This window comes from Hyperolius riggenbachi, chromosome 2 (assembly GCF_040937935.1).
Source record: "Hyperolius riggenbachi isolate aHypRig1 chromosome 2, aHypRig1.pri, whole genome shotgun sequence".
Classification (NCBI taxonomy): Eukaryota; Metazoa; Chordata; class Amphibia; order Anura; family Hyperoliidae; genus Hyperolius; species Hyperolius riggenbachi.
The window spans coordinates 359,419,690-359,563,868 of record NC_090647.1 but is presented as its reverse complement, the minus strand read 5'-3'; the positions used below and the strand labels follow the sequence as shown (position 1 = coordinate 359,563,868).

Below are 144,179 nucleotides of genomic sequence, written 5' to 3'. Positions count from 1 at the left end.
CACCTGGTTCAAACACACTGTTGGATCTGACTAAGGTCTGAGTGCTTCCACGTAGTGTTCGCAACGGCAGACAATTTGCAACTGGCCAGCAGTAACTATATATGGACTAGTGCTCTCCAGCACCACCCCTAATTGATCAACCAATAGTATCCTGCTCTGGAGTCCGCTGATCGGCGTGATCAGCTGACTCTCTCTGCCCAGTATAATAATTCTGCCTCTCAGCGCGCGCGCGCGTATTCCTAAGCCTGTGTGCACTAACAGACTCAGCCACACCAGACACACGCTGCCGCGTGCAAACCGCCGCGCTGGACGCGGAACCAGCCACCTTACTGTTGTTGCATGCGGCGGCTTTTCCGCGTTCTGCCCTGCTACCAGACACACGCTTCCACGTGCAAACCACCGCATTGGACGCGGAATCAGCCGCCTCCTCAGTAGCACTCGCGGCGGCTTTTCCGCGTTTTCTCACAGTATGACTTCAGGCACACTTTAACTGAATCAAAAACAACTGTGCAGGAATCTTAAAACTGGATGAGGAACAGCCAAATTCTGCTCTCCACACAAATTGGCCAATAGAAAATCCCAGCTGAAACTTAAAAAGAGACACTGAAAGGGCAACATTGATCATTAGACCATTATTGCAGCAAACACAGTAATGGCCCATACTCACGGGCAACTTCTAGGGCCTGTCGCCAGCACACTTGAGCGTGTGGGCGACAGGCCGACGACAGCTCCTCGCCAGGTCCCTCCGCGTACACACGCGGAAGAGGGACCAGCGGCACGTCGGAAGCTGTCGCCGATGTTCCTCCTCCCCCCGCCGGAACCTCAAATATATTTCAGTATACTTCAATGGAGGTTGCTGTCGCTAGTCCGCGTACTCACGCGGACGAGCGACAGTGGCGGCGGAGTTGCGGCAGCGACTGTCGCCAGGCGATTGAGCAGTTCAATCGCCTGGCGACATCAGCGACGGGCGACGATTCGGGGTGCGTACCCGTGCAACGGCGCATACTCACGGGCGACCTGTCGCCGCAACACGCGCGCGCCGCGTGTAGCGGCGACAATTGTAGCCCGTGAGTATGGGCCATTAGAATGCATGGCATACAGTGGAGGTGTAGATGGGGCTTCACCCTAGAAACCTCCTCTCTCTTCACACAGGACCCTTGTAAAGTGTTAAATCAAAGAAGCATGTGAAAAAAACGGCACTACGAGAGTTACAGTCCTCCAATTACAAAGGGGGGAGTGTAAGTTGTTTGCAGAGAGGTGTATCAAGTCACAAACTGCTACCTCAGAAGTAGATACTGAGTGCTCATGATAAGAAGTAGATGCAAATATGGTGTCAATGAAGTAGAGATAGTAGGCAATCAGGCACTGCAGTAATGTCAAATTTATTCCGTGTTCAGATGTTCAGCAGTATACTGTATTCCAACCAAGTTGCTGTATACAGTGGTAGGTGAGTCACAAACATACAGTTGTTGCACACAGTGACAAAAATCAACAATGATTTTGTCCTTCCACCACTGAGGCAGATGGCGGTGGGTGGACCAGTGTCGGAAGAAGCACTGCCCTGCAAAATGGCCGTTAGGCTGCCGTTTTCTGCCCTACACCCAATTTGACATTACTGTAGTGCCTAATTGCCTGCTATATCTACTTCATTGATACCTTGTAATGTTAGGAGGAGCACCTTATCCCCACTGGAGATGAGTCCCTTGTCAACTTTGGACAAGCATGCTGATGTGCCCATTGGGATATTTTAAATACTTACCTTTTATTAATGTTCCATGCCAGTATCTTCTGAGTAATCTTAATTGATCTACACTAGATGTACTTCTGCAGCTGCCACATTTATCAAGAAGTTTATTGGCAATAGCAAGCCATTGTTCGGGCATCTACTGTAAATCATCCGTATGACTAGCCTGCTTGTAAGGAGGACTCATTCATGTTCAAAATCCCTGCTCTCACTAACCCTTGTCCTAAGTAGTAGGAGACACTGCTTGTACTAGTTGCCAGCTTCTTATCAACTGCATTTTTTTCATCCGTTATCTGTCACTGCTTTTCACCTACTACTTGCAATTTACAGTCTACTTCTAGAATCAATCCACTTCTAGAATCTATCAAACCTACCTATATCTAGTTAACCTATTACGTCATGTCATATTCCGATCATTATCTGCATGCTAGTAGAATCTACTAATCACAAACTACCTGCCACTAGAAGCTGCCTAGTATCACTACTTACCTTCCAGTGGATTCTTCCTGTCACTACTTGCCTCCCACTAGATTCTGTTTATCACTACTTAGAAATTACTAGAAAATACCAATCACCACTGGGCTGACACTAAAATCTAACATTTACAACATGCTTGCTACAACCTACCTTCCACAAGAATCTTCCTATCACTGCTAGAATGTACCTGTTACTTGGCCTGTCACTGGTATTTCTTGCCTGCAATGAATATTATTTGCTTGTTATTGATACCTGCTTATCACTGGTATCATTTGCTTATCTTTTTTTTTTCATATCATTTGTCATATCTATATGTCACAGATTTCTGTCCATCATTAGTAATATCTTCATGTCAATGGTATATTTTCTTTACTTTATTTTATATTTTTGAACTTGATGGATGTATGTCTTTTTTCAACCCAAATAACTATGTAACTATGTATCTGCCTATTGTTGGTAATACCGTACCTGTATGTCGTTCATATCTGCTTGTTACTGGTAATAGTTGCACATCAGTGGAATTTGTGTGCTTGGCTTTCTTAGTAATATGGGTTTTTTTGCAACATAAACTTTTACAAATCTATGTCTTGATGTGTGACTTAAAGCCCCATCTACACGATACGATTCTTTGTACGATTTGATTACTATTCTATTTACGATCCAATTAAATCCGACATGTCCGATCAGGATTCGATTAGATTCAATTCGATTTTTCATTGTTTTGCAATGGCAAATCGAATTGAATAGAATCGAATCAGGATCGAACATGTTGGATTTAATCGAATCGTAAATAGAATCGTAATCGAATCGTACAAAGAATCGTATCGTGTAGATGGGGCTTTAGGCTCATACACACATCAGACCATAGTCTTTGGAAAATGAAATATCACAGACCAATTTTACCCCCTTCTATGTAGTATGAGAGCCATACCTACACAGTCTATTCTATGGAGCTGAACTCCCCATCAGACAGAAATCTTTGCAAGATGCTGCACACAAAGATGCTGTAGACATTCAAAAGATCAGTATCTGCAAAAGATCTGTTCCTGCAAAAGATCCGTTCCTGCAAAATGCATTCATAGTCTAGGATATCTGCAGATCCTCATACACACCTTGTTTAACAGACATTCATCTGCAGATCAGATCCACCAGGATGGATTTTCAGATCTGCAGATGATTGTCTGATCTGCAGATGAATGTCAGTTAAACAAGGTGTATATGATGATCTGCAGATCTCATAGACTATGAATGCAATTTGCAGGAACGGATCTTTGGCAGAAACAGATCTTTTGCAGATACTGATCTTTTGTGTCTCTACAGCATCTTTGTGTACAGCATCTTGCAAAGATTTTTTCAGATGGGGAGTTCAGCTCCATAGAATAGACTGTGTAGGTATGGCTCTCATATTACATGAAGGGTGTTAAGATTGGTCTGTGATCTTTCATTTTCAAAAGACTATAGTCTGATGTGTGTATGTGGCCTTAGTGGCTTGACGATCAGTGATGCTTGCTTGTGGCCTAGCTTTGTGTTTATAAAGGGAGTGTGGCTTATTCATACAAAGCCTACAATGTGTAATCTAGATTCACATAGGTTTATGTTATGTCCAATATTTGGCCCATAATCATAGTATTCCACATTCCATATGCAGCCTTACAAGAGCTAAACAGGGGCAGTATTATGTTAGCATCCTGAGTTTTTGTTTCTCTTTTAATGCATCCCAAAATGTTATTTGCTTTGGCTTTGAATATAATTATTTAACTTGTTGTCAAACGGTACTCCTAAGTCTCTCTTCAAGTTTGAAGCCCCTATCTGTGTCTGTTTATTTTGTATGGTGCTAGAACGTTGGTATGACTAAGATGCATGCCTTTTGTAACAACTGCTGACATGGCGGCTGCGGACACGCAGGGTATATTAGCAGCCGCCTTCCGCCCCTGTACTCAGGCTTCTTCCGTTCTGTCGGCGTCTAGCACGCCGGGAACGGTATTGTCTCCTGCTCATAGGGTTTCTGTCTCGCGCGGGCGCGCGCGGAGACAGAACCTTTATGCGGGTAGAAGGCGCGTCAGCTGACTTGCCGGTCGGCTGACGTCAGAGGTGACTCTTGCCGCGCGGATTGGCTGATTGCCTGGTGGGCGCGACTGGGAGCTCTCCTCGGCTTCTTAAGCCTTCGTTCTTCATTCGTATGTTGTCTGCTGTCGTGAATACTTTGTGTTAGCGCTCAGACCTTAGACTAGTATCTGGTGTGTTTTGATCTGGGAGGAAACCAGGGATTTCACACAAGACTAGGACTATTGTTATATTGTTATTGATTACCTGTGTATGATTCTGGCTAACCTCTGACCTTGCTACTTGCTTATCGTTTCTGTACCTCTGCCTATCTGACTAAAGCTGCTGAACCTCTGCCTGATTATTCACTACTCTTCTGCCATACGATTCTGTACTGTATTACCGCTCTGTTGCCGAACCTTGCCTGTCTGACCACTCTACTCACCAGTGGGCCCTAGCCACTGGTGAGGTGCTTACCTTAGTGATTGATAGTACCTTACCAGCTCCTCTGGAAAGGTCTGGTTAAACTATACAGTCACTTGCTCTGACAAGCCTTGCCAGCTCCTCTGGTAAGGTTTGCTTTATAGACATTTATTGTATTGTTAGTACCTTGCCAGCTCCTCTGGTAAGGTTTTGCTTAATGTTTCCTGTATCTGTACTGATAGTGCCTTACCAGCTCCTCTGGTATGGTCCAGTTAAACTATTCAGTTACAGTTCCTGATAGGCCTTCCAGCTCCTCTGGTGAGGTCTATCCCACCATGCCTACTGTTGCACCAAGCACCATTTAGACTACATTGTAGCTAGCTATACTTGTATTATTGGTGATTCTGTAGATCACCATATAATCAGATATAGCGTCTGTATTATTGGGGATACTGCAGATCACCTAATAATCAAACGACTGAGTTGCAACACCCAATCGTTACAGAACAGCAGACTAGAAAAAATATGGAAACACTGTGCAACCAGGTTGATTTGTTGGCCACAACTCTTAACGAGCTCATCAAGACGGTTAACGCACAACAGACCCAGATTGATCAACTGGTTGATACAGTTAACCGTCTAAGAGACCCTAATGCACCAGTGTCACCCCCTCGTGCGATTGAACCAAGGATGCCTCCTCCTGAAAAGTTCTCGGGGCATCAGTCTGATTTTCGAAATTTTAAAAACCGTTGTTTATCATATTTTGAGTTACGGCCAGTATCGTCAGGTACCAAGGGTCAGAGAGTGACATTAATTAAGACATTATTATCTGGTGATTCGCAGTCCTGGGCCTATAGTCTGCCTCAGGGGCATGACGCCTTGGCCTCAGTTGAAGATTTTTTTAAGGCAATGGCAGTTATATACGATGATCCCGATTTAGCAATGACGTCAGAGAGGAAATTGAAGACCCTCAGGGAAGGGCATAATCCTGTCGAAACTTACGCAGCGGAGTTTAGGAGATGGGCAGTGTCAGCCAGGTGGGGGCAGTACGCACTCTTAGATTGCTTTTTGTCGGGATTATCTGATGCAGTTGCCAATTTAATGTTAGGATATCCTGAACCTAAGACATTGGATGAGGCCATTTCACTGGCTATTAAAATTGATCGGCGAGTTCGTTATCAGAAGCAAGCTCGGGGTAAAATACCAAGTAGATTTGCTTCCGGTACTTTCTCGGCTCCTGTGCCTTCCTCTCCACCTCCGGATGAGCCAATGCAGATTGGGCAAGCCAAGCTCGCAGAGGTTGAGAAAAGCAGGAAACGCAACGAGAAATTATGCCATTATTGTGCTGAGAAAGGGCATATGGTATCTAGTTGTCCCAAGAAGGCGGAAAACTCTATCGCCTAGGAGTAGCTGGAGGTACTACCCTAGGCGATCCAGTCTTACCTCTAAATAATAAACGTTTATTACTCCCGTGTTCTATCACCTGGGAGGGGCAGGTTCACTCCACTCAGGCCTTTATAGACTCGGGTTCGGCTGTCAATGTTATGGCTTATAATTTCGCCATCAAGTTTGGTTTTCCTTTAACTTCTGTGGGACGACAGGTGCAGATTATGGCAGTGGATGATTCTCCATTGCCGATTAAACAAACCATTACTCAGACTCCTGTATTGCTATGCCAACTAGGGGTCTTGCATGAAGAACAAATACAGTTTCTGGTGCTCGAGATGTCCACCTCCACTGTCATTCTGGGTATGCCGTGGCTTAAAAAACATTCTCCTCAGATCGACTGGAGTTCCAGACAGTTGTTGAGTTGGTCTCCGTATTGTCATCATCATTGTTTGGAGAAGGTTACCATAGCCGCTACCGAAATTCAAGTGGAGGGGACTTCTGAGCTTTCCTCTGAACCCCTTGGGGTAGATACCTGGGTGGATTGGGTACCCATGTTGAAGCCATTTTAACAAGAGGTCCCCGAAGGGAAGCCAGAAGGGGTTCTCTTTGTACCGTTACAGTTCAGATATAAGATTCTTCATGTATTTCATACTCATAAGAATGCTGGTTACCCAGGGGTGGCTCGCACACAGGAATTGCTGGACCGTTGTGTCTGGTGGCCCTCGATAGTGTCAGATTGCAAAGAGTATGTTGGGAATTGCTCCGTATGTGCTAGGAGTAAGGTCTCTAGGCGGGCTTCTGTAGGTACCTTACAGTCACTTCCGTTGCCGGAGCAGCCATGGACCCATGTGTCCATGGATTTTGTAGGGGAATTGCCTAGATTGGATGGTAAAACAGTCATATGGGTGGTAGTCGACAGATTCAGTAAGATGGCCCACTTTATTCCCTTGGACGGACTCCCCACTGCGCAGGAACTGGCAGAGCTCTTCATCCACCACATCTTCAAACTGCATGGGATCCCCAGAAAGTGTGGTGTCAGATAGGGGAGTCCAGTTCGTCTCCAGGTTTTGGAGGGCCTTCTGTCATCATTTGGGAATGAAGTTGTCATTTTCCTCCGGCTACCACCCACAGACAAACGGCCAAACCGAAAGGGTCAACCAGTCTTTGGAGCAATTCCTTAGATGTTACATGGCTGATGCCCAGATGAATTGGGTCAGGTTTCTGCCCTATGCAGAATTTGCTCATAATAATTTGAGGTGTGCCTCTTCGGGATTCTCCCCTTTTCAGATTGTTACGGGGAGATCGCCGAAATTCTCTCCTCTGCCGGTGGTATCATCATCTTTACCGGCTTTGGAGGAGTGGCAGGGAACCTTGAGGGAGATCTGGGGAATGGTCAAAGGGAATTTAAAAAGAGCCTTTGCTACCCAGAAAAGACAGGCTGACAAGAAACTTTCGGTGGAATGGGAATTCACGCCAGGCGATTTGGTGTGCGTTTCTACTCGACATTTTGCTTTAAAACAGCCTTCTGCCAAATTGGGTCCTAAATTTATAGGGCCATATCCTGTTTCCAAGAAAGTCAACAATGTCACTTATGTAGTGTCGCTCCCACCCAGCTTCAGGGGTGGTAGAACGTTTCATGTGTCCCTCTTGAAGCCTGCTGTGTGTGTGGATTCCTCTCCCCCCCCCTCCATGTGGTGATTGATGGAGAGCCTGAATACGAGATAGAGCAGATCTTGGATTCTCGGGTGGTACGTAATTCTGTACAGTACTTAGTCCACTGGAGAGGGTATGGGGCAGAGGAGAGATCTTGGGTGCCAGCTTCCCGCATGCATGCAGAAGAACTCAGGGAAGAGTTTAATAGATTGCACCCTGACAGGCCAGGGGGATCGTGTCCGGAGTCCACGCCTAAAGGGGGGGTACTGTAACAACTGCTGACATGGCGGCTGCGGACACGCAGGGTATATCCGCAGCCGCCTTCCGCCCCTGTACTCAGGCTTCTTCCGTTCCGTCGGCGTCTAGCACGCCGGGAACGGTATTGTCTCCTGCTCATAGGGTTTCTGTCTCGCGCGGGCGCGCGTGGAGACAGGACCTTTATGCGGGTAAAAGGCGCGTCAGCTGACTTGCCGGTCGGCTGACGTCAGAGGTGACTCTTGCCGTGCGGATTGGCTGATTGCCTGGTGGGCGCGACTGGGAGCTCTCCTCGGCTTCTTAAGCCTTCGTTCTTCATTCGTATGTTGTCTGCTGTCATGAATACTTTGTGTTAGCGCTCAGACCTTAGACTAGTATCCGGTGTGCTTTGATCTGGGAGGAAACCAGGGATTTCATACAAGACTAGGACTATTGTTATATTGTTATTGGTTACCTGTGTATGATTCTGGCTAACCTCTGACCTTGCTTCTTGCTTATAGTTTCTGTACCTCTGCCTATCTGACTAAAGCTGCTGAACCTCTGCCTGATTATTCACTACTCTTCTGCCATACGATTCTGTACTGTATTTCCTCTCTGTTGCTGAACCTTGCCTGTCTGACCACTCTACTCACCAGTGGGCCCTAGCCACTGGCGAGGTGCTTACCTTAGTGACTGATAGTACCTTACCAGCTCCTCTGGAAAGGTCTGGTCAAACTATACAGTCACTTGCTCTGACAAGCCTTGCCAGCTCCTCTGGTAAGGTTTGCTCTATAGACATTTATTGTATTGTTAGTACCTTGCCCGCTCCTCTGGTAAGGTTTTGCTTAACGTTTCCTGTACCTGTACTGATAGTGCCTTACCAGCTCCTCTGGTAAGGTCCAGTTAAATTATTCAGTTACAGTTCCTGATAGGCCTTCCAGCTCCTCTGGTGAGGTCTATCCCACCATACCTACTGTTGCACCAAGCACCATTTATACTACATTGTAGCTAGCTATACTTGTATTATTGGTGATTCTGTAGATCACCATATAATCAGGTATAGCGTCTGTATTATTGGTGATACTGCAGATCACCTAATAATCAGACGACTGAGTTGCAACACCCAATCGTTACACCTTTACATTTTTTAACATTGAATTTCATCTGCCAATTACGTGCCAATATAGCCATCCTATTCAGAGCCTTCTGAATTATGCATTTTTGTACTATCTTCCTGAGAGTTGATAATTCTTCACAACTTTGTATCATCTGCAAAAATAGCAACAATACTTTCCACTTCTTCTACTAGGTCATTAAGAAATAAATATAAGTGTACTGGACCTGGTATCAACCCATCTGGGACCCCACTGCTACAGTCACCCTTCTGAATATGATCCATTGACTATAACTCTTTGCTTTCTGTCCATTCACCAGTTCCTTATCCATGCACACAGATAGTTCCTCAGTCCTTGCATCCTCAACTTCTGCACTAGACTGTTGTAGGGAACAGTGCTGAAAGCCTTTGCAAATTCCAAGTATATAACATCTACAGTATTCCCAATATCCACATTTTTATTCTCCACCTCATAAAATACCTATTTATGTTCTATTGCTGTATTATTAGTTAACCCTGTAGTAATTAAGTTTCTATGTAACGGTTGTGTGTTTGTGTGTTTAATGAAGTACGTGTGTAATATATTAAAAATTATACGTAAACAATCAATGAAAGCGAACCTAAAGTGAAAAATAAAAGTTCTTTTAGGTCTTTGGCACTGCTTTGCAGCATTCATAATAACTCACATCTCTGACTACTTCAAGAGATGAGCGCATCCATTTTTGGAAGCATTTGGGGGTGTGAGTACTTCCCAAGGCTGCACAAGCTGTGTCAAAGAGCTTTTCGACCTAGCAGGTGGAATACCTTATACCAGGGACAGCACAGAAAGAAGCCTTCTTAATTATTCAGGAAGTATGCAGGCATTATATTATCGCCATTAGAGTAGCATGCAGACATTATATTATCGCCATTAGAGTAGCATGCAGGCATTATATTATTGCCATGAGAGTATCATACAGGCATTATATTATTACCGTGAGAGTATCATACAGGCATTATATTATTGCCGTGAGAGTAGCATGCAGGTATTATATTATTTCCATGAGAGTATCATACAGGCATTATATTGTTGCCGTGAGAGTAGCATGCAGGCATTATATTATTGCCATGAGAGTAGCATGCATGCATTATATTATTGCCATGAGAGTATCATACAGGCATTATATTATTGCCGTGAGAGTAGCATGCAGGCATTATATTATTGCCATGAGAGTATCATACAGGTATTATATTATTGCCATGAGAGTATCATACAGGCATTATGTTTTTTTGTATTAAAGGCTTTATTGAACAGATTATCAAATTTAACAACATTCGACGCCAGTCAAATAGCACATCAATTATACAAGTGATTTGTAAAGAGAGTCTGATTAACATAACCTAAAAATAAAAGCAAAAAAACAAACACAAAACGAAAAAATAAGGATGCGGCCGGGGAGCTTGGCCCATAAAATCGGACCATTCAACCTGGGAAATGGGGCACCGGGTACCTCCAGCAGAGATCCCAGGGATCGGTCCTTCTCAATTGTCTCTAAACATAGTTAAGTTGCTCTCCAGCACCGCACATAAAAAAGAAACAGAACAAAAACCTCAATTTATACATCTATTAGAAACAGGAGTCCTGAAGTATAAGTTACCTGTATGACTAGTTAAATGCAGTATACGCACATGTCTAGGGTTGACTAAAGATGTCTATGAGCCCTCCAAAGTTCCCAAATAAGATCAAATCTGGTCATGTTCTCAGTACTATGATAGTACACTCGATCCATCAACATCATAAGGTCTAGACGTTGGGTAACCAATGCTAAATCAAGGTCAGTGGATTTCCATTTATAAGCAATGGACCATTGAGCAGCCAATAACATGTATCTGTATAATGGCCTAAATTTACCTGGGACATCATCATTCTGTGTATACAATAGGGCCTGGGGAGCGGTTAAGGACATCGGAAAGCCAAACACCTCTTTAGCCATAGATTTCCATGTGTTCCAGAACTGCTGTGCAATGGGGCAATCCCAAAAAACATGTAACAATGTGCCTTCCATACCACAGGCCCGAAAACAGGCTGATGGGACCGAAGGATAGATTTTATGTAATTTAGACGGTGTATAATACCACCGAAACAAAATCTTGTAAGCCGTGTCTTTTACCATGTTTGATTTGATCACCCCAGAGACAGCAGTCCAGACAGAAGACCAATCAGTGCGATCATATTGGAAACCTAAATCTCGCTCCCAAGCTCTCATATATGACATTTTATCATCATGATCACGCCCTAGCAGTAGAGCATAAAGTATTGAGATTAACCCTTTTCTACGAGAAAAACCAAAAAATAATGATTCAAACATAGTAGGGTCATATACTGGAGATGAGGAAAAGATTGAAGAGAAATAGTGTTTAATTTGGCAAAATCGATATGCTTCTTCCATAGGGGCGTCTCTACTAAATCTGAGCATGTTAAAGGTAATCGGAACCTCACTTATCCAAAACCTATTTGCTGTGTGGAGATCTTTATCCCTCCACCAGGAGAAAACCTGCGGGTTCCTAAAAGCAGGAACAAACCGAGGATTACCGAAGATAGAAATCCTGGAGGAGGGAAAAGTCATAAGTTTATATGTAGAAGCTATAGAAATCCAAAGTTTGGCGAATGACGATACAATCCTATTCCTGCCCGCAAGGACTGTCAAATCCTTCTTGGAAACTATCGTGGCTAGTGAGTTGAGGCGGAAAGGAAAAACTGAGGTAGATTTCAGCTGATACCATGCCGGAGGCTTTGAATCTATGTTCCAATCCAACAATTGACTAAGTTTGGAGGCTAGGTAATAATGCCATAGGCTCGGCAAGCCAATTCCTCCTTGCAAGGGGGGTCTATAAATAATCTGTGCCCGGACTCTAGCTGGTTTACCGTCCCAAATAAATTTATTGATTTGTGATTGGATAATAGATATGGATTTTTTGGTTATAGTTATAGGAAGCATACAAAACAGATATAATAATTTGGGAAGGATAATCATCTTACAAGCAACATTTCTGCCCAGCCATGACAACTTATATGTAGACCAAATCTTCAAGAGTTGTGTAATTTGAGTAGTTGTATGTGAAAAATTGGCTCCATATAGGTCTCCAAAGCAAGGTGTAAGAAAGATTCCCAGATATTTAAATTTAGTATGACTCCATTTAAAACTGTAAGTAGAATCTAACCATCTAATCGTATGTGGATATAGATTGATCGGGAGGGCTGTAGATTTGGACGAATTAACTTTAAGCCCCGAAAAGTTTGCAAAAGTCTCTAATAATTGGAAAAGATTAGGTAAAGAGGTTAATTGTCTAGTCAGGAATAGGAGAGCATCGTCAGCATACAAAGAAAGCTTAATATTATCAATACCATATCCATGGATATTGGGATGTTGTCTAATCGCCACCGCCAAAGGCTCTAACGCAAGGGCGAACAGCAATGGGGAGAGAGGACACCCCTGACGGGTGCCTCGTTTAAGATGAATGGGAGTGGAAGTTGCCCCAGGGATGCGAATCACGGTAGATGGGGAATCATACAAAGCTAGAACTGCTGTAATGATGGAACCGGTTAGGCCGAAGCTCTCCAGGGCAGTGATCAAGTATTGCCAACCCACAGAATCAAATGCTTTACTGATATCAAGACCCAACATCAGAAACTTTGATTTCTTAATCTCTGCATCTTGTAGAATGTTAATTGCCAATCTTACATTATCAGAGCCTTGTCTACCAGGGATGAAACCAGTCTGGGAAGGAGCAACCAAATCACCCACCATGGTACCTAATCGTGACGCCAAAATTTTAGCAAAGAGTTTGATATCATTATTCAGGATTGAAATTGGTCTAAAACCCGCAGGGGAAGAGTGGTCGGCATCTGGTTTAGGAAGTAGGGTCATGTTTGCCAGGAGCATTTCTGAAGGAAGTTTCTCACCCTGTAGAATAGCGTTAAACATAGAGGTCAAGGGGAATGACAATGTGTCAGCAAATTTTTTATAGTATAGCGGAGAAAACCCATCTGGGCCAGGGGCAGTGGAAGATTTAAGAGATTTTATCGTTGCTATTACTTCTGTAGAGGAAATTGGAGCATTGAGGGATTGTAGTTGTTCCGAGGTCAATGTGGGCAACTGAAGGGAATCTAACCAAGATTTAAGCTCAGTAGTATTAGATGTTATCTCTGACCCTAAAAGATTTTGATAGTATTCCTCAAAGATTTTTAAAACTTTGGGAGGTAACACTTCTTCTATGCCTCTAGTGTTTTTCAATTTATAAACATGTGGGGGTTTATAATATTGATTAAGCTTGCGAGCAAACTGGGTAGAAGGATTACTTCCACGCAATAAAAATCTAGCTTTAGAAAATTTCAATGCTCTAGCATGCGAATTATCAAGAATAGAATTCAGTTCAGTTCGTTTCAAATTAATCTCATGTAAAATCTCTCTAGAGGTAGTCCCGAAGTGGCGCTTATATAATAGATCCAGTTCTGTCGATAGTGTAAGATTTTTTTGCGATCTCAGTTTTTTAGCCTTAGCAGCCTTTGCAATAAAAATGCCTCTCATGACTGGCTTATGAGCCGCCCATCTTAGAATGGGAGAAGTATTATCTTCACTGTTAAAAAAAAAGTATTCCTCCATCTCACCCCTTACTAAAATTCTATCTGATTCCTCCGCTAGGAGAGAGTCATTAAGCCTCCAATTACCAGGATTAAAGGGCAAGCCAAAGCCTACCAAGGATGATAAAACCATGTGATGGTCTGACCAACTACAGGTGACAATGTCTGAAGTGGAGGAGTTGGATGCGATTATGGGAGATAAATAAATATAATCTAAGCGGACATAAGATTGACGGGGATGAGAAAAGAAGGTGTACTGTCTGCAACCAATATTATATGATCTCCATATATCGATAACCTTAAGTCTTGATAGAAGGCTAGTGAGTCTTCTCGGGAAAGTCTGAGCAAAGGGGGACTGAACTGATCTATCCAAGCTGGGGTTGGCTACAGCATTGAAGTCACCTGCTATAATCAAATGCGTAGAAGATAGTCTTTCTAATTGAGGGGCCAGCAATTGCAAAAAAGCTGTCTTAGAAGCATTGGGTGCGTAACAATTAACCAACGTAACAGATTTACCCTCCAAGATACCCTTAAGGATCAGAATTCTACCATCGGGGTCTGCGTAAGAATCTATAAGTGAGAACGAAATAGAGTTATGAAACACTATGGCCACTCCCCTGGATTTTTTAGTGAATGAGGCATAATAGGACCTGCTATACGATCTATGTAGAAAGGTGGGTGATTTGGACTGTATAAAGTGAGTCTCTTGTAGAAACAAAACTGATGCTTTTAAGCTCTGATAATGTTGGAAGACTTTTCTACGTTTGACTGGTTCATTCAACCCCTGGACATTGTGCGTAATCAAATTAAACTGTCTAGGCATGATAAGAATATGGACTTAATCAGCAAAACTTCGAGATATATCAGTGAATCACGATTTTGACCATTCAGGACTCTTGAGAAAAACAAAAAAGCAAACAACACAAACAAACAAAATTGTGCATAGTACCCAAAAGAATAGGAGAAAAAAACATCAATGTCAATGTTAACATTTTGTCTGGGCAACAAACCTCCTCACTGTCCCACAACAAAAAGGCCCAGATACTCTCAGTGGCTTAATTAGGACCACACTGAGAGGGGGGGGGGAGTAATACCCGTAAAGTTAAATTCACTACGGGAAAGAACAAAAAGAAAACACCTAGGCAGGGAGCTATATCCCAGCCTCTTCAGGAATTAGTGCGCCAGGTGCGAGGGAGCCTATTCAAAGGTTGTTTGCGGTGTGCTTCCAGCTGATCGAGAGTCACCGGCAGGCCCATGCTGTTAAGAAGAGAGATTCCTTGCTCCAATGTGGTAATAGTGTGGAATTTACCATCTCGAGAGAGAAGAAGCTTTGTAGGAAAACCCCATTTATATTGGATCTGCTGCTCCCTGAGGTACGCTGTCAGTGGGGCCAAGGATCTACGCTTTTGTAAGGTAAATTGCGAAAGATCGGTAAAAACTTTGATGCTGCTGTAGGGTTCCGGCAGTTTTCCATGTTGTCTCATGAAAAAAGAAAAAGCATCTTTAACGTGATAAAACTGAAAACAAGCTATAGCATCTCTAGGAACTCTTTCTGGCAGATGAGCAGGCTTAGGCAGCCTGTGGGCTCGTTCTATGGTGTATTCAATGTTGGAAAATTGGGGCACCGCTGATTTCACCATATCAATCAAAAATTCCTTAAGCTGTGCATTATTTACTGTCTCTTCAATACCACGGAATTTAAGGTTGCAACGACGGTTACGATCTTCTAGGTCTGCAATTTTCAATTGCATTGCTTCTTCGTTCGCTTCACGGCGATCCAGCTCAGAAACTGTTTTATTATGCTCGTCTATCAATTTAGCAACACAGTCCTCATTACAAGATACCCGAACTCCGAGGTCATCCACCGATCGCTGCAAGGAGTTAGCTATCGCCACCATTTTGTTAGTCATGGAACGTTCCAGGGCCATGATCATGTCACGTAGGAAGGCTCGGTCTATAGGCAAATTATCATCCTGTGAAGATGGTTGCATGCTGCCAAGCTCTGAGGCTGCAGCCAGCTGTGAAGAGAATCCTGCCTGTGAGTCTGTAGGGCCCGAAAGCCTGGGCCTGGATTTAACAGGGCTTAGGAAGGTGGGAGAGGGGGTGCCTGAGTCTGTGTCTTCCAAGGCAGATGGGCTGTGAGTTAGGGCTGTGTCAGAGGCCTGTGAGGCAGAAGTGTGGGAGACATCTGTGTCGCTGGATGCGGAATTCTGTACGCATGATGCCTGTTTAAGTGTATGGGATGCGTTCTGCATGCGTACTGGTATTGCGGACTTACGCGTCCCGGCGGTGCCGGCGCCATCTTGCTCACCACGCGGCCCAGGCCTCCGTCTTTTAAAGATGTCAGGGATCCTCTGCGGGCGTTGGGTGTCGGCTTGCTGGGTCCCCGATGTCTCCATATCCTCCCCCATGGCTGTTGGGACGGTCTCCTCCGGTCCTGGCATGCTTAAAGTCGCTGTATGTGAAGGCTGGGATCAGGAGCTCTCCTCTATGCAGCCATCCACTCTGCCGGCCAGCCACGCCCCCCATACAGGCATTATGTTATCGCCATTAGAGTAGCATGCAGGCATTATATTATTGCCGTGAGAGTATCATACAGGCATTATATTGTTGCCATGTGAGTAGCATGCAGGCATTATATTATTGCCATGAGAGTAGCATGCATGCATTATATTATTGCCATGAGAGTATCATACAGGCATTATATTTTTGCCGTGAGAGTAGCATGCAGGCATTATATTATTGCCGTGAGAGTATCATACAGGCATTATATTATTGCCGTGAGAGTAGCATGCAGGCATTATATTATTGCCATGAGAGTAGCATGCAGGCATTATATTATCGCCATTAGAGTAGCATGCAGGTATTATATTATTGCCATGAGAGTATCATACAGGCATTATATTGTCGCCATTAGAGTAGCATGCAGGCATTATATTATTGCCATGAGAGTATCATACAGGCATTATATTATCGCCGTAAGAGTAGCATGCAGGCATTATATTATTGCCATGAGAGTATCATACAGGCATTATATTATTGCCATGAGAGTAGCATGCAGGCATTATATTATCGCCATTAGAGTAGCATGCAGGTATTATATTATTGCCATGAGAGTATCATACAGGCATTATATTATCGCCGTGAGAGTAGCATGCAGGCATTATATTATTGCCATGAGAGTATCATACAGGCATTATATTATTGCCATGAGAGTAGCATGCAGGCATTATATTATCGCCATTAGAGTAGCATGCAGGTATTATATTATTGCCATGAGAGTATCATACAGGCATTATATTATCGCCATTAGAGTAGCATGCAGGCATTATATTATTGCCATGAGAGTATCATACAGGCATTATATTATCGCCGTGAGAGTAGCATGCAGGCATTATATTATTGCCATGAGAGTATCATACAGGCATTATATTATTGCCATGAGAGTAGCATGCAGGCATTATATTATTGCCATGAGAGTAGCATGCAGGCATTATATTATCGCCATTAGAGTAGCATACAGGCATTATATTATTGCCATGAGAGTATCATACAGGCATTATATTATTGCCATGAGAGTAGCATGCAGGCATTATATTATTGCCATGAGAGTATCATACAGGCATTATATTATCGCCATTAGAGTAGCATGCAAGCATTATATTATCGCCATGAGAGTATCATACAGGCATTATATTATTGCTATGAGAGTAGCATGCATGCATTATATTATTGCCATGAGAGTAGCATGCAGGCATTATATTATTGCCATGAGGGCAGAAAAAGATTAAGATGGAATGGGGCTCTAGCCAAGAAGGCAACTGGCTTTTTTTTAGTAAGCTTTGGTGGGGGCTAGCATCAGCCTGGCCCCTAGACTCTCTCCAGGCCCTAGGCAACTGCCTAGATTTGCCTTGTGGATGATCCTGCTCTGTATGAGGGCACTGCATTCACCCTTTCCAGCAGCATGAGTCCAGCTTTAGTAAACCAAGCCCTGTCCTAGGCAGTATGATGTATATATAAATTAAAAATGAATTCTATTTGAAAGGACTTTTGAATCTTTTGACAGTAGATTCTTGTGGAGAATACCAGGGTGTGCATGTGAAAAGTTTAATCACGACCAACATGTCTCAACAGAGCTTTACAATCCTGAGTTAAATATAATCAGCTGTGACCTCAGAGAGCAAAGGGAAATGAGATCTATGGATAATAAATGGGGTGTGGCCATGAGAAAAGATGCACACACCTTACTTAAAATCTTATGACAAATCCTCCAATTACACTCATGATTTATGTACAAGAAACAACTTGCAGTTCCTATAATAAGAGAGAGAAAACAGTTCAGCTTTAGCATAATAGAACTGAAACAGCTGTTGTAATAACAAGAGTCAGATGTATAATGAGATTGTGCCCAGACAATGAAAACATATTTCAAAGCTACAGATCACTCTTGGAGTTTTCATCTTGAACCCAAAACTAGTTTCTCTTAAAGCAGAAATGTGTGGAAGTAAGTGGTGACTTTTATTTGCCAAATCAGTAGAGGATGGTATAGGAACAGGGGTCAGAGCAGTCACAGCTAACACTGGGGCTTCGTTTCCCTTTTTTTACACCAATTATCTGAGGCCAAGCAATGGCATATCGTGTGTCCATGTATGCAGAAGCCTTCTCAGTCACCTATAACGCTATATCTTTTTCTTCAGAAGTGACACCAGTATACAGGGGGATAGGAGAAATAACATTATTTAAATGTAAGTGTGCTGTAAAGCCATACACATATTTGCCTATATGAAGACAGAATCCACAGGATCGCTTTTAGTTGGGACTGAAAGACCTGAGGTATTTTATCCACAGAAATTCTTAGCAAGATTCCAATTTAGTCACAAATCATAAGCTCACATAATCAGGAGTACATTATCCATAACTGTAAGTGAGTCCGACCTATGCATTTCTGAGTTCCAGGATTCCATCATCCAACTTTGAGTGAATGTCTACAGTGACAGTGGGGAGGAGTGTATAAAGCTGAACAATCCCAGAGCTCCAGTCATTTCACAACTGCCCTAAGGATTGGAATTGGGACAATAATGTATATTTCATAAAATCAAGGCGTGAAAAAATAAGGCAAAACTGGTGCAAGACAAGTGGAAACATTGAGCAATTACTCAGAGCGACCTGTCAGAATACTTCCTCCTTTGCTCCGGTTTTGCTTTAATTTTCCTTGCACTGGTTTTTATAAATCTGCTCCACTGCACAAGAAGCATAACTTTTAACATGACCTACTCCATAAAGCACAAAATGCACTGTTCCTTAATTTACAGTGGTCTTGTTAGCTAGAATCACCTGATCTTTTATCTAACTCTGAACATAATTTTGATTGGGCCTGGCATGAAGGACCAAAGTATATTTTAACCTCTGGATTGGGTCATGTTGGAGGGTCTGAGGAAATCCCATGTGTAGATTGGATGGTGCAGCACCAGGACAAACAGCAGAGTAGTGCCCTACCTAATGCAAAGTATATCCAGTACATTAACTGTCTACAAATCATAAAGTATACTGTGCACAGGGATTGTCCAGAGTTCCAGCTTGGTAAGCTCAGAAGATTATGATAAAATGTGTACAGCAAGCAGCATAATGGTGAGTCAGCTTCCAGGGGCTGGAACCAGCAGCACTTTCAGGTGACAACTGAAACCCCAGAACAGGCCTGACTGATGTTATGTAAAGGCCATAACTTGAAGTTACTGGGCCCGCAGAATTTTTTTTGGATCACATATACACACACTACCAATATTATGTAGTCCTCTGACCCCCTAGATACCAGTATAAGATAAGGTTTCCAGTTCCTCTTCATATCCACTCTGGTAGCCAGGCATTTCGGGGGTGGAAGGGTGGGGGAATGGGGAGAGGGGAGATTTGTGGCCTTGACCGTATCCATAGGAACATTAGAGGAGGCAATTCAGATTGCCTGCTCTTACAAAAAGAATCCAAATGGATCATTGAATTATATGTGACTGAGCATCCTGACCAACAGCTATGCATTCTCGCTTCTGATTTGAGCCCAGTTCCACTGACCTGGCTTATTGATGTTGACATTCTCTGCATTTGATCCATTACTTTTATACTCACTGGTCTTGGAGTTGGTTGGCGTCCACTTTAAAGTCAACCGAGCATCATTTTTAACACCCAGGGCAGCTCTATAGCAAATTAAAAATGCATTCTAAAAATGTGGTTTATTATAAAAAAAAACTTTCATTTTACCTCATCTTTTTACATTTAAGGGTTAAAATAGGCACTTCTTCCGTCCGTGAAAGGACCTGTGGACGCAGAAGCAACATATGATGGAAGGCAGATAAGAAATCACCTCATTAGACTTACTTGACAACAAACAAACCCTGAGTCTTCCTTTCTGTACTTCAAACAGAAAACTTTAGTCACACTTGAAGAATTTCACACCTAGCCTGGATAATGGCAGTGGAAAAGTAGCAGGGAGTTAAACTTCTCAAACATGGCAGCCCTTTCAGCTATTTGAAGACAGGATCTGCTTAGATCCCTTTAAAACTGTTGAACTTTTGTGCTGTCACTTTCACCTACCCCTTCCACTCCTACCTCAACCCCCCCTTTTCTTGCCCTACTTTTCCTGCCTTCCTCCTTTCTTTCCCCCGAGTGAGAACTCCTCTTCCTCGCATGATTTAGGAGTGGGACATTTAAAGCACTCACATATTAACTCTCTTTAACATATTTGTCATTTTTTATTTCTAATAAAGTTTTACATTAAATCCTTTGTTATATATAGATGGTGGTGGAGGGAGGGAGGGATAGAGGCAAAACAATACCTCCTTTACTTATTTTTATAGGCGATAGTGGACATTTGGGGATCCCCTTATTATTGAAAGGGACTCCTAGATTCCACAATAACAAGTTCCCTTAGGTCCTACCTCCTCATGAATGGGGTAGCCCCACCTTCTTGAACATGTACAAGGTGGGAATGAGCCCTTCGTCCTTGTTATGGACCAAGAAGAGGAAAATATTTTCCCCTCCCCCCTTGCTGAGCCTCCCTTCTTTGATGCCCAGGGCCATGCATCATGCTGGCATTCTTTAAATGGCCAGGCCTACGCTGGCTGTCTGACAATATTAGCCTGCACAGGGATGAGGGTTTACTTGGGATTAATTACATCTCACATCTGAAGTCCCACCGTTCAGGGTTTCGGATCCTATTAAATGTTTAGCAGGACAGGGAAGCTCTTCCTATTGGCTGTCTGCTGCTGTCTGTCATACAGCACACTCATAGGAGTCCTGGGTTTTACTGTGAGCTTGGGAATCCGCTCCACTGCATGTGTCAAATAAGTTACCCGCAGCTCAAAGCTGGTCTCAAAAATGCTGTTTTATTATTGGAGTGTCAGCGGAATCAGGTGTGTTACAAACAGTAAAATTTTTGTCAGTAAATGTCATTCTTCGGGAAAAAAAAAACATCAGAAAAATATTTAATTTTTTCTTTCACTTTTTTTTTTTTTACATCTTTCACTCAAAAATTGTGTTATATCTCCAGAAAAAGTACAACATTTTGTTTCAGTGTTCAAGCCCGATTCAGAAACAAAATATATAATATGTCCTATTTCAAGTACCGTAGATTTTCTTGTCAAAAACCGAATGAGTGCAAAATGTCTAAAAACTGCTTGGCAGTAGATGTTCGCGTTTAGGACAAATCGGCTGGCAGGGGAGGGGTTAATTTAACATACCAAGCAAATTAGAATTTGCACAAGTACTAGGAGCTTTAACATTGTGATTGAATATTGAACCAGTAGGTGCACACATGTCCGCCACGGATGCGCACACATGCCCACCACCTGCCACGCGCAGACGCCTGCCCCTCCTGGCCCCGTGCTCCCCTGCAAGCCGCACGCCATTCCCCCTCAGTGTCTCTGCCTCCCTGCACATGTGCACTACAATAAAACACACACACACAGGGACATGGGATGCAGAGACATGGGATTTATTAGGCGGGATAACGTGTCACATCAGACCCCAGAAGAACAGGACCTTCTTGATGCCCCTTATAGCGACAAAGTGACTACCGATGACATCGTAAAATCTATTATACCATAAATAACCTCTGAACAGGAAATAGAGCTATAAAAGCCAGCTAGGTAATTTTAATATAACATTGCAAAATGACAAACCATTGTGCATTTCTGCTTAATGCAAAATTGTATTAAAAATGGGAGCTTGAATTGGGGCTTCAACCTTTTCCAAAAATTGTAGATATACCCCTTTGACTGACAATCCATTATTTTAGACATAAGTCACTGTGAAAAACCTAAATAAGGAACAACATCTGCATGGTTAGGAAGGTGACTTACCTCTGACACACCTGAAAGGAGAATTATTTCTGAAATATAGTATGCACACATACACTATATGGGAACCCGATATAAGGACACACATTCTGAGAATGGCCCAAGGTCTACAAGCTCTGGGCGAAAGAGTTATCGTTATTTTAAGTAATCTATTGGTATAGTCCATGATATATATGTGTGTGTGTGTGTGTGTGTGTGTGTGTGTGTGTGTGTGTGTGTGTGTGTGTGTGTGTGTGTGTGTGTGCGCGCACGCGCGCTTTGTTTACTCCTCACTCTCTGCTCTCAGTTTCAGCTTGTCTGTGATGCAGTTTATGAGGCTGAGGGGGGAGGGAGCTGCCTGTCACATGCTGAGAAACTGTGAGAATCCCAGACTGGAGTGCAGATAATTCACTATGTAATAAAACTTGTAGCATACTGTAACATGATATATATATACACATATTAGTGTGTGTGTGTGTATATATACATATTAGTGTGTGTGTGTATATATACTCTCTCTCTCTCTCTCTCTCTCTCTCTCTCTCTCTCTCTCTCTCTCTCTCTCTCTCTATATATATATATATATATATATATATACATCACTTCCTGGTTAGCGGCCTTGTTTTTTTTTTGTAAACACTGCCTAAAACTTGCAATTAAAAGCCAGGATCGCAGCAGGGAGTGGTGGAAATGGCAAAGAGGGATCCAGGAGATCACAGTGACTCGATTGGTATGTTTTTTATTGTACCAATTGGACAGTACAGATTCTCTTTTTAGGGGGGGATCCAGAATCGGTGTTAGAGACACTCATGGCACCTTGCTGATAATGAAAGCATTTGAGCGGTATACAATTAAAACGCTCAAAACTTTCAAGGCATTCTAGAGCAAAATATAGTCCCCCGTGTCAGAAGGTTGTTTCTCAGTCTCAGTTCATGGATCCTGCAACAGGAAAAAAAGCCAAAACATACAGCTAAAAGCACTCCCTGAAAACATCTAAGAACAAAATATTGAACTATTTTAACCACTTCCCGACCGCCTAACGCACAGGGGCGGCCGGGAAGTGGAGCCCTGAAGGACCGGCTCACCCACAGAGGCGGCGGTCCTTTTAGGGGCATGGGCGGAGCGTACGTGACGCGATCCTCCGCCGGCGCTTGTCTCCGCTCACCCACCGCAACATCCCGCCGGCCATACGGAAGCGCCGGCGGGATGATAACCCCGCGATCGCCGCATACAAAGTGTATAATACACTTTGTAATGTTTACAAAGTGTATTATACAGGCTGCCTCCTGCCCTGGTGGTCCCAATGTCCTAGGGACCACCAGGGCAGGCTTCAGCCACCCTATGTCGCACCCAAGCACACTGATTTCTCCCCCCCCCCCCCGCCCCAGATCACCCACAGCACCCATCAGACCCCCCCTGCCCACCCCCCAGACCCCTGTTTGCACCCAATCACCCCCCTAATCACCCATCAATCACTCCCTGTCACTATCTGTAAACGCTATTTTTTTTTATCCCCCCCCCTGCCCCCTGCCCCCTCCTGATCACCCCCCCCACCCCTCAGATTCTCCCCAGACCCCCCCCCCTGTGTACTGTATGCATCTATCCCCCTGATCACCTGTCAATCACCTGTCAATCACCCGTCAATCACCCATCAATCACCCATCAATCACCCCCTGTCACTGCCACCTTCAATCAGCCCCTAACCTGCCCCTTGCGGGCAATCTGATCACCCACCCACACCAAAAGATCGCCCGCAGATCCGACGTCAGATCACCTCCCAAGTGCAGTGTTTACATCTGTTATCTACCCTAAACACCCACTAATTACCCATCAATCACCCATCAATCACACCCTATCACCACCTGTCACTGTTACCCATCAGATCAGACCCTAATCTCCCCCTTGCGGGCACCCAATCACCTGCCTACACGCTCAGATTGCCCTCAGACCCCCCTTATCAATTCGCCAGTGCAATATTTACATCTGTGCTTCCCTGTAATAACCCACTGATCACCTGTCAATCACCTGTCAATCACCCATCAATCACCCCCTGTCACTGCCACCCATCAATCAGCCCCTAACCTGCCCCTTGCGGGCAATCTGATCACCCACCCACATCAATAGATCGCCCGCAGATCCGACGTCAGATCACCTCCCAAGTGCAGTGTTTACATCTGTTATCTATCCTAAACACCCACTAATTACCCATCAATCACCCCCTATCACCACCTGTCACTGTTACCCATCAGATCAGATCCTAATCTGCCCCTTGCGGGCACCCAATCACCCGCCTACACGCTCAGATTGCCCTCAGACCCCCCTTATCAATTCGCCAGTGCAATATTTACATTTGTGCTTCCCTGTAATAACCCACTGATCACCTGTCAATCACCCATCAATCACCCCCTGTCACTGCCACCCATCAATCACCCCCTGGCACTGCCACCCATCAATCAGCCCCTAACCTGCCCCTTGCTGGCAATCTGATCACCCACCCACACCAATAGATCGCCCGCAGATCCGACATCAGATCACCTCCCAAGTGCAGTGTTTACATCTGTTATCTACCCTAAACACCCACTAATTACCCATCAATCACCCATCAATCACCCCCTATCACCACCTGTCACTGTTACCCATCAGATCAGACCCTAATCTGCCCCTTGCGGGCACCCAATCACCCGCCTACACGCTCAGATTGCCCTCAGACCCCCCTTATCAATTCGCCAGTGCAATATTTACATCTGTGCTTCCCTGTAATAACCCACTGATCACCTGTCAATCACCCATCAATCACCCCCTGTCACTGCCACCCATCAATCACCCCCTGGCACTGCCACCCATCAATCACCCCCTGTCACTGCCACTCATCAATCAGCCCCTAACCTGCCCCTTGCGGGCAATCTGATCACCCACCCACACCAATAGTTCGCCCGCAGATCCGACGTCAGATCACCTCCAAAGTGCAGTGTTTATATCTGTTCTCTACCCTAAACACTCACTAATTACCCATCAATTACCATCTGATTACCTGTCACTGCTACCTATCAGATTAGACCCCTATCTGCCCCTAGGGCACTCAATCACCCGCCCACACCCTCAGAATGCCCTCAGGCCCCAGCCCTGATCACCTCGCCAGTGCATTGCTTGCATCTATTCCCCCCTCTAATCACACCTTGAGACACCCATCAATCACCTCCTGTCACCCCCTAGCACACCTCTCCATCAGATCAGGCCCTAATTTGCCCCGTGTGGGCTCCTGATCACTCGGCCAAACCCTCAGATCCCCCTCAGACCCCCTTCCGATCACCTCCCCAGTGCATTGATTGCATCTATTTTCCCCTCTAACCACCCCCTGAGACACCCATCAATCACCTCCTGTCACCCCCCTAGCACTCCTATCCATCAGATCAGGCCCAATACAACCTGTCATCTAAAAGGCCACCCTGCATATGACCGGTTCCACAAAATTCGCCCCCTCATAGACCACCTGTCATCAAAATTTGCAGATGCTTATACCCCTGAACAGTCATTTTGAGACATTTGGTTTCCAGACTACTCACGGTTTTGGGCCCGTAAAATGCCAGGGCGGTATAGGAACCCCACAAACTGACCCCATTTTAGAAAAAAAGACACCCCAATGTATTCTGTTAGGTGTATGACGAGTTCATAGAAGATTTTATTTTTTGTCAAAAATTAGCGGAAATTGATTTTAGTTTTTTTTTCACAAAGTGTCATTTTTCACTAACTTGTGACAAAAAATAAAATCTTCTATGAACTCGCCATACACCTAACGGAATACCTTGGGGTGTCTTCTTTCTAAAATGGGGTCACTTGTGGGGTTCCTATACTGCCCTGGCATTTTAGGGGCCCTAAACCGTGAGGAGTGGTCTAGAAAACAAATGCCTCAAAATGACCTGTGACTAGGACGTTGGGCCCCTTAGCGCACCTAGGCTGCAAAAAAGTGTCACACATGTGGTATCGCCGTACTCAGGAGAAGTAGTATAATGTGTTTTGGGGTGTATTTTTACACATACCCATGCTGGGTGGGAGAAATCTCTCTGTAAATGGACAATTGTGTGTAAAAAAAATCAAACAATTGTCATTTACAGAGATATTTCTCCCACCCAGCATGGGTATGTGTAAAAATACACCCCAAAACACATTATACTACTTCTCCTGAGTACGGCGGTACCACATATGTGGCACTTTTTTACACCCTAAGTACGCTAAGGGGCCCAAAGTCCAATGAGTACCTTTAGGATTTCACAGGTCATTTTGCGACATTTGGTTTCAAGACTACTCCTCACGGTTTAGGGCCCCTAAAATGCCAGGGCAGTATAGGAACCCCACAAATGACCCCATTCTAGAAAGAAGACACCCAAACGTATTCCGTTAGGAGTATGGTGAGTTCATAGAAGATTTTATTTTTTGTCACAAGTTAGCGGAAAATGACACTTTGTGAAAAAAAACAATTAAAATCAATTTCCGCTAACTTGTGACCAAAAAATGGCATGGTGAGTCCGTGGCAGATTTCATTTTTTTTTGTCGCAAGTTAGAAGAAATGGAAACTTTTTTTTTTTTTGTCACAAAGTGTCATTTTCCGCTTACTTGTGACAAAAATTAATATCTTCTATGAACTCACTATGCCTCTCAGTGAATACTTTGGGATGTCTTCTTTCCAAAATGGGGTCATTTGGGGGGTATTTATACTATCCTGGAATTCTAACCCCTCATGAAACATGACAGGTGGTCAGAAAAGTCATAGATGCTTGAAAATGGGAAAATTCACTTTTTGCACCATAGTTTGTAAACGCTATAACTTTTACCCAAACCAATAAATATACACTGAATGGGGTTTTTTTTATCAAAAACATGTTTGTCCACATTTTTCGCGCTGCATGTATACAGAAATTTTACTTTATTTGAAAAATGTCAGCACAGAAAGTTAAAAAAAAATAATTTTTTTGCCAAAATTCATGTCTTTTTTGATGAATATAATAAAAAGTAAAAATTGCAGGAGCAATCAAATAGCACCAAAAGAAAGCTTTATTAGTGACAAGAAAAGGAGCCAAAATTCATTTAGGTGGTAGGTTGTATGAGCGAGCAATAAACCGTGAAAGCTGCAGTGGTCTGAATGGAAAAAAAGTGGCCGGTCCTTAAGGGGGGTAAAGCCCACGGTCCTCAAGTGGTTAAAGCGCTCTGATTTGAATCCTATCAAACATCTATGGAAAGTACTGAAACAAGAAGAAAATGCACCCCTCAAACTTAATATGTCTAGAGCAGTTTTCTTAGGCAGAATTAGCGAAACTGCATGGGTTACGTGAGGAAACACAGCTACATGGGGAGTAATGAAGATGCTGAGCCTGAGACGCTAGAGGAGAAACTAGAATTGCGCTGCTGGACAGTTGAGTTACTTCTCCCCTCCAGCACACTCCTCTCGCCACTCTGCCCCATGGGTCCAAAAGGCCTGAAGTAATTGCCTCAGGTGCCTTGTGGGTGATCCAGCCCTGTTGAATGCTGTATCTAAAGTGAGGAGGGGAAAAAAAATTATAAATAATTGAAGCACTTCACACCAGAAAGATATATTTTAAAGTATTTCTGTCTAATAATTCCAAGAATTAATTAATAAAAGAAAATGTCCAGGCTGCAATCGGCATAAAGAGACGGTTGATTGATTACCAGGAGAAGAGGAGATTACAATCAACAAGAAATCCTCCGTGCTGCAGTAAAGACTGCTAATGAAGACATGGGATGTGGAGAAGATCCCTGAATACCTCTAGAAAGTTATAGTTAAGAATATAATAGCACAACCACTGTCTTTATTATCCTGTTACTGGGTACTGTTCTATTACTGGGTACTTAATTGGGCCAGGCGATTTGCGTGAAAAGCTACCAAGCTTTCCAGCCGTGGGGGTGGTACTCTGGTAGGAAGCAGGAGGCTATGTTGCCATTGAACACACTGCAGCATGCTGTGAGGGATAGCGGACCCGCTGCCAGCATGCATATGGCAGCGGGCTCCGCTTCTCAGACTCTTACCGCCGGCGTGCCGCCGAGCGGGGCTGTGCGGTCGGCGGAGTCCGTATGCTCGGTGGACTCCGCCGCGCAGTTGCCTTCTGTGGGGTCCCTTTCGCCGGCACTTACCCGCCGCACAACGCGCGCGCGCGCGAGGAGGCAGGATCTTTATGCCTCGAGACGGGGAGTCAGCTGACCAGGCCAGTCAGCTGACTCCATCTCCGCTGGTGATTGGCTGGGGCTCTGGGGCAGCGCAGGGCAGCTCACTTGCTACAAATAGGACTTGCTAGTCAGTAGCAAGTTGTCTGCTGTCGTGAATACACTTCTGTGTAAGCGCTAAGACCTTAGTTCAGTGCCCTGGTGTTGATGCTAAGGATTTCACACCTTAGTTAGGATTGTATTTGATATTATCTGTGTTTGACTCCGGCTATCCTTGACTACTCTCTCGCTCTACGCTATTGTACCTCTGCCTATCTGATTCTTGTTGCCAACCTCTGCCTGATTACTGATTATTCTTCTGCCTTCTGCTCCTGTACCGCTGCCGCCATCTCTGTTGCTGAACCTTTGCCTGCCTGACCTTTCTCCCTTCAGTGGAACGTCTCCCACTGGAGGGTTATCTCTGAGGCTTGCCTCTCCGAGACGCTTGCCCCAAGCAGACGATTACTGCTAGGGGTCGAGATTCCTCATTTTGCCTGGTTAGAGGATCTCACTCACGGGATTCCCATTCAGAGGTAACCACACCTCTATAGAATTACCGTGTGGTGGATATTTCCACACTTCTGTGATATATATTACTGTCTTTATTGTGTTTCTTTTGCTGAGGTGTCCAGAGGTTAGCTAATTACCTGTATTATCGGTGATTCTGCAGATCATCAATAATCAGGTATTTATCTGCTTTCTTGGTGATACTGCAGATCACCAATAATCAGATTCTCTCTGTGCGCTGACACCAATCGTTACACATGCATTTTTGTCTGATATGGAGAACTGCAATGCAGGTGACTGTGCATTTTGCTATAAAGCATATAATGTTTGGATGACTTGATAGTTTTATTTCTTCTTCAGCTTCTTTTACTTACTTGGAATTATTTTAAAAAAGTAGCTTTTGTAGCTTGTGAGTTGTGATGCAATTGTACAGATGTACCTGGATGTGACATAACTGTCTGCAGTGATCCACTCTGTGTCATAGTACAGAGCAGTGAAGATAAGTGCTCAAGGCTGGTGACAAATCATGACTTCAATAAGATAAAACAATGAAACAATGTATCTAATATAGGGCTGGGTGTGTTTAGTAAGTCATTAAAATGTGAATTTGGCAACATAAATATTTGTGTAGAGAAAGGTTATTGCATGTCGCCAAGTCAAAATATTTGCAATAAATATTAAATTAAACACAAGATCTGTCTTTATTTACTTCATTTAATTACAGTCTTCATGTATTGTATGTCATGTGGTAACCTTTTCCACTTTAAAAGTGAAAGCCAGGTAGAGAATTCTCTATGTAGTAACACACTTCCATGATTACACTGTTCAGCCTGCACTAGGAACCAATTCAGGGGATCTATGACCCGGTTCAGCTGGGCGTCCCGTGGTGTCTTGTCCAAATATTTTTCTGCAAGCATGGCAGTTTTAGTCCGTTTCTGGCGTTGCTTCCCAGCATGCATCATTTTTAACTCATGCAGGGGGACACGGAGGTGCGGTGCTTAGTGATCCTGGAAAGCTGCATGTAGCTTCCATGATCGTCTGAAATGACAGGAGAAATTGGGATTGGAATGTGGCATTTGCGCAAATGATGGTAAACGGAATGGACAGCAATTAAATGAGGAGCCCATCATTTAGCACCATGGGACGCCCGTCTGAACCAGCTCTTTGGGACCAGGATTTAAAAGGGAAAAGCATAAGTACTCACCTCACGATGCAGGGAGATGGATCCAGCGACGTCTCCCTGATGATGAGCTCTACACCAATCCATCTTCCTTCATCATCCGGCCGGCGGGTATGCTCGATGTTACATGACGGGCAATGGACTTAGCATGGGAGTCATCCAGAATATTAAAGATCCGATCCACCGTGACAGTCGTTATTGCAGCACGACACTAAGTGACGGTCGTGTGATCGTGAGCCTGTACTTACAGCGCGAGATTGTGTAAATGACCGCTCGTTGCTCAAAAAAATGCTAGTCATCGGGAAAATCATCAGAAGAATCACAAGGTGGGACCAGTCCCTTTAGGGACCAGGATTTTAAAGGGAAAATCATATGCTGAGGGGAGTGATCAATTTACATACAATCATTAGTCCTCTTTACTCAAGACACATACTGCAAGCTGGAACACTAGTCTAGCAGCAATAAAAACAGCTAGGTTGTAAATTGTATTTATTCAATTGCTAGCAGCCATTGTGATCTAGCTGAAAGCTGTAGCTGAAGCTCTTCTTCCCTATGCCAGCACAGCTCATGTATAGGTGTAAGTACTGTTTTTATCGCTGTTAGTGTTTCAGCTTGCTGTGAGTGTGCTGAGAGTTAATGATTGTTAGCACTAGGAACCAGTCTGCACCTCATACATACTATACATCAGTATAGCATCTAAAGCATTAAAATCCAAGCCGCATACTTAGTAGAGTGTATGGACAGACCCCACATGTTGGTATATGCTGTTTATGAGGGCCCGTTACCATTAGCGTGGAAAATGGTCCAAATCCGCAGAGTTTCCCCGCAGGCAAATTGCACGGGGAAACTCTGCCATAGGGAATAACGGTGCTGCCAGCCAAATCGCTTGCCATAGCGATTCGGCCGACATTGCTGTCAGTTTTTGTGCGAGTGGCACAGCATGGCATAGCACAGCTTCCCGGAATTGGCTGTGCACTCACAGAAGAGGAAGTGCCGCCGCCCATCTTGTAGGACATGCGGTGGCTAGTGGAAACCCTGCCTTAGTCTTTTTTTTCTTTACATATGCGCGAGCAGCCTAGTGAGAAAGGACATCTCCATTCTCATAGGCTAGCTTCAATTTAATCAGCCTCCACCCACTCTGTCCACATAAAAATTGAGTACTGCACAGGATCCGTTTGCATCCTTTGGGTTCCGTTCTATTCAATTCCGATAAATGGAACATTTGTACTTGCAGTGTGAACTGAGTAACTGTTCTGTGAACCGCGCAATGTTCAATGGTATATCATAATAGTACAAAATATCAAGTCCTCTTGATATCCAGTATATTATCCATTTTGGCCTAATGCATGGTCTTTACAACAAAATGTATATGTGTAGCCTGCATTCTCCTTTCTCAGGACTCTTGCACACTACATGCGATTCAGATTTTTTTATCTGATCCATTTTTGATTCCGATTAAAAAACATACTGCATGCTGCTATGTTTTTTCAAAAAAATCGGACGTATAAAAAAATAAATCGGAATCGCATGTAGTATGCAAGAGGCCTCACACTGATTTGTGTCAACAGGATGACAATGAAGTAAACACACATTTCTGAGTGCTTTACAAAACACTCCTCACCTGCTGTAGTTGCAACACCAACTTAGTCTAGAGGCCTGATTCACAAAGCGGTGCAAACTTTTTCGCTGACTTTTTCGCGCGCAATTTGCCGCGATTCACGCGAATCACGGCAAATTGCGCGCGCAAAAGTCCGCGATCGCGCGAATCGCGGCACTTTGCGTGCGCAAAAGTCCGCGAAAAAGTTTGCACCGCTTTGTGAATCAGGTCCTAGATATTCAGTCACACTACTGGTATTAAATACCAACAATAAAACATCACTTTTCGTTCAGATATTCAAACTGTGACCATTAAATGATTAAATCATTCAGGGCCTTCTTTGGCTGTGCGCTCCCTGACCCCATATCCTATTCTGCTGTGTCAGTTTCCATGTGTAGAGACAGGGTGCAGTCGCTGGAAGGAAATGTGAGGATACAGAAAAAGGAAGAACAGTGTTTGTTTATTGCAGAGAATGTCAACTACAAGTTTATTTATTGTTAAGCAAAATATGAAACCGAACACTGAAAAAATACAAATAAACAAAAAAAGCAAAACAGTAATGATTTATGGAAAGCTGAAGTCTTTGAGCAAATAATGGGATTCGCCTTAAAATGGATTTACATCCAAAGTTACACTTAGAGGAAATCTGACCTGAAAATAAACTTATGAGATGATTTATTGCTTGGTTAGTAGTATGGATAGATAGAACATCCCTGCTGTCTCTCATTTTTATATTTAGTTTAAGACCTGCAATTGAAATGTGAAGTGTAAACATCAGCCATGACTGTGCGAGGTAGAATATGGTTTGTTTAGCTTCAAGGGAAGAGAATTAGTAACATCTGAAATTTTCAGTTCTATTTATGTGTTTATCACAAGTTTGTGTGCAGACAGATATAAGTGTTTTGCTTCCTATTTATTTCTCAGGAGAGTCCACCTCATTTGCATAGATAAAATAGTTTGTTTTTATAACGTTTGTAATGTAATGCAATGAATAATAATAAAAAAAACTAGAAAGTGAACACAGGTAAGCTGTATGTACCCATGTGTATCTCATGTCACAGTTCAGGTATGCTTTAAAGAACAAGCGACACCCATGCTAACCTAGAAATAAAAAACACATATATAAGTAGATAAATACTACTTCTACTTACATAACAGATGTATTGTGCTATCCACGTAATGATTCCTGTGAATTTTATAAAGGAAAAGCAGAAAATCCTATTCTAGGCAGTGGCCATCTTGCCAAGCTAATGCTGACATCATATCCTCCCTGACTCTTGTTTCCCCCCCTCCCTTCTCTTGCTCATTGTGTATTCATTAGCTGCCCTGCTCCTCCCAGAGTCTTCAGACACTCCCACTGAAGTGTATACTAACAACTGCACTATCTTTTTTTTTATTTACACATCCAATCACTGAGTCACCTCAGCCTTGCTTGTAAACACAAGTAATCAGAGGGTGTTTCTGATAAGCAGCTAGGCAGGGAAATAAATGGAAGAGGAGGAATATATTATAGATAAAAAGAACTCCCAGCATTCAACTCTTTGGCACTGTTTGGCACTAGGGCCAGTGCTCCTAAAGTATGTAATAACTACAATCCATAACAGCAGAAAAAGTGTTGTAAGTTTTGAATGCAGGATTAGCATCTTTGGGCCATATGCAATTAACTTTTTCACCTGAGTTATATCCCAAGTGATAATTTTCATCTTCTCTTTAAACTAATTTTTCAGCATTTTACAATTGAATAAGTACACAAAAGTTGGTGAAAAAGTACTATCAAATTTATTCTGAGTATTTTCTTGCATGCTGGTTGTTTGAAAGGGATTTTATGACAAGTAGGTAAAATATCACTTAGGAGAAAACTCAGGTGAAAAAGTGAATTGCATATGGGCCATTATCACTTAATACACTCAGACCAGTTGCTGTTGAAATTTGATTTTTATGGTGACAATACCACTTTAACACATATCAATAGAGCACATGTCAATATTACCAAATCACATGATTATGTTGAGCAAAAACATCCCTGCCTCTTGGCACTAATTTCTGCTTCCTGCAACTTCTTATCATTGTGGTGGAATAGGAAATAGAAGCTGAGGTGAAGGAGAAGACCATCACAGGTCATTATGGAAACACAGAGACTGTGTGCCCAATTTACTAAGGTATCTCCAGTTATCGTCAGTGGGGATATTATATCCAGCAAACCTGCATTTTCTTTTCTTTGAATTTCTGCTATTAAGTTATTAGAAACCTGGGCCTTTATTCAATTCACTTTTTCTCCTAAGTTTTCTTCAAGTAGATATTTTTTCCTCTTTAATTTGAAATTAATTTTCAACAATCTGAAATTGAAAAAGTGCCAAAAAAAAGGATACAAAGTACTTTCAAAGTTGTTCTGAGTATTTTCTTGCTTGCTGGTGGCCTAAAAGGCATGCTATTAATAAAGTGTGAAAATAACTCCTAGGAGAAAAACAATTCACCTTTTCCTTGGAGTTTTCTCCTAGGAGATAATTTTTCAACTTCTGTTTAAAATAACTTTTTAGCACTCTGCAATTGAAATAAAGTACTAAAAAGTAGGTGAAAATATTCTGTCAAAATTATTCTGAGTATTTTCTTGCTTGTTGGTGCCTTGAAGGGACACTTGAGCCAGAAAAAAAATGAGTTTTACTCACCTGGGGCTTCTACCAGCCCCCTGCAGCAGTCCTGTGCCCTTGCAGCCACTCACTAATCCTCTGGTCCCCCGCTGCCAGCTAGTTTCGTTTTTACCGACAGGCCCGACAGGACTGGCCACGTGTAGCTTCCTCCGCATTCCCGACTGCAATTAGCACTATTGCGGGCCGCAACGCGTACAAAAATACGTGTTGCCACATATCTATGCGTTGGTAACGCGGCAACGCGTATTTTTGTACGCATTGCAGCCCGCAATAGCGCTAATTGCAGTCGGGAATGCGGAGAAAGCTACTCGTCCTGTCGAGCCTGTCGGCAAAAACCAAACTAGCTGGCAGTGGGGGACCAGAGGATTAGGGCCTGTTTCCACTGCACGCAGATTGGATGCAGAATGGATGCAGAAAAACTGACTCCAATGAAAGCCTATGGACTTGTTTCCACTAAATGTGATTTTTCTGATGCAGATTTTCCCATAGGCATTCATTGGAGTCAGTTTTTCTGCATCCATTCTGCATCTAATCTGCGTGTAGTGGAAACAGGCCCTTAGTGAGTGGCTGCGAGAGCACAGGACTGCTGCAGGGGGCTGGTAAAAGCCTCAGGTAAGTAAAACGCTTTTTTTTTCTGGCTTAAGTGTCCCTTTAAAAGGCATGTTATTGATAAGATGTGAAAATATCACCTAGGAGAAAAAGTGAATTGGATCGGGCCCTTGGATTCATATCAGATCATAATTGTAGTTCTATGCAGTATTCGCAGTAACAATTTTTTTTTCTTTTTAATAAATCCAAAGTTTCACTTTAAGTTTCTTCATTAACTGCAATTACACAACTAATGCTTAACCCTCCTGGCGGTGTATTATAAACCGCCAGGGGACAGCGCAGCCGTTTTTTTTATTTTTATTTTTTTTTAAATCATGTAGCGAGCCTAGGGCTCGCTACATGATAGCCGCTGTGCAGCGGCATCCCCCTACCCTCTTCGATCGCCTCCGGCGATCGGCGATCAGGAAATCCCGTTCAAAGAACGGGATTTCCTGGAGGGCTTCCCCCGTCGCCATGGCGATGGGGCGGGATGACGTCACCGACGTCATGGACGTCGTGACGTCTAAGGGAGTCCTGATCCACCCCGCAGTGTGCCTGGTGCTGATAGGCCAGGCAGCGCAGGGGTCTGGGGGGGGGCTCTGCGGCGACGCGGATAGCGGCGAATCAGCGCGGGGCGGCGGCGATCGGTGTTCTCACGCAGCAAGAAAAGTGCTAGCTGCGTGCAGCAAAACAAAATTGCGCAAATCGGCCCAGCAGGGCCTGAGAAAACCTCCTGCGTGGCTTACCCGCCAGGAAGGTTAAATAACTTTTCAGTATGACCCAGGTGATGGCTGTGATTATTAACCACATAAGAAAAAGTCAGCCCAGGGTAGCTTCATCATTTATGGTGTTCCAACTGGAGATCCAGATCTCTGGAAACTCCTTATTAAAACCAAACCTCCTAATTATAACCAATTATTATTATTGTTTTGATTTACATAAACTGCCTGAGTAAAGGAAAGGGATAATTCGTTTAGAGAAGGTAAGCACAAAATGATGATGCAGAACATTAACACTCCGACTTTGGGTGAAGGTTTGCTTTAAGCTGGACATGGCTATTGAGTTAAAGGGGGATTCTGAGCACGGGCTGAATACAGTACAGAATAGTTATTAGATACCACTTTAGGACGAGTAAGAGCTCAGTAATACAAGGCAGGTTCAGGGAGCAACTATCTTCATTAGTGTTACTATGAAGTATTACCTTTACAAATTGAACATTTTACATTGAACCATCAATCAGTTAGCTGTGCTTCCTGCAGCTGTGCTTTGGGCCATACAGATTTCATGCCTGGAACACACAATCAATCGATTATTTCCAACATGTCCGATCTACTTCTACTTCGGATCGATAAAGGGATCAATTTTGTGCAGTTCTGATATCAAAATCAATCCCTTTATCAATCAAAAGCAGCTCAGACATGTTGAAAACTTTTGATCAATGGGAAATTTTCCATTGTATGATTTATTTTGCACAGTGTGTATTATATTTTTTCAAGCACAATTTTGTAGCCACTTTTTGAGAATACATGCTATCATTTTTATGTGAATTTTACCTTTCATGTGCGGTGCTTGTGTGTATATTTTGTAGTGCAGTTTCATCACAGTAGCTATAACATTAAAGGTGGCCATACATATAGCGATATTGTGGCCAATTGACTATACGATTTGATAATTATTATTGAATCCGATGAAAATTGCAACAAGCATGCCCGATTGATGATTCAACCAATTTTGGGCCAAAATTGGGCAAATGTATCGATCAAGCAAGCTGAAAATTCTTGGGCCATCGTGGTAGATTCGGTGCATGGCAATAACAGTGTGTGATATAGTGACGAGCAAAGAACCCTGCCCTCCCAAATGTTAATGTGCCCCCCCGCCCCCGCCCCAGTGCCCATGCATTAAAATCTCTCACCTGTTTGGCCGCTATGAGTCCAGCGGCTCCTTCTTCTGCATATTAGGGTCCCATGTGGCTGCCGGATACAGCGCTTGCGCATGTGTGACATCACACACACACACACACGCACACACACCAATAGCTATAGGCGGCAGTCATGTAGGACATGAATGCGGAAGGAGAGCAGCTGGACTAGCGGCAGTTGGAGAGGTGAGAGATTCTTATGCATGGGCACCGGGGGACACAATATTTGGGGTACAGCAATGGATGCGGCAGATGCAGCATCACAAGGCCAATTCCCAAGAGATTTCATGCTGAAATTGATCAGGAATTGGCCTGCGGTGTATGGGCAGCCAACAAATCTCTCTCAGATCAGATTCCATCAGAGAGAAATCTGTCTCTTGGCCAATCCACCCACCCATCACTAGATGTATGGGCACCTTAAGAATCTGGGAGGGACTGGTGGTGTGCAGCCCTTCTATGAAAAAGCTGGCTAATTCTTGTAGAGATCACTTGACATAGGGGTGGAAATCCTGAAATGTGTAGTGTTGTCATTCACATCCTCATCATGCCATTAATGTAACTGGAGCACAACCAGGGTAAGTTTCCACCTATGGCACCATTATAAACAGTGCATGCATCTCTGAGACAATGGCCTCAATTCACTAAGCTTATCTCCTGTCTTTAATAACTCTTCTAGAGTTGTTACCATGGTGATAAGGCATGTAGTATTCAGGAAACATTTTACCTCAGTTAACCTAAAGTTAACTCTTCTGTCTTTAACTTAACTCTTTAATCCTTAAAATAACTCCAGAGTTAAAGAGAGGCTGTTCATTAACTGTGTGTGAAAATAACTACAGAGGAGGTAACTTAACTACAGAGGAGGTAAATTAACTACAGAGGAGGTAAATTAACTACAGAGGAGGTAACGTAAGGAATGAAGAGATAAGATAACTCTTACTGTGTGGAGGTAAGTTTTCTCTTGCCTTATTATCTCCAGCATGATCTTAGTGAATTGAGGCCAATGTCAGCTGGAGGCTGTTTCATGCATGTTTTTTTTCTGCAATATTGAAGTGCAATGTCACTATCCCTACTTCATATAGTAGTAGCGGTAGTGTTGTAACATATCTGTCATCATTTGGGGTATTAAGGATTCTGCACCATGTTGGATTGGAGTTTCTTTTCTAAGTTTTCACCCTGGCCAGTTTTCATTTCTGTTTATTTTGTTATTATTTCTCTGAATCTGATTTGCTACTTGAGATGAAACCAAGCAAAATTGAACACATCAGTGTTTAGTGAATTTGCTTGTATGGGCTTCATACATAATGGCTTCATTCCAAACTCTTATTACCAACATTTTAGTAAACAGTCAGTGGTGTGGGTCAGGCTCTGGCAGCAGAATTGTCTAGGGTTATGCCATCCCTGACAATATATTCCTTTAAAGGCACTTCACAGAGATAGTTTAGGATTATAAGTAGTGGGTACTCTTTAGCCTGGTTGACGTGTCCTCAGCAGTGAAACATTCTCTTGGCACAAGTCTCTCAACTGAAGGACTTATTCTGACACTTTTAATGCTTGGAGGATCAGAGTAAGCTCATAGCACCAGGTCTCATATCTGTAGGCCATCCGTATCTGGGCTACATTGGTTTTGCGGATGTCATTGCCTTGAGGTCCTTCTTTGTGATAGTCATCACCCAGGAAATGTAATTTTTCCTAAGGTAATAAAAAAAAACATAATCAATATAACGCAAGTAACATAATTCACTTAAGTATACATTTTGTCATAGTTCTGTCGTGAACATTCCGTTTCATAATTAGTCATTTTGCTTGAAGCAGTGGTTTACAACTCCTAATTTGTGTAGGTAACAGCGCATATATTCGAGTATTCAGTGTAAACATGTACAACCATCATCAACATTAAAGTCAAGAAGACGGCAGCACTGACAAGTAAACTAAATGATGCCATGAGCGACCAGAGTGTGGACTCTGGGGCCTTTATGAAAACATGAGGAACAATCATAAGGCATCTATAAATCAATAAAGCAGATAAACAGCTAGTGCTAGCAAGGATTAATTTTTTTTTTTAAAAAGGCCTGGAGGGCATGAAGATCCAGCGGAATTTGCAGAAGAGGAAACAGTCTGGAGGACCAAGAAGTGACCAAAGAGTAAGCTGCAGAAAAGCAGCAAAGGGACTCACAAAGGAGTTATGCATAGAAGAGTCCCAACGTGCTGCCAAACTCAAACTGTAGCCCACTTGGCTGCCCATTTTTTCAGAAAAGACTACCGAAGTAAAGGTTGTCTGCAGGTAAGCCTATGACAATAGCTCAAAGGACCATCAAATACTACTGTGTTTCATACTTAGTGTGGCTCATCTGTGCTTCTTACATTTAAATAAGACTCATAATGTTAAAAAAAAAAAAAGATGTAGTCAGACAAAAAAAAATATATAAAACAAATGCTTGCCTCATGGGACATCCCACACTGCAGAACACTGTTCTTGGCAATCTCACACATGTCACACGTGCTGAGTTTGAAGACTTGAGCAGCAATAGCATATTCTTCCATAAGGGGCTCCTGTACGGTAAAAATGTTCAATTTATCGCAAGGGCTGTTTTTCATTATTATTATTATTATTTTAAGTTATACTGTATGCAGGCAGACCTGCTCATTGTTATTACTGTAGACTAGAAATATAAAATTGCAACAATTTTGTAAATGTATTCCATGTGTTTGCTAGATTGCTCTGTAAAAGTTAATACAGTATAATACAGAAAATCAATATTGAAAACATTGCTTTTACCTTGGTGTAATGGAACTGCATAGGGTCATCTGTAGACAGTGAGACCACCAGGCCTTTTTCATGGAAATCCAGCAAGGGGTTTTTGGCATACTCCAGGAAGAGGCTGTTGTTACTCAATGGTGACATAGCAATTGGGAGCTTTGTCAGGAAATACAGGTATTGCAGGACAGGGCTCTAAAAAAAAAAATAAAAGTTATATGTTATTAGCACAACTGCATCAAAATTTGAGGGTCCCAGCTTCAAGTTCAATCAGTCACACTTAAAGCATATGGTCTATATTTATTCACACGGTTTTAATAGGTTTCTTCTGGAGTCCTTCCAGGGCCGGTGTAGACATTTTGCTGCCCGAGGCAAAGAGGCAAACTTGTGAGGAAGCCCCCCCCCCCCCCATCCTTTTTGGATTTGAAAAGATTGCCCAGCACCTAACAATTTGCACCGCACATTATAGCTGCAGTGCAACCAAGAAAAAAACCCACCCTCAGTATAGGTAGGTAGCCCGGTATAGGTGCTCCCTTTATAGGATTGTAAGCTGATTTATCTGTTAGCACTGGGCTCCGGCTGAGAGGAATCCACCAGACCCTGACTCAGATGAAATTATCAAAGATTTATTTGTGACCTAATGGTGGTCACTGGTAGCTGCAATCAACCCGTAACACTTCAATAACACAATACACCTCCCTTGCACATCACATGTCAAAATACACAATCCTCTAGTCTTCACAGCCTGTGTACCGGTAAAAGCTGCAGAATAAAAAGGTTAAGTTACATACAAATTATATATGAAAGTTGAGCTACAAAGGTGTTCTTGTACAATAATCAACCGCATTACAGCATGTTTACATCACAGTACCATAGGTGGGGCATGGGCTGGGGAAGGGAATGGTCTACTGAGCAATTCAGTTCCTAAACAGTTCTCAGTCCCTTGCAGCCAAGTCCAAGCTATATTGCTCAGTAAAACCTGAGGGAACTCGTGACAGTTTTCAAGATGGTACTGTACAGTTTCACAGTTCGTTGGGTGATCCCAAAAAGGATGTTCACTTTGCTCAGAAGATCTCTTAAACTCTTTACGCTTGATAGTATCCCATCAAACCCACTTCACACTTAGCAACACCTGCCTGGATAGGGCCTCCTCCCCAAAACAACAAACGAAACAAAATATAAATCAAATAATTAAAAATAAAAGTAAACAAAATAAAATATAAAAGTGACCAATGCACCCAGCTATACCACCATGATCACTCTCCCACAATATAACTCTCTTTCTGTGCACTTTGACTTTTAGGCTGAATAAACTCTAATTTAGAGTTGTTGCAAAACTTGTACTCCAAGCAAGTTGACTCTGTAGCTTGGTCAGATGTCAGTTCACTCCTCACTGTAGCACACTTTTAGTATCACAAGACACAACACAACTCCTCCTCTTTCACTTATCTTCTTTTAATACTGACAGGTTCTCTTTACTCTCACGGCCTTAGTTATCTCCTCTTTCTTTAGGACTGTGTACTCAGGTAATATGCATAAATCATAATTTGGTTCACTTCTTGTATCAAACTCTTAGTAACACTTCAGAACATAGCACAGAAGAGCACATGAACTTTAACTCTTGACTTGAAACAGACTTGACAGGAACAATGTCTCTACACCAGGACTTAATGCAAGTGGGGGGCTGTGTCGGCTCTGCGGTGTACTTATGGAGGCTGTTAATGTCTCTTAGTGACAGCAAGGCCTTCTCACTCAATGCACTTTATGTAATCAGCAGAAGATTTCTTCACCTTAGCTGGGCAGCTGTATCTTGCATCATCATCAACACAAGATCTCTGCATCGTTAAAGCTTTTGCACAAAAACAGTCTCTAGTAACAGCACTTTGAACAGAATTGGCCTCTTCAGGTTCTGGGTTGCTATATTTCTATCTCAGCAAGCCTCCACTAAACACTGGCTACTAACTGAACACACACTGTAACTTGTAGTTGGCTCTCAGGCCCATACTCATCTGGCTGCCGGTGTTTCTTTCTGTCTGGGCTAGCTCGGATGTACTCTGTGCAGGCTGCCTCTGGCCTCCGGTCACTGTCTGGCCGGGTTGCCGCTGCCTTACTTGCTCCCCTGTAGTCTCTGGGTCCCCTCTTAGCCTCCGGGGTGACTGCTGCGGCCTTCCTCTCCCATGGCCTCCTTTCCCGCTCCCTACCGCCCCCTCCTTACATCTCCTAAGTTCCGCTCTCCTCCCTCTCTTGTGCGCTCTTGCTGGTTCTAGCCAGTTCCCTCTGGCTACACCTCTCCCGCCCTGTCCCTCCGCACCTGCGCTGTAGTATCTGACAGGTCGCACGGGGCTTCTAGAAAGTTCCACAGCTCTTTGTGCCTTGGTCGCCTGGCAACAGTCTATACGACCATTACAGCGCCTCCACTCCTCTCCCATGCACCGTTTTGGTTCCACTAGGCTAACATCTCAGGTGAAATTTAGCCTTAGAAGCTAAAGTTACCTCACACATAGAAATACATTGGCAAAATCTTGGGACCCTCTTTTAGAGGGTTACAGAAGCCAGGTATAGATGCCCCCAGTATAGGTTAGCCAGGTAAGTGCTCCTATATAGGTTAGCCATGTAGGTGCCCCCCAGTATAGGTTAGCGAGGTAGGTTACCCCAGCATAGGTTAGCCAGGTAGGTTCCCCCAGTATAAGGTAGCCAGGTAGGTTCCCCCATTATAGGTTAGCCAGGTAGGTTCCCCAGTATAGGTTAGCCAGGTAGGTTACCCCAGTATAGGTTAGCAAGATAGGTTCCCCCAGTATAAGGTAGCCTGGTAGGTTCCTCCAGTATAGGTTAGCCAGGTAGGTTTCCCAATATAGCCAGGTTGCATCCCCCCCCCCTGTCTGCCACTGGTTCCTTCTTGAAACAAGCGGCGGCCACCTCCTGCAGCAGGGCAGTCTCACCAGGTCCCCCTCGCCTGCATTTAGACCTCTCAGATGATCAGCGGTGACCGGCATGCATGGCAGTGAAGAGGAGAGCCATGTAAGTACCCCCCAGTATAGGTTAGCGAGGTAGGTTACCCCTGTATAGGTTAGCCAGGTAAGTTCCCCCAGTATAAGGTAGCCAGGTAGGTTCCCCCAGTATAGGTTAGCCAGGTATAGATGCCCCAGTACAGGTTAGCCAGGTAGGTGCCCCCAGTATAGGTTAGCTAGATAGGTTCCCCCAGTATAAAGTAGCCAGGTAGGTTCCTCCAGTATAGGTTAGCCTGGTAGGTTCCCCCAATATAGCCAGGTTGCACCCCCCCCCCCCCCGGCCACTGCTGGTTCCTTCTTGAAACACGCCTCCTGCAGCAGGACAGTCTCACCAGGTTCCCCTCGCCTGCTTCTAGACCTCTCAGATGATCAGCGGTGACCTGCATGTATGCATGTATGGCAGTGTAGAGGAGAGCGGTTGCCATAGCAGTGCGTATACCGGAAGCAGCCGGGGGGGGGGTGCAAGCTGGCTAAATTGGGGGAACCTACCTGGCTAAACTACCTTATACTGGGGGAACCTACCTAGCTGCTTGTTTCAAGAAGGTAAACCAGCGGTGGCCAGGAGGGGGTGAGGGGGATGGTGCCTGACGCATGACGCTGCCTGAGGAAGTAGCGTCACCTGGCTTCATTGGCGGCCCGAGCCTGAGTTATCCAGTTTCCTTGCACATATCAAACACTAAGTGGCAAGTTAACTGGTTTCCCTCCAACCAGGGCCGGCCCTAGGTTTCACAGCACCCTGAGCAAAATCTAATTTTGGTGCCCCCCTTCATCTTCTTCCCACGTACACACGTACAGACACAGGCCCATATGCAATTGACCTTTTCTCCTGAGTTACCTCCTATGACACTGGGTCCCAACCTCTTCGAAGTCATGACACATCACACCAAATGCTCAAACCCCCCCCCCCATATTCCACTAGCGATCTCTCTTTTGTGTAACAGTATATACAGTATATACAGTATATCTGCACATCTGAAGAAATACAAAAAAAGCCTCTTTGGAAGTCTTCTCCTCCAACTCGTGTTTTTTTTTTTCTTTCTGAGACTTGTTCGAAACCTGAGACTCACATCTGTGCACAAATAGAGGTAGGAAAATAAGATGTGGGTCTCAGGTCCAATTGGCGTAAGTGAAGTATGATCACTGTTACTGGCTGTTACAGTGATCATTCAAACAAAAAAGGCACAGATTGGCTCAGGAAAATATGTGTCCTTGCACCAATCACCGTTGCTTTGAGAGTCATCTGGGGTGTCCATGTAGGCAGTGATGAGCTTCGAATTGATTTCGAGCAGCTACCTACTTGAAATCACTCGGATTCAAAGTGTTAATTAGTGCACCTGAAGGGGCGGTTGAGGGAGGGTTAACTTACCCATGCTGCCTTTTGCTTTAATGCACTTCAGCGTCCCACGTTGTGTTCCAAGAAGCGTTTGCGTCACTACCACGCTTCCTCCTTCCGGGATGAAGGCGAAAGCATGGTATTAACGTGACGCGACTTGGAATGCGACGTGAGACATGATATGGGATGCAATTGAAGTGCATTTACCACTTGCCGACCGCACACTCATACCGTGCGGCGGCAAAGTGGTAGCTGGAGGATCAGCGATGCACATCTGCGTCGCCAGGTGCCTCCCTAATTAATCAGGAAAGGCCGCTTGCACGAGCGGCCGTTTCCTGTTAGATCACGGAACGGGTCTCCGTGAATAGCCTGCGATAGCGGCTCGCAGACTAAATGTACACGCAGGAGATGTTTGTCTCCTTTGTTTACATTGAACGGCGCTGCTGCGCAGCAGCGCCGTAAGGCAGATCGGCTATCCCCGGCCAATCAGCGTCCGGGGATCACCGCCATGTGACAGAGGACATCCTGTCACAGGCTGCACAGGACGGATAGCGTCCTGTGCAGCCCCGATCACCAGGGGGAGAGGTAGGAGAGGGAGGGGGGGAATTTCGCCGCGGAGGGGGGCTTTGAGGTGCCCCCCCCCGCAACATCAGACCCCCCCCTGCACATCATCCCCATAGGGGGGAAAAAAGGGGGGCGATCTGATCGCTCTGCATGCAATCTGATCTGTGCTGGGGGCTGCAGAGCCCACCCAGCACAGATCATAAAAAACAGCGCTGGTCCTTAAGGGGGGGTAAAGGCTGGGTCCTCAAGTGGTTAAAGCAGGAGGCAGCATGGGTAAGTTAACCCTCCCTCACCTGCCCCCTCAGGTGCACTAATTAATGCATCAAATCTGAATTATTTCAAATAAGTAGCTACTCGAAATCAATTTGAAGCTGTACACATGCACAATCGTGTGTTTGCAGCCGCAATCGTGCATTCACAAGAGCAACTGGCACAGTGGTGGTGAGAAATGAGACTCACGTCCATGCTCAGGAAGAGGTAAAAAAAGTGTACTTGAATCTCCCGTCCAATTGGTGTAAGTGGAGAATGATCACTGTTACTCTAAAAGTGATCATCCAAAAAAAAACAAAAAAACAAAAACAGGTTTAGATTGTCTCAGGGAACACCTGTTCTCTTTCAGAAATCACTGCTGCCTTTGGAGCCGTGGATGTGCACGAAGGTGCATGACCATGTGCACCGAAGTGATTGTGTGTGGCACTAGGACACACTGCTAATGCATTTATACATCCTATTTGCAGCTATGAGGCTCAAAAAGGACGTTTTATTGCATCAGGTTTGCAGTAAGTGGTTAATATGGTAGCATGGAAAAGTGTTTTCTGGTCCAGCCAGGTGCATTGCACCATATAAATGAGACGCCATACTTCTAGGGACATCAGACTTGGAGAAAGACTTGGAAGTGGCAGTTGATAAAAAGTTTAGTAGCTATATTCAATAGCAGCAACAGCAAAAAAAAAAATCATAATTTTGAGATGCGGAAATAAAATCACAAGATGCTAGTATACTAGCCCCTTTGAATAAACCCCTTGTAAGTCCGCATCTAGAGGACAGGATACAGTTTTAGGAACCACACTTAATGGTGGCCATACATGGTACAATAAAAACGTTTGATTATCCCGTTTATTCGATCTAAATGATCGAATCGAATGAAAGTTGAAAATATTTTTTTTTTCGATCAAGAAATTCGAACGATTATCTATTTTTTTCGAGAAAAATCAGATTGGACATGCTCGAAAAATCTTTACATTCGATCTAACGGAATAATCAAAATAAATGATCTAATCGAAAAAAAAATTGTACCATGTATGGGCACCTTTAGAAAGACTTTAAAGTTTTAGAACAGATACAAACATGGGCAACTAAATGAATCAAGTGGATAGAAGGTCTCTCTTTTAGAAAGATTAGACAAACAGGAAATCCTTAGCCTTAGCTTAACACAGAGTCAAATAAAGGCAGTGGCGTAACAAAAGGGAATGCACAGGTTGTAAGCGTACTGGGGCCCCAAGAACAAAGTGGCCCAAAAAAACTGTTCCCCCCTTACCTATCTGATTAAATCTCTGATTCTGCAGAGGTTTTGGTGCCCACATATCAGTTTTTATGTATAATATGCTATAGGGGGCCAATGTAAAACTGTAACTGGTGCGCATAGCTCCTGAACTACACTACTGAATTCAAGCTACTATGCTACTATCTTTGCAGCAATTGACACACTTACATTTCCTACCACACACAACAAAACACTTTCCTCCTTTTTTTCTTTGCCTACTTTAACTGGAGAAAAGAACAATTGTGCGTTGCATCCACTGCACCACAATATAGCCAGGATTAGGAAGGAAACATGGGCAATGAGTGCATATGAAAATACTGGGGGTAGGGGTAGTGGAGAAATAAAGGGTAAAAGGAGCAAGGTTCTGAAATGTCAGCACATACAAAAATAACCTGAATACACAATGGAATTTTAAAGTTAGTAAATTGGGCCTTACCAAATACTGGCAAGACAATAAAATTAATTCTTCTAACTTGCATCTTCATTGGTAAGTAACATATTAGTAATACATAACTTTACCTTCTTTAAGTTTAAGCCATGAGAGATGTTGTCTGCTGTCATGAATGCTGCCAATAAGTGAGTGATTGCGCCAGCCTCTCCGCAGTGGGGACGGAACAAGAAAGTGTTCAGCCCCCTTTCCCTGTGGGTAGAACAGATATTTCCAGTAGTATATGTTTTCACAAAGCATAAAACCCATACCATGCACTAAAAGGCAGCTAATATTAAAGAAAAAAGTGAGGTGATTTGAATTTTGACAAAATGGGCTCTGTTCACAAAACTTCTCATAAATGACTTATTTATCACCTATTTGATAAAAATAACCTTTCAGTACATTTACAAACAATCACTCAAAGTAAGTTGTTCCTGATTAACTTAATTTCAATATTACTTTTCTTATCTCAATTATATATTTTTGCTCTTTGGGAGCTTAAAAAAGTAACATAGATAAGGTGGAAACGGGTGAAAAAGCTTTGTAAATCATGCCCTTTAAAGTGACTTAGCATCAAATTTTTGTACTATATTTTTATTTGAACTCTACAAGTCATATCTCTAGCAGGAAAATTAGACCAAAATGTATAGAAGCCGGTGGGAGATTTTTTTTTATTTTATTTTTCATGGGGGGGTTTAACTACTCTAAGACTGCTCAATGGTCGTGGCCGCGGCGGCAGCCCCAGGACCGCCTAATGCTTAGGGTCGGCCTTAGGTTTCACAGCACCCTGAGCATAAACAGATTTTGGCAGCCCCCCCCCCCCAATTTATCCTCTTTGCGTGTGAGCGCACCACACACATACACTAATGGGGGGGGGGATCTGCTGCCTAAATACACTAAAAGGGAATCTGCGACTGCAAGACCAGTAGCCTATATACACTAAAGGGGGACCTATATACACTAAAGGGGGAATCTGCCTACATCTACAAGACTAGTGGCCTATATACACTAAGGGGGGGGGGGGATCTGTGCCCCAGTATAGGTTAGATAGGTAGCTGCCCCCAGTATAGGTTTGATAGGTAGCTGCCCCCAGTATAGGTTAGATAGGTAGCTGCCCTCAGTATAGATTAGATAGGTAGGTGCCCCCAGTACAGATTAGATAGGTTGCTGCCCCCAGTATAGATTAGATAGGTAGCTGCCCCCAGTATAGGTTAGATAGGTAGCTGCCCCCAGTATAGGTTAGATAGGTAGCTGCCCCCAGTATAGATTAGATAGGTTGCTGCCCCCAGTACAGATTAGATAGGTTGCTGCCCCCAGTATAGATTAGATAGGTAGCTTCCCCCAGTATAGATTAGATAGGTAGCTGCCCCCCCCCCCAGTATAGGTTAGATAGGTAGGTGCCCCCAGTATAAATTAGATAGGTAGCTGTCCCCTACCCAGTATAGGTTAGATAGGTAGCTGCCCCCAGTATAGGTTAGATAGGTTACTGCCCCAGTAGAGATTAGATAGGTTGCTGCCCCCAGTATAGATTAGATAGGTAGCTGCCCCCAGTATAGATTAGATAGGTAGCTGCCCTCCAGTATAGGTTAGATAGGTAACTGCCCCCCCCCAGTATAGGTTAAATAGGTAGGTGCCCCCAGTATTGGCTAGATAGGTAGCTCCCCCCAGTATAGATTAGATAGGTAGCTGCCCCCAGTATAGATTAGATAGGTAGCTGCCCCCCCCCCAGTATTGGTTAGATAGGTAGGTGCCCCCAGTATAGAATAGATAGGTAGCTGCCCCCCAGTATAGGTTAGATAGGTAGGTGCCCCCAGTATTGGCTAGATAGGTAGCTCCCCCCAGTATAGATTAGATAGGTAGCTGCCCCCAGTATAGATTAGATAGGTAGGTGCCCCCAGTATTGGCTAGATAGGTAGCTGCCCCCAGTATAGATTAGATAGGTAGGTGCCCCCCAGTATAGGTTAGATAGGTAGGTGCCCCCAGTATAGGTTAGATAGGTTACTGCCCCCAGTAGAGATTAGATAGGTTGCTGCCCCCAGTATAGATTAGATAGGTAGGTGCCCCTCCCCCTCATAGTGGAGGGGGAGCCGCGGGGAGGGCAGCCCGACCTCTCCCTCCCTTTCTCTCCGGGCTGCCCTCCGTGCTCCCCCCTCCAATGCAGACTGCAGAGAGAACAACTCACCTCCCCCCCTGGTTCCGATCGCCGGCGCCTCTCACTTGCCGCTGGTCTCCTCTTCTACATTGTCACTGATGCACACTAAACTTCCTGTTAAGCAGGAAGTTTAGTGTGCATCAGTGACAATGTAGAAGAGGAGACCAGCGGCAAGTGAGAGGCGCCGGCGATCGGAACCAGGGAGGTGAGTTGTTCTCTTTGCAGTCTGCATTGGAGGGTGGAGCACGGAGGGCGGCCCGGAGAGGAAGGGAGGGAGAGGTCGGGCTGCCCTCTCCGCGGCTCTCCCTCTATCACGGGCATGTTTGCCAACTTTGCCCCCCAGCGGCGGCACCAGGGGGCGGAGCGAGACGGACCCAGCCGGGGCCGCAGCTTCGCATTAAAACACAGGCGGCAGGAGCGCCCCCTGGAAGCCAGCGCCCTGAGCGATAACACCGGTCGCTCAGGTCAAAGGCCGGCCCTGCTAACGCTAATTGGCGTCAGGTCCTGGAGCCGGCTACTGAAGGAGATCGCGCACAGGGTGTGTGCGCAGCTCCTTATCGGGGGGCAGAGCTCCGCCCCCTCTTCAGTCTCCGAGCGGCTATTGCCGCTCGGGAGACTGTTAGATGGCATGATCGCCGTCTATTTACACAGTATAGCGATGCGATCAACAGCAGCGCTGTACTGGGGACAGCCGTGTGACACAGCTGTCCCCCTGGGGGACAAGAGAGCGATTGGCTCTCATAGACAGAAGTCTATGACAGCCGATCGCCGTGATTGGCGGGATAGTGGGAAAAAAGAACAAAAAATAGATTTATTTCTTAAAAATAATTACAATAAATATTTACAACCCCCCCCCCCAACAACTGGGGGGCAATTAGACCCCAGCAACGGAGAGGTCTGTTGGTGGGGAGAAAAGGTGGGGGGAATCACTCCTGTGCTGTGTTGTGCGGCCTGCAGCTTGGCCTTAAATTATGAAAAAAAACAGCCTGGTCTTTAGGGGGGTGGTCCTCAAGTGGTTTATTCTCCATAAACCAACCTAATTGTGACTTATTCTTGAATAAGAATTTCTACTAGGACATCTGCTTGATGTCATATTTTTCTCTTTATTGTTATTACTTAATTCTCACCATAGTCATGTGTTTCCACCATACCTTAACACCATTTTTGTGTGAACCAATTAACTTATCAGTATGTTTCTTTGAGGGAGATGTGGGAGGAAATTCATGTAAATTCATGTAAACTCTATGCAAATAGAAAGCTGGCCAAGATCTGGATCTAGGACTCTAGTTCTGCAAGGAAAGAGAAATGTGTACTATGCCATTCTGCCAGTGAAACAACATAGATTTTTTTACAAGTTAGTTAGGAGATAGGGCTAGCCTTATTCAAGAGAGAAGTCAACTTCTCCTTGGGATAGAGCTAAGCCTATCCTTAACCGTAATATTTAAAAAAAAAATCTATTTTGCTTCACCGTAACCTACCCTAAATTTGACCTCTGCCTTGGAGAAGTGTCCTCACACACCTCAAAAGCATACCAATAAGTGAATTGCTTCCCTCCAAAACTGGCCTTATACTATGGTAGGGACATTAGACCATGACTATGGTAAAGGTAGAGTGTGTGTTTCTTTGAAGAAGAGTAAGAGACATGGCTATGCACCAGTACTCATGGAAAAGCATGTGACTGGTTTGGTGAGGTAATACATTTGTAACTGCTGCAATAACTTCCAACTTAACCAGATGCTTATGACCAACAAATCAGAGCCTTACAAATGTATTTTCTGTTAAAACTGTTCACGTTTCCCCATCGGGTGAAAGGGGGAAGGCCGGTGGGAAGTAGAGCTTAGGAGGTTGGCTCAAGCAGCGAGCGAGACCCCTGCAATTCAGAACTCAGAAGGGGCTAGGGGTAGAAGTAAAGCTATAGAGAAGAAAGAGAAAGAAGGAAAGAGAAGAAAGAAAAGAGAAAGAAAAAGAAAAAGAGGGGCCCATCTCACAGCCTAGAGATTAGAGTGTCCTCCATGCTCGGGTGCTCAAGCTGGATCCAGGGTTCCCATATTTTCTCGAAGGACTTATGGGTATCCCGAAGTATGCTTGTGAGTTTTTCATTGACCATAAAAGAGTTAATTCTGGCCTTAACTTCCTCAAAGTTAACTGACGGCTTCTTCCAATTATTTGCTATAGTCATGGTGGCCGCTGAAAATACTAGAGAGGCTAGTTTGTTTTGTTTAGCTGTTAGTGAGTCGATTTTTGCATGCAATAGAGCTTGCCACGGGTTTCTAGGAATTGTTTTATGAAATAGGGCGGACAACAGTTTGAAGACCCGACTCCAAAATCTAATGAGGCGAGGGTAGGACCGCTGTAACGCTGACCCAGCAGCGCAAAACACGTGCCATGACTGGGATTCAAACCAAGGACCCAGCGGTGCAAGTTGGTAGTTCAATCTACTACACCACCGTGCTGCCCAAGATAGTGATGAAGTAATTTTATGCAAGGGGCAGAGCAACGCACTGAAAAATGGAAGGTACGGGGCTCTGGAAGGGATTTGAAAAAAAGACCTGGCAGAATGTTACAATTTTATATACGAAAGATTATCGATTAACTGTAGAATGGTTTGTGTGCAATGCACCAAACTTTGTGCATTGAAAATTATGGTATTTTCCACACAACATGCATATAGCATATAAAAAACACCAGCTTTGACTAGGATTCTAAACACATAATTTAGCTGATTTTTACTTTAATCCCTAAATTTACAAGCCATTGTAGTGGGAACAATGTCTTTATAACTAAACATATTCTGTTTTTCATACTCAGGGTAATTATTAGTTTACAGGATACTGAATTTGCTTAAGTACCTGATTTACAGGTATATTGTAAGCAATTACCAAGATTAGTGCTATTGACAGCTAGTCACAATATATGTCACTAACTAGTGTGACATTAACCAGTCATTATTGCAGAATAACCATTTTCCCACAGGGTGGATGTGGAATGTGTAGCAGTAGTTGGCAAGCTGATGCTCACGTTCTTGCATGAAAGTATTTTTAGGTTGCTGTCAAGTTGGGAAGGACAAAATTATAATGGTAACTAATATGGGTCAGATGCTAGGAGGGATTGTTCTGCATTATCTGAGAACTAAAAACAACAAACCTAGGCTGGCTTGCAGACACATTTGTAGCAAATTAAGAAAAAGGCTCAGCTAATATGCAAAGAAAAAATGCACTAGTGATAGTGATTAAAAACCCATCACTGCTGAGTCTGCATTTGTATAGAGAATTTGAAGTACAAGCACTAACACGGGGAGCAGAAAAAAGGGAGTCCGATAATTATTGTTTACAACATTAGATCATTACAGTTTTTGAAGTATGTTATTGGTTTAAAAGCTTGCAACATTATAGTTTTTGTCATATTATTTTGTTTGTATGTACAGAGATTTTATGTTATCAAAGACATTATTGTTTCTATGTGTAAAAGCTTGTTTCTGCAGAGGGAGTGGTTAGGGTGAAGAACCATCAGGGGGAGTGGTTAGGGTTAGGCAGCACCCGTGCGGCGGTTAGTGTAGGCAACACCAGGGCGGGTGGTTAGGGTTAGACACCACCAGTGGGAGTGGTTAGGGTTAGGCACCACCAGGGGGGTGGCTAGGGTTAGGCACCACCGGGGAGGTTAGGGTTAGACATCACCGGGAGGGGGGGTGGTTAGGGTTAGGCACCACCGGGAGGGGGGGGGGTGGTTAGGGTTAGGCGCCTCTGCGTGAGAGTAGGGTTGGGTTAAGTTGTATTTTTTAATTACATAACAATTTTTAACGTTTACATATTTTCCTCATTATCTCCCTTCTGTTTTTAAAACTGTATTTATCGTTAACCAAGTATGACAACTATATTTATCGTTATTAAGATTTTATTCTCCAGCGCCATTTCGTTATCCAGTTGGGCCCTTTTTCCCTTGCACTCTTTTTTCATACATGCCTAACATGTATGGCTTTAGCATTTTGCTACCGATCATGTTGTTAATGCGCCTAAAGCAAGTCTATTTAAAAAAAAATATATATGTATAGGAAGTCCCAATTCCAGTTTCATTAAATTTGTATGCAAGCCAGAATTATTAGCATCCCATTGGGAGTGCTGTAAAAACAGCACACGAGACTTGGGCACAGCCAGCGCTACTCTAGGCTGTAATAGGAATTATATACTGTAGCTATATTACTATAGCATTGCGCAGTGAGTAATTTGGGCACCGTCAGAAGACGGAGCACAAATTACTATAAAAACACTGTAATTCGGCTGCCAGCAATAGCTGGAAGTCAAATTACATTTTTCTTCTCTATTCACAGCGGGGGAATGGTAATTAACGCTGCTGAGATTTGTGCAGGAGCAGGTTGAGATGTTTTTCAGCTTTACCCTGCGTCCAAAAGTCCTGGTGGCTTAATTATATGTATGCACCCATTGACCATCTCTACTTACTAGTCATCAGAGGACTTTGCCTAGGCAAAAATGTCAAGGTCTGACTCAAAGGACCATTATGGGAGAGTAATGTAATTTATAACATGTAAAGTATGCATACAGGGTCAGGGAGCAAAAGTGCACGCGTGGCAGATATCGCCAGTCTGAGCCCATTGTGGTCACCAAATGACCACCAGTGGCCTCATCTCTGGTGGCCTTCATCATGGAGGAATTCTTATCTTCAATTTGGTGTTTGCAGGTTTCTTCCATGGTTATTTCATGGACTGCCAGATTTCCTTTGGACTCTAGGTACTTTTTACAAAATTATTTTTTTTAATTTGCAGGTTACCGAATATGCTGTTTAGTGAAGCAGATGCAACACGTGAATGTGAGCGCATAAGGGCAACACTAGCTGAGAGAGCAATAGGTCAATGTCTGCCAGCACTTTTTTGTTTTGCTTTTTGAAGCTGGTCAATTTAAACCCAGAAGTGCCACAAGCATGAATAAATGTGTTATTTTGATGGGAGAGGGGACTTCTGGTTGCAGGGCAATGAGCTCCATGTACCAGTAATTCCTGCAGTTGTCATCCTAGCCTTGTTTTGTATGGACCCTAAATAAGCATTCAGCAATTGAAGCTTAGGATACTTGCATATCAAAAGCTTGTTCTATGCTGATGATGATATAGTGAATTGTAGTTTTTCTTTCTTAGTGGGCTCATTTTACAGATCTAAATTACTTCCTTTGAATGCAGGCATATCACTTACTAAATCCCAGTAAACACAGAGTCATTATAATTCTAATAGTTGACATTACTCATATGTGGTAACAACCCTATCTGAGAGGTAACACAAAGTGCCCATTAACATTGTGAGTCTTAGTAAAGGATCATATTTTGATAAGATCATTCAGATTGAAAGAAAAAAAAACGTAATTGATTGAAAGCATTAAGGGACCAAAACTGTTTTTGATATCGAAATGAGTTGAGATCGTATCAATGAAAAAAATCCACCACACAGGATATGATCGATAATACAATCATTCAAGATCGATTGGGGCCAACAGCTTCTCTGTTTTCATACAATATGATCCAAATAAGCTGATTAAAAATACAAATGTTCGCTAAAAATTGTCCTGTTAATGGCACCTTAAGATCTATAAAACTGATCAATCCCTTTTCTCAGCTGTATATAAGTTCTGCATGTACATGAGTAAATATATATACCAGTACTGTAAGTTTATAAGTGAAGCCTCATAGATAATTTCACTCTTTCAGTGTAGTCATGAAATGATTGTAACTTTAACTAGTATGAAACCTAAACCATATGTTATTGAAAAGTGACACCCTCTGGTAGGTAAGTGGAATTGCATCTCTAAAAACAAAAGAAATGCAGGTCAAAAATCAAGGAAGTATTATGTTAACTGAAAGATGCCACAATAGGCCCTAATTATGCTGACACTGTAATATATTTAACCACTTGACGACCAGTGGATTTCTGTCTGATCTGTGCTGCGTGGCCTCTCCAGCCCGCAGCACAGATCAGGATTATGCCAGGGCGATCAGACTTACCCCCTTTTTTCCCCACTAGGGGGTTGTCCTGCTGGGGGGGGTCTGATCGCCGCCGGCTTGCTGCGCTTTGCGGGGGGGCTCTTCAAAGCCCCCCTCCGCAGCGTTCTCTGCGCTCCGTCCCTCTCCCTCCCCCTGTGAGCTGCGCAGGACGGATATCCGTCCTGCGCATTGAAGGATAGGCTTGAGCCTATCATATGCCGGCGATCCCCGGCCAATCAGAGGCCGGGGATCGCCGATCTGCCTTACGGGGCACTGCTGCGCAGCAGCGCCGTATGATGTAAACAGCGGGGATTTCTTCCCTGCGTGTTTACATTTTGCCGGCGAGCCGCGATCGGCGGCTCTCCAGCTGTTCACGGAGACACCCTCCGTGAACGGACAAGGAAATGGAAACCCGCAGACGACCAGTTTACGCCAATCGGCGTTAGCTGGTCGTCAAGAGGTTAATGGACTGAAAACATAGAAACTAATGCTGCCTTTTTTTTCAATCCACACAGGTCTCACTGTTAAATGAAAATCACTTATAATTGTATATGGATAAGTAGATGATAGATAACATACTTCCTGAGGTTGTTCAGTACTCGGATGTTGGCATACATGTAGTAGATATAATATGTGTATGATGGGTTCTTATCGATGGTCCACTCCTGGGGCGCTGGGCTCTTTGATGAAAACATGTGACCACTGTGTTTAGACTCATCATCCACACTGTCAAAGCCAGTTATCTGCCAGAGGAGAGCAGAAGAACATAGAAATGAGCATGTGTTCTAGAGTTTAAAGCCAGAGGAATTGTGATATGCTTACTTCATAAAAACATCTCCAGGCACAAATGTTCCTTGTCCTGCATATAAGTTTCAGGCATTAATCCTACAAAAATATTAGTAACTCCACCAAACACATCTCAGAAAGATTCTGACTTCAGACAAGTGAGGTTTGGTTCCCATGGTGACCGTCTCACTACTGTTTATGGCCATGCTTTATTGATTAAAGGGAACCTAAACTGAGAAGGGATATTAAACCATTTGCTTGACAGTCCTGCTGATCTCTTTAGCTGCAGCAGTAGCTGAATCACACACCTGAAACAAGCATGCAGCTAATCCAGTCTGACTTCAGTCAGAGCACCTAATCTGCATGCTTGTTGAGGGGCTGTGGCTAAAAGTATTAGAGACTCAGGATCAGCAGGAGAGTCAGGCAACCGGTATTATTTTAAAAGGAAAAATCCATATCCTTCTCAGTTTAGGTTCCCTTTAAGCTTATGAATAAAATAATATGGATCAGGGCCCTAGGCAAGACAGCAGTTTTTGCCCACCACTGATGGTCACCTGGCTCTTAATAGTGAGCTTTGGTGGGGGCTAGCATCCACCGGGCCCCTAGACTCTTTCCAGGCCCTAGGCAAGTGCTTAGGTTTGCCTTGTGGATGATCCGGCTCTGCTAAAACTATCTTCATAAGAGTATGCTGAGAAAAAGTGTAGCATATTTGCAAGTAAGATGTAGGTAGGTCATTATCTAGGCTATACATCACAGGAAACCTTACATACAGAGAAATTGTGAAATCATAGACCATTTACTGGAATAATAGAGGCACTTACATGCTTGAGGAACACGCTCAGTTCTTTGTTTGCATTTGGGTTGACAGTAGCTTCAAATACCGGCAAGAAGATATTTTCCAGCATTTTTCCAAAATGAGGCACAAAATTCTGAGCTCTAAAAATATCGCTACAATGCAAAGTTATATGTAGACAGTTAGAATTCTTATGATTTACATTTTTACTTTGTACAGTTACATCAAGAAAGTGATAACGGGTCATTCCATCATTACAGATTTCATTATGGTGCATTATACATAGGAAATATAAATGTCATATACAAGGAAATATAAATGTATGTTCACAGATTTTAAAGCCTGCTACACGTACAAGTCATGTTGCCCAGCGGGGATCAAAACCCAATCCCTCTGGCGACATTGCAGGGCTGAGGTTGTACGCATTGCAAGCCTGCAGACTACCAATGTGTTGACGTGTTGTGTTGCTATATGGGGGGGGGGGGTGACGGGAGAAACGTCGGAGCCATGCGGGTGTGACACCACAAGCTGGACGGGGTAGGTTGGGAGAACAATGCCGTCGCTGAGGCAATCTGCCAGGTTGATCTCTGGCTGACGGGAGTCGGGGAGTGCTGTACAAACACTGATTTTTTTCCACAGAGGCAGTCACTAGCGTGTGTGCACAGCTAGAAAAATGTTATAAGTTGTAGCTAAATTCAGTCTTTTTCTCACCCCAAAATTCTACACTGAAGTACTGATAGCACCATCATAGACTGAATTCTGCCAGGGTGGTCGTCTCAGGCCATCTAGGCAATAAACTAGCTTGTGTACAAGTGTCCCCCAGGGGTACTTCAATGTCTGGCAACAGCTGAGTACATTGCTTCCATCCTTTACCCAGCTGCAGGAAGCCACCACTGTTGTATGCCACATTATCGTTCCTTCTGCCTCCCCATGGCAACTAAACGTGTTGTCCAGTTCAAGCAGAAGGATGGCTCTGAATGCGCTCATGCATAGAAGTGTTGTCCTAGTGATTGGTTCCTGATCCCTACAGATGACAGTTATTATTGCCCTCTGTACATATCTTTACATGGGTAGTAATAAGTGGGCCTTACTATAGCTGGTCCTCATCAGTCTTCTATTTAGTGGTTACACAACTTGACTTGTCCTGCCCCCCAGTGGCATAGCAATAGGTGATGCTGAGGTTGTGACCGCACTGGGGCCCTTGGACCTGAGGCGTACACTAGGGGCCCTACCTCAACCACAGTAGTTAGCTCTTCGATGGTGCTTCTATACATGCTTCCAATAATGGCAATCATTAACAAACTTGTTCCCCTCCTCTATGTACACCTCTCATACTGTGGATGTCCTTGGCAAGTTATGTTATGCCATATAAAGAATGCTTGGGTCGGCCAATGTAAGACTTACAATAGGGCCCAAAGCTCCTCAGCTATGCCACTGCTGCCCCCTACTCAAAGCCCATATCTTAAGAAGTCCTTAAATCCCTAAAATTCCCCTCTTACTCACAGAATTCCCCAATGCTTCAGTGATGATGTCATGCAACAGCTTTGGCTAATGTTCTTATGTCACTGCATCATAGCAGCAGCTTCCCAAGGTCTCTGATTAGAAGGTGTGGTGCATGTGCCACTCACTTCCTGCCTTAAACAATATTGATGATCATTGTCACATTAACTTACCACCCAACGTCTGATGAATACTGGGAAGGAGGGAGGGGATATAATGCAAGGCAATGTAGTGAGAAATGCTGAGTTATGGCATAGCTCCCAACTGTCCCTCTTTCGGAGGGACAGTCCCTTTTTGGGAGCCCTGTCTTTCTGTCCCTCTTTCCCCCTCATGTGTCCCTCTTTCAGGAGTTTGTCCCTCTTTCTATGTAAATATATATATTTCTATACTAAAAAAATGTGTTTGATTGACTCTAAACTTTATTCCCAACCTTTAAATTGATATAATACTAATTTTAAAATGTTAATATGAAGGAAAATTACTGACACTGAGTCCAGAATGGACAAACCCTTTGGGTACAAAGACAGAGTATGGTCACTCATACATAAATACTAAATAGTTAAAAAAGAGTCCGAATACAGTCCTCTTAACAATGGAGGCGGTATATTGAGTCATAAGTGGAGGTCTTCGCTTATCCCCCACAATGGCATTTGTGCCAGGGTGGTGTAGCTATTCCACATATGTATTGTACATATATATACGCCGCTCCCACAGATACAGGGAAGGTTGCAGTGGTCATGCAAGGTCAATGTATTGTGGTAACTGTGACCCGCATGAGACCAAGTTGAACCGCAACTAACACTGTAAACGCTGGGGTGGTATAGAAATGTGCTCAGGTGCTATTTACAAAGTGATTGTATATTGTTGATCTGACATGTTTCACCCCATCGGCTTTCTCAAAGATTGCTATACATATATACAATGAAATCAGTGCACCCTCCACCCAACAAAATTCCCCCCAGCAGCAATAGCCCCAGTCAGAGCTGAAGCACCAGTTCTGGTGCGTGTTTAAATACTACTGAGGATGTGCGGAACACCCCTGTGGGGTGTGTCCGTTATGTATTGCTCATACCTGTTACATGGTGGCACAGCAGAGAACGGTGCGCTTTCATACGCGCTGGGGGGAGTAGCTGTGTGCCCCCGAACAAGCGCCGTCTATTCAGAGCGGCATCCTTAGTGACGCCGCCGCACTTCCGGTTGGCGGCGACGTCACTTCCGGTAATCATGTTACCTTGGTTACTAGGGACGCCCGTAATAGTCAACAGAACGTCCTATTCACAGGCAGCGGCGGCGGAACCGATTAGTGATCGGCTGATGGAATTTGTAAACAAACCCACATGCGCACGTATATCAGCAAATAAATTTGATGCAGACACATGGCGGGGGAATTCTTATGCACAGTAGCCGCAGATGGTATTAACCACCTCCCCACAGGCATCCAAATGATGCGGTCTATAGGGGCAATCTCTAGGTCACCTGTGTGACTAGTGTTCTAGAGCAACCTACCCCCATGCATAAGCTTAAGTATATATAGGACACCTGGCTCAATAGCCATCTAAATGTCGCATGCAATCATGCGTCCGGCGGTGCCCCTCCATCGGGACAGTTATGCAGATGCATTGGAGACCGCATCAGAAAAAAATTACAGTGCGTGGTTTACGCATTCTAACCAAACTCCATTCACACAATCAAGATCCCGATTTCATGCAAGGGTGGGATGAACTAAAAACGAAACAGACGTTAGAACAAATGAAATACTTACATGACTACGAATTAAAATATTCTGAAAAATTACGTAACAAATTGCAAAGTGAACAAAAAATACTACTTGAATTGTCTGGACACCCAGAATTTGAAAAATTTGAGGATAAACTGCAAAGGAAGGTTAATCTATACACTGAGGAAATTAAAAATAGAAAACAAAGGAAGTTTCTACGTGATAGCCTTGATTTTAAAAATAATAAGGTTTACACCTGGTCTGAGAAACCAAGGGGTGAGGGTGAACAGGGGAGCCCACGAGTCAGCGCTTCTGATACAGAAACACAATCAGAAAGCGAAGCGGGATCTGGAACACAAGGACCCCAACCACATAAATATAAGAATAAAAATAGAAATAAAAAGAAACCTTATATCCCGAGGCGACAACAACCCCCCAATCGTCATCCTAACCCAGCAAACCCACAAGGGAGTGGTTTTTTAGACAAGCCACCCAGTATACCCAACCCACAATGTGTAAACACGCCAAATATCGCACCGACCCCTCAACAATTGGGATTACGAGACAGAAAGAAATGGGGGTATACAGGCCAAAAGAGAGGCAGGCTGAATCACCAGTGGTAAATGACACACCGTCTGTGGAGAATATAAACAGCTCCATGAGGGTTGTAAATCTCTCCACTTATCCGTTATCTATCACACAAACAACACTACTTACCAAAGGCCTTTCATATGTACCGACAGCACGTTACAATGCCTTTGAGTGGGTAAAAGATATAAACATGTTTGCACGCAAACTTGCCCTTATTAAAGTTTTTGAATCAAAGGAGGCAAAAGATAGAAAGAGTAAAAAGTCTGAAAGGGAAGCCCTAGAGGCCTTAGAGCAGTTACTCCAGGAGAATAATGAAGGGACAGTGGAACTTATACCACCAAGTGGTGACAAGAAAAAGAGTACATTCTGCCCGTCCTTATCACAATATCCTCAAATTAGCACCTTTGTTGAGATGGTTACGCGAGCACTCAGACAGTTGGAAGTTGACACCTACCGCTTCCCTATATGAGACAATTTGGACAAAAAGGAAAGACAGGCCTTAGATGATCTCAGAAGAAACGATCATATAGTGATCAAACCCGCTGATAAGGGGGGCAATATTGTGGTGATGGATGTAGCATCTTATGAAAATATGTGTATGGAGTTGCTCGGTGACCAATCACAATATGAAAAATTACCTAAAAACCCACTGTCTGATCATCAGAAAGAACTACAGGAGCTACTAAAGGATAGATATGACAATGGAGGGTTAGACATTGATGATTATGAACGTCTCAAAAAATCTACAGAACACCCGGTAATGGCTGTTTTTTATGCCCTCCCCAAGATACATAAAAAGAGATCCCCACCACCAGGGAGACCTATTGTATCAGGACGTGAGAGTCTGACTGATACAACTAGCCAGTATGTTGATAAATTCCTCCGTCCTTTTGTAGAAACTTTACCTTCCTATCTCAAAGACACGAAGGACGTACTGACCAATCTACAAGATCTTGTAGTGGCCCCACACACTTTACTGGCTAGTATCGATGTTGAGGCCCTCTATAGTAACATTCAGCATGATCTGGGTCTTAGAGCAGTACAGCACTTCCTGTCGACCAGGGGTACGCACCTACAACAGCACAATGTTACCATTATAAGTCTATTGTCATTCATACTTACTCACAATATATTCTGGTTTGGAGGAAAGACCTACCATCAGCTCAGGGGCAGTGCTATGGGGACGGCGTGTGCCCCCTCATTTGCAAATCTGTTCCTGGGCTGGTGGGAGGACACCATTGTCTTTGTTAAAGATCTCGAGTTTTATACAGCACACATCACCTACTGGGGGCGTTTTATTGATGACATCTTGATCCTCTGGGAGGGCCCTCGTGATCTGTTCATCGACTTTGTGACTATACTCAACACAAATGAAATTGGGATGAGATTCACTTATGAAGTGAGCGATACGCAAATCAATTTTTTAGATTTAAACATTAGGAAAGATGCACAGGGTCAGATAGAGACATGCATTTTCCGAAAACCCACCGCAACAAACTCTTTACTCAAATGGGACAGTTTACATCCTAGGTCCCTGAGAAAAAGCATCCCAATTGGACAGTTCCTGCGAGCCCGCAGGAATTGTTCCCATGAACAAGCATTTGAGGAGGAAAGTAAGCTATTGACTGACAGATTTTTACAAAGAGGTTTCCCAGAATCAGTGATCAGAAATGCATATGATCGGGCTAAACGTACCCCCAGACAAGAGACTCTAACTAATACCCCATCCAGAAACCGTTCGGATCTATTAAGTAGGATGCCACAACGTTCACCACCAAGGCTTGTGGGTACCTACACTGAACACTCACATACGGTGTTCGAAATAGTAAAACACTATTGGCCAATCCTCACAAAAGATAAAGATCTGTCCAGATTTCTGACCCCCTACCCGTCCATCACGTATAGAAGGGCGTTGAACCTTAAGGATATATTAGTTCACAGCACATTCTCTAAAACCCCTACACCAGTGCAAACATGGCTACCTACCAAACCTAATGGGTCCTTTCACTGTGGCAGGTGTAAAGCGTGTAAGTACATGCCCACGGTGAAAAGTTTTGTAGCCCCAAGAATTGGTAGATCATTTGAAATCAGGTCATTCATCACCTGTAACACTAAGGCGGTAGTCTATGCAGCAAGATGTAGTTGCGACCTCCTGTATGTAGGCAAGACTACTCGTGCATTAAAGGAGAGGGTCCTTGAACATATAGGTGACATTAATCACAAAAATGATACAGCGGTGGCTAGACACATGAATCTAGTTCACCCTCAATCGCGTTTTGATATTTCATTTTGGGGGATCCAACATTGGCAGAGAAGTATTAGGGGAGGAAATCTGGACAAGAGATTGACTCAAATCGAATCCCAGTGGATATACCGCCTGGACACGATTGCTCCAGGCGGTCTGAATGAGGATTTTAATTTGGCGTGTTTTCTGTAATCATCATGTCCCTGCACCAATGGTGAAATTTACCAACGTTTATTATTAGGCGCAGCATGTACTTACCTATGAGCGGCGGGTCAACAAGATGACCTAATGTAGGGCTGACAACTTACAATACAGGACGTCAATTAATGTGTCTATACGAATGCGGCACTGCAGCAGTTGGCAGGCGTTTGTGCGCAGTCTCTGATGCGGTCTCCAATGCATCTGCATAACTGTCCCGATGGAGGGGCACCGCCGGACGCATGATTGCATGCGACATTTAGATGGCTATTGAGCCAGGTGTCCTATATATACTTAAGCTTATGCATGGGGGTAGGTTGCTCTAGAACACTAGTCACACAGGTGACCTAGAGATTGCCCCTATAGACTGCATCATTTGGATGCCTGTGGGGAGGTGGTTAATACCATCTGCGGCTACTGTGCATAAGAATTCCCCCGCCATGTGTCTGCATCAAATTTATTTGCTGATATACGTGCGCATGTGGGTTTGTTTACAAATTCCATCAGCCGATCACTAATCGGTTCCGCCGCCGCTGCCTGTGAATAGGACGTTCTGTTGACTATTACGGGCGTCCCTAGTAACCAAGGTAACATGATTACCGGAAGTGACGTCGCCGCCAACCGGAAGTGCGGCGGCGTCACTAAGGATGCCGCTCTGAATAGACGGCGCTTGTTCGGGGGCACACAGCTACTCCCCCCAGCGCGTATGAAAGCGCACCGTTCTCTGCTGTGCCACCATGTAACAGGTATGAGCAATACATAATGGACACACCCCACAGGGGTGTTCCGCACATCCTCAGTAGTATTTAAACACGCACCAGAACTGGTGCTTCAGCTCTGACTGGGGCTATTGCTGCTGGGGGGAATTTTGTTGGGTGGAGGGTGCACTGATTTCATTGTATATATGTATAGCAATCTTTGAGAAAGCCGATGGGGTGAAACATGTCAGATCAACAATATACAATCACTTTGTAAATAGCACCTGAGCACATTTCTATACCACCCCAGCGTTTACAGTGTTAGTTGCGGTTCAACTTGGTCTCATGCGGGTCACAGTTACCACAATACATTGACCTTGCATGACCACTGCAACCTTCCCTGTATCTGTGGGAGCGGCGTATATATATGTACAATACATATGTGGAATAGCTACACCACCCTGGCACAAATGCCATTGTGGGGGATAAGCGAAGACCTCCACTTATGACTCAATATACCGCCTCCATTGTTAAGAGGACTGTATTCGGACTCTCTTTTAACTATTTAGTATTTATGTATGAGTGACCATACTCTGTCTTTGTACCCAAAGGGTTTGTCCATTCTGGACTCAGCGTCAGTGATTCATTTCCCTGGTACACATTTCTCGGCAAGTGTTTGGCATTTTTGTATGTTAGGTGTTACCGAGCACCTCCTAACTGGGTATGGCCTATCTATCTGAGGGTCTCCCAACCATTGAATCCCTGACTAGTGCAGCGAGGGATGCCTTCATAACCAATCCTACTGATGATGATGATGACAGCACTTATAGTGCAGACACGGACGTAGAACCTGTTTTTAGGGACATATTCAAAACGTACAAAGAGTTCACACGATCCACATGGGAAGTGGCTAGTTATAGTGTTTACCTCAAGGAACAAATTACAGTGCGTGGTTTACGCATTCTAACCAAACTCCATTCACACAATCAAGATCCCGATTTCATGCAAGGGTGGGATGAACTAAAAACGAAACAGACGTTAGAACAAATGAAATACTTACATGACTACGAATTAAAATATTCTGAAAAATTACGTAACAAATTGCAAAGTGAACAAAAAATACTACTTGAATTGTCTGGACACCCAGAATTTGAAAAATTTGAGGATAAACTGCAAAGGAAGGTTAATCTATACACTGAGGAAATTAAAAATAGAAAACAAAGGAAGTTTCTACGTGATAGCCTTGATTTTAAAAATAATAAGGTTTACACCTGGTCTGAGAAACCAAGGGGTGAGGGTGAACAGGGGAGCCCACGAGTCAGCGCTTCTGATACAGAAACACAATCAGAAAGCGAAGCGGGATCTGGAACACAAGGACCCCAACCACATAAATATAAGAATAAAAATAGAAATAAAAAGAAACCTTATATCCCGAGGCGACAACAACCCCCCAATCGTCATCCTAACCCAGCAAACCCACAAGGGAGTGGTTTTTTAGACAAGCCACCCAGTATACCCAACCCACAATGTGTAAACACGCCAAATATCGCACCGACCCCTCAACAATTGGGATTACGAGACAGAAAGAAATGGGGGTATACAGGCCAAAAGAGAGGCAGGCTGAATCACCAGTGGTAAATGACACACCGTCTGTGGAGAATATAAACAGCTCCATGAGGGTTGTAAATCTCTCCACTTATCCGTTATCTATCACACAAACAACACTACTTACCAAAGGCCTTTCATATGTACCGACAGCACGTTACAATGCCTTTGAGTGGGTAAAAGATATAAACATGTTTGCACGCAAACTTGCCCTTATTAAAGTTTTTGAATCAAAGGAGGCAAAAGATAGAAAGAGTAAAAAGTCTGAAAGGGAAGCCCTAGAGGCCTTAGAGCAGTTACTCCAGGAGAATAATGAAGGGACAGTGGAACTTATACCACCAAGTGGTGACAAGAAAAAGAGTACATTCTGCCCGTCCTTATCACAATATCCTCAAATTAGCACCTTTGTTGAGATGGTTACGCGAGCACTCAGACAGTTGGAAGTTGACACCTACCGCTTCCCTATACGAGACAATTTGGACAAAAAGGAAAGACAGGCCTTAGATGATCTCAGAAGAAACGATCATATAGTGATCAAACCCGCTGATAAGGGGGGCAATATTGTGGTGATGGATGTAGCATCTTATGAAAATATGTGTATGGAGTTGCTCGGTGACCAATCACAATATGAAAAATTACCTAAAAACCCACTGTCTGATCATCAGAAAGAACTACAGGAGCTACTAAAGGATAGATATGACAATGGAGGGTTAGACATTGATGATTATGAACGTCTCAAAAAATCTACAGAACACCCGGTAATGGCTGTTTTTTATGCCCTCCCCAAGATACATAAAAAGAGATCCCCACCACCAGGGAGACCTATTGTATCAGGACGTGAGAGTCTGACTGATACAACTAGCCAGTATGTTGATAAATTCCTCCGTCCTTTTGTAGAAACTTTACCTTCCTATCTCAAAGACACGAAGGACGTACTGACCAATCTACAAGATCTTGTAGTGGCCCCACACACTTTACTGGCTAGTATCGATGTTGAGGCCCTCTATAGTAACATTCAGCATGATCTGGGTCTTAGAGCAGTACAGCACTTCCTGTCGACCAGGGGTACGCACCTACAACAGCACAATGTTACCATTATAAGTCTATTGTCATTCATACTTACTCACAATATATTCTGGTTTGGAGGAAAGACCTACCATCAGCTCAGGGGCAGTGCTATGGGGACGGCGTGTGCCCCCTCATTTGCAAATCTGTTCCTGGGCTGGTGGGAGGACACCATTGTCTTTGTTGAAGATCTCGAGTTTTATACAGCACACATCACCTACTGGGGGCGTTTTATCGATGACATCTTGATCCTCTGGGAGGGCTCGTGATCTGTTCATCGACTTTGTGACTATACTCAACACAAATGAAATTGGGATGAGATTCACTTATGAAGTGAGCGATACGCAAATCAATTTTTTAGATTTAAACATTAGGAAAGATGCACAGGGTCAGATAGAGACATGCATTTTCCGAAAACCCACCGCAACAAACTCTTTACTCAAATGGGACAGTTCACATCCTAGGTCCCTGAGAAAAAGCATCCCAATTGGACAGTTCCTGCGAGCCCGCAGGAATTGTTCCCATGAACAAGCATTTGAGGAGGAAAGTAAGCTATTGACTGACAGATTTTTACAAAGAGGTTTCCCAGAATCAGTGATCAGAAATGCATATGATCGGGCTAAACGTACCCCCAGACAAGAGACTCTAACTAATACCCCAGCCAGAAACCGTTCGGATCTATTAAGTAGGATGCCACAACGTTCACCACCAAGGCTTGTGGGTACCTACACTGAACACTCACATACGGTGTTCAAAATAGTAAAACACTATTGGCCAATCCTCACAAAAGATAAAGATCTGTCCAGATTTCTGACCCCCTACCCGTCCATCACGTATAGAAGGGCGTTGAACCTTAAGGATATATTAGTTCACAGCACATTCTCTAAAACCCCTACACCAGTGCAAACATGGCTACCTACCAAACCTAATGGGTCCTTTCACTGTGGCAGGTGTAAAGCGTGTAAGTACATGCCCACGGTGAAAAGTTTTGTAGCCCCAAGAATTGGTAGATCATTTGAAATCAGGTCATTCATCACCTGTAACACTAAGGCGGTAGTCTATGCAGCAAGATGTAGTTGCGACCTCCTGTATGTAGGCAAGACTACTCGTGCATTAAAGGAGAGGGTCCTTGAACATATAGGTGACATTAAGCACAAAAATGATACAGCGGTGGCTAGACACATGAATCTAGTTCACCCTCAATCGCGTTTTGATATTTCATTTTGGGGGATCCAACATTGGCAGAGAAGTATTAGGGGAGGAAATCTGGACAAGAGATTGACTCAAATCGAATCCCAGTGGATATACCGCCTGGACACGATTGCTCCAGGCGGTCTGAATGAGGATTTTAATTTGGCGTGTTTTCTGTAATCATCATGTCCCTGCACCAATGGTGAAATTTACCAACGTTTATTATTAGGCGCAGCATGTACTTACCTATGAGCGGCGGGTCAACAAGATGACCTAATGTAGGGCTGACAACTTACAATACAGGACGTCAATTAATGTGTCTATACGAATGCGGCACTGCAGCAGTTGGCAGGCGTTTGTGCGCAGTCTCTGATGCGGTCTCCAATGCATCTGCATAACTGTCCCGATGGAGGGGCACCGCCGGACGCATGATTGCATGCGACATTTAGATGGCTATTGAGCCAGGTGTCCTATATATACTTAAGCTTATGCATGGGGGTAGGTTGCTCTAGAACACTAGTCACACAGGTGACCTAGAGATTGCCCCTATAGACCGCATCATTTGGATGCCTGTGGGGAGGTGGTTAATACCATCTGCGGCTACTGTGCATAATAATTCCCCTGCCATGTGTCTGCATCAAATTTATTTGCTGATATACGTGCGCATGTGGGTTTGTTTACAAATTCCATCAGCCGATCACTAATCGGTTCCGCCGCCGCTGCCTGTGAATAGGACGTTCTGTTGACTATTACGGGCGTCCCTAGTAACCAAGGTAACATGATTACCGGAAGTGACGTCGCCGCCAACCGGAAGTACGGCGGCGTCACTAAGGATGCCGCTCTGAATAGACGGCGCTTGTTCGGGGGCACACAGCTACTCCCCCCAGCGCGTATGAAAGCGCACCGTTCTCTGCTGTGCCACCATGTAACAGGTATGAGCAATACATAACGGACACACCCCACAGGGGTGTTCCGCACATCCTCAGTAGTATTTAAACACGCACCAGAACTGGTGCTTCAGCTCTGACTGGGGCTATTGCTGCTGGGGGGAATTTTATTGGGTGGAGGGTGCACTGATTTCATTGTATATATGTATAGCAATCTTTGAGAAAGCCGATGGGGTGAAACATGTCAGATCAACAATATACAATCACTTTGTAAATAGCACCTGAGCACATTTCTATACCACCCCAGCGTTTACAGTGTTAGTTGCGGTTCAACTTGGTCTCATGCGGGTCACAGTTACCACAATACATTGACCTTGCATGACCACTGCAACCTTCCCTGTATCTGTGGGAGCGGCGTATATATATGTACAATACATATGTGGAATAGCTACACCACCCTGGCACAAATGCCATTGTGGGGGATAAGCGAAGACCTCCACTTATGACTCAATATACCGCCTCCATTGTTAAGAGGACTGTATTCGGACTCTTTTTTAACTATTTAGTATTTATGTATGAGTGACCATACTCTGTCTTTGTACCCAAAGGGTTTGTCCATTCTGGACTCAGTGTCAGTGATTCATTTCCCTGGTACACATTTCTCGGCAAGTGTTTGGCATGAAGGAAAATTAACCAGGATAGAGGACCAGTGTGGTTTGAATTATAAAACAACATATTTTTGTTATGAAATCTTTATGGTATGCGTGACTAGGGGTGTGATGGGACGTGGCCAGGGGTGTGGCAAGGGCATGGCTTAAATGTCCCTTATTCTAATCTCAAAAAGTTGGGAGGTATGGTTATGGGTTACTGGCTTTCTAGCTACATACATGTGGCATGGGAGGTAGTACAAAAGAGTGGAGTTGGACTGCCATTCATCCTCTTACCCATTCATCCCTATGGAGAGAGATGTGTCTAGATTCAGACAGCTGAAAGCCTGTACTAGTGTGAGAATGAGCAGCATGGTACACTTGCAGGTGGGAAAATCAAGTGAGTTAATGACTGAGCATGTGTGGGGTTTTTACAGGCCCTTCTTAGGGGGTTTGAAGGAGGGAGGGCAAATGAATTATGAAGGGGTGGTGAACAGTGCTTGCCTTGCAGTGCTAGACTACCAGGTTCAAGTCTGGGCCAGGACACTATTTGCGTGTTTGCATGTTCTCCCTGTGTTATCCTGAGTTTACTCCTGGGACTCATGTTTCCTTCTACATTACATGACTATGGACTACAATATGCCAAGTAATATTATATTTCCTAACATGGGCTGAATTTGCTAGCGGCCTAATTACCACTTTTTTTCTAATTTAAGCTCCAGCAACCGCCGGCGCCCAAATCAGTCACTGAGCGCCACTATAGCCATCATTTTCATTACGTCCTATGGCGGCACCCAATTTATCAGCGCAGCTCTGCGCCAAAATCTTCCAATATATCTAACCATCCAATACATGATGCAAAAAAATAATTAAAAAATGACGCATCTTTACTTACCCGGGGCTTCTTCCAACCCCTAGAATTCTCTGTGTCTCCCGCCACAGTTCCACTCTCACCTGGTTTTCTGCTGTCCCCTCCGTAGCGGCCGGAGGGGCATGCGACTTCTGCACATGCGCCGCTCGCAGTCACACTCTGGTGGCCGTTCAGCGCAGGCGCAGTAGTGCAAAAGTACATATGGTAACGAAGAGTTAATTTTATTATTATATGTGAACATTATTTGTCATCTTTACCCCCTAAAAAAATCCTCCAATCTGGGTCTTCTTCTTATACCTTATATACCTAGCACATTTATGGCTGTATATGGCTGTATGGGGTTTTATAACATTCAATTGACAGAAATGGTCTATTTACACACCTATCTCAAGTATTCCACAGTATTCAGCGTATGCTGTACTTAAATAGAGTAACCAAGCAGCTCAGGGTGACCCAAACTACTAGGAATGTATAGGGGATAAAAGGAACCAAAAAGCCCTCCTACTAAAAAAGCAATGCTTGGTGTGATTTGCCTTCTTAAAACAAAAGGAAATTTGCAATAATTCAGTTATAAGTAAACATTTGTGGGTACCCACAATGCGCTACTACTAAATATGCAAATTATCCCTGAATTATTGCAAATTTCCTTCTGTTTTAAGAAGGCAATTACACCAAGCTTTGCTTTTTTAGTAGGAGGGCTTTTTGGTTCCTTTTATCCCCCTATACATTCCTAGTAGTTTGGGTCACCCTGAGCTGCTTGGTTACTCTGTTGTACTCGTCCAAGCCCTATTTCATACAGCCTTATCAATCCCTGCCATGTACTGATGAGGACCAAAAGTCCGAAACAGGCTGTCTACATGTGGGTTTGATATGGCTGTGTAAAACTTAAAGCTATAGGCTTGCTTTACACCAGCGGTTCTGGATGCTTGCTTGGCTTAACAAGGGCGAAAAGGGATAATTTGCATATTTAGTAGTAGTGCATTGTGGGTACCCACAAATGTTCACTTATAACCATACTTAAATAGTAATAACTATTGTCTGTCCCAGCCCTGAGCCCTCTGTTCCCATGGCAGGGAGCCAGATGTCCTAATTATGAATTAAAGAAGCTAGTTAATCACTTGACTGTTTACCAACAACTGCGTGATTTGACAATTAATACATTTAAAACAAAACAAATTCCAAATAATTATTGTACTTGAAAATAATTACTGACTGTATGGTCTCTCAAGAAGTCAGTTAAGCATTTACATTTATCAGACTTTTTTTCTGTGTTTCTGGCCATTGAACTGTCTATTATTTTCAAAGGTCATTTCAGTAAACATTTACGGGTTCCTCCTTATTACTGAGTTTGCAAAGCATGCTGGGTTTTCTAATAAAGAAAAAAAACAGGCAAACACTGCAGCAAATACGCACCTGTGAGGACTGTCCACTTCCAGAGACTCTCCGCCCACATCCAGGATTTTACCTCCACAGATGAAGAGAGAAAACTCTACACCCTACTGGGGGGGGAGGAAACAACCGTGCAAATAGCTGCCCGATATGTCACTGCCTGCCACCAACTGAGAGGAACATGATACCACATGGACTGTATACCCCCAATACCCCACTATGGACTGTATATCCCAGTCCCCCATGCTGTCCCTTACATCCTCCACACACCTATGGACTATATACCCCAACCCCTTATATCCTTCCCTTATTCCCACAATCCTCCCTCCCCATGTTAATGTTTAGTTTTGCTTTGGCAATGCTAAATGTATTTGGTCCTGCCAATAAAGCTTTTTTGGATTGGATTGGGCAAAGGTCAGAGCAGTCCTCTTATCTTCAGTATTTAGGTGTCATTGAACACCACTAAATGTATTACTATTTATTTAATATACTGTTTATACCTCCAGGATATGGCAAAGTAATTTTGTTGTGTTATACAATGACAATAAAGTGCTTGAATCTTGAATCAGTGCTTTATGAGTTCTATAGAACCATTCCTGTCTCTATCCCTAAAGGAGGCTTAAAATGTAGTCTACTGAAATCTGAACTGCAGCTATGGCCTCGATTCATAAAGCATTCCCGCATTCGGAAATGCTGAAAACTGCTCACTTTACCGACCACACAGCAAAATCTGTATTCATAAAGGCTTTTTCCGCATGAAAAGCCGACATTCGCGAGCAGAGTGATCAATCACCGCCTTGCGTGGTGATTATCATAGCAAAAGTAACAAGTAGTCAATTCATAAAGATTAGAGGTAGCGGTATGCGGACGGGTATTACCGCTACCTCTGATGTGGCGAGAAGCGTGCGGAATACATTGCAGTGAATGGGACAGACCTCCCAAGCAGCTGCAGAGAGAACACCGCATGGAGGGATTCCGCCTGCTTCTCCCGACAGCCTAACGCCTGCCTACAGCGGAATATCTCCGCACGCCTGTCACAACTAGCAAAATTTTTATGAATTACCACCCTGAAGGCGGAAATACCGACAGCGGTGTTTCCCCGCTCGACGTTACCTTCCCGACAGTACTTTTATGAATCGAGGCCTATATTAAGGAAACCCTTAGGGCCCTTTCACGCTGGTGCAGCGTAGTAAGGCATTTTACCGCAGCCTACCGCTAGGGCAATGAAAGTCTATGGGGCATTTCATACCCACGTGGTGCGGCGCGTTGCAAAAGAGGTGACGTTTTCGCTGCGGCCCCAATGCGATGGCAAACCTACGTTACCATGCGGCTCCTGCGGCAACGTGTGGTGCACCCAGAAGTCATGTAAGTCTACACCAATGCATATTTTTTAAAATGCCTGCCGCAAGTTTTACGTGTCGCGCATGCGCATAAGCGTATTTTAGCAATACACTTCTGTGCACGTGATCACTTCAGCCACAGGAAGTAATCGTCACTTCCAGGTTGGCCAGCTGCCAGATGAGGATTACCGTGTACTTACACGTTAATCCCCGAATGCTGTTTTGGCGGTTCGGTGCTGACGCCAATCCGCAGTGTGAAACCGGACTGAAGGTGGCCACACATGTTACAGTTATTTTATTTGGATTAAATTCAAAATATCTGATCCAATTTTTTGCTTGATTGAAAGTTTTGGAAGAAAATGTTACATTTAACACATGTGTTTAAGATTTTGGGAAAAAAGATTGTAAATATCGGAAAAGTTGGTTGGAAAAAACCCTTCCTGCATGGCAAGCTTTCACTCAATAATCAACTTTTGATCATTTTGCATTTTCATAGAACTACATTTTACACTGTGACATTTATCACCATATTTCATCTCTGTACATCTATGTCTTGTGATCATCATTTGCTGTTTAGCATTACAATTGAACACCACATTGCTACTTACAACTGCATTTACCACACTTTATTTTGCAACAAACACACAATAATTTTTGTTTTATTAATTACATAAATAAACCAAGTACAATACAGTTACATAATATAACACCCATATATCCTCGAATATAAGTCGTCCTTGTGTGTAGGCTAAACCCCAAAATTAATGGGAATGTCACTTACTTACAGTACACACATTACTCAGTGTGCTCAGTGTTGCAGCCATTGTTTGGTAATGGATGCCTCTAAAACCTTATCATATAAAAAGTAAGCTATACAAAGTATATCAGACAGTGGGAAGGGCTATAAACCATGCTGACTGCTGTGGCTCATTCTGCAAAGGTTGAGAGGGGCTACCCAGTCCCCTCAGCTATGATTCGAAATGTAAGTCAGACTCGTGTAAGTAGACCCCTATACTTTTATTTGGCGAGTCACACCTAAATTTCTAGACTTATAGTCGAGTATATACAGTATATTATTTTTAGACTACATACCATAAAATAGTTTTTCCATCTGTTAATTATACAGTAGATACATATCCACACACCCTCTTTCATAATTCAATCCTTTTTTTTTTGTAGTTATATACAAGTTATTCTGGTTGAATACAATTTGGCAATCCATCACACACCATTCTTGGTAAAGTTCACCACACCAAGATTCTTGGTAAAGTTGGTCTGATTTTTGTAACATGTCCAATCACAAAAAAATCGAGAAAAATAGAAAACGTTACATTTTTCAGTATAACTGATCATTTTAATCAAATTGGAGTAAAATCTAACAGAAAAATTGTAACGTGTGGCCACCTTTAGAGCTACAGAGGTTGCCATCTTTTCTCCACCTTACATATTACACTTTCTTGACTGTTGCTCAGATTCTGTGCCTCTAGCACTTTCTGATGCATAATAATGATCAAATGCAGGGCTCTATTTCTGCGAAGGCCACAGACCTATAGACCTAGACCTAGACTATGGCCTGGAGATGATGAGGCAAGGGGTAAGGCTGGGCATGGAAAAGCAGGCCTGAAAATGGAATAGGAAGGATGCAGTTGGAAAGCTGCACATGAAAAAGAGGAGCTGCTGCTTCTGGTGGATATGTATCCAGAGGCATACATTTGAAAAAGCCACGTGCTAATTTAGATGCAATAATAACAATAATGGTAAATAACAAGAGCCACAGCTGATGCAAGGATGAGAGCGGTACGGTGGAGAGTGGACCAAAATGACTACCGGATCTCGAAGAAGTCCTGAGTAAGTTAAACTGAGGGAAAATGTTCACTTAACATCTCCTAGTCCCCCCATCACACACAAACACACACACACACACACACGCACACACACGCACACACACACACACACACACACACACACACACACACACACACACACACACACACACACACACACACACACACACACACACACCAGGACACTCAATAAGTCCCTCTCTCTTATACCATTTACCTCCAGCACTTACAGTAACCCTCACTCTTTTCCACAAGACCCTCGGTTAGCCTAGTTGTGTGTGGGGGATGGGAGGGGGGGAGTGCTGTGCTATGTCGCGTATGATGTGGAGCAGAATTGGGGAGAGCCTAGTTACAATTTCCACATCGGGCCTTGAGGTCTGTAGTTATGCCACTGCAAGCTAGGTTATAGCATCTTGTACGCCTAATGTGCTCTTGTACTCATACTGTGCTGCGTGATCTGGTTTTTCTTGTTTTCCTATATGGTCGTATTGATGTATGACACCCTAAATATTGTCTGTAACCTAAACTAATGTCCAGCGCTGCGTAATATGTTGGCACTTTATAAATACAATAAATAAATAAATAAATAAATAAATAAAACACTTACTAGATTCTAGGTACTTGAATCATCCACTTCATATTCGGACTGTAAACTTTGTGCTTGTTGAACCAACTTGATAGCTTTGTCCATTCCTCAGTGGATCGACCATAGATGGAGAGACGGGGCTCTGCATATTGGTATTTTGCATCTTCTAGATCTGACCCCACTTCCTAGAACAGAACATACATATATATATACATATATATATACATATACATAAAAAGGCCAATTATATCAGTAGCAGATTGTTCCGCCTGAAAGTGGGTTCACATTAGATTGAGTTGATTCACAGAAGGACATTGTTTCCTTTGGATTCTAGTCTGTCATCAAGACTAATGTCCTCTTAGAGCAGGGGTATCAAACTCAAAAACAAAGTGGGCCGAAATTGAACAATGGGACCTAGTTGTGGGCCACCTTATAAAGTTCCCTGGTGTCTATTGGCCACCCTACAACTCCTATACAGTTCTCTGGTGTCTAGTGGTCCTACTCCCTCCCCTATACAGTTCCCTAGTATTTAGTGCTTTCCCCTGCCTCCCTCACATGGCTTCCCTGGTGATCTAGGGCTTCACCTCTAATATAGCTTCCCTGGTCGTCTTGAGTGAGCCAAACACAATGCAAGGTGGGGAACTAACTTGAGGGCCAAATTTAATGGCTCCAAGGGCCAGATTTGGCCCACAGGCCAGAGTTTGACATCTATATCTTAGTGGTATAGTGCATTTTAGATCCCTTAATAGTTCACTTAACTGCTTGCCAACCGCGTCACGCCAATGGGCGTGGCCGCGGCAGCAGCCCCAGGACCACCTAACGCCGCTCAGGGTAAGGTCCTTGGGGCATGGTTTGCAGGAGATCATCCTCTGATGACAGAGCTCCACTCCGCCTTCAGTCTCCCAGTAGTGATCGCCGCTGGGAGACTGTTAGACGGCGAAACTGATGTCTTTTATTGCTGTACAGCGATGCGATCTACTGCAGTGCTGTACTGGGGACAGCCGTGTCAGGGAGGCACCACAGCAATCTGCTGTCATAGGCTGAAACCTATGACAGCCAATCACAATGATTGGCTGGCAAGGGGAGGGGGGGAGGGAGGGGGGAATACAAAATAAATAAATAAATACACAATTTTATTTTAAAAAAAATAACATAAATATTTATTAAAAAAAAATAAACACTGGGGGAGCGATCAGACCCCACCAACAGAAAGCTCTGTTGGTGGGGAGAAAATGGGGGATCACTTGTGTGCTGAGTTGTGCGGCCCTGCAGCAAGGCCTTAAAGCTGCAGTGGCCCATTTACAGAAAAATGGCCTGGTCTTTAGAGGGGTTTAACACTGCGGTCCTCAAGTGGTTAATGTTCTTTCTCTTGTCACAAAGTGCAAGAACACGCTCCTTTCTTTAGATAAAAATAGTTGTTTTAGTTTTTAATTTTCTTTCAATGTGAAATGTTAAAGGGTGTCTTTGACCCCTCACCTTTTCATAAAAGCTGTGGTCACTGTGGACAAAGGAAGAAGTGTACATTTCATCTCTTTCCTATGGAGAGGAAGGTGCTGGGAGGGACCTCAAGTAAGCTCTCCCTTTATAAACATCATAAGCAAGAACTATACTGAACTTTATTACCATCAAAATATTCTGTCATTAAAGGGAACCTTAACTGGGGGTTGAAAAAAATAGTTTTACTTGCCTGGGGCTTCCACCGGCCCCCTGCAGACGACCTGTGCCCGCACCATCACTCACCGATCCGTGCACGTTGCCGTCCTGCGCAGTATGAGAAGTGTTGTACTGCCCATGCACAGGATGGTGACGGGAGCTTGAGCGAGGACACGCACAGCCAGTGCCACACAGGCGCAGTGGCCAGGCGAAAACGAAAGTCAGCCGCAGAGGGGGACCGGAGGATCGGTGAGTTACAGTGTGGGCACAGGACGTCTGCAGGAGGCCGGTGGAAGCCCCAGGTGAGTGAAACTTTTTTTAACCCCCAGTTAAGGTTCCCTTTAATGAACTGTTCTTACCTTATGGAGACCAGAATAGAGACAATACAGAGGCTGTTGCACACCTGTAACATGCATGCAGCCGTTTGCACACTTGATCAGAATAACTTTTCTGGGTCAATGAGTAAAAGGCAGACAATCATCATGGTCACCAATTTTTAAAATAATTCTTTCTATATTCCTCCCAGTTCAAGTTTCTTTTTTTTAACCATGCTATTTAATTTTTTGTCCGCTATAGCCAAATACATACATATACAGATGGATGCGTGCACTAAAGATTACTAACAGGGGACAAGAAATATGAAAAATGTTTAAGGGATCATCAGAACAGAATATATTTAAACTAAAAATTCATACCGTTAATCACTCTAAGTCTGCAATTTCAATTAACATTTCATTAAAGAGAAACCGTGACCAAGGATTGAACTTCATCCCAATCAGTAGCTGATACCCCTTTTCCCATGAGAAATCTTTGCCTTTTCTCAAACGGATCATCAGGGGACTCTGTCTGGCTGATATTGTGTTGAAACCCCTCCCACAGTGTGATGTCAGGACCATGGTTCTGACATCACACTATGGGAGCCTTGTTGCATTGTGGAAAATAATAGCTGTTTCCAACTGCCAAAAAAGCAAGCCGCATCTCTTTCCACTGACATCACCTGCCAGCAATACAAATGTCACCACATGATAAATGTTAGAATGTAAAAGAGGGAGATGAAAGATTTTACAATTGACACTGACTAAATCATTTATAAATAATTATTGTAAAAAATAAGCACATTTGTTCATTACGTCATTTTCACTGGAGTTCCTCTTTAACTACCGTAACTACTTCATTTGGTGTAGTACACAGCAGAACAGATTGTTCCGTTTATGACCACTACTGATAATGGACCATTATTATAACATAACCATTTTCAAATGTATTACAGACAGAAAATCAAGGGCCTGTTTCCATTTTCTGCACACGATTTCAGATGCAGAAATGCAGCCTATTGAAATCAATAGGGTGCATCTGAAACATGCGAGAAGAAAAATTATACACGCTGCAGATTTCCGCAGCATGTATCATAACCATGAATGGCATGCAACTTGTCAGGGTGTAATGTAAAAAGATTAGGGCCCATATGCAATTCACTTTTTCTCTTGAGTTTTTTCCTAGGTGATATTTTCACAACTTGTCTTAAAATGCATTTTAAGCTACCAGCAAGCAAGAAAAAACTCAAAATAATCTGATAGCACTTTTTCACCAACTTTTAGTTACTTTTTCAATTGTAAAATGCTGAGAAATTAGTTTAAAGAGAAGATGAACGTTATCTCCTAGGAGATAACTCAGGTGAAAGGTTAATTGCATATGGGCCTGTCTCTCTGTTTCAGTCTTTCTGCAAGTGTAAGGAGAAAACAAGGCGGAGGAGCCCCTGGCTTCTTTGTACATTTTTTTTTTTTACTTATGCTCACTATGATTAGAGGTCATAATTTTAACATGACCAATCACTACACTTGTTACTAGCAGGGCAGTCACAATCCTGAACCTTGAATTATCCCCAATGACTGGATGAGTATTTTGTGTGAGATCCATCAGAGGAGAAACTCTGTACAAATATTATCAATACCTTAGTAGCATACTGTGCATATGTACTGGATCGGTAACAGGAAGGACCTGTTACAGTTGCACCTGATACCGGTCTTTACTCTCTCCACAGATGCCTTGCTTGCCTTTTGATCCTGCTGGTTGCTGGTAAATTTGCTGCAGGGACTTCTATTCCCTGCAATTGTTAAAGGACTCCTTTACTTAGTAATGCAAGCACCACCTTTTTGACCTCTCCTGGAACTGCAGTCCTTGCCCCTCCCAGACATCTAATAAATACAGACCATGTAAGAAAGCTGAGATAACCATGCTAATGCCTGGGCAACACGTGTTTTTTCTGGTTCTCTTTTTCTGAGATGTTATCCTTGGTAGATGTATCCTGATGCATTGTAGATTACCTTGATCTGTAGCTATTCCTGACTTGACTGGTCTCAACCTTTGACCTGCTGTCTGACTACTTCTAAGCCTCAAATTTGGTATTTTACATTTGTTTTAACTGCTACCAGATGTCACCAGCCCCATACAAATCATGCTGTTGGCCCAGAGGGTCCAGTTTCTGTACATGGACCATCCATGTAAGCTGTACAGTATGAGATCAAGAGAATATACTATTACACTTTAAGTGTTTAATGTTTTTACAGGAATAGTGATCACTGATACTACTACTACTACTACTAATAATAATAATAATATATACTTTACCTTAATAATAGTAGCAAAATATTCTCCATCAATTACATTTTCACTTTTAAGGTAAAGGTCCCGTAATTCACTGGCACCAACAGGGTTGTATTTGGCATTAAACTTGTCAAAGCGCTGGAAAGTTTGCCTTCCCTGGAGAAAAAAAGACATAATTTCTTATATGATAGTGAATTAAAATACTTTAAGAAGAGCTACAGTGGTCAGTGTTTTTCCTTTGCGGTAGCTTTATTTAAATTAGTTTACATTGATACACTGGACTGTACCAAAAACCAAACCCCAGAGAAAATAAATACAACCTTATTTCCATATTTTTAAATTAGATGTTTCAGATATCTAGAAGAGGAAACTATGTACGTACGATCTATCTGAGTATGTTCATTAAAATTATCGAAGCCTTCTGGGCATAGTCTTAAAACTTTAAACAGTCATGTGAAACTGACCATCAAGGTTAGGTTTTAAATACTTACAGCATGAACATCCAGAGAATCTACAGTCAGGTCATAGGGGTGAAGCTTCAACTTTTCAAACACTTGTTTTAAAGTCATCTTATTGCCCTTTGCATTGTAGACTATGCGGTCAGCATCCACCCTGTAGGACCTCTTGATGAAACGTAAAAGATGCTTTTGATTCATGCAAGCAGCAGCATGGATATGAGTGTCCACCTGAGGAGAGGAGCATGACAAAGAGCAGACAGTCCATACTGTGGTTCCATGCACTGCAACAGTATTGTTAGAATTTGAATATTATATGAATTCGTAGGCCTCAGTTACTTTAACTGAGTTTAGTTAAAAGACTTGATTTGCAGAGTATACCTTTAAGGAGCATTTCTAGAAGCACTGAAGAACAGTGTGATTCGGACTGTACAAGGCCACGATGTACAGACAAAGAGGCAGTCTTGTTCTGTAAGCATCGAGTGTTTTCCTGTTTCCTAAAGGTAAACAAAGGTCCTTCTCAGATTAAGGGACATGTCACTGGAACATGGAATTTTCCAGGGCTTGCGCAGTAAAGACTGTGATTGTCATGATATCACAGGTTCTTATCAGCCAATAGCAGGCGATAAGTTAGTGATCCGTCCCTGCTCAGATGATGTCACATTTAACTCTTTCGAGTTTAGAATAAGAAGAGCTAATAAGCTCGGGCGGGGGGGGGGGGGGGGGGGGGGCTACTGCTGCTACTGACTTCTGACTTCTGGCTGATGACTTCCACTTCCTACTCTTTTTGTAATGTCTTGTCATCTTATCTAACTGTATGCTGTATATAGGCCTAAGTGCAACGCAGTATAGATGTAACATAAGAGAAAGCCTGGTTGCCATTCAAAAGGAATGGACCAAGAACCTGTAACGCAAAGAGGACTTACTACAGATCAATTGCTTTGCTGAGGTGTAACGAACATGTAGAGATAAGCATCTGTATATCTGTTTACTGAATAAACTCCTGAAACTTTGACAACGTCTAAGTAGTTCTATCTCCAATGCTGCTGCTGTGATGAGAGTCGGGTTATCACACTTCCTGTGATATGGTGCTGAACGAAGGTGTATTGTTGTTGCCCACAGCAACCAACGTATAAGTTCCTCCAAGTATAGAAAAAATATTCCCTACCCTTTTCACAAGCCTTGCTATAGTGCAATGGGGTATATGCACAATAATTTTACTGGTACTTACACCACTTACTTGGCATGTGTTGTGCAAGTAGTGCAAGTTACGTTATCTAGGTCCTAGGTTCTCAACGTGTGATACGCGTACCCAAGGGGTACTTGATGGTTCCAGGGCGTACTCAGGCTTAATATACTTAAACAAGAATAACAAATTTAGAGTTTTAGAAAATTATTATACTTATTTAAAAAAACACCAAAGTAGTATTTTAGCTAATGAAAAGCAATAGTAAATGCTTGGAAATAGTTTTGAACCAATTATCATGTATCATGTATCATGTACTATCATTAAATATATATTTGTCAAGGGGTTCTTGTGATAATGTTTACTATGCTATGGGGTACTTGGTGAGTACAGGGTTTCAAAAGGGGTACATGCCAATAAAATGTTAAGAAACACTGATCTTGGTAACCCACGGGCAGCACGGTGGCATAGTGGTTAGCTCTCTCGCCTTGCAGCGCTGGGTCCCTGGTTCGAATCCCAGCCAGGGCACTATCTGCAAAGAGTTTGTATGTTCTCTCCGTGTCTGCGTAGGTTTCCTCCGGGCACTCCGGTTTCCTCCCACATTCCAAAAACATACGGATAAGTTGATTGGCTCCCCCTAAAATTGGCCCTAGACTACAGTATGTACACTACATAATATAGACATATGGCAATGGTAGGGATTAGATTGTGAGCTCCTTTGAGGGACAGTTAGTGACAAGATATATATATATACACTGTACAGCACTGCGTAATATGTCAGCGCTATATAATTACTAAATAATAATAATAATAATAACCCACGTGTTGCTAGTGTTGCTCCCTTATCGCAGTTTGCAGAATATACCCCAATGTAACCTAAGCAGGTATTGAAAACATTTCACACCTAACAGTAAGGCCAGGTGTGTAGAATCACTTCTGCACAGGAAACAGTGCTGATAGTCCTACCTTTCTGCAATTGTAGAAATCTCGATGTGGGTTATTTTTCAGCTCTTTCATTTCCTCCATTTCATTCAGCATTTCATGGACTTTGTACTTAGATGACAAAAACTTCAGACGTCGATGGCTGTAGGTCTTACTGTAATCCAAGAGATGTTTATTTTCATTTTACAATTAGGTTATAGTGAGGCCAATACAGCATATTTTAATCAACAGTGATCAGTTCAGTTACATGCAAATATGTCTGTTAATGATTTTGAATATTACAGTAGTTAAAATTTAGGAGCTTTTTTTTATATACAGGGAATTATAAGAGATGCTTTCATTTGCAATGTATATTTTGGGGGATTAATAGAAGCCTGACAAACGTAGAGGAAAGCTAATATAAGCCATTATGTAATGTTTTTACATTTTCCTTTACACTTGAGGCTGGTTTCAGACTGTAAATTGGCATTAGTGATGCGTTGTGTCGCACCCGTCGCACCGCATCACACTGCCACAAACAGGCCTTTAACCACTTCAGCCTACAGGGTTCATTTTTTGCATCCGAGCAACTTTCACCTCCCATTCATTTGCCAATAACTTTATCACTACTCAATAAATTTGGTAAGAATTATTTTATTCTAAATCTATTTTAACAGGAATATTAAGAAAGAAATGGAAAAAAATCATTATTTCTCAGTTTGTGGCCATTATAGTTTGAAATTAATACATGCTACCGTAATTAAAACCCATTTATTTTATTTGCCCATTTGTCCCGCTTATTACCACATTTAAATTATGTCCCTATCACAATGAATAAGACCAATATTTTATTTGGAAATAAAGGTGCATTTTTTCAATTTGCATCCATCACTATTTACAAGCCCATAATTTAAAAAATGATATTAATATACTCCTTTGACATGCATATTTTAAAAGTTCAGACCCTTAGGTAACTATTTATTTTTTTTTGTTTTTTTTTTGTATTGTAATTTTTTTTTTTTTGAAAATTTTAATTTGGGTAATTTTTGGTGTGTGAGGTAAACAGCTAATTTTAAATGTAAAATAATGTATTTATTTAATAAAAAATGGATGTGAGTGTAGTTTTACTATTTGGCCACAAGATGTCCACAGTCAAAAAGTCCTGGAAGTGTACGATCACGCTTCCAGGAACGTGAATGTGGACGGGAAACTTTTTTTAACTCAGGAAAACCGCAGCCTCTTATAAGAGGCTGTTGTTTTTTCTGCGGAGGACTACGATCAATGAATGGGAGCTATAATCCCATTTATTGATCGCTGAGCTAACGGCCAGCGACGGGAGCGAGCTTAGCCTATCTGGACGAGAATGTTCGTCCAGATAGGCTTAAGTGGTTAGGGAATACCGCGTTAGTACACGGTGTTCCCTGTCTGGCAATCGGGCAAGCAGGAAGTGACGCTTCCACGCATGCGTGCCATGACATCGCATTGCCAACTTTTTAAAGAACTATGTGTTGCTATAGACTAACATGACTTCCGGGCCTACGCAGATTGCTGCAGGTTGCTGCAGAAGCCACACAGTATCGTAGTTTTGCACTAGCGATAAATTGGGCACTTGGAGCGCAGCATAACGCAATATGGGAAGTATGAACTTCCCCATAGGGTTTCATTAGGCTGCGGTAGCAGTGCGGCAATTTGCTGCCCCGCGCCAGTGTGAAAGGGCCCTTAGGCTGCAGCCAGCTATTATTTTTCAGACGTATCCAACTTGTCTTTGCGTACACTTCGAGTAGTTCATTCGGAGACATGCAGTTACTGTTGCCTGTTCAGGTGTTCAGTCACCTTAACTACATCAGAAGGGATTTTTACACACATACAGAAATACACATTAGCAACATTAACATTATTATCCTCAGTCTGAATCATAGAACATCTGTTAAATTGCTACGAAAGCAAATGCTTTGCAAATTGTAGAATATACAGGCGAGTATAAAATCATGGCTTTTCACATCAGTATACTTTTGAACTGACTGACACAATTCAGACAGTGAGGCTAGGTTTACAGTGGGAGCTGTGTTACATTCTCTGTAAAAATGCAATGCAATGGGGGTGCAACATTTTGCAAGAGTTGTGTTGCATACAGTGAAACATACAGTCAATGAAAATTATGCTTCACTGCCACTGTTAACATGAGCGTTATGCAGTAACGTATTGCATTGTATGGCCATTCTCGTACACGTAGGTGAGGGTGGCTGTGAGCAATCTTTCACTTTAATCCAAGCGCAGTAAAGGCAAGTACTTGCCTTCTGAGGCAAGTATCTAACTTTTACAGGTTTGCGGGTATGCTTTAAACTTTATCTTTATCATATCATTGTACAGTAGTAACACCTGGGACAATTTTAAGTATTGACCACCCTGCTGAAAAGCACAGAGTGCAATATGTAAACTGTAATGCTATGACAATAAAGCAAGTACTTACACAGGTCCTTGAGCAATGAGAGTAATTAAGAAATTCATGTCATCTACAAACTCATGAATATCTGGGTAGTTCAGCACTCTGGGTTTGCCTTTAGCCAGAGCATCTTTGTCTGAGTACACATACACCACTCCATCTTTCATTGCCAGCTGGTATCCAAGGTCAGCAGGCAAATTATCTTTTCTGAAAGGATCCTCCTCCTTTTGGGGTGGTGGGCTGAAGTCTGCAAAGAAGACATTACACCAAAATTCCTTTGTTAGCATGTGCATTCCATTTACAGGTTTAGTGACAACAATTGGCTGGCTGCATGATTTGTGTGAACCGTAGTTTGCCAATACTTTGAGTCAGGCCTGGATTTAACTCTTAGGAGCCTATAGGCACAGTTGTCCTGGCTCCTTAGATTTCACCCTCCATGAACCTACAAACCCCCACCAAACTGCACTGCAAGTGTGCTGGCTGTCCCAGCTGTCACTTCTACCTTACTTGTCATAGGTAGCTACAGGTGCCCCTTAGTATTAGGTAGCCAGAATTACCCTGAATATTAAGTAGCTAGAGGTGCCCCCAAGTATTAGGTATGCCAAGAGCCAGGTGAGTAACCTCTCATTCACACTGTACTCAGGATTCCGCATAGGTAAGGCGGGAGGGAGGCACTTAGGGAGGGGAGTGAGCCGCCTTTTCATCATCAGGCACCTGTAGGCACGTGCCTACAGTGTCTTATGATAAATCCAGCCCTGCTTTGAGTGAAAGTGCTAGGGTCATTAACAACAAAATATCACAGCCTTTTCCGCTACTACGGGGAACTAGACAGGGGTGTCCCCTCTCGCCGAGTCTGTTCGCCATAGCTATTGAACCACTGGCTATAATGCTTCGAAGCTCTGACGGGTTTGAGGGGTTAAAATTGGGGAAACTAGAGGAAAAAATCTCACTCTATGCAGACGACATACTACTATATCTTGCAGACTCAGGGCCTTCCCTCTCTACAGCTTTCCATATAATAGACCACTTTAGTAGATGGTCAGGATTAAAAATCAATAAAAGTCCATTCTCTTTCCTTTGGATAATAATACCCCGGGGGGAACTCTGGTGGATCGGGCCTACAATGGGTAACCAAATTTAAGTACTTGGGAATTGTGATACAGAAAGATACTAAGCTATTTCTGGCAAATAACTTTTTCCCTATTATACAACAGGTTAAAGATAAATGCAACACCTGGCAGGATCTATCTTTAACGTTAATAGGTAGAGTTAACACGGTTAAGATGATGCTATTACCTAAATTCACGTATATCTTTCGCAATTCCCCAGTATGGATCCCCAAAAAATACTTTACCGAAATAAATAAAATCTTAATCCCCTTCATATGGTCCAGTAAACTCCCTAGAATGTCTCTAAAAACACTGATGCTTCCGACCCTTGAAGGTGGGCTATCCATGCCTAATTTCCTTTATTACTTCCTGGCAGCACAGCTAGTCACAGCGCGGTGGTGGTTCTCCAAAAATGAACTTAATCCTGCAATAGTAGTGGAAGCGGCAATTATGGGATCTTATGAGGCCCTCCTGAATCTCCCCTTTAGAGGTCCAAACTCATCCCCACACATCACTATAGTCATGAAAACCACGATCCGTGCGTGGCAATACCTCCAAAAGAAATTAGCTTCACCATTAAGGCAATCCCCATATACCCCTCTTTGGGGCAACCCCAATGTCCCTCACTTTTCTTCTATACCAGATCCGGCTCTATGGGCACAACACGGGGTCAAAATATTAAAGGATATATTACCAAGACAGGAACCTTACTTCCCTTCATAGAACTCAGGCAACTCTACAATATCCCTCGACAAATGTATTTTAGGTATCTGCAACTCTCCCATGCATTTACTGCCCAATTTGGTAGAGAGAGTATACAGCTAGAATCCGACCCATTGGAGTCTCTGCTTATACAGGAAAACCTTGAAAAGCACCTATCAGCTATCTATACAGACCTGCTAGTCCAAATGGGCCACAACACTGATAAACTACACACACAATGGGCAGGCGACATTGGAGAGATAGAGGACGAGGAGTGGGAAGAAGTGGTGGGTAGGGGTGCTGGGGTCTTGGTCTCATCCAGGGATAGGTTAATCCACTTAAAGTATCTTCATAGAGTATACTTTACTCCGAATAGGCTGCATAGAATCAATCATACCCATTCTGATACCTGCACTAGGTGTGGCACACAAGTAGGAACTTATTTACATATGTTCTGGGCATGTTCAAAACTCAAAAGGTTCTGGGAACAGGTTGAAAAAACTATTGGGAAAGTATTAGATCTACCGTTCAAACTTGATATAAAAAATGGCAATGTTGGGAATATTTGCTAAAAATAGCTACAATAAATATAAACAAGCCATGATATTCACACTCTGCCATGTTGCTAGAAAAATAATTCTAACTCACTGGAACCAACCAGTAGTGCCCTCTAAGACTGAATGGATCTCTACCGTCAATCATATGCTCCCCCTGTGCAAAATGACATACAAAAGTAGAAACTGCCCTAACAAGTTTGAGAATATATGGTCTAGGTGGTGTTATAAGCATTGTAGGAGTCTTCAAATAGATATCTGAACATTTAATTTATTGATTATTATATGCAAGATACACTATGTATATTCTCCTACAGTAGTGAGTCAAGCATCTCTATAGGTAATCGAATAACAGGATATACCCCATCACTTTGGTCATAATACATTCAAAGATACCCTCTGTGAGCAATATGATGTACTGTCACGTGTGACATATTGTTAATTGGATTTTGTTAATATGTTTCTCTTCTGATGAATAATATACCAGAAGCAACAACAATTAAGATTCCTTCATATCTTCTCTTTCTCTCTGATCTCTTTTACTCTTCTCTTCCTTTCTTCCTCACATCCCCCCCCCCCCCCCCCTGTCTTTCAGAGACCTTGACTTACCACAACTTATTGTTCTGGGTAATATGTTCAATGGTTGTAATAAAAGTCTATGTTGTACTGTTGTACTGAAAAGAAAATCAATAAAAATGTACCTGTTAAAAAAAAAAGAAAGTGCTAGGGTCACATTCTCACCATATTCCCCTGCCTTCCTATCAGTGGCCTAGCTAGAGACTATTAGGCCCCATAGCAAAATTTCTCTGGGGCTATCAGATCTAGGCACTCTTGAGCAATGCCACCTGCCCCTACCCGATGAATATGAGTTGACTGGGCAATTTACCTTGTCTATAGTCCATGGGCACTGAGACAAAGTCAGAGGGTGAAAAACAAAGTGAACTCATCAAGTACCAGCTGGGCCCCCTCCCCTCCAGGGCCCCATAGCCGTTGCTATGGCTGCTATGGCTATTGCTACGCCCCTGCTTCCTATTTCCCAAGGTATGCGAGTTGTTATGAACTGAATGACTCAGCATCCATAAACACCATTAAAGGTGGCAGTAGTTAACAGCAGCTGCACCTTGAATCCAGCAAAGGATCACTTTACTTCCCAAGCAGAAATGGATTTGGAATTTGCAATTTCTCAACTTTTAGATCAGATGTCAGCAGAAAACGGATGGAGAATTGATGGAATGGCCACTGATTCACTCATTTAGATCAGATGTCAGCAGAAAACAGATGTAGAATTGATGGTATGGCCATTGGCCACTGATCCAATCAGCAACTCCACCTGCCTGCTTAAAGTGGACCGGAACTCTTTCACTGGACAGAAGGAAAACAGTTGTTTGTATTTGGAGAGTTTAGCCTGCCTGATTCCCACTCATCTGTGACTAATCACAAGTTGTAATTTTATCACTCAGCTGTGTCAGCTGACTGCTACGGCAAAGAGGTAATTGGCAAACACAGGATGTAAACAAAACGTCTGCTTCCATGAAAGCAGGAAATAGAAACACTGCAGATTTATTGCAGGATTTGTATCAGCTGTAACAAAGAAATAATACTTGGGATAATTTACTCCACAGTTGTACAAAGGAAGTAAAGAAGCAATTTTTTCAGATTTTTACAGTATGTCCTTTCAGTCTCATACCTGGATATATCTCATCTTCTTCATGCCAAGTTTTATTTTCCATGTCTCGTAGATATTGGGCTACCGTCCTTGGGAATCGCTGGACTGAGGCACGCATGTATTTTTCCCTTATGGCCAATGCCCGATACAGACCCTTTCCAGCCAACTCAAAATCATCTACTGACACCTGTGATAAAAGGAGATGAAATATCATTAAGGAAATTTGTACTTAACGTGTACTTTGTATTAAGCACAACTTGAGACATTTGTGAACCTAGATCCAATTCTTCAGGTTACAGTGCTTGTCTGCATCCTATATAATAAAACTCCTGTGTCTGTGTCCTCCTGTGTCCCTGCTTCCAGACCTGATAGTTTGCTGTCTGAGAACCTTATTGCATTGTGGGAAATAACAGCTTTTTCCAGCTGCCAAGCAAGCAACATCTTCATATGTGCATAAACTTCGGACAGCAGTGGGGGACGAGCGAGTGGGATGCATCTGTGCGCGCATTGCGGGGAAGGGAGTGGGGTAGTGGCCATGGCCTAGCGCCCGTTTTTTAATGGATAGGCCTTTTTACTAGTGTTCTAATAAGATACAAGTGCTTCTCCCATAATAACCTGTTAGTTTATTTCAAAATAGATCTATTATACTCACACGGTAACATGGACAAAGAGAATATTGTAACTACTTTTCATAGTATGCCCTACATCTGTTCACGAGTAACTCAACAAGGAAACAGACATGTTTCAAAACACTTAATATGAGCATGTTGGAACTTGTGAACGTTCCATTATCTTTTTCCGCTCCCATGTGGGCACTAAGCTCTAACTTAAAGCTCATGGGTCTGATGCACGGAAGGACAGAAAATATGCCATGCGCTGCAATTTTAACGGTACTAATGACAGGGGGCAGCATCCATTACATGATTAACACCACTGTACGTTGCTGTGATGATAATATTTTAACAGTCTCTGCTTAGTGTTAGTACCGGTAAAATTCCTGTGCACTGCTTGTGTATGGCAAATTTACAAGCCTTTTGTGCATCAGGCCCCATATTACCTCATAAACTATATATACTGCTACCACCATATCAAAATTATACATGAAATACACGCCTTACTCAAGAGGCTTGCACATACCCTAATCATCACCTGACTTTGACTACTGCAACATCCTACTTTGCAGCTTACCCCAACAAAAACACTAAGGGCCCGTTTCCACTGGTGTTTTGGATGCGAGGCGATTGCCGCATTGCCTTGCCTCTGGTTGTACATCTGGTTGTCCGTACAACCGGATGCGGCGTCATGCGGCTACCCATCAGCGGCTATGGGGACATGGATGCGTGCTGCGCAAAACTGCAGCATGCTATCCATAATTTCCCCCGCGTCACATCACCCCGGATCGCGTAGGTAAATTCGTGTCAATGGAACTACTCCATTGACGTGAATTGGTTGCAGTTTCCTTGCGTTGCGGTGCGGTTTCCGCATTGCAACGCGTCTAGTGAAAACGGGCGCTAACACCATCTCCACTGAACTGCTCTTCCCATTCGCCTCTTCTCCTGCTTTTCTTTGCCAATCCCACCATTGGCTGAAAACTACAAATCCTAACCCCCTCTGGCAAATCCCTCCATAAGTAAAATTTTCCTTCCATAAATTTACTCATTCATCGAAAGTCTAAATACAATCCCATCCACAAACCTTTCTTCTTACATGAAACATTCTTATCATTTGGACACCTCCTCTGATTCTCACATCTAGAACTTTTCATGGGTTTTGCTCCAAAATAATCGCATCATAACTCACAACTCTTAACTCAATTTCAACAGCTACTAAGTTACAAAAAATGGAGGAGGCTCTCTTGCTTCAAACAAAATATGTTGTAGTGTTTTGCCCTAAATTACACCTTAAAGTATAGTATACTACAATATGTAGCTACAATGGGATGCGAAAGTTTGGGCAACCTTGTTAATTGTCATGATTTTCCTGTATAAATCGTTGGTTGTTACGATTAAAAATGTCAGTTAACTATATCATAGAGGAGACACACACAGTGATATTTGAGAAGTGAAGTGAAGTTTATTGGCTTTACAGAAAGTGTGCAATAATTGTTTAAACAAAATTAGGCAGGTGCATACATTTGGGCACCACGAAAAAGTAATGAAATCAATATTTAGTAGATTCTCCTTTTGCAGTAATTATAGCCTCTATATGCTTCCTGTAGGTTCCAATGAGAGTCTGCATTCTGCTTGGAGGTATTTTGGACCATTCCTCTTCACAAAACATCTCTAGTTCATTCAGGTTTGATGGCTTCCGAGCATGGACAGCTCTCTTTAACTCACACCACAGATTTTAAATTATAATCAGGTTTGGGGACAGAGATGGCCATTCCAGAACGTTGTCCTTGTTTCTCTGCATGAATGCCTTAGTGGATTTTGAGCAGTGTTTAGGGTCGTTGTCTTGTTGAAAAATCCAGCCCCAGCGCAGCTTCAGCTTTGTCACTGATTCCTGGACATTGGTCTCCAGAATCTGCTGATACTGAGTGGAATCCATGCGTCCCTCAACTTTGACAAGATTCCCAGTCCCTGCACTGGCCACACAGCCCCACAGCATGATGGAACCAACACCATATTTTACTGTAGGTACCAGGTGTTTTTCTTGGAATGCTGTGTCTTTCTTCCTCCATGCATAATGCCCTTTGTTATGCCCAAATAACTCAAATTTAGTTTCATCAGTCTACAGTACCTTATTCCAAAATGAAGTTGGCTTGTCCAAATGTGTTTTAGCATACCTCAAGCAGCTCTGTTTGTGCTGTGGGTGGAGAAAAGGCTTCCTCTGCATCACTCTCGCATACAGCATCTCCTTGTGTAAAGAGTGCCGAATGGTTGAACAATGCACAGTGACTCCATCTGCAGCAAGATGATGTTGTAGGTCTTTGGTGCTGGTCTGGGGGTTGACTCCATTCGTCGCTTCTGTCTATCCAAGATTTTTCTTGGTCTGCCACTTCGAGCCTTAACTTGAACTGAGCCTGTGGTCTTCCATTTCCTCAATATGTTCATAACTGTGGAAACAGACAGCTAAAATCTCTGAGACAGCTTTCTGTATTTTTCCCCTAAATCATGATGGTGAACAATCTTTGTCTTCAGGTCATTTGAGAGTTGTTTTGAGACCCGCATGTTGCTACTCTTCAGAGTGTCCGGAATATAGCAGCTAGTTATGATGTTGGGATAATACAGGAGTATATTTTCATTTTTCTATCTGCTGTGTATTAGGTCAGAGATGTAGGTATGCCAGGCTGACAGCTGGCTTCATGGAGTTCCTGTATGTACATGTAAATTAACGCTATCATTGCCTGCTTCTAATTAGGAAACACTTAAAGAGACTCCATAACAAAAATTGCATCCTGTTTTTTATCATCCTACAAGTTCCAAAAGCTATTTTAATGTGTTCTGGCTTACTGCAGCACTTTCTACTATCACAGTCTCTGTAATAAATCAATGTATCTTTCCCCTGTCAGACTTGTCAGTCTGTGTCTGGAAGGCTGCCAAGTTCTTCAGTGTTGTGCTTCTGCTATGAACTCTCCCTTCCAGGCCCCTCTATGCACACTGCCTGTGTATTATTTAGATTAGGGCAGCTTCTCTCTTCTCTATCTTTTACAAGCTGGATAAATCGTCCTCTGAGCTGGCTGGGCTTTCACATACTGAGGAAATTCAGACAAGGGCAAAGCTGTTTGCAGGAAGAAAAGAGCAGCCTGAAACTTCAGTGCATGAGAACTGCAGGGGGAAAGAAACACACAAATGATCTCTTGAGATTCAAAAGGAAGGGTGTATACAGCCTGCTTGTGTACGGATGTATTTTCTATGTGTGGACATACTGTACATCAACCTACTTCCTGTTTTGGTGGCCATTTTGTTTGTTTATAAACAAACTTTTTAAAACTGTTTTTAACCACTTTTAATGCAGCGAGGAGCGGCGAAATTGTGACAGACGGTAATAGGAGATGTCCCCTAACGCACTGGTATGTTTACTTTTGTGCGATTTTAACAATACAGATTCTCTTTAAGAGCAGGGAATGCTAAATGGATTTGCTAGCCTCTGGCAAGGAGATGGCTAATTAGTCAATAGCCAGTCAGATCCTTACCTTTGATATGCTAGGAAATACTGTCACCAGTGTGTTGTCACCTGTAACCTGGAGACAGTGGAAGCTAACACAGGAATGCTTGAAATTTGCATATGACAGCCTACTGGAAGTGGGTGAAGGGTTGAAGTCCTTTTGATACAATTTTTACCTGGGGAAATTGGATTTTATGGAAGTGGTTTGAAATCTCTGAAAGATCCAAAACTAACACAGAATTGCTTTGAAGTCTGCAAAGTGTGACAGGAATAGCCTTGAAATTCGCATGTCACAGCTAGCCCAGATGTGACAAGGGGGCTCGGCAGACCGTGATGTCACAAACGGGGAAATTGCGTTAGTTTTGGGGATGGAACATTCAATGCCCCAGGCCCCCAAGTGGACTATATAACTCAAGCCTGGGACAGTCACAAATCCTCTTCTCTTGGAGGTAGCGCATAGCTAGAGGGATCCCGAGCGAATCGGACGGCGTTCTCCCGCCAACCACGTTATAACCGATGCTGGTAACGTTATATCCCTTTTATTTTGCAACTTGTTTTGTTTGTATCCTTGTAACTTTTACTTTGTAACTTTTTTACTTTGTTTTTTTGTACATCTTTTGTATATATTATTTTCTGCATTGTTCCACTTTTTTTCCTGGAATATTAAATCGTTATTTAATAAGTTTGACTCCTGCTGTACTAAACTAACACTCATAGCCTAGAAGAGACTGAAGTGTAACTGTGTATAAGTCCATGCCTGATTGTATGATTGAGCAACACTAGCGTATAAGATTGCAATTGCATCGTGTGTATGGGGCACTTCTGCGCTCGACAGCAGAGTGGGAAGTCTAACAGTATCGTTCGGGAACGACTGTTAGTGGTTTTGCTTCACTACAGTGTAAGATTGCAACTGTGTGTGTGTGCGTGGCGTTCTCGTATTCGGCCTAAAGCGTGAAGCTGACCCGAATACAAAAACGCAGATTGCGTGTTGAGCACTCGACAGCTGAGTGGACGTGTCTAGCAACAGCTAGTGGTGGCAGTAAGAAGCATTTGAGGGGTCACAGCCTTGTTTTTGGCTTGATCTGGTCAAACCTGCAGTCGGGAACCGTATACGCAGGCGTGCCACGGGGACCGGTTCCTGACACAGAGAACATTAAAAGAGGCGGGAAACTTACAATTGACCCCCTTAAATACTCTTTCTCATAATTGGATTCACCTGTGTATGTAGGTCAGGGGCCACTGAGCTTACCAAGCCAATTTGAGTTCCATTAATTAGTTCTAAAAGTTTTGGAATGAATACAATGACAACAGTGCCCAAATTTATGTACCTGCCTAACTTTATTTAAACAATTATTGCGCACTTTCTGTAAATCCAATAAACTTCATTTCACTTCTCAAATATCACTGTGTGTGTGTCTCCTATATAATATATTTAACTGACATTTTTCATCATAACACCCAACAATTTATACAGGAAAATCATGACGATTAACAAGGTTGCCCAAACTTTCGCATCCCATTGTATATCTGCATCAGGGGTGTTCATTAATATTGTGAGTAAAAAGACTAAAATCCTTACATGCCTTTATGATATAATGGAAAAGGATGAATTTATAATATATTCTATGTAAAGGAAAATGGACTGAGGCTGATTTATCAGGTTTCTCCTGAGATGCTGCACTTTGAACAACACGGGACCAATCCTTTTCACCTACTTCACCTAGTGATGTATTGCGGTCCCGCTATTGTCATAATCGCCCGCCATTTACAAGGATCGGCCTTATTTTTCTTGTTAAAATGCATTTAGTATAAAATAATTCTTAGAAAAATGTACCACCAAAAGAAAGTGTAAATGGTGATGAAATAAACGAGATATAGATCGCTTCATTGTGATAAGTAGTGATAAAGTTATTGGCGAATGAATGGGAGGAACTCTGAAAGGTGAAAATTGTTCTTGTACAGAATGGGGAAAAAAAACCTCAGTTGGAAAGTGGTTAAATAACCAGTTGATTTAAGCTTGGACAAAGGGAAACTCTACAGCTTGTGTGGGACAAGCTATGCTGCCACTTACTGTTCCTGAGCATATGACTTGTGTTCTGTATTTTCCTTTCTATTCATTTGTCAGCCCACAGCAGCCACTCTTATGCCTGGAACACCATGCAATTTCCCGTCAGAGAGATGGTCAAACCGATTATTTCTGACAGGTCCGATCTGATTTCTGATGGGTTTTCTAATTGATTTTCACTTCTATACAAAATCAATCAGAAAAACATTTGGAAATCAGATCGGACCTGTCGGAAATAATCAATTTGACAGTCAATCTGATGGAAAATTGCATGGTGTGTACCAGGCATTAAATCAGATGAGGGCAGTAATATGCACAATGTTACATGGGCTTGATTTATAAAGGGTACAATTTATGAAATGTTGCTTTTAGAAGCTTTGTAATAAGGGTCCTTTTACAATGAATGCGTTGGTATGCGTTAGTATGGGTTGGTATGCATTGTGTTTGTTTTCTCCATAGCAGTGCATTGTGAAAAAGTGAAAAAAGCTTCAGTTTTTCAGCGTACAGTGTGAAAGTGGCCATAGGGAAACATGAACACTGGACTGCACAAGAGTTGTCTTTTCAATTACAACTGATGGCAATTCATATAGTGTAAAAGGACCCTAAAGGTAGCCACACATCATACAATAAAATTATCAAATTTTACAGAAATTCAATAAAAACGATTGGTTGTTCCAAAAAATCAAAAGCTTATTTTTCATTTGTTTGGTAAGGTAAGCCAATAGTAGAACATTGGTAATAGAACATCGCTGATGATATTGACTGCTCTCAGTTTAGCAAGAGAATGTTTTAAATGTGCGCTGTTTTCAGAAGCTACCTGTCGCACTGTTGTTCACAGCTGCCTTACAAACAAAGCAAACAAAGGCAATACGCTTACATTCAGCCATACCTATTACACTGTAGAAAAGGTCTTATGGGGACTTTATTAGTGTTTGCGTGAGTGTGTATGTATGGTTTGCATTAGGGAGGGGTGGCAGGAGCAGAGGAGACGGGTTGGCTGGGTGCCACAGGTTTTCTGGCTGGAGTAACAAAGGCATTCCCTTTGCGGTAATGCATTCATAAAGCATTCCCGTATGCGGTAATGCTCAAAACCGCTGACTTTACTGAGCACTTAGCAAAATGTCAATTCATAAAAGCTGTTACCGCATAAAAAGCTCAAATTACCGAGCAGTGAGGTAAATTACCGCCTTGTGCGGTGATTATCTAAACACATGTCACTAAAAATGTCAATTCATAAACATTAGAGCATTGGGACGGAGAATACTGCTTGCTTTGAAGAGGCGATAAGGATGTGGAATAACAGAAAGTTAATGGAGACAGACCTCCCAGGCAGCAGCAGTGAGAGCAGAACAAAAAGGCTTCCTGAATACCCCAGGCTGTGTTTTTTTAACCTCTTGGGTACCTGTTTTCACATGATTTTTACATCTGAAAGCCTGCATTTGTAACATTTCTTGAAGTTCTTCTAAGCTGTGACAATTAAATAGATTGTTTAGAAAGACTAATAGACAAATTCAGCACAGATTTAGGGCAAACAGAGGCAGTTTAAAAAAAATGCACATCTAAAGGGAAGTTGGGGTTGCCTCTTTTATTGTAACGCTGTCTCTGCAGGAGAAAATGTATCAACTCAGGCAGCTTCTCATGTTACCGCCAGCCTAGTTCGGGAAAATACAGAACTTCTATCACAACTGTAAACATTTTTATGAATTAGCACACAGAAGTCTAAAATACCGAATGCAATATTTTCCTGCACAGATTTTTTTACCGAACACACTTTTATGAATGGTAGCCAAAGAGGCCGGAAACACCCCTGAAGCTTAGTTACCTTGTTTTTAAACCGTTTTTAGTTGTTTATACTTTGATTGAGCACCTCCAGTCATTAGCTACTAGTGGCTGTGTTAGTCTTTTTAAAACACAACATGGCTGGCACTCCTTATTACGGATACATAATAGAAATGTGCCATTATAATGCTTATGTTCTATATCAACATCCTGACAGTGGAAAATTGACCAGTTATATTAGGAAGAGCAACAACAGAAGTGTGACACCATCATGCACCATACGACATCACATAGCTTCATTCATAACTACTAGCCTCTGTCCATATCATGCCAGTGATGCATTTCTTTTTCTCTCAGACTGCAACAGTAACCAAAAATCTATCAGCTGCCCAGGACCACAAGTGCATAAGTTGGTGAAGTAGAGAAAAAAAAACTTTGCAAATCATTTTTCTGTCAGTTCTGTCTGATTTTTATTTTATCTTGTATATGTTTTCCCTGGGAGTTATGATTGCGTAAATAATTTTCCAGAATGTTCTGAAGCACATCTCCTTTGCAAGGCACATTCCTAATACTTGAGAAGTGTATATGGCAGTCAGGCTATTTCAAGAGGTCTTATAAAATAGTAGAATAGTAGTCATACAGGTCAACAGCTGACATGCATGTGTAAAATGATACCCATGCCATGGCCATATTTATTAAGACGGCAGCAAGTCTTGACACTGGTCTTCTCAACTCTTTAAATGAGAAGGCCAGGTTTATCACGTAACCAGTTTGCAACAGTAGTCTGCATCTACTTCACAGTTATGTAATGCTCCCAGTGCTATGCATATTGGAGGAGGACTGCAATGATTTGCACCCATGTTTTTCATATAATAGACATTGCCTCAGTAATCTGTTTACTTCACCAGTTATGTAATGGGAGAACTGCTGCAACCTTGTCTGCAATTCTAAATCTGCCACAGTAACAGTAACTTATACTGTGGGAGAGCCACAGCAGTAAACTACTGACATGAAATATACATATCAGAAATCTGATGATGGGGGAATCAAAGACGTTACAGGAAACCTGTCGTGCTTATCTCATTGCTTCTCCACTGACAGGGTCACTGACCCTGAGTAAAGATAAAGGTCGGGACTTCTGACTTGACATGCTTGGTCCAGGTCACTAAAACACTAAGCAGGGACCTCCTGGGGTACAAATGGTGTGAATGGGTGACCTGTTATTAAGCCAGCTTGTGAGGAAATGTAAACCAGCCAATTCCTGTTGCTCAGACCTCCAGAGCCGGAAACCGCCCCACTCTCTGACAACACTATCTGTACCCCATCTCCTCATAGTATGACAACTGCATAAGAAGGCAGAAAAACACCTACTGAGTCTGTTGTAAACTCTTTTAGCTAGGTGGCTTCAACTTCAGAGAACGTGATAACATTTTTAAAAGAGGATTTTAGCTTCACACTTGCATTAGGGTTTTATCACTGATGGAGATATTTTGACCTTGATTGATTGAAGTTGGGTTATCATTCTTTTATGCTGCATAGTTAGTTATAGCAGTTTTGCAATTGTTTCAACCCTCTCTATGGTTCAATATAAGCCAGATGAAAGTCTTTGTCCCCGAATAGGGTACAACTTGCAACAAATTCAGACCAAGATTTCAATATAAGTAATGTGCTATAGCCTGGAAACTTTAGTAACATATACAGTGATATATCTTCTCTGCCCAGTTGGCCACGTGCCCAAAACATGACTATGAAAAGAGAAATCTATTCTACATAGCAGTATTAGGAGCTGTGACATTATTTGAATTACCGCAAATTATAACAACACTCTTATTATAAAGTATATTAAGAAGCTAATATGTAAATAAAAATATCATGTCTAGTCTTATGATTTTACTGTACAATTTCACAGCTCTCAGCCGTGTAAGTGCATTTATGGCTGAAGATGAAGGACAGAACACACTATGAAATTTTCCTCTTGGATTTGTAGATGCATTGCTCCAGCAAGTAACCTCCTGAAGTATTTCAAGGTCATTTATCTAAATCTCATGTGGACACTCGCCAAAATAACAGATGCTTGAAAATGATCCCTCACCCACACTTTGCCTCCATGAGTTGTTCTTTCATAACCCATTTGGCATATTCATTCCCTCATAAGCTCCACACGATAATCTCCCCACAGTTCTCGCCACAGTCATATAGTCGCCCATATCTCTTTGTCAGCATTTAATCAGCATTCAATTCAACTTATGGTACCTCAGTTGGTAAAACTAGCCGATATCTCAGCTACTCCTCCTATCTTAGGCTGTATACAACACCTCATTTTTTTCTCCTCCATAAATGTGTCTTCCCTCTCTAACAGCTCAATGTGCCATATTCCTCCCTGTGTTGTAAGCTAGAATCCATCAATGTGCCATAGTTCTCCCTCCCTATAAGCTAGAATCCAGCAATGTGCCATAGTCCTCCCTATCTGTAAGCTAGAATCCAGCAATGTGCCATAGTCCTCATTGCCTGTAAGCTAGAATCCATCAATGTGCCAAAGTCTTCCCAGTCTGTAAGCCAAAATATAGACATTGGTTCATACTTCAGAATTGGTAGACATAGTAATTACTGTGTTGGTAGTCAATTTTGTGCATTTTCTCCTTGAATACCCTTCACTACACATCTTGCAGAGAGTGTATACTGTCTCTTGGAAATAGTGTATACTGTTTAGTAAATTATTTCCTTACCCCAGATGCATAGTCTCCTGTGATCTGTACCCTCTGAAAATCTGGCACATTTTTATAAAGAGGAGGAGAACCTTGTATAGCAGGAACTGCTTTTTGGTTTGCTTCAGGAACTTTTAGAACAAATGCCCTCAGGAGTTCAAGGCGTCTCTTCCTTAAGGTGAAACAAAGAAGCAGAATGAAAGAACACTTAAAACACTGTGAAAAAAACATTAATATTGTATTATCATTTTACCCAAGAGCAGATTAAGATCTTGTTTCCTGGATAATCATGCCAACTCTTGCCAGCCACTAGGGGTGCATCTTCGAGGATACTTCCCTACATCCCATTGGGCCTATTGGGAGATGGCATCATAGGTAGGTATTTTGCGATATTGATATGTCACTACCATTCGTAACAGCTAAGTAGCCTGGCCCATGCTTTGGACCGAATTGGTGAACAACAAGACAGAAAAGAGTGAACTTCACCAAAGCGAATAATAATATTTAGAAAAACATTTTTCAAGCTTAGATCAGTTCACACTGTACTTATTTTACTATTAACATAAGCACAATTCTACAGGTACACTGGAATATTGATCGGGGCTCTATTTGTAGACATTTTAAGCACACTTAAGTAAAAGCACACTAACATTTTAAGGACAAACATTTTCCAACATTCTTCTATAGACATGATAGAAGATATGCTTAAAGTGAACCTCCAGACTAAAAATTTACTCATCAGCACTGAAAAGGCTTGGTGTTTCTTTAACAGTTTCACAGCATCAGAACTTTGTTTTTCTTACCCAAGCCTCAATTTTAGCTGCACAGAAGCTAAGCCCCGCCCCATTAAAGAAATCTGCTCTGGCATTTTTCCTCTGATGCTGTGCAAAGCATGATGGGATTTCTGATGTTGTTCTCGGGGCCTAGCGCGCGCAGCTGGGAGGGGTGATCAGGACACAGGACAGTTGATACTGTGTCTCATGCTCGCTGTCACATCCTTTCAACCAAAAAGATGGCAGCCCCCATAAAATCACAAACATTTGCCTGTTCTTTTAAAACAGGATGGGTAAGAGATTATATTACCTATCTATTTAAATAAACATAACTAATGTAACTTAATGACAGTATGTTTGTTTAGGCTGAAGTTCTTCTTTAAGGATACATCACAGACAGAGTCACATCAATGAAAATCCTTTCAATTTTCCTCACAATACAAGATGTTTGAGCTACAGAAGCTTGAAAATGTCTAAAATTGCTGGAACAGATTATTGTATTGTTCCATAATAATTTAAGAATTGACAAACTCTACTTACTTTTTTTCCTTGGCCTCCTTGGTGTCTTTCAAAGCCATGTGATCAATTTGTTCATTTTGGGCAATGGGGCAGTTTTCTGCAACATCAAAGGGGGATATTTCTCCCTTGCTGTCCACACTATGAACTTCTGTTGCAAACACTTTCTCAGCCAGTTCGCGCACATCATCGGCATTTTCTGCAGAGATAAATATAAACACTTTAATGACTGCAATTACGGTATGAAATGATTCTGGTTCTAAGAAACATTCCTAGCTACCTTACAAAAGATGTTCAAGTACAGTGGTTTGTGGGACAAATAGTGGTGAAATAACCTCTAACACCGAGGAGAGACATGGTCATTCGCTGCAGGACACATTAACCTTGTTTCTTTAGTTAAACAGACAGCGGTGTAACTACAATTCGTGAGGCAACCCAGCAAAACTTTAATAGGGTCTCCCTTGACTCCCCTTGCAATGCAAAAATAATGGAAAATGCCCTGGTAGATTTATTGTTAGTAATTTTAACAATGATGGCAATGAACTTTTAAAATTGTGTAATGAAGATAAAACCATAGGTCATTTCTTGAAAACTAGGTAGGATTAATTTACAGACTAGACTACATCACCCAAAATGGATGAATAAGCCTTTTAGGTTTAAAGCTGAATTGCCTGTCCCATTGGCTATAATGGAATAGGTGTGACCTCTATACATTTGGGTAGTAGGTAGGTAAATATACAAGCTCTTCATTTAGCTATAAAGGTGGTCCACTACTTTTAAACAGGTTCCATTGCAGGAGATTGTTTGTAACTTTAATCCTGTGTTAAACATGGTGAAATGTGACTAAATTATATACTTTCAGACAACTCTGGATTAATACCTATAGTCATTTTGACATATGGTCATTTTGATTGTGCTTTTAAAATGTTTTAAACTACTTAAGGGCCCTTTTCCACTAGAGCGATTGTGATTGCTGAATCGCAAAATTGCAAATCGCTAGTGATTTTTAAATCGCTAGAGTTGTTACTTTATCATAGAAATCACGAGAAGTATTTTCCACTACAGTGATTCGATTTGGAAATCGCTAATCGCAAATCGCAATCGCTTGCTGGAGCGATTTTTACAATGATAATGCAATGCAAATGAAAATCACAAATCGCAATCGCATAACAGAATTAATGAAAAATCGCAATCGCAATCGCTGGCGTTTGTGATTTGTGATTGCGATTGCTAGTGGAAAAGGGCCCTAAAACAGTTTATACAATTTTGTACTATAGAACAAAAATGTATGTAATAAAAAATAGTATTGTGTATTTTGTACATGAAGACAACTTTGTTTGTGTCTCTGAAACGTTAGGTGTAACTCAAGTTGTTTGTAAGCAGTGGTCAGTCGGTATTGTTTATTTATTGTTATAGTTTTTTTTACTAGCAATTCCTTTGTAACTTTTTTTGAGAAATGGGAATTCTGTATGCACAGCATGTGTAATTTCTCCTTTTGAGTATATAGATTATTTTCAACATTAACTCCTATCTATGGATTGTTGCAATATGGACTATTGTCTCTAGTCAGCTGTTAACTTGCGTATATATGCTTTTGATCATACTATTGAGGAAGACAACCCCAAAATGTTGTGTATCGCTTCCTGAAAGTTACTGAAACACAAGTTTAAAAAGCCAGCGGGTTGTCTTCTCCACTATTCCTGCTGCATTCCTCCTCTAGAGCGGGAAATTAATTGGCAGAACAGGACCAAATCAGCCTCATGAATGTTATTTCCAGGGCCGGATTTGTACTTTCCAGCGTCCAAGGCCCGCTACCAGCAATTGCCCCGCCTTCCCCATTTTAGTGACCCATGTACAGTATATGAGTGTAGGTTTTCTCTCAGCTGAAAAATGATTGAATTTCCTGTCAGAGCAGAGTCCATAATGCCTGGTACACACCATGCAATATCCCGTCAGATAGATGTGTCAAATTGATTTTCTGATCACTTCTATACAAAGTCGATCAGAAAAACTATTGGAAATCTGATTGGTCCTGTTGGAAATAATCAATTTGACCCGATTATCTGATGGGAAATTGCATGATGTGAACCAGGCATAAGTAGTAAAGTAGCAGAGTAGCAATCATCTCCCTCTCCTGTAATCAGATACCCGGGCCTAGATTCAGTTCACTTTTTCTCCTTAGTTTTTTCCTAGGTAATATTTTAACAACACAGTCAATAAAATGCCCTTTAAAGGGAATGTCCAAGCAAAATAAAAAAATGAGTTTCACTTACCTGGGGCTTCTACCAGCCCCATGCAGCCATCCTGCGCCCTCGTAGTCACTCACTGCTACTCCAGTCCCCCGCTAGCAGCTTGCCGACCTCGCATTGCGTACATTTTTACGCATTCCCGCTAGTGCAGGAACATTAACACATACATTTTTACGCATTATTAGTTCAATGCATAAAAATTTACACATTGAACCAGTAACGCGTAAAAATGTATGCGTTAATGTTCCTGGACTAGCGGGAATGTGTAAAAATTTACGCAATGCGTCCCGCCGACCTCCGAGGTCGGCAAGCTGCCAGCGGGGGACTGGAGCAGCAGTGAGTGACTACGAGGGCACAGGATGGCTGCATGGGGCTGGTAGAAGCCCCAGGTAAGTGAAACTCATTTTTTTATTTTGCTTGGACATTCCCTTTAAGCAACCAGCAAGCAAGGAAATACTCAAAATAATTTTGATAGTACCTTTTCACCTACTTTTTGGTACTTTTTCAATTGCAAAGTGCTGAAAATGTATTTTAAATAGAAGATGAAAAATTATCTCCTAGGAGAAAAAAAGCTAATTGCATAGCTGTTGCTCAGCTATCAAAAGGCAACAATTACCTAAGAAGAACAGTTTAACCCCTTTATTGCCTTGCATTCTTCAGACTTAATTATTTTACTGATTTTTTTTTTTTTTAACTGATGGCTAACAAGGTACAATACTGCCAAGGGAGGACTGGCCTGGGGGAAAGGGGGAATATTTCCCCCCAGGCTGCCTCTCATTTAATGATTTAGGGCTGGTACAGTGCCTGGTGCATTCAAGTTTTTGTATAAGGCAATATGAACCCCTAGGCTGGCTGAGGGAAATAAAGGGCCAATTACAGAGCAATTAGAGGGTAGGCAAACTGGTAAATATACTCAGCATGTTGCAGAGCAGAGGCTTGCCTGCAGGGTCCATGGGAAAAAAATCTGTCTGGTCTCTCACCATTGCTAAAATGACTGTATTTGCACAGCTGCATAAGGTAATGTCTAGGCAGACAGTCCTTAGACTCCAGAAGGGCTGGACTTGTGTGAGAGATCGGCAGGGACAGGAGTTATATTACAGGCAAGTAGCCTCTGTGTGATGTGGCTGCAATACAGATAAGCTCTCTGCTCCATCTCAGGCTATTCTCAGTCTCTCTCCCTTGTTCACCTTTGTCGTCCCCCCCGTCCAGTGCTGGCTGGCTGTGTCTTCTTCAGGAAAAGCTAAATGTCAGGAAAGCTAAATAAGTGCAATCAAGGCAAGGTAAATATCTTCTTTCCTCTCTTTCAGCTTTCACCCCCTCACAATTTATTCACCACCATTCTTGTTATTAGTAACCCTAATCTAAAGCTGGCCATACAGGCATCGATTTTTTAATGACAGATTATTTCACTATGATTGAATCATATTGGTTTTCCAGAATCTATCAGTACGTAGAATGTATGTGGCCTATAGTGTGCCTATAGTGAAGTAGGTAGACAGTGATGCCACTGACCACCAATAAAAAGCAGGTAAGCAAGGCATGGATGTTGGAGGGGGGGGGGGGCAACAGTGATGGGAGAAGGGGTGCCGTAATTTCAGGAATTAGCAGAGCAGAGATCATGGTGCCAGGATGGAGGTCAGTAAAGATGTGTTGCCTGATTGAGGAAGATGGTGTTCTGGTAAAGTGGGAGGGAGTATCAGAGATGGAAAAGGGGCATATTTGAGGGATTATTAGAGATGGCGATTAAGAGAAGGACATAAATGTGTTTGTGTTGTGGTGGCGGGGGGGGGGGAGATTAAAGTGGCCATACATCTCTCAACTTGATGGCTGATCCACCAACTGTTTTGATAATCGAATCAGATGAAAATCTGTGCATGCCCGATTGAAGATTCGACTAATTTCGGGTGGAAATTAGTTGAATGTATTGATCTGAGATGCTCGAAAATCTCTGCCCGATGTGGTCAATCAACTGCGATAATCATAAACGATGAACGTGACAGAAACTCCAGCTGGTGTTGTAACTCAAAGCACATGGGGCCTCTAGTTTGTGTTTTCACTCAAGGCCAAAAGGTCCCAGTCCTCCCCTGAATACTGCTATCTTTAAAATGAGCCAGCAAGGGGTTAGGTTTTAGCTTAGAAGGGGATGCCATACATTTCTCTAGGGGAAACCATCTTCTCTTTTTGTTAAAGATTTATGAGTCCAGGGGAGAGAGAAGAAGGAATGGCTCAAGTCATTAACACAGAGTCTGACCAGCTATACTGTTCAGCTCAACTTGAGTTGTAAAGTGGACCTGATATTCCCGAATGTAAGCCTTACTGCATCAGAAATTCTTCACTACAACCCTGGCACTAAACTGAAGCTTGTGTATGTTCCTGGATCATCAGGAGATAGCACTGTCTCATCAAACAACAGGAAGTAAGGAAGATGCACCGAGCTCTGGAATTCAGGCTGTGTGTGCAGCAACGCCAGAGCGGCTTTGGAGCAGGATAGATGATTTACTTTGACATGTGGCATCTTACCTCAACCCAAGTCATGCTGCCCTTCTGCCCTTTCAGCACCCAAGGCCATGGCCTTTGTGGCCTTTCCAGAAATCTATCCCTCAGTATTTCCACTCTAAAAATGGTGTTTCTGAACAACTGTTGCTGTGGGTTATGAGAGTGCCTTATTTAGGTTTTAATCATTGCCATTACATTTGCTTATCAATTCTACCTTAACAGAAACTTGAATTGGACACGTTTATGGGGAACTTTTATTAGGACAGCTGATAACTGTGACATCCATTAATCACTTAGACCACAACTGTACCAATTTTGAATGTTAGTGTGCTGGTGCTGGTAGTGTGGTGGAGGTGTGAATGGACTTGTGGTGGGGTAGAAGTATAGCGGAGGTGTTAATGTTAGTGTGCTGCTAGTGGTAGTGTGGTGGGAGAGTGGATGGACTTGTGGTGAGGTAGAAGTATAGTGGAGATGTTAAGGTTAGTGTGCTGGTGCTGGTAGTGTGGTGGAGGTGTGAATGGACATGTGGTGGGGTAGAAGTATAGTGGAGGTGTTAATGTTAGTGTGCTGGTAGTGGGGTAGTGGTAGTGTGGTGGGAGAGTGGATGGACTTGTGGTGAGGTAGAAGTATAGTGGAGGTGTTAATGTTAGTGTGCTGGTGCTGGTAGTGTGGTGGAGGTGTGAATGGACATGTGGTGTGGTAGAAGTATAGTGGAGGTGTTAATGTTAGTGTGCTGCTAGTGGTAGTGTGGTGGGAGAGTGGATGGGCTTGTGGTGAGGTAGAAGTATAGTTGAGATGTGAATGTTAGTGTGCTGGGGATGGAAGTGTGGTGGGGTGTGAATGGACTTCTGGTGGGGTGGAAGTATAGTGAATGTGTTAATGTTAGTGTGCTGGTAGTGGTAGTGTGGTGGGAGAGTGGATGGACTTGTGGTGAGCTAGAAGTATAGTGGAGATGTTAAGGTTAGTGTGCTGGTGCTGGTAGTGTGGTGGAGGTGTGAATGGACATGTGGTAGGGTAGAAGTATAGTGGAGGTGTTAATGTTAGTGTGCTGGTAGTGGTAGTGTGGTGGGAGAGTGGATGGACTTGTGGTGAGGTAGAAGTATAGTTGAGATGTGAATGTTAGTGTGCTGGGGATGGAAGTGTGTTGGGGTGTGAATGGACTTCTGGTGGGGTGGAAGTATAGTGGATGTGTTAATGTTAGTGTGCTGGTAGTGGTAGTGTGGTGGGAGAGTGGATGGACTTGTGGTGAGCTAGAAGTATGGTCCAGATGTGAATGTTAGTGTGCTGGGGATGAAAGTGTGGTGGAGTGTAAATTGACTTATGGTGGGGTAGAAGTGCTGTAATGGTGTGAATGTTAGTGTGGTGATGCTGAAAGAGTGGCAAGGGTGTGAATGGACTTGTGGTGGTGCCTCAAATGCAAAGGTTAAAATAATTATTTTCTTTGTTATAAATAGCACTGTGGCAGACTTCAGTGCTGTGACAGAATACTGTCAAGTTATTAAAGGGAATGTCCAAGCAAAATAAAAAAATGAGTTTGACTTACCTGGGGCTTCTACCAGCCCCATGCAGCCATCCTGTGCCCTCGTAGTCACTCACTGCTGCTCCAGTCCCCTGCTGGCAGGTCGGCGGGACGCATTGCGTACATTTTTACGCATTCCCACTAGTGCAGGAACATCAACACATACATTTTTACGCATTACTGGTGCAATGCGTAAATTTTTACGCATGGAACCAGTAACGCGTAAAAATGTATGTGTTAAAGGGACACTTAAGTCAAAAAAAAAAAAAAGAGAGAGTTTTACTCACCTAGGGCTTCCAATAGCCCCCTGCAGCTGTCCGGTGCCCTCGCCGTCTCCCTCCGACCCTCCTGGCCCCACCGGCAGCCACTTCCTGTTTCGGTGACAGGAGCTGACAGGCTGGGGACGCGAGTGATTCTTCACGTTCTCAGACACATTAGCACCCTCTATGCTGCTATATGGTATATGATATATGCTATAGCAGCATAGATGGCACTATTGTGGCCAGGAACGCGAAGAATCACTCGCATCCCCAGCCTGTCAGCTCCTGTCACCGAAACAGGAAGTGGCTGCCGGCGGGGCCAGGAGGATCGGAGGGAGACGGCGAGGGCACCGGACAGCTGCAGGGGCTATTGGAAGCCCCAGGTGAGTAAAACTCATATATTTTTTTTGACTTAAGTGTCCCTTTAATGTTCCTGGACTAGCGGGAATGCGTAAAAAATGTACGCAAGCGGCCCGCCAACCTCCGAGGTCGGCAAGCTGCCAGCGGGGGACTGGAGCAGCAGTGAGTGACTACGAGGGCACAGGATGGCTGCATGGGGCTGGTAGAAGCCCCAGGTATGTCAAACTCATTTTTTTATTTTGCTTGAACCTTCCCTTCCCTTTAAATGTACAATTTCAAAGAAAAACTACCGTATATATTTTATATTTCTCAGCTCCCCTTTTGTGGCAGAACAATGAGCGTTATGTTGCTTACATACATATGTAGCACAACTTCAAAATTAGAAGGACTTGTACTGCACTGTACATACACCGTGATCTCATCATCTTACATGGCACTTTCTGTTCTCTGCATAATCAGGAAGAACATACTGTATATTCGAAGCAGGTGATTTGGGCATGCAGCTCGACAGGTGTCTAATTAATGCCAATGCTGAATATTAGTAAACGGGCGCCCTCGGCAGTGAGTTGGGCGCCCGATGCAGGAGTAGTAGCTGATCAGATACTATATAGGTTTGTGTAGGAGAGTAGCTGACCAGAGGGAGAGGTTAGGTTTAGGCAGTAAAATGGCAAGATGTTTTGAATTGCGATGATACCATTTATTGGCTAACTTGGAGATAAATAAAAATGAAGCTTTCGCTAATAAGCCTCCATCGGAATTGGTTCCTGTCTGTCCGATGAAGGCTTATTAGCCGAAACCTTACTTTTTATTTACCTTTAAATTAGTCAATAAATGGTATCATCCTGATTCAAAACTTCTGCTTTTACTGATGGCTAACACACTAAAACACTTTACTGCTTCTACTAAGCAGTAAACTGGGGAATTTGTTTTAGGCATTAGGTGGGGGGGGGGGGGGGGGGTATTACTAGGAGGAGGGATCAGGTTTAGGTATTAGGCGATTAGGTGAGTTTGTTTATTTTAGGCACTGGGAGAGGTGATTGGGTTTAGGCATTATGCATTGGGGGGAGGGGGTTGTTTTAGGCACTGGGGGAAGGTTCAAGTGAGAATGAGTGCTAGGTTTATAGTAAAACATTGGTAATTTAAATTACCATTATTTTTCTATGGGCAACTCCTGCGTGCCCCTCTCATGCAGCAGCAGCACTGTATGTAAACCTTATTTACATAAAGCATACAATAATTAACCCATATACGACTAAACAAGCAGCATGAATCCCAACGCATGCTCTTATTTCAGTCCCGCATTTTCCTTGTCAGTAGGTCTTTACAAATGATCCAAATAAATTCCCTTCCTGTGTTGAGAGATGTATTTACTGCAGCTTGTGTAAACTTTTACATATTTCAAGCCTCATAAAGTCTTTTTTAATTCACTGCCGTTCAGTGACAGCAGTAAAGTAACAATGCATTACGCATAGAGGAGATGCAGATCAGCAGTACTAACAATGGTTTCACATGCATCTGCTTATAGTTGCTGTGTTCATTTCATTTTAATCAATTTCATTTCAGTCAAGTTTCTCCTTTATTCTTCAGGATACCCGTTTTTACGGTAATGATTCTGGTTTCAGCATCAGAAACAATTCTTATTCCTACATCTATATATTGTTGTACATTGGTATGTAGCCAGTGGCATAGCTAAGAAGCTGTGGGCCCCGGTGTAAGTTTTACATTGGGGCCCCTAAGCACTATATACATAACAATTGATATGGCAAACCAAAACCAATCAAGGACAACCACAGTGTCAGAGGTGTTTGTTAATGATTACTACTATTCAAAGCATCTATAGAAATGAATATTATCAGCACAGGACCAATAAAGAGTGAAAACTGTGATTAAAGAAGGGCCCTACGTGGCTCCTGTGGCCCAAGGGCCCTGATGCAGTCACAACCTCTGTACCCCCTATTGCTACGCCACTGTATGTAGCTCGTCCTCCCAGTGGTGCTTAGCCTAGGCTATTTAGCTATGTGTTATTCTCCCAGAGCATTCTTGGAGACCAGACATTATTTCATTGGCTTCGGAATTCTCAGAAACGAGCATTCGGCAGAGCTGCACCTGACAGGACTAAAGGTATAGCCACCTGTGGTAAATTTCAGAGTGTAAATCAGGGTGAGAAAAGATTTTACAATGAGTAAACATTGTTAGCGGGGCTGATTGCGGCTGAACAGCAGACTGCGGGAGGACGTCGAGGGACTCAGACGTGTTTATGGGGCGGTAGGAAGCCCCGGGTAAGTATCAAATCTTTACTTTTCTGGTTTAATGTAAAAATACTGGCAAACTGTAGGGGGGAAATGGCTTTTGTAATGTGATAACAGTTTACAAGCCTCATCTGGCTTCTATGAGAGCACAGCAAGGATTGGCTGTAGTTGTGCTCAAACATGCATTTTTTTGTTTTGCTTTTAGGCAGGAGACACACTTGACTGTTTTCATGCGCATTTTCTGCACATAAAAACGTGTTTTTTCAAATGCAGAAAAATAACCTGACATTGTCAGTTATCCCTATCAATAGAGATGGCCCGAACGGTTCGCCGGTGAACAGTTCTCGGCGAACATCAGCTGTTTGCGTTTGCTGCGGGTAGCGAACAGATAGGGTGGTTCGATCTGCCCCCTATGCCTCGACTTTGGGCTAAACTTTGACCCCCTACATCACAGTCAGCAGACACATGGCAGCCAATCAGGCTGCACTCACCTACAGACTCCCGCCTTCTCCAAAAAAAACCCCACAGCAGCGCCAGCCATGTTCTCAGTCTGGTGCTGCTGAAGTAGTGAGTGGAAGGGAGAGACATTGCTGCAGAGGCAGGGACAGCTAGTAGGGCGCTTCTGTTTATTGCTGATTGCTGAAAGCACCCCAAATCAAAAGCCCTTTTGAGGACTCATATTGTTCTATTTGGGGTTTTTTGTGTGTGTGTGTGTGTGTGTGTGTGTGTGTGTGAGACACTGGTCACACTGCATACAGGCTGGCCACAGTCATTGCTGGGCAGAGTAGTTCTACTGTACGCTTCTATCTATATTGCAAGCAAGCCAGCACACTGTTTATCATAAGCTGTGCTTAGCTTGCTCCGATATCTGTTATTGATATCTGTTTGTGTGGGTTACACTTACACTAAATACAGGCCACAGTCAGTTGCTGGGCTTTGTAGTTCTACAATACTCTTCTAACTACTGCAAACAAGCCAGCACACTGTCTATCATAAGCTGTGCTTAGCTTCCAACTGTATCTGTTATTGATATCTGTGTGGGTTACACACTGCATACAGTCTACAGTTGCTGGGCGTTGTAGTTCTACTATAGTATCTTCTAACTATTGCAAGCAAGCCAGTACACTGTCTATCAAAAGTTGTGCTTAGCTTGCTACTGTATCTGTTATTGATATCTGTCTGTGTGGGTTACACTTACACTGCATACAGGTCACAGTCAGTTGCTGGCCCTTGTAGTTCTATTATACCCTTTTAACTATTGCAAGGAAGCCAGCATACTATCTGTGCTTAGCTTATGTATGAGGAGACAATGGGCTATATTAGATATTGGGCTTGATTCCTTCACATTAAGCAGCGCAGCTTAATGTGAAGGAGAGGCTACTAATGCATGCTCTACAAAACAGTGCTTGTTGCTACGTAAGGAGCGTGCCATCCTTAGTTACGCACCTTGCTTACATAGCAATGCGCGTAACTTTAACCAATGAAACCTTTTGGACGTATCTGCTACGTCCAAAAAGCCGCTGCCATGCCCGCACGCTCCTGTGCCGCCGCCGCCGCCCGCTAGCCCGCAAATCATTTAATGGGAGCGCAGTTCCCATTCCTTGATCTAAGTCCCCGTTAGAAAGACTGATGGCTTCTATAAGAATCCGCGATCTTTCTGAAGAACAAAAATCACGTCCTACTTTCACTTCCTGTAGGCGTGATCGCTCGCTTACAGGATGAAAAAAAATGACTTACACCATCTTGTGGCCAAATAGTAAAACTACATCTACATACAATGTTTTAATAAACAGACACAATTACATTTATAAATGAACTGTTTACCTCCCACACTGTACAAAAAAATACCCACATGAAATTTTTAATAAAAAAAAAATGACAATTAAAAAACAAAACCATAAATAGTTACCTAAGGGTCTGAACTTTTTAATATGCAAATGAAGAGGGTATATTACTATTATTTTTTAAATTATAAGTTTGTAAATAGTGACTGAAAAAACTGAAAAAATGCAACTTTATTTCCAAATAAAATATTGGCACCATAAATTGTGATATGGACATAATTTAAATGGTGTAATAACCGAGACAAATGGGCAAATAAAATATGTGGGTTTTAATTATGGTCTCATGTATTATTTTAAAGCTATAATGGCCGAAAACTGAAAAATAATGATTTTTTAAAAAAATTTTCTTAATATTTCCATTAAAATGCATTTAGAAAAAAATAGTTCTTAGCAAAATGTACAACCCCAAGAAAGCCTAATTGGTGGCGGAAAAAACAAGATATAGATAGATCATTTTGTTGTGATAAGTAGTGATAAAGTTATTAGGGAATGAATGGGAGGTGAAAATTGCTCAGATGCTTACGGTGAAAACACACAGAAGGCTGAAGTGGTTAAATGCAGGCAGTCCTATGAAGTATAGCTGAGACTTGCAAGTCTACTTATACTCTGGATGATGCTGGAATTGTAGATGGTGCCCTTCCTTGAAGTAATTGGGCTCCAGGATCAAATACTTGCTATGAAGCTACATGAGAGCTACAGGGTTGCATCTTTGCCTTGAAGAAACAAGGTTCCAGGTTCTAAGTCTGGCCAGAAGAATTCATGTTTGCATCGGTTTCCTCTGGGCATTCTGGTTTCCTCCATCCAGTGGTGCCGCCAGCATACAGGCGAGCCACGCCCCCGCTTGGGGCCTCACACTGCAGGGGGCCTTGCTCTGCTGCTGGCGGCTGCTCCCCCGCCCCCTTCCCTCGCTATTCAATTATGCCACCTGGTCCCCTTCTGCCTCCGATCAGATCCCCCTCCTGTCCGGCGGCTCAGCTGTCACACCGCATACTAGAGATGGGAAGTCCAGATCTTTTCAAGGATTCGGATGATTTGAATCGGATAATTTAAAAGATCCGGATCTTTGAACCTTATCTTTGAATCATTTTACTAGGGACAAGCTCAATATCTAAATATCCAGGTGAGACTTGCAAGTCTACTTATACTCTGAATGATGCTGGAATTGTAGATGGTGCCCTTCCTTGAAGTAATTGGGCTCCAGGATCAAATACTTGCTATGAAGCTACATGAGAGCTACATGAGAGCTACAGGGTTGCATCTTTGCCTTGAAGAAACAAGGTTTCAGGTTCTAAGTCTGGCCAGAAGCATTCATGTTTGCATCGGTTTCCTCTGGGCAATCTGGTTTCCTCCATCCAGTGGTGCCGCCATCATACAGGCGAGCCACGCCCCCGCTTGGGGCCTCACACTGCAGGGGGCCTCGCTCTGCTGCTGGTGGCTGCTCCCCCGCCCCCTTCCCTCGCTATTCAAATATGCCACCTGGTCCCCTTCTGCCTCCGATCAGATCCCCCTCCTGTCCAGCGGCTCAGCTGTCACACCGCATACTAGAGATGGGAAGTCCAGATCTTTTCAAGGATTCGGATGATTTGAATCGGATAATTTAAAAGATCCGGATCTTTGAACCTTATCTTTGAATCATTTTACTAGGGAAGCAGACTGGGGGTGAGGGCAGGCTGCTGTGCAGCTGCTAACTTCTGCTGGCTTACTTGCAAGTGTGTGCTGGCTGGCAAACTGGCTGCTTACTTCTGCTGGCTTGCTGCTGATAGCCTGCCAAGCACACAGCAAGCAATGCCTATTAACTCTCAAACCCGCCCCCTACCAAGATAAGCACTGCGAGCAGCAAATAGCAAGGCTGCCTGCTCTTCAGTGCTAAGGAAGTGCCTTGCTATTGGCTGGAGGCACGGGATCATTTCCTTGTCTGTAATGAGCTGGAAGAATGAAGAGGCTGGCCGACAGGGACACAGGAGAGGGAGGAAAGAATTTGAATAGCTGGTACCGCCCACCATGATGACACTACAAGCTGAATAAGGCACCCGGCGCAGCTTTTCTTAGAAAACAGAGCACTGTGACCGACAGGGGGGGCCTGGAACAGTCGGGGGTCCCAGGGCAAATGCCCCTTTTGCCTTAACGGCCCTGGCAGAAGCTGCAGTTCCTGTTTCTTACAGATATCCACTGTGAACCGAATTGTTCATTGTGATGATTCGACTCACAAAAAAGATCCGGATCAAAGATCCGATTCGTTCATGATCAGGACAACACTACCGCATACCAGCGGTGACATCATGCAAGTAAGTAGTCAGCAGCAGAGGAAATGTCCAATCACGGCGCTGCTCGTAGACAGCTGAGCCGCCGGGCAGCAGGAGGGGGATCAGATCGGAGGGGACAAGGCGGCAGAATAGGTAAATGGAGGGGGGGGGAGAAATAGGCTATCCCATTCATGACTACCCTATTCCTGGCTGACTACACTTATTCCTGACTACCTGTTCCTGACTGACTACCTGTTCCTGGCTATCCCATTCCTGACGGCAGAATAGGTAAATGGGGGGGGGGGGAAATAGGCTATCCCATTCATGACTACCCCATTCCTGACTGACTACACCTATTCCTGGCTGACTACCTGTTCCTGACTGACTACCTGTTCCTGGCTACCCCATTCCTGACTACCTGTTCCTGACTGACTACCTGTTCCTGGCTACCCATTCCTGACAGACTACCTGTTCCTGGCTACCCATTCCTGACTACCTGTTCCTGACATACTACCTGTTCCTGGCCATCCCATTCCTTACTACCTGTTCCTGACAAACTACCTGTTCCTGGCTACCCATTCCTGGCTACCCATTCCTGACTACCTGTTCCTGACAGACTACCTGTTCCTGGCTATCCCATTCCGGACTACCTGTTCCTGACAGACTACCTGTTCCTGGCTACCCATTCCTGACTACCTGTTCCTGACAGACTACCTGTTCCTGGCTATCCCATTCCTGACTACCTGTTCCTGACAGACTACCTGTTCCTGACTACCTGTTCCTGACTACCTGTTTCTGACAGACTTTCTGTTCCTGGCTATCCCATTCCTGACTACCTGTTCCTGACAGACTACCTGTTCCTGGCTATCCCATTCCTGACTACCTGTTCCTGACTGACTACCTGTTCCTGGCTACCTGTTCCTGGCTACCCCATTCCTGACTACCTGTTCCTGGCTACCCTATTCCTGACTACCTGTTCCTGACTGACTACCTGTTCCTGGCTATCCCATTCCTGATTACCTGTTCTTGACTGACTTCCTGTTCCGGACTACCTGTTCCTGGCTACCTGTTCCTTGCTACCCCATTCCTGACTGACTTCCTGTTCCTGACTACCTGTTCCTGGCTACCCCATTCCTGACAACCTGTTCCTGACTGGCTACCTGTTCCTGGCTACCTGTTCCTGACTGACTACCTGTTCCTGACTACCTGTTTTTGGCTACCCTGTTCCTGACTGACTACCCCATTCCTGACTACCTATTCCCGACTGACTACCTCACTCCTGACTACCTTTTCCTTGCCACCCCTATTCCTGGCTACCCCTATTGCTGACTACCCCTATTCCTGACTACCTGTTCCTGACTACCTGTTCCTGACTACCTGTTCCTGACTACCCCTATTCCTGACTACCCGTTCCTTGCTACTCCTATTCCTGACTACCTGTTCCTGACTACCTGTTTCTTGCTACACCTATTCTTTACTACCTATTCCTGACTACCTGTTCCTTGCTACCCCTATTCCTGACTACCTTTTCCTTACTACCCCTATTCCTGACTACCTGTTCCTTGCTACCCCTATTCTTGACTACATGTTCCTTGCTACCCCTTTTCCTGACTACCTATTCCTGACTACCTGTTCCTGACCACCTGTTTCTTTCTACATTTGTTCCTGACCACCTATTTATAACTATACTGGCTACACCTATTCCTGGCTACCTATACTGGGGCACCACATGTACCTGGATACCTATACCGCAGCACCTACAGCTTGCTACCTATACTAAGGGCACCATATGTACCTGGCTGTCTATACTGCATAGCTCGCTACCTTTACTGGGGCACCACATGAACCTGGCTATCTATACTGCAGCACTTATAGCTTGCTACCTATTACTGAGGGCACCACCTGTACCTGGCTACCTATACTGCAGCACCTATAGCTCACTACCTATACTGAGGGCACCACATGTACCCTATCTCATATATTAATCAGGGACTACCTGTATTTTGCTAATGTTTGGCTCCACCCACATCATGGCTTAACCACACCCACTTTTCCACCACACTTTAGTTGGTGGTGGTGCCCCACCCACTTTTGCAATACTCCATTCATGGAAGGGGTTGGGGGCCTCAAGTAATAGGTTGCTTGGGGCCACCAAAACCCTAGCTGCACCCCTGCGGCTAAATCTCAAAAACATACTTGTAGACGAGTTGATTTCCCCCAGAATTGACCAAAGATTGATTAACGTCCCTCACCCCTTTTAGCTGCTGAAGTACTTTGACCTGTATGTGGGAAAATTGCTATCCAAACCTTAGGAATACATTATACAACATTTTTGATTGATTATAGAAAAAACTTCAAATCGATTTACAAAAGTGCTCAAATTAGCAATAACTCCTCAATCATTTTTGATTAAATGTTTTTCTGGATTTTTTGTATTTTTTTGTCATTTGTGAAAACCTTGCGTTATTCTGTTTTAAAGTCGAGCAAGTGGGTGCTACATCTAATTACAGCAGAAGCTCATGTAATAGGGATCAAAGCTTTCCTCATACTTATAGCGGATAATTGTTAAATATTGCTACGAAGGTGATCAATGAGCTGTCAGTCACTGATATGTCACTAAGTACATCTTCCAACACAGTTAGGTTCTTGTGACCTCCCTGGCATCAGTGACAATCTGTGATACAAAAGCTATGTGCAAGTTACTCTCAAAGTATTTTCAGAAGGAGCACTGTGTACTTCACGGTATCTGAACTGTTGGCTAAACCCCATTTCAGGTTGGTAGTACTGTACACTCCAGTATAATTTGCTTTCATTTTCTTTCATAATCTTAGAAAATGCTGAATATATGAATTAATTAAATATAAAATGCAGATCACACTCTTCTTTATCTAAATCATGTCATACTATTATTTTGTTGTGATTGTTTTAAACATTTAGTCTGGTTGCACACCTAATAGTAGCGGTATTATGCAGTGCAAGCACCACATCGCAGTGCAAAAATCAGCTTTCATATAACCCTGCGCCATTGTGTGGTGACAGGATCATATGAATAGCGTCGCCCTGCGGCTAGTGATATACTTCCTGCTGGACAGGAAGTATGTCACTGGGATTCTGGTCAGTCCGCGTATGGGTGCCACGTCCCACTGCGCTACCGTCATGCACACTCGCTGCATTGCCCACTGAATTCAATTGCTGCATAATACATATGGTAGGAACAGATCCTGTGGTACGCGCTGATACCTTTGTGTTGGCACTAAAGTGATTTGGATACTTCCGGACCGCATCTCATGAACTATGCAAGTCTCCAAAGAAGAACGCCGGTGGGCACGGGTCTTTTGGGGCAAATCCGCTTGCACAGTTGATTGCTCAATCATAGAAGAGAGAGTTCAAGACACGATCCATTTGCTCCAAATTTGAAGCAATCAGATAAATAACCCCAGTCAAACAAATGTGTATTGAGATCTCCTGAGAAAAATTTGAGTCAATAAAATACACAGCTTATGGTAGTATTTTACTCCATATTCTTCAAGAAATGACCACGGCTCCAGTTGTGCTACAAAGGCGGGGCTCGAATCACTAAGCCCTGCCATGCACGGCTATAGTGAATTGCCTGCATGCTGCAGAAATCTGCAGCATGCCATCCAGATGAAAACGGCATTGAAAAATAGACAGTTTCCCTGCCCCTCTTGCCTGCGGGGAGACACTGCAGATTCATGCCAAACTTGGCACATGTGGAAACAGGCCCTAACTGTAACCCCATATCTTCTTCAAACACTTTAATTACAGTATGGATGCTTTCTTGTTGACTGAAGGCTTCTCGTCATGCTGATTACAGCCAGGCACCAGTGCTGCAGATTGTCGACTAGACAGCTTGCTTGGAGAGTCTTCGAGAAGAGGGCCACTCGCTTTGAGCTCTTCTGTTTAACTAAAAGCTTTTTTGATGGCTCCTCCTCTATTTAAAGACATGGCCATGTCAGCCTGCTGCATGACTTGGCTGAGTATATAAACAGAATGTTGAATGGAAGCGCTCAAAGAGAACAAACCCAAAATTTCTCAAAGCAAGCGGACAATTCAGCGGAACAGGAATCAGGCTGCAATCAAGGTGGAACCATGTATCAACAAAAAAGGAGCCACACTGCAAACATGACTGCTGATGAAGATGGGGGGGGGGGGGGGCAGAGAAGGATCCCAGCGACTTCAGAATAAAATGCTACTACAAACTGTGTTTTATTGGGCCTGAAGTACCAACCACCAGTAAATTTGATGTGTTGTGCAGGCAGCACAGGACAAGATTACCAGTATCATTTGCAGTAGAGTACTGTGCATGGTGCAATTAGCATGACATGTGGTACATGGGTAACACAGGTGTTGCTATGGTAATGCACGTTATGTTACTGGCTTAGGACGTGTTACTGTAGCAACCACAGGTTACTCTAATTATCACTTAATTCTATACTACCAACAGTACCAGTAATTTTTCAGTTCACTGTCTGCGCTTTGTACATTTACTGGCAGGTTATACATCAGGCCCACTGACTCTAAATTGTACACTCTGAGGCAATGTAAAATTCCCTGTAAACTCCTGTACAGTATAGAATAACTGACGTGGGAGACCTTGTCTGGTTGCTCTGACTGTGCAGCAATCAGATCTGAACATAAACCCTAGCCCCTATTACTGGGAACCCCATGAGGCATGAAGAAGCGTAGACGCTCTTTTATATGAAGGGGAGCATGGGTGTGAGCACCATATTCAACATAATTGCCAAGTGTTTTCTAAGGGTCCCAATGCAGGAACAGAGGGGCATAAGAAGATCGGAAAATCTTCTGGATAGGGATGATTAATGATATGCAAATATTTCCAAGTTTATGAAAACATGTAATTTTTTAAGCAAATATATGCAGCTTGGAAATGGCCCAATCAGTAAACCTGGTGGGACTTGATTGGTCCATTTTTAAACTGCATATAGTTCAGAATCAGAATCATTTTATTTCGCCAAGCATGACTGGGTCAAACCCGGAATTTGGTTTGGCACAATGGAGCAGTACATAGAAAGAAATGCAGGGAAGAAACATTAGAATGACAGTTCTAATTAGTTGCATAGAAATGTACATACAATTGCATAAACTCAGAAATATTTGCATATCATTGATCATCCCTAACTCTGGACTATCAAGAGGCTTCCCTCTACTGAGGTATCTTACTTTTTTTCTCCCTTCTGAGGTACCCTTTAATAATTGGCGGAAAGACAAGGAAGTGAATAACTCAGTTTAGCAAATTCACTTGGCAATGTATTTTGCAGGTGTCTTCCTGATTCATCAAGTCAAAAGCGTCGAGGGCAAGCAGAAGCTTGGCTTGGTGCACCTGTAAGTTATGAGTGTCAGTTGTTAGTCACCCCCCCCCCCCCCGCTCGCCCTCCCCCACACACACACCTTTTGCCAGTGGGGGTGATATGCTCAGATCTCCAATTTTATGATCTTATTATAATCTTTATTGGAGTGTGACATGACTATCGAAGACTGGGGGTACCCATACCATAGTGAAGACATTATCTTCACTAATCCTTTTAACATGATTGACATTCATGCAACCCGGTCTTGTGAGTACCCATCATTATTCTTTCCATTTTCTATTTTCAGAGTGTCTAACAACACACAACACTATCCGGGGTCTCTGTGTTTTTGTCTTACTCTGGAAAGTACCAAGATCTCCTATATGTACCCATGTTTATCTCATCATTTCCCATGTCATTTCAGATACACTTAATAAACAGACTACTGATTTCATTCAGACAGATCCAGACTTGTAGAGAAGACAGAAGCAGTAAGAATATGAATGAACAGGAACTGATATAGGTGGCCATTGACTTGAGAAGGTGGTGGGACAATAATCTTTCAGACAAGAGGCAAAGACTCAGCACTCTGATAATGAACATTGCAAAGCATCATTATTTGCACTGTGTTCTTTATAGCATTGACAAATCCCACATCTGTTCTCAGAATAACGAGCCCATGAATATTAGTCCCTACTCTCAAAGGAGCTTACAGTCTAATGTCTTTCTCTGTCACAGATGCACTCTTAACACACACTAGGTCCACTTGGCTTGGAAGCCAATATGTTCTTGAATTCTAGAAGGAAAACACACTATAAAGTGTTAAGCTGTTGGATATGTTTTTCTGTACAACACTTACAGATAATACAGTCTGGCATGAGTAAAGACAGTAGTTCAGCCTGCACTACATGGTGCCTGGCTTGTCTGCCTCAGAAATGACAACATGCACTGAGATCTTATACACACAGCAAACTTACTCGCTTCTTTTGACATTTTGATGCTGGATCTCCACGGCTCAGTGGGAAGATAAGTGCACAGGGTGTCTAGCTGGTACCGGGGACAAGTGTCAAACTGCTAGTGTGTGCAGTCTGCTTTTGCTGTAATGTGATCTATACACTTTAAAAGGATAGGAATCTATTTCCAGCGTGGGGTTTAAAGAAGATGCTCGAAGAGCAGATGCAATGAAACTAATTCCCTACAACAGCTTGCTAGATTAAAAACAATGTTGCAATACATTTCTTTGTAACCGTTATTATAGGCCCACAACAATCTCTATCTAGATTCAATCTGCATATGATGAACATTCCAAATAGTTTGCCATGGTTAATAAATTCCCAATCTAATTAACGTTGTTACATGTTTAATATTTTCTGTCTCAAATACCTTGACAAACGGGGACCCTGTGTGGTCCCGAACAGGGCCGGTTCAAGTAACAATGGGGCCCTAGGGCAAGATTAGCCTGGGGGCCCCCCAACAGACACCCCCCGACCAAAAAGCGTCATTAGAGGCCCTTTGTTGCAGCTAAATTTCCCTCCTGGGCCCCTGAGCTGGCTTCTGACCCTCCCCCAATCACCTCCCAACTTAACAGACTCTGCAGAATCCCTGGGGAGCAATAGTTAAGATGGGGAGGGACAACTTGGGGGCCCCTACAGGTTCTGGGGCCCTGGGGCAACTGCCTATTTTTGTCTATAGTAGCTCCGGCCCTGGTCCCGAAACGATAATCGGTAGATGAGGTTTGTATGTATGTGTGCATTATGGGACATTACATTTATTGGTCCTAGCAACAGTGTGCAGAACCTCTTCTTTACTTTTGGGCTGTTACCGAGTTCCAGAACCATTTTTCTTAAGGTGTGCAATCTTTTTGACCGAACATGCTTAACCACTTTCCGACCGCGCACTCATAACGCGCGTCGGCAAAGTGGCAGCTGCAGGACCAGCGGGGGGCTCCGTGAATAGCCCGTGGGCCGCCGATCGCGGCTCGCAGGCTAAATGTAAACACAAGTGGAAATAATCCGCTTTGTTTACATTCGTACAACGCTGCTAACAGTAGCAGCGTTGTACCAGATCAGCGATCCCCGGCCAATCAGCGGCCGGGGATCGCTGTCACATGACAGGCTGGAGCCTGTTAGAGGCTGCACAGGACAGATCCGTTCCTGTGCAGCCTCTGATCTCTGGGGGGAAGGGAGGTAGGAGAGGGAGGGGGGGGGAATGTCGCCGCGGAGGGGGGCTTTGAGGTGCCCCCCCGCAAACCTCAGGCAGGCAGGAGCGATCAGACCCCCCCTGCACATCATCCCCATAGGGGGGAAAAAAGGGGGGCGATCTGGTCGCTCTGCCTGCTACCTGATCTGTGCTGGGGCTGCAGAGCCCACCCAGCACAGATCACAGAATACAGCGCTGGTCCTTAAGGGGGGGTAAAGCGTGGGTCCTCAAGTGGTTAATAAGGGGAAATCCCCGCACTTATCCTTATAAGCAAAAGATCACACATGTACCTTACAGCTTCATGCTGTGTGATTGAAGATGTAGTTATTGCCATAAAACCTTCCAAAAAGGAAGCTACAAGACACCTGCTACTCATTAGATTTAGTTTACTGCAAATCGTATTCTGGTGGCTGACACACAGGACAAGTCAATCGACATGGCAGAGGGGGATTGCCCGCTTAAATCAATTGATTGAACAGGGCCATTTCACCTGTTGCCTTCCCTAATTTTATGAATTGAAAGATCACAATTTTTGTTTTGCAGACACCAATACAAATTGATAGTTTATAATAAGTATAGTAAGTAATGTTTTTTTTTTTCTTTTAAATCTCTAAAGCATACCTGTCAAATTCCGCCTGCAGGCCAAATCTGGCCCTCAGCGCCATTAAATTTAGCCCTCAAGTGGTTTCCTCACTTTGCATTATGTTTGGCCCGCTCTAGACCACCAGGAAGGCTTTATTGGAGATGAAACCCTAGAACACCAGGGAAGTCATATAGGGGAGGTAGGGGGAAAGCACTAGACACCAGGAAACTGTATAGGCAGGGCCGTGCAGAGGGTCCTTAAGTGGGGGGTGCTCAAATTTAAAAAAGGGGCCTGGCAATGGCTTCCCCCGCATGCCCCTCCCCCCTTCCTCGTTTCTGGCTAGGGGGGTATTGATTGTCATGCTGCTGAATGCAGATGATGGGTGCCATGTGGGTTCTGGGTGCTGGCACAGGGTGTCATGTGGATTCTGGCTGTATGGGCGTGTATCAACCATCACGTAGGTGTTGATTTCAGGTACTTAGTCCCTTTTGAGTTCTGGGTGCAAGTACTGGATGTCATATGTGAGTGCTTGATGTGGGTGTTGGGCACCAAGTGGAGGCTTAGTGCAACTGGAACTACTGCAGATGAAACATGTTGGGTGCAGGTACTGGGTATCACATAGGTGCAAATACTTGGTGCCATGCCTGCACTGGGTGCTAGCTCTGGGTGGGTGTTGTGTGTCATGTGGGTTCTGAGTGCAGGTACTTCGGGTGCTAGTACTGCGATGTGAGTGGCTGCCATGTGGAGGCTGTGTGCAGGTGTGAGTAGTGAGTGACATGTCAGAGCTGGGTGCAAGTACTGTGCCATGTAGGTGTGAGTACTGGGTGCCAGCTATAGGGTGAAGGGGTGCAGGTATTGGGTGTCATGTGGCTGTTTGATGCAAGTACTAAGTGCCATATCGAGGCCGGATGTGAGTATTGGGTGCAGGGTGCTTGGTGCAAGTACTGGGTGCTTGCTATAGTGGGGGTTACTGGTTGAGTTTAATGTGGGTGCTGAATATTGGTGGGATTGCTGTGGGCGCAGGGGGTGGGAGATCACTGTGGTTACTGCTATGAATGGCATAGTTGCTGCTAGGGGAGGTCGAGGTCAGTGTGGTTGATGGAGGAAGGGTAGGTCACTGTGGGTGCTGGGGGGAGAAGTAACTGTGGGTGCTGTGGAAAGTAGAGGTCAGTATAGGTGCTGGAGGAAAGGGAGGTCACTGTGGGTCCTTTGGGGGAGATCACTGTGGGTCTCGGGAGGTAGAGGTCATTGTGGGTGCAGGGGGTGGGAGGTCACTATGGGTGCTGCTATGAATGGCATAGTTGCTGCTAAGGGAGGTAGAGGTTAGTGTGGGTGCTGGGGGAATGGTAGGCCACTGTGAGTGCTGTGGAATGAAGAGATTAGTATGGGTGCTGGAGGAAGGGTAGGCCACTGTGGGTGCTGAGAGAAGTCAGTGTAGTTACTGGAGGAGGGAGTGGATGCTGGGTGTTGGGAGAAGCCACTGTGGGTGCTGGCAATGGGAGAGGTTACTGTAGGTGCTGCTTTTGGGATGGGAGGTCCCTGTGGGTGCTGCTGGGGACAGGAGGGTAGCCACTGGGGAAGGGAAAAATCACTGTGGGTGCTGGGGGAGGGAGAGGTCAGTGTGAGTGCTGGGGTAGGCAGGATCACTGCTAGAGCTGGGGAGGGAGAGGTCACTGTGGGTGCTAAGTGGAGGGAGAGGTCACTGTGGGTGCTAGGTGAAGGGAGAGGTCACTGTGGGTGCTGGAGGAGGGAGAGGTCACTGTGGGTGCTGGGGGAGGGAGAGGTCACTGTGGGTGCTGGGGGAGGGAGAGGTCACTGTGGGTGCTAGGGGAGGGAGAGGTCACTGTGGGTGCTGGGGAGGGAGAGGTCACTATGGGTCCCAGGTGGAAGGAGAGGTCACTGTGGGTGCTAGGTGGAGGGAGAGGTCACTGTGGGTGCTAGATGGAGGGAGAGGTCACTGAGGGTGCTGGGTAAGAGAGAGGTCACTGTGGGTGCTAGGTGGAGGGAGAGGTCACTGTGGGGGCTAGGTGGAGGGAGAGGTCACTGTGGGTGCTGGGGGAAGGAGAGGTCACTGTGGGTGCTGGGGAGGGAGAGGTCACTATGGGTCCCAGGTGGAGGGAGAGGTCACTGTGGGTGCTAGGTGGAGGGAGAGGTCACTGTGGGTGCTGGGTAAGAGAGAGGTCACTGTGGGTGCTAGGAGGAGGACGAGGTCACTGTGGGTGCTAGGTGGAGGGAGATGTCACTGTGGGTACTGGGTAAGGAGAGGTCAGTATGGGTCCTAGGTGGAGGGAGAGGTCACTGTGAGTGCTAGGGGAGGGAGTGGTCACTGGGTACTACGTGGAGGGAAAGGTCACTATGGGTGCTGGGGGAGGTAGAGGTCAGTATGGGTCCTAGGTGGAGGGAGAGGTCAGTTTGCCACACTAGGATTCCTGTCTGGGCCTCTTCACTTGAAAGTGTCCCAGTCGGGGGCGGAGCTACCCGCGGGTGGGCGGGGCTTATAGCAGTCGGGGTGTGTGGCTTATTTTGCATCGCGAGTGGGGCCTTTTTTGAAGATTTTAAAAAGGGGGGTGCCTGGGCACCCAGAGCACCCCCCTGTGCACGTGCCTGTGTATAGGGGAGGGTGGAGGCCTCTAGACATCCTGGAACTTTATAGGGGAGGGGGGTCATTAGACACCTGAAATCTTTATAAGGGAGGAAGGTGGCAGTAGACATTGATGTTGGCCCTTGACTTGGTCCCAGTGTACAATTTCGGCCTGTGACTAAGTCCCAGTGTACATTTTCGGCCCACTTTGTATTTGAGTTTGAAACCCCTGGTCTAAAGGATGCACAAATTATTACCAACTCAGATACATCTTACTTCCCCAAACTCCCTGAACTCGTGTAACAAATCCTTCCCAATTATTATTCGCCACAGTTCTTTGAAAAAATTACTACAATATGTATCATTTACACAAGCAATTGTAGAGTGTCAAATTACAAGACAAGACAAATAACATTTATATCGCGCTTTTCTCCTGGCGGACTCAAAGCACCAGAGCTGCAGCCGCTAGGACGCGCTCTATAGGCAGTAGCAGTGTTAGGGAGACTTGCCTAAGGTCTCCTACTGAATAGGTGCTGGCTTACTGAACAGGCAGAGCCGAGATTCGAACCCTGGTCTCCTGCATCAGAGGCAGAGCCCTTAACCATTACACCATCCAGCCACAAATTAATGTTAGGTCATGTTATAATGTCAAATATATATTTCCATTTTCAGTTTGATTAATCTGCTGGGAATTGAATGACTCAAATGTCAGATCGAGTGAAATTTGATTGATTTTTACCAATAATAGATCAAAAGCATCAGTTGGAAAGGATGGAAAATCTAGGTTAATCAGGGGGGCAGGGCGAGAGCATTGGTAGATCAGTGGCCCATACTGTTGCACTGCATCAAACAGTGCAACACTACGGTTCAAATGATTTCCAATACATTCCCTGCTGGAATCTATTGGAAACTGATGTGCTGTGTGTGGTAGGAATCAATTCCTTCCGAATTGATTCTTTTCAGAAAGGAATCAATCATTTTGGAACATTGGGTGGAAATCTATATGTTTATAGCAAGCTTTAATTGATCTCAGGGAAATCTATAAAGGATTGGTTGAACTGCATGCATTGTACTGTTCAATGCAGTGTGACGCTATACTGCTCCTCTCCTGCACACAAATATACCAACATGCCCACTCAGACTTTTGATTAAAAAAACTGCACTGAATCGATTGAAAGGCTATGGATTGGATAGGTTGGGGCATTAGATGAAAGTGATCAAATTGGCCAGAAATTAAATTAAAAAACTGATATATGTGAATATAAATTTAAAGCTAATCTACTTGTATGAGGCGCAAGTACAGCCTGCACAGTAGCAAGCGGCAGCTAATGCATGGAGACAAACCTATGCATGAGCAGACCCAGGGCATACTTGCACCGTGCAGCCATGCTTGTACATGGACGGGAGCGTGGTCGTTTAAACATATTTGACAAAACCGTGTCAAATATGCTTGGAGTGTCCCAGAGCTAAATCGGCGTTGAGGTGAACGAGAGAGGCCTTTGGACCATCCAGAGGCTTCCCACAATTTTGGTAAGTATTGCGATCATATCTTTTAAGTGCAATGCCAGGAAAAATCATGCCAGGAAAAGATTGCGCTTCACACAAAATCGAATTGCGAAAATGGAAAATACTTTCCACGATTCCTATTTTAAACCCCCTACACTTGCGATACAAGAACCTCAGGCATTTTTTGGATTCCAAACGAATCACACTCAGTGGAAAAGAGCCCTTACACTACATGCAATTCTGATTCCAATTTCCGATGCAATTCCGATTTTAGATACGATTAAAAAAAAAGTCCTGCATACTGCGTTTTTTCTTTCTTCCTGTGTTGCTAGCATCCAGTGAAAATCACAAATTGAAATTGTGAATTGCAGTGTAAGACCTCTTGCACACTAATGTGATACCAATTTTTTTATACAATCCAATTCTACTTTATACGATTCTGCATCTAGTTTCCCACATGCAAGCCACAGCTGCTATGCTCTGTATCAGTTTTACCCAAGGTAGATGAAAAGTAAATATGTAAAGACTGTGTTTGGCTTCCGTGATATCTGCAGTATAAACATAGTGGAAGAGAGGAGTATACTGTATATCTGCAAGGCTCTAGCACTATGGAGGATACACAGGATTTCTAGAACAGCTATGGGCACTGGTCTGGTGTGTAAACATGATGGTTTTCAGTAATGTCAGTGAACCAGGGACATTTTTCACATAATGCTTTTTTTTAAGAGCGTCTAGTGCTTGATGCTACTCTAACATTAAACATACTCATATACACTGGTAGAAGTGAATCGTTCTGCATTGACTATAAATATACTCAAGCCTTGTGTTGTAAAACATACTGCACTATTTTCACATCTACATAAATGTGCAGTAAGCAATTCATTACAAAGCAAGTGCACAGTTCAGTAAATTGTTGTAAAACATCAGCTTCTTACATTAGATATAAGGTTTACTTATGAAGACTAACTGCATTAGAAAGTTTCACTGTACTGTGACATTCACCTTTGTTCCAATCCATAGATATCATGGGATATCCCATTTCAAACAATCTACGAGCAGTTTGACCAGTGTGACAGTCTGTGCAAAGTTAACTGGTCAAAACCTAAAAAGCAGGTAAAAAGTAATACATTTATTTGTTTTGTATTGTCTTGCCTGCTGTCGGTTTTAACTAGTTAAAGGGACTCTGAGCACCTCTCATGGGTATGCCTTTAAGCAGGGCTGTGGAGTTGGTCCAAAGCTCCACCGACTCTGACTCCTCAGTTTAGGATTCCACCGACTTCGACTCCGACTCCTCGACTCCGACTCCTCTAATTTGCATATTACCATTTTGTTGATTAACAGTATGTAACGTGAAATTCGTCTCTTAACTGCCAACGCTTAGGAATTTTACAAGACGACTGAAGTGAGAAGGATATGTAGACTACTATATTTATTCCCTTTAGACTAAAACTAGTCCTTGGTAAGAGTACTTGTAAAATGTACAGACCGGAACAAAGACCATCTATCAGGCCCTAAGCAATGTAACTGTGGGTACATGTAAGAGTGATGTGCAGGTACTCTGCAGGAGAATGAGGCGATTCTTCCTCTATTACACATTCTTCATGCACAATCTGAACCAGGTTTATGGGTGATAAACAACACCTCTGTGTTCAATGTGCACAACATTCTCAGTGGATTCCCTGCAGCTCTGTGGGGAGTGCATATGTAGAGTATAGTACTACTTCGTAACAAAGTAAACCTGAGACAGATGAAATTAAAGTTTTATACATACCTGGGTCTTCCTCCAGCCCCCTTCAGGCTAATCAGTCCCTCGCTGTCCTCCTCCGCCACCTGGATCTTCTGCTATGAGTCCAGGTACTTGAGCCAGTCTGGTGTAGTGCGCATGCACACACTCCGCCGCCGGGAGCATACTACACCTGCGCAGCACTATTGTGCAGGTGCAGAACGCTCCTGGCTGTGGAAGCGGCACGTAGCCAGACTGCTCTGACTGGCTGAATTACCTGGACTCATAGCAGAAGATCCAGGTGGCGGAGGAGGACAGCGAGGGACCGAATGGCCTGAAAGGGGCTGGAGGAAGCCCCAGGTATGTATAAAGCTTTTCTTTTAATTCGCCTCAGGTACCCTTTAATTCATAGTCTCCAAACCAAATTTTAACAACATATAAAATTATTTGATTTCATGAGCAAAGAGAGTGCATACATTTGCATAAACCAGCATCAATGCAGAATTATTTGCATCTCATTGACCATCTCTATTAGTGACACGGCTACACATCAGGCTTTATACTTACAGCATAGATGTTATTTCGTATATATAAGAGATTCCTGTGTACACATCATATATACTGTACAGTCACAATAAGATATGTATATCTGACTTTAAAAATACAGGGACTGCTTTATTGAAGCAGCACAAGTAACTAATTTTGATTGATTTATTTAATTTGTGTGGACTGAACACAGCTATTACTGTATATATACACATTATTTTTAATGACTATTATCTGAGAAATAGAACATTTTATCATATTTTCTATTTTAATTACAGTTACAAATTCATTTAGGGCCCTTTTCCACTAGCAGTCGCTAGCGTTCGCGCTGAACGCTAGCGATTGCTGAATCGCAATTCCGCCGTTTTCCCGACGTTTGCGGCCGCGATTTTGCTATGCTATGCACTGCATAGCAAAATCGCGGCAAAAGTCGCTCCGCGGCGCGATCGCGATCAAGTAAAAAACGAATCGCGGTAGTGGAAATGACCTACCGCGATTCCTATGTTAAAAAGCAAACCGTAGCGATTGTAAAATCGCTAGCGGTTTGCGGTTTTGCGATTCAGCTAGCGCAAACGCGCTAGTGGAAAAGGGCCCTAAGAGTCGGAGTCAGAGCATTTTTTTTCCGACTCCGACTCCAGGCACCCAAAATTGCTCCGACTTCACAGCCCTGCCTTTAAGCCAGATGACTTCCAACAAAGTCGTGCTAAGACCCCTCTGGAGGAGCCTCTTGCAATAGCCATGCGTGTCACTTCCTCTTTCTGCTTCATTCGGTGATGCATTTCTCGAACAGACAGGGGTGACGCAGAAGTTATAACATAGCCAAGATGGCAGCCGCGATTTTTAAATTGAAATTCAGGCATCAAATGAAAGAGGAGAGGACAAGCTACCGAAAGGTATGCATCTTTAAGTACTTTGCAGTACTGGTCAGAATCTTAAAGAACAAGCGACATCCATGCTAACCTAGAAATAAAAAACACATATATAAGTAGAGAAATACTACTTCTACTTACATAACAGATGTATTGTGCTATCCACGTAATGATTCCTGTGAATTTTGTATTCATTAGCTGCCCTGCTCATTGTGTATTCATTAGCTGCCCTGCTCCCAGAGTCTTCAGACACTCCCACCGAGGTGTATACTAGCAACTGCACTGTCTTTTTTTTATTTACACATCCAATCACTGAGTCACCTCAGCCTTGCTTGTAAACACAAGTAATCAGATGGTGTTTCTGATAAGCATCTAGGCAGGGAAATAAATGGAAGAAGAGGAATATATTATAGATAAAAAGAACTCCCAGCATTCAACTCTTTGGCACTGTTTGGCACTAGGGCCAGGGCTCCTAAAGTATGTGATAACTACAAACCATAACAGCAGAAAAAGTTTTGCAAGTTTTGAATGCAGGATTAGCATCTTTATCACTTAATATACTCAGACCAGTTGCTGTTGAAATTTTATTTTTATGATGACAATACTGCTTTAAAGGCATGCCCATGAGGGGTGCTCAGAGTCCCTTTAACCACTAAGGGATTTTTCCCATTGTAGACCAGAGCAATTTTTCACATTTCAGCGCACCTTCCTTTCATTTGCCAATAATGTTATCACTACTAGACTTTCTATGGGTGGTACATTTTGCTCAGAATTATTTTATTCTAACTGCATTTTATCACAGTACACAGGAAATAGTGTATGTTTACTTTCACTTTTGTCAATAACCATGGGCAGCTCATTGATGCCTGTGATCATTAATCACGGGTATATTAATAGGTGAATGGGAACTATGTTGTGATCAGTATACTAATGGGCGGCAATGAGAAAGAGCACGGGAGTGCACGGCAGGTGATAGTGGCAGCAGGCTCATATCTCAGTCCTGCAGGGTGTAGATATACTGCCGCAGGAGCAATGAGTAGTTAAGGAGGCCATACATCTAACGATCTGGTGGCCCGATTGACCATCTGATTCAATAATTTTATCGAATCAGATGAAAATCTCTCCCACAACAAGCATGCCGATCGACGATTATGGGACGAAATAGGTTGAATATATGCATCAAGCAAGCTGGGAATTCTTGAGCCAATGTGGTAGTTCGGGTGCGTGGCAGTAACAGCGTTCAATATCAGGACAAGCAACAAACGCAACCCATGACCAATTTCCCCCCCCCAAAATGTTTGTGCCCCCCATACCTGTGCATTAAAATCTCTCGCCTGTTAGGAAGCCGCAAGAGTCCAGCTGCTTCCGCTTCCTCCATATGCATCCTACGTGGCAAGTGTGTGATGTTACACACGCACGCTACGTCCTATGCACAGTAGCCACGTGAGACACACATGAGGAAGAAGGAAGCAGCTGGACACTAGCGGCAGCCAGACGGATGAGAGATTTCAATGCACAAATATGGAGGGACACATTGACATCTGGGGGGACAGCAGCAGATGCGGTGTCACATTCCTGAGGGATTTCATGCTGAAATCAATCGGGAATCGGCCTGCTATGTATGGGCAGCCAACAAATCTCTCTCTGATCAGATTTGATCGGAGAGATATCTGTCTCTTAGTGGATCTGCCCATACATCGCTAGATGTATGGGAACCTTAAAAGGATGCCCAAGGTGACATGATAAGATAGATATGAGTATATACAGTGGCAAGCATACAAATACAAATAAAAAAAATTGAATTTTTGTACCCCAAAGTGAGCCATCAGTCTTAACTGTTCTCCAGCTCAGAGGAGTATTCATAAATCAGTCCAACTATGTCAACTTGATCTAAAAAATGTGCATTTGTCAATGAAACATGAATCCTCTATAATAATCTCCCTGTGTCACTGCGTCCAGCTGTCCCTGTTATTTGCTACTGCACATGTGCACAGTATGGACAACTGGATGGGACCAGGGAGCAAAGCGGGCAAGCGAGGTGGGCGGGTGCGGGCGAGGGCGTGCGCATACGCACTGGCGGCGGCAGTAGAAAAAAAGACCTAGAGCCCGTTTTTAAACTGGCTTGGGTCTACTAGTTAGTAATAAAGTTCCAGAGGAGACGGGACAACTGTTCCATTGCCAACCCTCAGAGTTTAGACTAGGGATGCTCGCCGAATTCCGCGGAATTCAGATTTCCGCGATTCCGATCGTAAATTGGCAATTACGTTCCATTCGCATTGGAACGGAATTGCTATAGCGCTAAACGGCAATTCCGGAATTGCTATTCAGAATTCCGTCGGAATGCGGATTTTTTCAGCCAATCAGAAAGAAGACCCTAGACAGAAGCTTAAAAGTGAAACCAACAGGATTTCTGCACGAAAATCGGAATTTCTGCACCAATTAGAGTCTTAACAAAAACCAACCAATCCTATGTTAGCAACCAGCTCCCTAGCTACCTATCATCAGCTATCCCACCCATTTTGTATATAAGAGAGGTGTGCAATCACGAAGCTTGTGGGTTTTCCGTCTGGTGTTGGAGAGAGAGGAGAGACAGACCCATATTAGTTGTTTCAGCATAAAACAATAGTCTTTTTAAAGACTGTATATAAACCAAAAGTCTTTTTAAAGACTGTGTGAGAGAATTAGATTTGTGTGAGCTATATTAGTAGTAGTAGCTAACTAGCTAGCTAGGTATATTTGTGAGAGAGTGACAGACAGATTGTTAGTTTGAGTGATAGATTGTAGTGTAGTGTGTTAGTAGTTGCTGTATGGAGAGAGGGTTAGACAGAGCCAGCCAGGCCGCAGGCTTAGTGTTTGACAGAGTGAGACTGAGTTAGGTGATTGCATAGTTGAGTGTAGTGCAAGTTTTTTTTTTTCTCTAAGTTCATTTTTTTTGTTTGTTTGTTTTCTTTATTTTTTGTATTTTTTTTTATTATTTTATTTATTTCACCCCCTTATTTTGTTATCTGTTCTGTCACTCATACCCCTTCCCCAATAAAGTTTGTGGCCCCAAAACAATGGAGCGAGAGCAGCAGCAATTTCCTGCCACTCCAAAAAGAAAAATCGAGTGATGGTGGTGTTGGTGGATCACGTGAAGTACATGATCAGGTTGAGGGTGGCAGCAGCAGCAGGAAGCGCTCCCCCCTGGTCAGAGATCTCTTCCCTGTGTCCGCACGCAGGAACATTTTGACAGAGCAGCAGGCGAAGAGAGTTGTTGATTATTTAGATCAGGAACCCTCTATCCAGTCTGAGGGACTTGAAGCTAGTTGCAACAGCACCAGTAGTGGCCGCCAAGTTCCTATGAACAGAACCCGACCGCAGCGGTTTCTCTTGATGAGGTTGCTTCCTCCCAGTACTCTCCTCCAGAAGTAAAGAACACCTACATCGATGAGAGAGATGTGTAGAAGGATTGGGAGGAGGCATTGGAGGAGACCATGGGACCAAGCTCCCAAGAAGTGGTGGGCTCTGTGGTGACAGAAATGGCCCGTGTTTTCTTCATCCAGTGTCACCAGTCAACATCACCACCAGTCAGCTACAGAGGTGTTTGGTGGCCAGGTGGAGGGTCCAGAAGAGTCACTTATGGGTTCCAGTGCTTTGGTTGAACTGGATGATATTTTGGATGATAAGGCGGCTGATCCAACGTGGTCGCCATGTGGTGGGTTAGGCACTAGCAGGCATGAGCAGCATGGAGAAACAGAGCAGACTGTTGGCCAGCAGCCTGCAAGTGCATTCCCATCTGTCAGTACCCACCAGTCCAATGCTGAGCATGGACATGCTAGAACATGTCGCACCACTGCTCCACGTGCACGCATTCCCCATCATGGAATTATTTTACTATTCTGGAAGAGGATGAATCCAGGGCAGTCTGTTCTGTGTGCCGTAAATCGGTGAGAAGAGGCAAATCGGGCACCGGGGTCAGCACTTCAGGGCTGATGAGCCATCTGCGCAATTACCACAGACGGGAGTTCGAATATGTAAAAAATTACAATAAGATGGGTGGAGGAAAAGCAGCAGCAACAGACCCCTCCTCTTCTTTTTCTACTTGTCCTGCCCCAATCCAAACTGCTCATTCCCATTCCAGTTCAAATCCCTCTGCATGCCAGGCTGGAAGAGGACTCCAGACCTCAGCAAGCGACTCCTTTCCTCTGAGTCACCAGTGTTCCAGCGTCAGGCCTCTGAGCCAGAAATGTTGCAGAGGAAGCGGATGCTCCCGTTTCTGTTTGATGTTAAAAATAATGCGCTCCTGGCAAGGCTGTTGGGCCAACAGCTGCTGCCCTACCAGTTTGTGGACTGTGCTCCCTTCCGCAGACTGATGAACAGTGTTGCTCCACAATGGCGTATCCCCAGCCGCCATTATTTTGCCAGGAATGCTATCCCTGCCCTTCACTAGCACATTGTGGAGTGTGTCGACCGGTCTATGGATCGCGCTGTCGGTGGCAAGGTGCACTTCACTATGAATGGCTGGAGCAGCAGGCATGGGCAGGGAAAGTATCTAACTTTTACCGCCCATTGGGTCACCCTCCAAGGTGCTGCTGAGGAGGGTGCAAGATCTGGGGCATCTCAGCTGGTGGTGCCGCCACGTGGGTTGAAGGGGAGGCCTGTTTTACTTCCCTCTGCTACCTGTTCTGTCCAAGGCCAGTCCGCCGTAGCTGAGCTTCCCAGCAAGTGGTCCTACACTGGTCTGCAGCACCATCGATGCCAAGCAGTGCTGAAACTTGAATCCATGGACAAGAACAGGCAAACCGGATCTGTAATCCTTGCAGCCTTACACGATCCGATTCGGCAGTGGCTGACCCCCCGAAAACTGGAGACAGGTGTAGTGGTGTCTGATAATGGTGCCAACATGCTGGCCGCCATTTCGCAAGGTGACTACACTCACTTACCTTGCTTGGCCCACGTCTTCAACCTTGTAGTGCAGACATTTTTACACACTTTTGATGGGTTGAAAGATGCTGTGGCCTCAGCACGAAAAGTGTCAGCCCACATCCATCGCTCTACAACCGCCACCGCAGCCTTGAAACTGCTACAGCGCCGCCATAGCCTGCCGCAGCACAGGCTTATTTCTGATTGTCCGACGCGGTGGAACTCCACCCTCCACATGCTGGAGAGGATGTGGGAGCAGTGAATGGTGATCAGGCTATACCTGTCTCAGACATCTTCCTCCAGAACAGGGCCATTGGACTACATTACTGAGGACCAGAGGCAGCTGATTGGACAGGTGTGCAAAGTGTTGGAGCCGTTTGAGCAGGCAACAAAAATGGTCAGTGAGGAGCACTGCAGAATATCAGAAGTGCTCCCTCTTGCCTTCATGCTGGACAAGGCTATTGACAAACTGCTCGAACAGGGGGAGGAAGCCCTAGCCCTACTGAACAGTGGTGATGACAAGTCAAGTGGGGGAGTGAGTGAGCATGCTCAAGTCCTGGATGAGGAGGCAGAGCATGTGGAAGTGGAAGAGCCCATTGTCCGGGGGTGGGAAGAAGATTCTGATGATGTGATGTGGAGCTGGAGCATGACAACAGTTCTGACAGCCAGGAAGAGGTGATTAATGGCAGCCATCTCTTCCCTATGGCTGCCCATATGCTCCAGTGCCTCCATAAGGAACCCCGGGTTAAAACTCTAAAATCAAGGCTCGACATGTGGGTGGCCACCATCTTAGATCCCCGATGCAAGGGGAAAATGCGGCAGTTCATTCCCCCCTCCGAAGCAGACGCCAGGATGAGCCAGATCCGGGATGTCCTTCTTCGTTGGGTAGAAGATACGTTTCCTGCACCTGTATCCCAGGCCCAAGCTACCAAGCCTCATCATACTCAGCAAAGGTCTCGTGGTCCCACTCCCAACAGCAGCACCAATAGCTAATCTGTGAACCTGCTGAGTATGTTGAAGGAATTTTATCAGCCAATGCCAGAAATTCCTTCTAGCAGCAGCTCCACCAGCGGAAGTGGTCACCGCCAGCAGCTATCCCGTATAGTGAATGATTACTTGGGAACGGCCAGTGCTCCAGACAATATGGAGAGTAATGATGACCCCATGGATTATTAGACAAAACAACTGGATACCTGGCCTGAACTCGCTCAGTATGCACTGGAGGTTCTGGCATGCCCTGCCGCCAGTGTTCTTACGGAGCGAGTATTTAGTGCTGCAGGTGGGGTGGACACCGACCAACGAACCCGTCTGTCCACAGACAATGTGGACATAAGAACATTCATAAAAATGAACAAGTCATGGATCAGTGACAATTACAAGGCCCCTCTCACTAACTAAATTACAATGTGCTGTTTTTCAAGCCTCAAAGGCTCTCCCTCTCAAACATAATTTTGCATTTTAAGATAAAAAAAATTCTGTTTTTGCAGCAATCCGACATAGTATCACTAACCCTATGCTTTTCGCCAACAACTACTCCTGCTGCTTTAAAAAAATAATAAATTATGACTGTCGTGAAACCACCTTTAGGTCCTATGGCCTACGACAACTCCTGCTGCTCCCAAACAAAAATTGTGATGACCGCTGTGGAACCACCTCTAGGTCCCATGGCCTACGACAACTCCTGCTGCTCCCAAACAAAAATTGTGATGACCACCGTGGAACCAGCTCTATGTCCCATGGCCTATGACAACTCCTGCTGCTCCAAAAAAAAAAATGGCTGGTGGAACAGCCACTAGGTCCCATGGCCTACAATGCCTCAAAATCAAGGTTTCAAATGAGATTACTGAAATTGTACCGCTGGAACACAGAATATAACGGTTACGGAATTTCGTTCTGACGGAATTCCGAATTTCCTCAGAATTGAAAATCGCCCTTTTCCGATCATCCCTAGTTTAGACATTCACTCGGTCAGACTCTTACCTTACCTAGATGGAGGAAGATTGCGAAGATGTGGAGTCCGTTTGGGTAAATATTCATGGTGGAAATAAAAGTTGCCAATTGCTTATTGGGATATGCTACAGACCACCTGTTATTAATGAAGCTGCAGAACTGCGATTACTACAGCAGATTGAAAAAGCTGCAAGTAAAAATGAGGTCATAATTATGAGCGACTTCAACTTTCCAGACATTGACTGGGGTATTGAGGCTACCCATTCTGGTAAAAGCAGCAGATTTCTGGCAGCACTACAAGACAAATACTTCACTCAAATGGTAACGGAACCAACTAGGGGGAATGCGTTACTGGATCTGATCATTTCTAATAGACCAGATAATGTATCAAATGTGCAGGTTCAAGAACATTTGGGAAATAGTGATCACAACATGATAACGTTTGATCTGGTGACTGATAGGCCACGGGGCAGCGGGACCACTAAAACTATGATTTTAGAAAAGCAAAGTTCAATCAAATTAGGCAGGCACTAAGTTTGGTGAACTGGGATAATGTACTACAAGGGGAGGACACTGAAAATAAGTTTAAAAGCTTGCCATTTCCTTTCAATCAATATTGTAGTATGTATATCCCATATGGAAACAAAATGTCTAGGAATAAAAAAAAGGCCTCTATCGATGAATAGAAAGGTTAGGGATAAAATGAAGAGGAAAAGGGATGCCTATAAGGCCCTAAAACAGGAGGGGACCGAGGCTGCACTAAGCAATTATAAGGAGTGCAATAAAAATTGTAAAAAAGAAATTAGGCTGGCAAAGATCGAAGCTGAAAATCAAATCGCTAGGGATATCAAATCTAACCCAAAAAAGTTTTACAAGTACATCAACTCTAAAAAAGGAAAGGTTGACTGTATAGGAATCCTAAAGGATGAGGGTGGGAACGCAATGGTGGATGACCAAGGTAAGGCAGAGTTATTAAATGCTTTCTTTGCTTCTGTCTTCACAAAGGAAACAGCACTGTTGCAAATTACAGAGGCAGAAGAGTCTCAATCTTCTAACTGTAATATTAAATACTTAACGCAGGAAGAAGTAAAGGCAAGACTAAATAAATTAAAAATAGACAAGGCACCTGGCCCGGATGGCATGCATCCTCGGGTCCTAAGAGAATTAAGTTCAGTTATAGCTAAGCCCCTTTATTTTATCTTGCACCTGGCAGAGTCCCAGTGGATTGGCGTACAGCACACGTTTTCCCATTATTTAAGAAGGGCAAAAAATTTGATCCCGGAAATTATAGACCTGTAAGCTTAACATCAGTTGTATGCAAACTATTTGAGGGGTTACTAAGAGATACTATACATGACTTCATAGTAGAAAATAATCTTATTTCTCAGCATCAACATGGGTTTACTAAAGACAGGTCCTGTTTGACTAACATGCTCAGCTTTTATGAGGTAGTGAATGCTAATATGGATATTGGGAATGCTGTAGATGTGATATACTTGGACTTTGCAAAGGCCTTCGACACTGTTCCCCACAGAAGTCTGGTGCAAAAGTTGTTGATGCAAGGACTGGGGAAGAGTTTGTGTGCATGGATAGGGAACTGGCTAATGGACAGAAAACAAAGAGTTGTGTCAATGGATCGTACTCACAATGGGAGACTGTTAGCAGTGGGGTCCCACAGGGGTCTGTACTGGGTCCAGTGCTCTTCAATTTATTTATTAATGACCTAGTAGATGCAGTAGTGAGCAATGTTGCTATTTTTGCAGACGATACAAAATTGTGCAGAATCATCAATTCTCAGGAAAATAGTGTCATATTGCAACAGAATCTGGATAGGATGGCTATATGGGCACATACATGGCAGATGAAATTCAATGTTGACAAATGTAAAGTCATGCATTTTGGTCGTACCAATGGTCTAGCACCATACAAAATAAATGGGATACAGTTTGGGACATCAAACTTGGAGAAGGACTTAGTACTCATCAACAACAAGTTAAATAATCGTACTCAATGCCAAGCCGCTGCAGCTAAAGCGAACAAAATTTTGGGATGCATTAAAAGGGAAATAAAAACTCGAGAAGCTAGCATAATATTGCCCGTTTAACTCTCTAGTAAGGTCACATCTGGAATATGGAATTCAGTTCTGGGCACCACATTACAAAAAAGATATTGCAGTTTTAGAGCAGGTGCAGAGACGAGCTACAAAATTGATACGTGGGATGGAAGGTCTCGCTTACCAAGAAAGGTTAGATAAACTGGGTTTATTTAGTCTAGAAAAAAGACGCCTTAGAGGAGATCTAATTAACATGTATAAATACATCAGAGGGCAATATAATAGCTTGGCGGATGAGCTTTTTGTCCCTAGGCCTTCTCAAAGGACTAGAGGACATGATCTGCGCATGGAGGAAAAACGTTTTAGCCATTTATTTAGGAAAGGGTTCTTTACAGTAAGAGTGATTAAGATGTGGAATGCATTGCCACAGGAAGTCGTTTTGGCAAACTCTATACCTGCATTTAAAGGGGGCTTAGACGCTTTCCTTGCGTTGAAAGACATCCATGGCTACAATTACTAGGTTATGCCTAATGATGTTGATCCATTAACATAAGTGCTGTGTACAGCATTTGTTATTTGTTCGGTACTTTGAATAACTGACGTTACGCCCCGGGAGCAGATACACGGATTTAGTATGTAAGTAAAAACTTTTAAAACACACAAAGTGCACACAATCGCTTTTTAACAGTGATCCAAGAGCTATTTTGCAGCATTCCTATACTTTGTATTGGATCGTAAAAATCACTCCAAACTGCTATAGGACCCACAATTGCAATTTTACCAATGCTGTGGGTTTGCGGACATTTACTTTCATTAGCCTAGCACTTTTGGAATCACCAGCAAAAGCGCTCTAGTGAGCCAAAGCCTTTATAGGGACCCATTTGATTATTTCACATAAGATTTTTATTTAATTGCAGGAGGTGATAGAGGTTTATTCCTCTCCAATCCCAAGCTGATATCCTCCTGCGGAAGTGAGCATGCATTCCATGAAACACAGAGAAGACAAATGTTAGTTTATAACAATGTATTATGTGCCTACCAATAGTGAATATATGAAATTTTGTAAACGTTCTCCCCTACAACGGAAGCTTGAATCATTTGTAAAGATTACTCCTTTAGGGGAGCTGGTATAGAATTTTACCTGAACTAAGAGGGATATGGAGCCTGCCATATTTATTCCCTCTTAAACAATACCAGTTGCCTGGCAGCCTGATCCTGTGTCTTTTTTTTAGTCATAGACCCTGAACAAGCATGCCGCAGATCAGGTACTGTGACTCAGTTTTTACTAGATTAGCCATATGCTTGTCCCAGGGTTTTGACTCAGACACAACTTTTCCCTTTAAAGCAAACCTGAAGTGAAAATAAACTGATAAACAATACTATCTTCAGCTCTAATGCTGGATATAAACGTTACGTTTTTCCGCTCGATTTTCCCACCGACTGTTTTCCCACTCTATTCTCTTATCTTCGCTCGTTTTTCTTATCTTTTTCCATTCATTACTATTAGAAATCGAGTGCAGAATCGCTCAGGAGTAATATTGGACATGAGGAAATTTATCGGCTGCATCTATCGTACAAAAAAACGAACGTCTGTACCCAGCATAATACTATAAAGTACCATGAGGCCCCATTCACACTAGAGTGTTTTGCTGCAACTTTGGCAAAACGCTCAAGCGCTATCGCTTTTTAAAAGCGCTAGCGTAATGAAACCCTATGGGCCCGTTCTTACTTGGGCAATTTGCGGTAATCGCCGCAAATCAGCCAAAAAACTGGGAAAACCGCCAAACGCATCGCCTGCAACATTTTCAGGCGATTTCCCGGCAATCGTGTTTCAGTGCTTTAGAAGCGCTAAACGCGATCGCAGTAAAATCGCTGCAGTGTTCACTGATTTTTCCGTATGAAATTGCAGAAAGATCACTCCTGCAAAAATCGTCGGCGTTTTGTAAGTGTGAATGGGGCCGAAGAGTGAAAAAGGCTTCCAGGGCTGCAGGGAAGGCAAATAAAAAGGCACATACTGTGCAAATTGCTTCATTAGCACCTTTATAGCAGGAGCTGAAAACCACTTGTCTTCAAGTGAAAAAGAGTAATTGGTTCCACCTATTGTAATACATTATATTGTAATACTCTCTTGAGAATTACCCAAATTTTGGTAGCAAATCAATTGACCTTTTAAATGCATTTATTTTTCAGATAAGTTGTTTCATTGCCTAGTATGTGCCCAGTTGGCCAAGTAGCCCCACTTTATCAGGTTTAGCAATGTATTTTCTTACCATATTTTTTTAGACTATAAAAGACGCTCCAGACCATAAGACACACCTAGGTTTAGAGGACAAAAACCAGGGGGGGGGGGGGGGGGGGGAATATATACTAAACCTGGTGCGTCCATGGTGAAGGGACATTTTATGGATTATGCCACCTTTGTACCTCTCGTGTCTCCCTGTGTCAGCCTCTGCCCTCCTCTATGCCCCTTTGTGTCCTCCTCTGCATGGACACAGGACAAGGTGTCCCGGACATTGCGGAGGGTTGGAGGTTCGTATTGGCAGGCGTTCACAAGTCAGGAACTCCCTGCATTTGGACTATAAGATGCAGGGATTTTTTTTCTCCCACTTTTGAGATTTATAGTCCAAAAATTACAGAGATTCCACCAAGAATTTAATAGTAATATAAATCAATATACGCTTATGTATTAAAAATTCTTTTATTTACATTTTTGTTTCAATATAAAAATTGTACACAATAGGAGGCAAGGTGTGTTTTGTGATTAATGTACATGAAGTACCTCCTGATTACTACTGAAGCACAGTCATGTATGTTACGTTTCTGCTCAAGGCAAAGTCCTGTCAATAGGATTACACGATTCTATAGGAGACTTAAAGGACCACTATCAAAAAATTTAAAATACAGTCCAAAATGTAAAAAAATGTACATTTCTCCCAGAGTAAAATGCACTCCAAATTACTTTTTTTAACCTATGTTGCAGTCACTTACAATCGGTATTTGAAAAGCTGACAGATCTTGGACTGTCCATCTCCTCATACTTGATTCTCAGGGTTTTCTTTATTTTCAAACACAAGTACTAAACGTCAGATGCTCAGGCAAGCTTTATTCTTCACAAAAGCACATCCTGGAAAGGAGCTACACAAAGATATCAGCTAGCTTCCCTACTGGATTCCACACCATTTTGGCAGTTGGACTGAGCAACTGCAATTCAGTAAGTGCTTCTGTAACTCAAGAAACTAAGAATGTCCCATGAGGAGATGGACCTTTCCAAAACCTGTCAGATTTACACTACTTACTGTAAGTGATTGCCACACAGGAAACAAATAATACATAGTTAATTTTACTCTGGGGAGAAGTTGTCCACAAAGAGTGTTGACTGCTCTTTTCAACACTGAGGAAATTAAAATTGAAATACTGTCTATAAGCAGTTGAAAATTCCATTTAAAATTACTTTCAACCAAAATATACAACTTAAGTTCTCTGTCTAAATATAATAATTTCCTTTAAGGAATTCCAAAGTGCCCCTGAGTTAATCAGAAATGAAAAAGTAATTTTAGCAATATCCTCATAAACGTTCAGAAAATAGCTGTTTGTAGCATCTGCAATATTCCAGCCATGTTGTAAGTAGGGATGGCCCAGCCTTGGAGAACTCATGGAGAAGCACATGATCAGCTAATAGATTTGTAAGGCTCTGATTTGCTGGTCATGATCATGTGTTAAACCAGGAAGTCATCACAGCAAATCAGAGGCTTAAAAATCTATCAGCTGATCAAACTGGTCATGTGCTTCTCCATGAGTTCTCCAAGGCTGGGCCATCTCTAGTTGTAGGTAACCATTTTGCCTGTGAATCCAAGTAATGGACAAACCTCACCTATGCAAAATTCAGTTGGCAACCGTGAAAATAAAAAGCTTGAAACGAAGAACAGAAACCGAGAGGCCAAATATAGTGTAATATTTAAGTCAATTGTGTAGATCAAAATGCGAATAACAATATTTATACTCACAAACACGGGTTACCACACAGGCAACCACTGGCAAGGCAGGTGGGGAGAATTAGGACCTGACCCCACTCAGGTTTAAGAAGTCGCTCTCTGTAGATAGGAAGAAATGGGTATACACCCCTCCCCCAAGGGTGGACTAGACTGATTGCAAATTTGTACACAGAGGCACCAACAAGGTTATAAATGTTTAAAAACCATTTAAAAGGGGGAAGTTTGGTGGACTTACTTCCCTTGTAGAAAAACAGACTAAAGAACATTATTGTAATTCACATTTATTAGATACTCCAAAGTGAAACGCGTTTCACAGGTCTCAATCCTGCTTCATCAGGCAATTAATTGAAGAAAGCAACAAAGGTCTGTGCTGTTGTGCTTGGCTAAGTCCACCAAACTTCCCCCTTTTAAACGGTATTTAAAAGTTTTTAACCTTGTTGGCGCCTCTGTATACAAATTTGTGAAAATAAAATAGGTGGCCATACATGTAGTCATTTAAAAAGGAAATTGCATGTCCAATTACATACATCACTAAAGGATCATTTATTCGATCACAAATGGAAGGCAACCTAAATTTCCAATCTTTGTGAAATCAGAGTTGCCGTTACACAAATCGTTATGTATTTAAATAGCACTGACATGTTCAGTACCGCTGTACAGAGTCATAGTCCTATCACCAACTGCCTTTCTTAGGAGCTCAGAATTTAATCCCCAATCATAGTCTGATGTCCTTACTAAACCATTCAACTTAGTATGTTTATGGGACGTGGGAGGAAAATGGTGTGCCTGAAGAAAACTCACGCCAACACAGGGAGAACATACAAACTCCATGCACAAAGTGTCCAGGCAAGGGATTGGACCCAATATGTCAAAATTTCAGTTTACATTGAAAACTGAATTGCTACAGGTGTGGCCACCTTAAATTATTTTAATTTAGAGTTATGTGTTGACAGTGGCAACAAAGGAAATTAAGGTTTTCAAATACACAGATCTTTTCATGGCAACATCATTTAGGATTTACATAAAAAAAAAAAAAAAGCTATCTGCACTTGAAGGATTTCTTTAAAGGAATACTGTAGGGGGGGGGGGGGGGGGGGGGTTCAGGGGAAAATTTGTTGAACTTACCTGGGGGCTTCTAATGGTCACTCACCGATGCTCCGGTCCCGCCTCCGGTTCATTTCTGGAATTTCAGACTTTAAAGTCTGAAAACCACTGCGCCTTGCGTTGCCGTGTCCTCGCTCCCGCTGATGTCACCAGGAGCGTACTGCGCATGCCTGCACAGTATGCTCCTGATGACATCAGCGGGAGCGAGGACACGGCAACGCAGGCGCAGTAGTTTTCAGACTTTAAAGTTTGAAATTCCAGAAGTGAATGGGGGACCATTAGAAGCCCCGGGTAAGTTCAACTCATTTTCCCCAAACCCCCCTACAGTATTCCTTTAAATACTTATTTTTTGATTGAAATGTGCTCATATCACATGGTTTTCAGTATGTCTGATGTATATTTTTTGAAGCCACTGAACACCTATGCAGTTGTATGGCTGTAAAAGTTGTAATAACATAAAAGTCAGAAACGATTCTGCAGCAATCTTGTAGTTCTATTAACAGCAGTAACTATGGATATAAATGCAGTTTGTGGAAGCGTAAAGCTAAATGAAGGTCGAGTAAAGATTATCCAGCTTATATCAGGATCCCGAAATTACTTTTTTCTTACCTGTAAAATATTTGGCTAAAGTAATGATGAACACTTTCAGTTCAGTCATTCTGCTGAAACAGTACAGTTATGACTTACCAAATATACTCGCATATAAGCTGACCCGCGTATAAGCCAAGGTACTTTCTTTTCCCTCCGAAACAGGAAAAAGTGATCGACTCCCGTATAAGTCCCCTCCCCAGTATAGCCAGATGTGCCCCCATTACAAGTCGGCCCCCTCCCCATACCCAAATGTGACCCAAGTATGACCCAAGATGGCATCATAGATATGAGACACAGTGATTGTCACACAGGAAGAATCCCAGATCATTGCATTGCTAATACGTTGCTGGCACTCTCCGATCCACAAGCCAGGGGACACAGGGCACAATCTGCACACCATGTTGCAGGGGATGGGGGTACAGACACAGCAGGGAGCCAGATGGCAAGAGCTGGATCACTAATGCATGATCCTTACGCTTCTCTGTTAGTAACAAAACCTGTTTCACCATCCATTCTGCTGCACTGACTCGCATAAAAGCCGAGGGGGTAACTCTCCAGCACATTTTTTTTGTGCTGAAAAATTAGGCTTATACACAAGTATATAAGGTAAGTGAGATTTGAAAACACTTCCCCCCTAGTAGCAGACAATGTTTTAAATATTCAGTCTTCGTTTGCTAGACCATCTGAGGAAAATCTTAAAGAATTAACTCCTATATGTACAAAAAAATTGCATTAAAAAGGTAGAGCTATAAACACTTACCATGACAGGGTTGGCAGTTTCCTGAGATTGCACTATTGCTGACAATTAGGCCTCTTTCAGACGGCCAACTGACAGGCAGTGAGAATTCACCGCTTATCAGCTGCTCTCCTGCACTGGCCAGGCATTTCCTAGCAATTGGTACTGGCTCTGGACAGCCCTCCCCACCAATGGAGTCACATCTGAGTGCGGCCGCAGTTCTCAGTCGATGGTTATCAGCCACTACAATTCGGCTGCTTTTAAATTGCACCCAAATTGCACTGGCGGGTGACAAACAGGATACTGCCCCGTGTCTGTAAGAAAACTTAAAGGCAAGACTTAATATTTGTCAAAAAAAGAAAGGCAGGACTTAAAAAAAAAAAAATGTTCATCATATTTATAAAGAGCAAACAGCATGGCAGAAACTGTATAGATTATTAAATGGCATTGAAAGTGTAAAAATGCTATTGGCATCAAAGCAGAATGGAGGACAGGGCGTTTATTTCAAACACCAGTTGCCCCCCCCCCCCCCCCCCTTTTTTTATCCCAAATCATACTTTAAAAAGTAGAAATCTGCAGCTGCAAGTGAAATCAACCTTAACCTTTTTTTGTTTGTTTTTGCAGTAAATAAATGTTTGTTGCTTCCAGTCCAAAAGTTTCATTCAA

At 43.3% G+C, this 144,179-nt stretch overlaps 1 protein-coding gene across 1 annotated transcript; it reads right to left on the bottom strand.

The window, feature by feature from the left end:
• Positions 1-38,195: 38,195 nt before the first annotated feature.
• On the bottom strand, positions 38,196-119,280 carry AMPD1 (adenosine monophosphate deaminase 1). Its single transcript, XM_068269692.1, has 15 exons — positions 119,156-119,280; positions 99,653-99,827; positions 98,361-98,511; positions 87,705-87,870; positions 83,680-83,899; positions 81,255-81,384; positions 79,139-79,333; positions 78,672-78,803; positions 74,412-74,575; positions 56,045-56,171; positions 55,017-55,180; positions 46,396-46,516; positions 39,450-39,623; positions 39,113-39,223; positions 38,196-38,362 (listed from the first exon to the last, which is right to left on the bottom strand). The coding sequence occupies exons 1-15, from the start codon at positions 119,169-119,171 to the stop codon at positions 38,204-38,206; spliced, it is 2,205 nt and encodes a 734-aa protein (XP_068125793.1). The 5' UTR covers positions 119,172-119,280; the 3' UTR covers positions 38,196-38,203.
• Positions 119,281-144,179: the final 24,899 nt, after the last annotated feature.

Excerpts from the sequence above, each read along its gene's own strand:
- AMPD1 (XM_068269692.1), bottom strand. Across the intron at positions 46,517-55,016 it reads GTACTGAACAACCTCAGGAA|GGAAAGGGGGCTGAACACTT; the intron begins GTATGTTATCTA and ends TTCTACCCACAG. Across the intron at positions 39,624-46,395 it reads ATGGCTTAAACTTAAAGAAG|AGCCCTGTCCTGCAATACCT; the intron begins GTAAAGTTATGT and ends TTTTTTTTTTAG.